General features: G+C 45.1%; 1 protein-coding gene across 5 annotated transcripts; it reads left to right on the top strand.

Annotated features, from left to right (window-relative positions):
* Positions 1–33,302: 33,302 nt before the first annotated feature.
* LCLAT1 (lysocardiolipin acyltransferase 1) lies at positions 33,303–136,078 on the top strand. Of its 5 annotated transcripts, none has more exons than XM_040430614.1 (6): positions 33,303–33,323; positions 47,600–47,768; positions 48,980–49,178; positions 56,939–57,085; positions 90,629–90,745; positions 130,507–136,078. In XM_040430614.1, the coding sequence occupies exons 2-6, from the start codon at positions 47,604–47,606 to the stop codon at positions 131,004–131,006; spliced, it is 1,128 nt and encodes a 375-aa protein (XP_040286548.1). In that variant the 5' UTR covers positions 33,303–33,323; positions 47,600–47,603; the 3' UTR covers positions 131,007–136,078. The 5 variants fall into 5 exon arrangements, with proteins under 5 accessions (XP_040286548.1, XP_040286545.1, XP_040286546.1 ...); XM_040430611.1 differs by lacking the exon at positions 33,303–33,323 and adding an exon at positions 35,774–35,960 and having other exon boundaries at positions 47,597–47,768; XM_040430612.1 differs by lacking the exon at positions 33,303–33,323 and adding an exon at positions 35,774–36,025.
* The last annotated feature ends 8,101 nt before the right edge of the window (positions 136,079–144,179 follow it).

Genomic DNA, 144,179 nt, shown 5'->3' with positions numbered 1-144,179 from the left:
TCGGGGGATGCTGATGAGAGCTGTAGTTTTATAACAACTAGGCTGAAGATCACTGGTTTAGATGCTGCAAGGACATTCAGTTGACTGGACCATATACATGCATCTTTCTTTGTATCCCGTTCCCTTTATGAGTCCCTGAAAGAACAATCTGAGAATATGTCTATTTTTAGGGCCTCATCCTTCCAGAAATATATGTGACCTCTAAGTGCCCCACATGCCATTTAAAAGGAGAATGGAATGGGCTGATTTCCTTGTATAGTAATTCATTTTCTGGGACCGATGAGATTCTCGGGAACCGCAGCATCCTTCTTAGGTTACATTTTATGACCTTATCTATGTTAGAGACTTCTGATAAATATAGAGCTTGTGAATTTATGATCCGCTGACATTTACTGTTGACTTAAAGGGGTTCTTCATCTGTGGACCTTTTTTTTTATAATTATCGATTTTATAATTTATCGATTACTATGGCCAATACAGTATAAGGAAATGCCTTGTTGAGTATTTCAGACATCCATACATCTCTTTATGACAACTCATCCTAGAGCTGATACTAGGACCAGATACCTCAAAACAGGATTGGCACTGTTTGGCAGCGGTCGTGTCATGCTGTTCACCCGTGTCACTCCGCATTATTAAAGAGATTTTACCAACAAAAAGAATATATGGTATAAAAGCTTGTTGCAGATTCATAAGCTTAGTGAGTGGCATGTTGGTATGTCTGAAGCTTTGGTGTCTGGTTCTCCATGGCTCCTTGCACTGTGCTGTGCAGGACTGAGATGTGGTCATGCCCCCCATGGACCCTTGCTTGGTTATCGTCCCTGATGGACAGTGTCCTGCTGTAGATTTCCTGTGATCCAGCTGATCTAACCTTGCTTTGATCTGACCATCTATTGCAGACTATCCTGGGGAGCACGACCTAGGTATTGTACTGGTAAAGTCCACACCCGCATTTGTCTGGATTAAGGGAGAAGTACGGGAGGATACCTTAGATATTGCACCTCTGAGTATCCAACTCTAACTCAAGAATGGTCTCCAGGAATGAACTCTTAACTCGTTGTCCAAGCTTTTCCAGCACTGGAGCACACCTCTAGCTCTGTCGAGGTCCTACCAATTATTCGCATGTCCAACTTGGCATGCCTTCTTTGTTGTGCATCTTTGTGTCACCCTCCAGAGCTGTCACCCAAATACCGACCATCAATTAGTCAAGGACAAGCATCCAGTTATGTTCTTGGACAGAGGTCTAACAGATGGTCTTGAAGGGAACCCATCATCATCCTTCTGCTGCGCTCACTAAGTGAATGGAACAGTTAACTCTTTACTTGTACAACCAACTCCACCACATTCATGAATTGGGTAAGATTTCAGTTTCACAAATCGGAGTGGCACAGTACTTTTAACTCTTAGTGGCACAGGCCTCATATAATCAGTGTTCAGTCAGGCCCACTCAACCGATGGTCCGCACTCGGTCTTGCACTACTCAGCCCCTCACAGTAGCTCATGGAGGACCTGACTCACTGCGGCAGCTCTTCTTCTCTGCCCAGCACCACTTTGCTGCAGACCCTCTCACTCTTGAATCGCTGAAGGGCAGGACAGCAGCTCCCTGCTGCCTTGATGCATAGCTCCAGTACCCAGTATACATCAGCCCCCAGCCCATGAGGGTGACACTTTTCCTCGGCCCATCAGCACCCTCAATCTGGACACTGGGTCTAACAAGTAAAGACCTTACATCAGTTCTGGCAGCTCGGACGTCATATTGATCAGGAGGGTTCCCCACCCCAACACTACTGTCTCAACTCCACCAAAGGGGCTATATGACCGGAGCTGCAGGTTATTGCCAGCTCCTAACTAACGAACCTTACTGTGACACCATTACCCAACCGTTACAATAGCATGTCATCCAACGTAGAGAAACACAACCAACTGATAACTTCTCCTAGTAAGTCTGGAATAATGTCTGCCCACCGTGCACATGTGGAGACATCCTCATACACACACACCGCTCTGCACTCCAGGTTTTAGGCTCTATACACACACACTGCAGATCGGTGAGTATGAGGCATGTAGTGCAGAGCTGCGGGTATAACGCAGAGTTGTGTGTGTGTTGCATGCAGCGCAGAACTGCGTAGAGCAGCACAGATGTGTTTGCCCAAGGCTAATAACGCACACATCTCTATCACCTGGTCAAGACATATGCTTGCTATAGAAAAACATGAGTCTCCTCAGACAGCACAACCCTGCTCCCACACACAGGACTGATCACATTGCCATTAATATCATCAAAGGTGCTTTAGTCCAACATCTACCTGAGACCACCAAAGCACATGTTGCACGGGGTGGTCTGAGACCGTGACAGCCATTTTGTGGACATGCACAGAAAGCTCCAGAATGGACAAACTGTGGAAGCAGCTTGGAGACACCAGGCTTGTGTACTGTACATTGGCCAGGTATACAGGTGAAACTCGAAGAATTAGAATATCGTGCAAAAGTTCATTTATTTCAGTAATGCAACTTAAAATTAGAATATTGTAAAAAGGTTCAATATTCTAGGCTCAAAGTGTCACACTCTAGTCAGCTAATTAATCCATACCCCCTGAGCAAAGGGGACCTGAGATTGTGACTTTGGGGTTTCATAAGCTGTAAGCCATAATCATCCAAATTATACCAAATAAAGGCTTGAAATATCTCGCTTTGCCTGTAATAAGTCTATCTCATATGTTAGTTTTATCTTTTAAGTTGCATTACTGAAATAAATGAACTTTGCACAATATTCTAATTTTTCGAGTTTCACCTGTAAGCACATTTTTACTTACGACTGGAAGGATGCATTAATCATCAGCTGGGGTGGTGGGGAGAGTGAGATCTCATGAATAACTGTGACTCTTCTCAGGCTGTCCATGACTCTTCTCTGGCATGGTCTACGGAGACTATATCGTAGGTTCTTAGCAACCCCTGCAAAGAAGTGGCTCAATTCCAAGTGGTGGCCACAAATTTCTATAGTCTGTTATAAAGATGCAGCTCTCAGAGAGTCTTATCAGCCAGTCATGAGTTCCAAAAGTGTCGACCATTTAACGTGTATGTGGTGTCCCTACTTACCTCTAACGTCCAAGGTCAGGGGAAATCGGGCTGCTGGATTTAACATGCTGAACCTTTTGTTCTTAGGGGAGATAAGATGATGTTCTCCCTTCTCCACAACTTACAATACATCCACGCTGAGCAGGGGCGGATTGGCCATAGGACCTACAGGGAAATTTCCCGGTGGGCCAATGCCTAGAGGGCCACTCAAGACCTCTTGATGGTCGCAGGCCAGGTACATAATGCCCTGATGCTTAATGGCCACAGGTGCCCTTCTGAACTCAACTGTATTATGGTTAGGGGGGGGCAGGATTTTTTGCTGCACTGTGGCATTTGGTTCTGCTGGGGCAGTATTCTGTGCTGCACTACGGTTTTACAGGCCCCGTCCACTTCTGTTGTCCCTGCCGACTTGTTTTGGCCCGTCTTCTGTCAATTTGGACCTGCCTATAAAATAAGGGCCACTTTTAAGTTTTTTTCCAGGGCCACTTTAAGTTCCCAATCCGCCCCTGACGCTGAGCATGCCTGTGTATAGAGAAATCTGGATGGATAGCTACCAGCGGCCATCTAAAGTGTATGCCAGCTTTAGGCTGCACACACAGATTAGGTTAAAGGGGGTTCTCCAGGATTTACATATTGATGGCCTATCCTCAGGAGAGACCACTGAGGATCCGACTCCCAGGATCGACCCCGATCAGCTGCGAGTACAGCGGCCTCCTCGCAGCTCACCAAGCACAGCGCCGTACATTGTATAGTGGCTGTGCTTGATACTGCTGCTCAGCCCCATTCACCTGTATGGGGCTGAGCTGTGCTAGGTCATGTGACCGATGAACATGACATCACATGGCCTAGGAAGAGGCCTAAGCGCTCAAACTTTGAGGGTCTAGGCCTGGGCATGCTTGGTAACTAGTTCCCATTACAAACTATGCCAGACCACATATATGAGCACATTACTGCTTTCATTATATTACTTGAAGGCTATGTACACATTCGGGGGCAATTTTTTTTTTATGATTGTATTTTACACATTTTGGGGTGAAAATTATTTTTTTAATTGGTGTTTATTAAAAATATTTACTTGTTCTGTCACAAAGCATTAACTGTTTCTCCACCTCCAGCTGTGTGATGTGTACTTTCACTTTGTGCGGGTCATCGAATAAAGCTAAGGCTAGTTTCACACTGGCGTTTTGGTTTCCATTTGTGAGATCCGTTCAGGGCTTTCTCACAAACGGTCCAAAACGGATCAGTTAGGATGCATCAGTTTGGCTCCCTTCCGCCTCCATTCCGCTTTGGAGGCGGACACCAAAACGCTGCTTGTAGCATTTTGGTGTCCGTCTGATGAAACTGAGCCAAACGGATCCGTCCTGACACACAATGTACAAACCGGATTCCAAAAAAGTTGGGACACTATACAAATCGTGAATAAAAACTGAATGCAATGATGTGGAGGTGCCAACTTCTAATATTTTATTCAGAATAGAACATAAATCACGGAACAAAAGTTTAAACTGAGAAAATGTACCATTTTAAGGGAAAAATATGTTGAATCAGAATTTCATGTCAACAAATCCCCAAAAAGTTGGGACAAGGCCATTTTCACCACTGTGTGGCATCTCCCCTTCTTCTTACAACACTCAACAGACGTCTGGGGACCGAGGAGACCAGTTTCTCAAGTTTAGAAATAGGAATGCTCTCCCATTCTTGTCTAATACAGGCCTCTAACTGTTCAATCGTCTTGGGCCTTCTTTGTTGCACCTTCCTCTTTATGATGCGCCAAATGTTCTCTATAGGTGAAAGATCTGGACTGCAGACTGGCCATTTCAGTACCCGGATCCTTCTCCTACGCAGCCATGATGTTGTGATTGATGCAGAATGTGGTCTGGCATTATCTTGTTGAAAAATGCAGGGTCTTTCCTGAAAGAGATGACGTCTGGATGGGAGCAGATGTTGTTCTAGAACCTGAATATATTTTTCTGCATTGATGGTGCCTTTCCAGACATGCAAGCTGCCCATGCCACACGCACTCATGCAACCCCATACCATCAGAGATGCAGGCTTCTGAACTGAGCGTTGATAACAACTTGGGTTGTCCTTGTCCTCTTTGGTCCGGATGGCATGGCGTCCCAGATTTCCAAAAAGAACTTCCAATCGTGACTCGTCTGACCACAGAACAGTCTTCCATTTTGCCACACTCCATTTTAAATGATCCCTGGCCCAGTGAAAACGCCTGAGCTTGTGGGTAACACCTTTCTGATATTGCTCCACTATCTTTCTGCGCAACATTGTGGAAATTGGTGATCCTCTACCCATCTTGGCTTCTGAGAGACACTGCCACTCTGAGAAGCTCTTTTTATACCCAATCATGTTGCCAATTGACCTAATTAGTGTTAATTGGTCTTCCAGCTCTTCGTTATGCTCAAATTTACTTTTTCCAGCCTCTTATTGCTACTTGTCCCAACTTTTTTGGGATTTGTTGACACCGTGAAAATTGGAATCGACGTATTTTTCCTTTAAAATGATACATTTACTCAGATTAAACGTTTGATCTGTCATCTACGTTCTATTACAAATAAAATATTGACATTTGCCATCTCCACATCATTGCATTCAGTTTTTATTCACAATTTGTTTAGTGTCCCAACTTTTTTGGAATCCGGTTTGTAAAACAATGGGAACAGATCAGTTTTCACTGACACAATATGGCACAATAGAAAACAGATTCGTCCCCCAATGACTTTCAATGGTGTTCAAGACGGATCAGTTTTGGCTGTGTTAAAGATAATACAAACGTACTGAACGGATGCATGCAGTTGTATTATCTGAACGGATGCGTTCGTGCAGATTCATGACTGATCCGCACCAAACGCGAGTGTGAAAGTAGCCTTATCTCTAACGGTGGCCATACACATGAAATTAAAGTCAGCCGGAATGGCAGATTTCGGCCATTTCGGCCCACTGTTGTTTGAAAATCTAGTGCAATCGCCAATGGCAGACTATTGTCTGCCGAAAATGTAATCCGCCGTGCTGGTAAACTTCATGTTGATGGCACGATCGGCTGAATTCAACCAATCACTTACCATTGTGCTCAAGCACCAGGGAGTCTGTTTTTATAAAAAACTGACTCCCTGGTTGGGCAGTTTAATTGGTGGGATTGTTCGTGAGAGCGATCCCATGGACGACTGATCGGGCGATATGCGGCCGATCATTATCTCAAATATATGGCCACCTAAATTACTACAAGGTCGAAGCACTTATTTAAGCCACATTCTTATCAGTAAGATAAGAACTGAGCTATAATAAGTGTTTATAATGTCATAGATCAGAGATAAGGAGCTGTCAGCTGAGCTGCCTGATGGGAAACAGTAAAAATACAGAGCCTGCTACTAGAGAATCTCAAGGCTGTATAGAGAAAGGGGCTCAACATTTTTAATAAAGACCAAACAGCAAAAAAAAAATTATCTCAAAATAATAACAATGCAATAATAATAAAACAATTGACCCCCAAAGGTGTCCATAGCCTTTAAAGACGTGATTAGATCAAGATCTCATATATGATGTGTTGCAAAAATAACCACTGCATTGGAAAATAAACCCGCTTGGAGGCCTTTTAAAAAGATCGAACATAGCATTAGAGATAGAGCTTGCTAAGAGCTCATTTGCATCCCTTTCTTCCCAGAATTTCAGAGGAGCGTTGTGTGGCCCATAAGACTCCTCACGCCATTTAGACTCCTTAACGCTTTTTAGAGTTTTCTAAGCATTGGTGAATTCTCTATTCGCAATTAGCATTTTACACCACCCTCTCCAAGTCTACAAAAAGAGGGCGTGGTGAGGGTGGAGTGATGGTGTTGCGACGGCCCCCGGCTAATTAATCCTTATTTACTCCAGAAACCGGCCTAAATAACGACAGCTCCGAGCTGGAGTAGATTTTATTCCGCTGCACAGAGAGCAGGAGGAGGCAGGTAATTTATGATGAGGCATGCGCCTCTTAAATGACATGCCTCCTCCACCACTGCAGGCCCTATGAAGACTGACATAGCACACACCGGCCTTGATAAACCAGGGCCTATGTTTATTTGTGGAACCTTTTATATACTTTACAAGCAGAGCTTCTTCCGCTAAAGGGTCTTCTAGGCTTAGCATGAAAAGAGCAAAACAGAAATGGACTGAGAGCAGGGTCAACAGGGGCCACAGGCAATTACATTTGTTCTTGCTTCGCATTTGGCCTGAGGGCCCTCTTGTAAGCTGCTCCTTGAAGGAATCATCTGTGGCCTCATTATCTCTTTTAATTTACAGGTACAAAGAGTTCTCTTCCATTTAACCAGTGAAAATAGTTTTCTAGTGATTTTTGCAAAGGAAGAAGAAAGATAACCGTGTATTGACCTTTGCAATTTTTCTCTACAAACCAGCAACATGAATGCATTGGTGCATTTTCTTAATATACTCAATAAGATTGTGGAGCTCAGTTTCTTCAGTACCTGTACATACACACAGACTTAGGCAACTTCTTGTCGCACCAATGTCGCGCAGCATTTTTTGTAATGATAGTCAATGATATCGCACTGCGTCATGCGTCATGCTGCGACTGCAACACAACAGTGGCAAAAAATCCACCTAAGTTGGATTTCTGTGCATGTCGCATATCGCAGTATGACACTATTGACTATCATTACAAAAAATGTTGCGCCCTTTTTGAGTTATTGTTGTGTGATCGCCGTGTAGCCCTAGACTTAGGGTGCCTACACACGATACGGATTACATGAAGAAAAACCGTAGTGTAATCCAGCACCAGCAGAGTGTATCAGATTAGACAAATCTCATGTACACTTTGCTTTTTTCTTAGGTGTGGAAATTGACCTGCGTGGATTTTGAAATCTGCAGAATGTCAATTGTTGTAACATTTTTTTGTGTGTGGATTTGGCCCTTTTCAATGGAAGGAAGAGATCTGCAGAAAATCTGCATCAAAAACTGCTTAAAAACGCACCACAAACGTGATAAATAGTGCAGATTTATGTGCATTTTTATGTGCGTTTTGGTGCAGATTTCTTGCGGGGGAACCGAACCTAGCATCGCGGGTGACTTCTGCCATTGGCTGCTCGCACGTGGAGAAGCGGCAGTGCGGGGACCAGGAGCGGCGCGGGGAGCGGGGTAAGTATATTCAGTGTGGAGGGCCCGGCATATTGGGGGGCTTTTTATACTCTCAGATAACCCCTTTAATTAAAAATATGCCAGCACTTTCTTCCTTTATCTGCTCCTTGCCTTTTACCTACAGTCTGCTGTGTTCTGGAAAACCCCTTTAAAAGTGAGAGAGCTGTCATGTCCACCTTCCTCCTCCTCGTTCTCTGGTCTGGTTGTAAGACAACTGAAAGCAGGAGAAGCCTCCCCTCTTCTGATCTGGCTAGGTCTGGGCTGCAGTAGGGCAAAAGATCATTAAAAGGGTTTTATGAGATTTTAATACTGATGACCTATCTTCTGGATAGGTCATCACTATCTGATCGGTGGGGGGTCTGACACCCGAGACCCCTATCAATCAGTTGTTCAAGAAGGCACCGGCACTCGTAGTAGCCGCTGCCTTCTCTCAGCTTTTCTTAGGCCACGTGATGTCACATTCATCTATCACATGACCAAGACACAGCTCAGCACATTAAAGTGAATGAGACTGAGCGCGATACCAAGCACAGCCACTATACAATGTACGGCGCTGTGCTTGGTGAGCAGGGAGAAGACCGCAGTGCTCACAGAAGAGCTGGTGCCTTCTCAAACAGCTGATCGGCGGGGGTCCCTGGTGTCGGACCCCCACCGATCAGATACTGATGACCTATCCAGAGGACAGGTCATCAATATTAAAATCTCGGAAAACCCTTTTAAGCCCAACCCCTTGGCTAAGCTCCATGTCCTCAGTCAGGCTCCAGCTTTGTGTTTTCTGCAGAATTCCTATATTTTCCAGGGGCATGCAGAAAATTCTGAAGACAAACAGTTCTACTGTTTACTTCATTCCTAGGGTTAGTTCTCCTTTAATTTGTACATATAAAGTTGCAAAAATTCTGTAAAATTTTCTAGGGAAAGTTTTTTAGTTGTAAGGACTGTTGGCAATGTACAGAGCAAGCGCTGCAGTATTTGGCTCTGCCCTAGCCCAAACCCCATACCAATAATGAAACCTTAAAGGGGGTGTGCAGGCATTGTATATTCTTAACCTATCTTAAGGGCACCCAACACCTGGGGACCACGCCGATGCGCTCTATGTGAACGCTGCTTCCTCTTCATTATACTGCCAGTCATCTCCCTCAAGTGAATGGAGCGAGTACTGTGTGGTCTGTGTGCTAGACGACCTGCAAGGGTACCTCACCACACCACCAGGCACAGGTGTTATCATCTTACATGGGCCAGGGAGCATCTACGCTGGATGAGGGACCAGTGGGCCTCAGTGCTGTTCACTGATAACAGTCGATTTACCTTGAGCAGAAATGATGGGCGATGTCGGAGATGTCAAAAAGAGAACTATGCATCAGCCACTGTTGTCACCAGATGAGCCATTGGTGGTCATGGTGTTACAGTTTGGGCAGGTGTGTCTAGTCAATACTCTGTGAATGGTCCAGTGACAAGCCCATACTATTTGAAGAACATCATTAATCCAGTCATTGTGCCTCTGCATGAACACAGGCCTAATTTCATCTTTATGGAGGACAATGCGCCAGCTCATCCAGGTAACATCATTAGAGAACGGCTGCTGAAGACTGGAGAACCTCAAATGGAGTGGCCTGCACTTTCTCCAGACCTGAATCCCATTAAAAACCTATGGGATCAGCTGAGTCACTGCGTAAAGGCTCGTAACTCTGTACCCCAGAACCTCAATGACCTGAGGGCCGCCCTTCAAGAGGAGTGGGACGCCATGCCTCAGCAGACAATAAGTTGACTTGTGAACAGCAGGAGACGTCGTTGTCAAGCTGTAATTGATGCTCAAGGCCACATGATAAGTTCCTGAGAGACTGACATTTTGTGTGGGTATACCCAGCACTGGTGTCGGCTTTTGTTTCAATAAATTGTTTGAGATGAGGAAATCACCATTGCTTCTTCTACTTAAATGTCAGACTTTCATGATATAATATCACTGGAGACGGAACTTTTAAGGTTTTCCATAAATTTCACCCGAAAGCCAAATATCCCTAACTTTTTGTGAGTAGTGTATAACCACGACCAGTGCACTCACTCTTTGGTCCACACAGCCGGAGCCAGGTACTCACTTACTTCTCCAGACTGTGAGGGTCACGTCATAAGATTGATGGGTTCACAGCAATGAGGGATCTGGATGGTGGAAGAAGAGAGTCATTGTAAGGTTGATCATATGGAAACATGTATTATTTTATTGTTTGAGCTGGCTTTACACACTTTCCTGGAACATCACTATAATGCAGCGGTGCAGCAGTCAGTGCTATGTAGGTAATGTGGCTTACTGGCACACTCATTAGGTACTGTGGTTTCCACCATTATGGAGACAATGAGGCATGTTTATCAAAACTTTTCCACTTTTTCAGAGACTTTTTTTACTCTTAGGTTATCAGCATCTGATCGGTGGGGGTCTGACAACCGGGGCGCTCGCCGATCAGCTGTTTGAGAATGCACCTGTCACGGATGGTGTTGCAGAAAACTGGAAGTTATAAATAAACATCCGACTGACTTGATCCCAAACTAAGGAACATATGGGTGAGCCCTATAAAACCCCTAGAGCTCTACCTGACTGCTTTGCCCATGCAAAGATCTTTATGATAGTTAATGGCATGCCCTCGTACCTAGACTGAGTGACACCTGAAAACCCTATAATAGTGAGGGGACACGACCACAGGCTCCCTGCACTTAATGAGGAGCGAGTCAGGGTCACCTAGAATCAAGCCAGCACGGAAACACAAATAAAGGAAAAGACTTATCTGAGGAACCAGCAGTTGCAGCCTCTTGCAGTGAACACAATCCAGGAAGTAGTATAAACTGCAAAGTGAGGCAGTATGGGAGGGAATATAAAGGGAGACAATCAGTGTAAATAGATGACAGCTGGGAGAAGGAAAAGAGATGACAAAGTGAAACCAAAACAAAGAACATCATGCAAGAGGTACAGAAGAAAGTCTGCCACAGCTTCTTAGAGAGCTGGCGGTGACAGTACCCCTCCCTCTACGAGTGGACTCCGGACACTCAGAGCCCACCTTCTCAGGATGAGACCTATGGAAAGCCCTGATAAGACGAGTGGCCTTAATGTCCGCCACTGGGACCCACATCCTCTCCTCAGGACCATAACCCTCCCAATGAACGAGGTACTGGAGAGAACCGTGGATAATGCGAAAATCCACAATCCTAGAGACCTGAAATTCAAGATTACCATCAACAACAATTGGAGGAGGAGGCAAAGAGGAGGGTACAGTGGGTTGGACATACAGTTTTAATAGGGACCTGTGAAAAACATTATGGATCTTCTAAGTCTGAGGAAGATCAAGACGGAAGGCAACGGGATTGATGACGGAGAAGATCTTGTAAGGCCCAATAAACTTAGGACCCAACTTCCAGGAGGGAACCTTCAGTTTGATATTCTTTGTAGACAACCACACCAGATCACCCACATTCAGGCCCGGACCAGGCACACGTCTCTTATCCGCCACACGCTTATATCTCTCACTCATCCTCTTCAGATTACCCTGAATCTTTTGCCAAATAAATGACAAAGACGAGGAAAATCTCTCCTCATCAGGTAAACCCCTCTCCAGAGAATGTCCCAAACTGCGGATGAAACCCATATGCACCAAAAAATGGTGACTTATCCGAGGACTCCTGGCGACGGTTATATAAAGCAAACTCAGCAAGGGACAAAAATGAACACCAATCCTCCTGATTCTCTGCCACAAAACAGCGCAGATATGTCTCCAGATTCTGATTGACGCATTCGGTCTGGCCATTCGACTGCGGGTGAAAAGCAGAAGAGAACGACAACCAAACCCCCAAGCGAGAACAGAAGGCCTTCCAGAATCTGGAAACAAACTGCGTGCCCCTATCAGAAACTATGTCTGAAGGAATGCCATGCAATTTGACAATGTGATCAACAAATGCTTGCGCCAGCGTTTTAGCATTGGGTAACCCAGGAAAGGGAATGAAATGCGCCATTTTGCTAAAACGGTCCACTACTACCAGAATCACAGTCTTCCCCGAGGAACGAGGCAGGTCCGTAATGAAGTCCATGGACAGATGCGTCCAAGGATGGGAAGGAATGGGTAACGGGAGGAGAGAACCCGATGGCCATGAATGAGGGACCTTGGCACGAGCGCAGGTCTCGCAGGCTGCCACAAAACCCTCAACCGTCTTACGAAGAGCCGGCCACGAGAATCTCCGAGCAATGAGATCCACTGTGGCTCTACTCCCCGGGTGCCCAGCAAGGACAGTATCATGGTGCTCCTTAAAAACCTTGTGTCGTAAAGCGAGAGGCACAAACAACCTCCCAGGGGGACAAAGATCAGGAGCCTCTGCCTGGGCTGCCTGAACCTCTGCCTCCAAATCAGGATAAAGAGCAGAGACGTCCACCCCTTCCGCTAAAATGGGACCCGGGTCTTTAAAGTTCCCCCCTCCCGGAAAACAACGTGACAGGGCATCAGCCTTCACATTTATAACCCCAGGGCGGAACGTGACAACAAAATTAAACCTAGAAAAGAATAAAGACCATCTGGCCTGTCTCGGGTTCAGACGCTTGGCTGATTCCAAGTAGGCCAGATTCTTATGGTCAGTAAACACGGTAATAGGGTGTCTGGCTCCCTCTAGCCAATGGTGCCATTCCTCAAAAGCTAATTTGATGGCCAACAACTCCCTATCTCCCACATCGTAATTTCTCTCTGCGGAGGAGAGTTTCCTTGAGAAAAAAAGCAGACGGTCACCATTTGGCAGGAGAGGGACCCTGAGACAAGACCACACCCACACCTCAGAAGCGTCCACCTCAAGAATTAAAGGCAGAGAGACATCAGTTTGTACCAAGATGGGAGCGGAAGCGAAACTCTCTTTGATACTAGAAAAGCGCGGACCTGGGTCTGTGGAACACGGATGACACACGAAGGGCAAAAAACTAAAACATGGAACAAACGAGGATATCTTTTCACGAACGTTAAAAAGGCACGGAAATGTGAAAGAGGCCTTATATGCATCATGTAGTTGTATAGCCAAAATAATGATAGGCAGTGGGCACTCAATGTCTGGAATCACTGGCAATATGTAACATTTGTTCATTAAAAACTTTATCCATAAATATTAATAAAAATAAAATAAAAACTCAGGATGATTAAAAAGGGTTAAAAATAGACAATAAGCTTTGATAATGGAAGGTCCTCACTTGGGATATCGCCACACTTGTGGATTGTGTCAGTTGTCACATACCACATAAACTCAATGGGCCAGATTTATCATTAGCTCAGGTCAGAATAATGGAGTGAAAAAGTCCCAAAAAAAGTCCCAAAAGCTAAAACTGCGCACAAATTTGCGACTTTTTTCTGCTCTGCACTATGCTCGCCAGTTTTCTGAAAGTGGGCGTGTTTTCTTATGTAAATGAATCTCTAGACAGATTTACTATTGGGACTATTTAAAGAGTCGCAAAAAAGTCGCAATTTCACTCCAGTGAGGACCATGCTTATCTTATGAGACTTTTTAATAGAACACGCGACTTTTTCATAAAAACGTGCGACTTTTTCGTAAAGATGTGCGACTTTTGTAAAGCTGCTTACTGACGGATAAACTGCTACCGTCAAACCAGATTTATTACAGTCTTAAAGGGCCGATCATAAATCTGACTTGGCTAAAACTGACTTTAGCCATATGTTAAAGTGGAGTGAGCTGTCAGAGTAATGATAAATCTGGCCCATTGTGTCAAAAACCCACCGGAGAAACTGCCACCACAGGTAATATGTCGTCATTCAATTACAACCAAATATTATGTTCCACATTGTACATATTGTTAAACAAGTCAGCAGATATAATATAAGGTCCCAATGCAGTCGAATTGAGACAATATAAACATGGAGTTGCTAGATACTTGTGTTTCAATCTTAGTGAAGTAATATGTTGTACCACGATCGGGCCCAGTCTATCACAATATGGCAAATAAGTTGTTACTCACAGTTCCTTCATTTTACACTGTTTCTTTTCACGTTAATTGGCCAGGCCGAGTATTGTTCAGTTATCTTTCTATGTATCGATACTTGTTTAAAACTGATCAATCCTCTCTGCTGATGGATCACACAGTTGCGCAGTATAGTTGCTGGTTACTCACCATTAATGTGGGGGAGTGGAGTCAAGTGCCGGCCGTGGCGTCCCACGTGGTGATCTGTCTTAACTCCGTGTCCTCCCTCTGATGGTGAGTGCTGTATTCTCGCGCTAACTTCTGTGTGGTTCAGAGAGTCAGTCGGCGTCCCACGTGTTCAGTGAGTTGAATCTCAACCGGCCAGCTAGCTGTATTCTGACAGATTTTTTTTCTTCCTCAGATATAATTCCTATAGCACTCCATATGGAATAAATTTAAAAGTCCTTGTCCATAGGAATGTTACCAACCATACGCGTTTCGGAGCTTTGGGCTTGCTCCTTCTTTAGTGGCTAAATCCGCTATGTAACTCGTACCCTTAAATAGCATTTGCCCGTATACCTTAAAGCTAACACGAAAAGATAGAGTGGATCTTCTTTTCCACCTTTCCACAGACATCCTTTATTGTACCTATACATACAGTGAGGAACAGAAGTATTTGAACACCCTGCAATTTTGCAAGTTCTCCCACTTAGAGATCATGGAGGGGTCTGAAATTCACATTGTAGGTGCATTCCCACTCTGAGAGACAGAATAAAATAAGAAAAATCAGGAAATCACATTGTATGACTTTTAAAGAATTTATTTGTCTTGCTCTGCTGAACATAAGTATTTGAACACCTGAGAAAAAGGAAGAATTCTGGCTCTCAAAGACCTGTTACTGTGCCTTTAAAAAGTCCACCTCTACTCCACTCATTAATCTAACTTAGTAGCACCTGTCTGAGCTCTTTAAAGACCCCTGTCCACATCACAGTCAGTCAGACGCCAACTACTACTATGGGCAAGACCAAAGAACTGTCAAAAGACACCAGAGACAAAATTGTGAACCTCCACAAGGCTAGAAAGGGCTACGGGGCAATTGCCAAGCAGTTTGGTGAAAATAGATCAACTGTTGGAGCAATTGTTAGAAAATGTAAGAGGCTAAAGACGACTGTTAGTCTCCCTTGGACTGGGGCTCCATGCAAGATCTCACCTCGTGGGGTATCACTGATGATAAGATAGGTGAGGAATTAGCCCAGAACTACAAGGGAGGAGCTGGTCAATGACATGAAGAGAGCTGGGACCACAGTTTCAAAGGTCACTGTCGGTAGAACACTACGCCGTCATGGTTTCAAATCATGCATTGCACGGAAGGTTCCCCTGCTCAAGTCATCACGTGTCCAGGCCCATCTGAAGTTTGCCAATGACCATCTGAATGATCCAGAGGAGGCATGGGAGAAAGTCATGTGGTCAGAGGAAAGTCATCGTGTTTGGAGGAAAAAGATGAGTTGCGTCCCAAGAACACCGTCCCTACTGTGAAGCATGGGGGTGGTAACATCATGCTTTATGGGTGCTTTTCTGCAAATGGGACAGGGCGACTGCACTGTATTAAGGAGAGGATGAATGGGGCCATTTATTGTGAGATTTTGAGCAACAACCTCCTTCCCTCAGTCAGAGCTTTGAAGATGGGTCGTGGCTGGGTCTTCCAACATGACAACGACCCAAAGCACACAGCCAGGATAACCAAGGAGCGGCTCCGTAAGAAGCATATCAAGGTTCTGGAGTGGCCTAGCCAGTCTCCAGACCTAAATCCAATAGAACATCTTTGGAGGGAGCTGAAACTCCATGTTGCTCAGTGACAGCCCCGAAACCTGACAGATCTAGAGGAGATCTGTGTGGAGGAGTGGGCCAAAAACCCTGCTGCAGTGTGCGCAAACCTGGTCAAGAACTACAGGAAACGTTTGACCTCTGTAATTGCAAACAAAGGCTTCTGTACCAAATATTAACACTGATTTTCTCAGGTGTTCAAATACTTATGTTCAGCAGTGCAAGACAAATACATTCTTTAAAAATCATACAATGTGATTTCCTATTTTTTTTTTTTAAAGTCTCTCAAAGTAGGAATGCACCTACAGTGTGAATTTCAGACCCCTCTATGAAGTGGGAGAACTTGCAAAATCGCAGGGCGTTCAAATACTTCTGTTCCTCACTGTATCACTCTCCACCTTATTTTCTTCAATATGGTCCATGTCCAGAATAGGTGTTCTATATCTCCATTATTGTGATAAATTTGCGCAAACACTGTTATAAAAAAACATATTAGCACATCTATTTGTCTGTGTTTTAAATGCGTTTTAAAAAAACAACAACATATGACCAGTATACAGTATGTTACATCTGATACCTGTATCGTCATATATAATGCTGCATTAGTTATTGTGATGCCTCACTGATAGAGGGGGCAAAATATATTATTTTTATATGACTGTTTAACCCTTCCCATTTCATAACAAAAAATATCTATATTTTCCCTGTAATGTATATTCGATTTTTCTCAAATTTCCATTTTTAATAGAAATTTCCCATTGTTCACCAATATAATGAATTACTGGTTGTCCTTTTATATTTTACTAATGGATACATCTATAAGTAATATATCGCTAAAAATAATATGAAACTGAAAATAAAGATGAAAAGCATGTAGACATTGCCTCTCAAACAAAACCTCATGTCCAGCCGGACACTATGCTATTTATAATTTTATTGCGATGTGTATGCGGCTATGATTGTGTTTTTTATTGGAAAATTATCATTATCTGTCCAAAAATATCTGACTAATTTTTATATTTACATTTTTTCATTTTTTTCAATGAAAGAATGGATAGAAATAATGGCATCTTTTTAGAATGGACACGACTACATTTTGTATTATTTAATCTTGTTTGCTGTTTCTTCCTTTTCACAGGTACATATCAGTGATTGGCCATCAATGGTAGTGGGTGGGGGCCTCCCGCTAAGGAGCAATCGGTATACCAACTGGATAACTCGATCACTCGTTGGCAGAGGGCACCCACCCTGAATCTACAGAAATCCGAATACCTCAAGTTCGGCATTAAGACCTGCAGGTAAGAGTGTATTGAACTCGAAGATCCTTCTCAATTCTAGTCTAGACATTCTACTTATATGATCTCCGCCCCTCCAATGTCTCTCTACTTTTTCGAGTGCTGCAAACTTCAACCCCGTCGGATCTTGATTATGAATTATTTTAAAGTGGCTTGATAAAGAGTGGTTATCATACCCATTTTTAATATTAGTTATATGTTCCAAGACCCTCTTCTAGAGAGTCCTTTTGGTCCCTCCACTTTTAAAGAATGTATGTCTATCCATGTCTCGGACTTTCATTAGAGAAGTTTCTATCATGGTTGGTTAGTACTGTTTTTTCAAAAATTGTTCCTTCATTTTTTTGGCTTCCTCCTCAAATATGTCCTTCCTGGTACAGTTACGTTTGATTCGACAAAATTGTCCTAGTGGTATGTTTAGAAGCCACCTACGTAGGTGGCAACTCGTATATAGAATATAGCTATTCTTGGTGACAGGTTTATAGTAAGTGTTGCAAATTAAGTTTTCTTTCTCTATTGAGCTCTGAAGATCGAAAAATTATATCGATGATTTGCCTAGATTGGATTAAAACTCCAGTTCTCCCTCATCTTTTTGCCAGACAAAAATGATGTCATCGATATATCTCTGCCAGAGCACCAGGTCTGTCCCCAGCTTAGGGACAATGAATTGGTGCTCCCATTGTGCCATGAATAAATTAACATAGCTGGGGGCAAACCTGGTGCCCATGGTTGTCCCTTATGTCTGTAGATAGAGTTCTTACTCAAAGAAAAAAAAATTATGGGTAAGTATAAATTGTACCCCCCTCTGTCAAATATTCTATCTATTGGCCATCCATTTGTAGTTGTATTTTCATAGCCTCCACCCCTTGTTGATGATTGATTATAGTCAAATATAAAGGCAAACTGCAGCTCTCACCTGCTCCTCTGTTGGAGGAGCCCGGATACCGCACCTGGAAGCAGTAATACTGTGGCAAAAGAGGAAATATAATCCAGCTCCAAAACACAGCAGGAAAAAATATTTATTCACGGTAAAATCTTCAAGTACAGGACAATTTGTCAACGCGTTTCAGACCATATATCAATTGCGGTCCTTCCTCATGACATATACAACCTTCAAATGACTGCAACTTATAGGTTCCCCACTCAGCTGGCCGCGCAATCAGTCGCACGCACCGCCCGGAACAACACATAATGTGCAATCAATAGCAGCTGTCACCATCTGAAAAGTTGCAAATCGTGCAAAACTAACCATCATAAAACAATGAAAAAACTCTCATAAGAAAAAGCATACAAATAATCTCAATAAAAATGCACATACAAATAGCAAAAACATAAATACCCTTAATATTGTAATATAAGATCGTGCCTTTTATTTAAGCCAATGGGTTGACGGGAATCTAACTGGAATATCCAAAAAGCTTCTCTGTTTAATAGTTTTCTTTGGTGGTCCCTCCCTCTGACAGGTATCCTAACTCTCTCAATGCCCTGTACCACTAAACTGGACGTATCTCCTCCATAAACAATCGCAAAAGTGTAGACTGGCAGCAGATACATTGCAGCTTTTGTAATGAGGAACGTCAGAAATGTGCTTGCGGATCAGGGTGGATAAAAATCAATGATTTAAAAAAAAAAAAAAAAATTGGATTTTTTTAATTTAAATCGGATTTTTTTTAAATATAAAATGCTTTTTGAGGAAAATATATTACAATCAAAGGTTATTCCATCATGAAATAAAGATTAATTTTTTAATTATGTAGAATAAGGCTGTATATGTTTCATTTTTTGGGTAAATAAATTCCATTAATCCATTCACAAGGTCATGCTCTTCCAGAGGTTTTTGTAAGATTATTGTGCAGTTTCTCTGCCTACAAGATATTATCACAGATGCTTGGTTTACTTTTGCAGTTCTCAAAACTGAATTTGACTCAGCAGAGATCACAGGCCTCTTCTTCACAGCAAATGTTATAACATGAACAGAGTTGAGAAAAATACCTTAATCCTAACTTCTACAAACCTATGAATGCAGAATCAACCTAATCAAACTAATATGAAAAGTTGTCATTCTAAAAATCTTCATCTACTTGCATATTATAAGTTATACCAGCAAGAATTAGTCTTTATGTAGAAAACTATGATTTAAATCAAGCCTTACTGACTAGTGATTTAAATCGTGATCAGTTAAATCAGTTTAAATCCACCCTGTTGCGGATTAATCTGGACTTGATCTAATTAGTGGTACACCCCACATATTGCAGATTACAAGCCTCACAAGTTATCAGATACACCGCAAATTTAGCATTACAGTTTAAATAAGACTGAATACCGTATTCATTATTATTAGCGGTGGATTTGAAACGTTTGCTGACCTCAGTGTGTTCACAGCAAATACATTTACTGTGTCCACATTTATAGCTGCCCTTATTAGCAAGTCAGGTTTGTTTGAGACTATTGGAATTTTTATTTTTATCCTGAAACAAGCTAGGGATTACTATACTTCCTATAGTGGGAGCTCTCCGTGCTGCACATGTTATTCCACTGGAAACTATGTCTATTAACTGTTTGTCACAGGCAGGTAAGGGTAAGTATTTTTTAATGATTCTACAAATGTCTGAAAACTCCTCAGTTACAAAGGGGATCACCGCTTGTCTGCGATGAGAGTTATTGTTGTGGTTACCTGAAAATTTTACTGGGGGGAAGACTGAAGATTCCCTATCCATAGCTGACACCAAGTTTTTTGAACTGGATACCTCCTTGTGTGAATAGGATCTACACAGGAGTCTATTATTTATACTGGAAGCTTCATGATTAAATAGCGCTATGTCTGAACAATTGCGGCGGGCCCTTATTATCTCTCCCTTTGGAATATTGTGTATTGTATGAGGCGGATGGCAAGCGGATGCATGTAAGATAGTATTGCCCGCTAGCTCCTTTCTGTAAGTAGCTAATATGACCCGAGAAGTGACAACATCCCCCCTCAGGCACAAATCAAGAAAAAAAAAGTGTCATGAGCATCATACTGTAAACTGGATGAAATAGAATCCAGACATGAATTAATATAACTGGAGAACAGTGGTATGGTCGCCACATCACCAGACCATAAAAAACAGCAGGTCATCGATGTAGCGACCATACCACTGTAATTGATCACAAAAAGGGTTGGTGTCGATGAGGAGAAAGTGTCCCTCCCACCATGCCATATTGATTATAGTGTACAAAGAGTGCACATCTAACGTCCCAATAATCCAATGTGGTTGGAAATAAAAATTTTCCACTATCTGTAAAATTTGTGTACTTTTTACCGTCGGTTGTAGTATTTTGTCAATGTATTGGGACAAGTTTGAAGTGAGGGAGCCTATTCCTGAAAAATTCGGGCGACCAGGAGGATCTTGTTGATTTTTGTGTATGCAGTAAAATCCGGGTAACCTTTGTTGTGTATTAAGTATAAAATTATATTTCTGTTTAGAGAGGATTCCTTTTTGCAAACCTTTGTTACAATACTCAACCAATTTTGTGTAATACTCCTTAGTGGGGTCATTTTTAATTTCATATACGTCGGTCCATCTGCTAACTGTCTTCTACACTCCCTGCTATAGTGTTCTGCTTCCAGGATGACGATAGCCCCTCCTTTATCGGCGGGACGTATTACTATTTGCTTCTGTGTTTGAAGTTGTTTGATCACTTCAATTTCTTGCCTACTAAGATTACTATTATTAATAGATTTGTCCTTAATTCTCCCAATATCATATTCCACGCACTGACTGAAAGTGACAATTTCCTGACTAATCTCCTGTCTCTGATATTTTCTCGATTTGTTCTTCAATCCTGTATGTTGATATTTTTCTTTTTCTGCAGTACATTCTGTCATTGTTATTGGGTTTTTAATATAATATTTTTTAAGACAAAGTTCCCTAATACATTTTTCAACACCTATGTAAGTGTCCAATTTATTTAATTTATTAGTTGGTGCAAATTTTAGACCCTTATTCAACAATTTGATTTGTGCTTCAGTGAGTGTGATAGAACTTAACTCCTTAAGGACTAGGCTGATTTTCACCTTAAGGACCAGGCCATTTTTTGCAAATCTGACCAGTGTCACTTTATGTGGTGATAACTTTAAAACGCTTTGACTTATCCAGGCCATTCTGAGATTGTTTTTTCGTCATGACACTGGTAAAATGGAGTAAAAAAGATTATTTTTTATTTATAAAAAAATACAAAATTTGCCAAAAATGTGGAAAAAATTGGCAAATTTCCGAGATTCAATTTCTCTACTTCTATAATACATAGTAATACCTACAAAAATTGTTATTACTTTACATCCTCCATATGTCTACTTTATGTTTGGTTCATTTTGGGAATGACATTTTATTTTTTGGGGATGTTACAAGGCTTAGAAGTTTAGAAGCAAATCAAAGTTTAGAAGCAAATCAAAAACCCACTTTTCAAGGACCAGTTCAGGTCTGAAGTCACTTTGTGAGGCTTACATAATAGAAATCACCCAAAAATGACCCTATTCTAGAAACTACACCCTCAAGGTATTCAAAACTGATTTTACAAACTTTGTTAACCCTTTAGGTGTTCCACAAAAATTTATGGAAAATAGAAATACAATTTCAAAATTTCACTTATTTGGCAGATTTTCCATTTTAATAATTTTTTTTAGAGTTACAAAGCAATGGTTAACAGCCAAACAAAACTCAATATTTATGTCTCTGATTCTGTAGTTTCCAGAAACACCCGATATGTGGTCGTAAACCGCTGTACGGGCACACGGCAGGGCACAGAAGGAAAGGAATGCCATACGGTTTTTGGAAGGCAGATTTTGCTGGACTGTTTTTTTGACACCATGTCCCATTTGAAGTCCCCCTGATGCATCCCTAGAGTAGAAACGCCAAAAAAGTGACCCTATTCTAGAAACTACACCCCTCAAGGTATTCAAAACTGATTTTACAAACTTTGTTAACCCTTTAGGTGTTACACAAGAATTAATGGAAAATAGACATACAATTTCTAAATTTCACTTTTTTGGCAGATTTTCCATTTTAATATTTTTTTTTCCAGTTACAAAGCAAGGGTTAACAGCCAAAGAAAACTCAATATTTATGGCTCTGATTCTGTAGTTTACAGAAACACCCCATATGTGGTCGTAAACCACTGTACGGGCACACGGCAGGGCGCAGAATGAAAAGAATGCCACACGGTTTTTGAAAGGCAGATTTTGCTGGACTGGTTTTTTGACACCATTTCCCATTTGAAGCCCCCCTGATGCACCCCTAGAGTAAAAACTCCAAAAAAGTGACCACATTTTAGAAAGTATGGGATAGGGTGGCAGTTTTGTTGGTACTATTTTAGGGTACATATGATTTTTGGTTGTTCTATATTACACTTTTTGTGAGGCAAGGTAACAAGAAATAGCTGTTTTGGCACCGTTTTTATTTTTTGCTATTTACAAAATTCATCTGACAGGTTAGATCATGTGGTATTTTTATAGACCAGGTTGTCACGGACGCGGCGATACCTAATATGTATACTTTTTATTTATTTATGTAAGTTTTACACAATGATTTCATTTTTGAAACAAAATAATCATGTTTTAGTGTTTCCATAGTCTGAGAGCCATAGTTTTTTCAGTTTTTAGGCGATTATCTTGGGTAGGGTATGATTTTTGCGGGATGAGATGACGGTTTGATTGCCACTATTTTGGGGTGCGTATGACTTTTTGATTGCTTGCTATTACACTTTTTGTGATGTAAGGTGACAAAAAATGCCTTTTTTTTACACCGTTTTTATTTAAATTTTTTTACGGTATTCACCTGAGGGGTTCGGTCATGTGATATTTTTATATAGCAAGTTATTACGGACACGGCGATACCTAATATGTATACTTTTTTTTATTTATGTAAGTTTTACACAATGATTTATTTTTTTAAACAAAAAAATCATGTTTTAGTGTCTCCATATTCTGAGAGTCATAGTTTTTTCAGTTTTTAGGTGATTATCTTAGGTAGGGTCTAATTTTTTGCGGGATGACGGTTTGATTGGCACTATTTTGGGGTGCACATGACTTTTTGATCGCTTGCTATTACACTTTTTGTGATGTAAGGTGACAAAAAATTGTTTATTTAGCACAGTTTTTTTTTTGTTTTTTTTACGGTGTTCATCTGAGGGGTAGGTCATGTGATATTTTTATAGAGCCGGTCGATACGGACACGGCGATACCTAATATGTATACTTTTTTTTATTTATGTAAGTTTTACACAATAACAGCTTTTTTAAAACAAATAAAATGTTGTTTTAGTGTCTCCATATTCTGAGCCATAGTTTTTTTTCTTTTTGGGCGATTGTCTCAGCTAGGAGCTTATTTTTTGCAGGATGAGGTGACGGTTAGACTGGTACTATTTTGGTGGGCATACGCCTTTTTGATCGCTTGCTGTTGTACTTTTTGTGATGTAAGGTGACAAAAAAATGGTTTATTTAGCACAGTTTTTATTTTTTATTGTGTTCATCTGAGGGGTTAGGTTATGTGATATGTTTATAGAGCTGGTCGATACGGACGCGGCGATACCTAATATGTCTACTTTTTTTTTTCCCCTATTTTTTACCAATTTTTTTTTACTTTATTTGGGGAAAATTACGTTTTTGTTAATTTTTACTTGAATAAATTTTTTGGGGGGAAAACTTTATTTTTTCTACTTTTTTTTCACTTAATTTTTTGTCCAACTTTAGGACTTCAACTTTTTGGGGTCTAATCCTTTACAATGCATTCCAATACTTCTGTATTGGAATGCATTGGCTGTATGAGTAATACAGTGTGTATAACTCATACAGCTTCCGGCCTGTGAGATCCAGGGGGCTGGATTTCACAGGCTCGTCACCGGAAGGCAGCGCCAATGCCTCAGGAAGGCATCGCACTGCCTTCCATGCCATCGGGTCCCCCCTACAGCCCCACGGGGACCCGATGGCACATCCGCCGCAACATTGAAAAGCCGCAAACCGCAGGTCTGAATTGCCGGGACCCCCCTGCGCATTGACCCAAGGTGCCTGCTCAATGATTTGAGCAGGCACCTTGTTCCGATCACCGCCCGTCGGGCGGCGGTGATCGGAAATACACATGACGTACCGGTACGTCATGTGTCCTTAAGTACCGGGACAACATGCCGTAGCGGTACGTCATGTGTCCGGAAGAGGTTAATTTAACTATTGAATCATTTTCATACTCTTCCACTATCTGTTGTGGCCTATTCTTTTTTTCTCCCTCCTGTCCGTAATTTCTTCTTCCCCTTTCGTGTGTCCGTGTTGTGTGTTGGTGTCTTTCTGTGGGGTTGGTCGCTATTCGGTAAGGTGCTCTCCGTGATTGTGGTGTTCTGACTTGATAGTGTGTTCTGGAGTCCTTTTTTTGACTGTTGTGTCTGTATCTCAAGTTGTATTGGTGCATTGCTGGTGAAACTGGCCGAACCGACCATGCTGGGGATTGTGGTGATCTCTGATAAATTTGTGGTTTGTTGATCTCTGACAAATTTGTGGTTTGTGGTGTGGTGGACTTTTGTCTAAAAAATGTTGATCTGCCAATACTTCTAATCTGTTGTTGATTGGTACTGAAAATTCATTTTGTACATTCCTGTTTGTCTCATAGATTTTTTCATTTTCTCTCTTTTTATGTTGATTTACTTGTTCCCCTTCTTTTTGTCCATTTCTCAGATTGTTTTAAAAAATTTTTTTTTTTTAATAATGATTTCCTGCGGCCGGTACTTGACTCCGCTCCCCCACATTAACCACCTCCGGACCGCCTAACGCAGGATCGCGTTCCGGAGGTGGCAGCCCTGCGCAGAGTCACGCATATATGCGTCATCTCGCGATGGGCGAGATTTCCTGTGAACGCGCGCACACAGGCGCGCGCGCTCACAGGAACGGAAGGTAAGAGAGTTGATCTCCAGCCTGCCAGCGGCGATCGTTCGCTGGCAGGCTGGAGATGTGTTTTTTTTAACCCCTAACAGGTATATTAGACGCTGTTTTGATAACAGCGTCTAATATACCTGCTACCTGGTCCTCTGGTGGTCCCATTTGTTTGGATCGACCACCAGAGGACACAGGTAGCTCAGTAAAGTCCCACCAAGCACCACTACACTACACTACACCCCCCCCCGTCACTTATTAACCCCTTATTAGCCCCTGATCACCCCTGATCACCCCATATAGACTCCCTGATCACCCCCCTGTCATTGATCACCCCCCTGTCATTGATTACCCCCCTGTAAAGCTCCATTCAGATGTCCGCATGATTTTTACGGATCCACTGATAGATGGATCGGATCCGCAAAACGCATCCGGACGTCTGAATGAAGCCTTACAGGGGCGTGATCAATGACTGTGGTTATCACCCCATATAGACTCCCTGATCACCCCCCCTGTCATTGATTACACCCCTGTCATTGATCAACCCCCTGTAAAGCTCCATTCAGACGTCCGCATGATTTTTACGGATCCACTGATGGATAGATCGGATCCGCAAAACGCATCCGGACGTCTGAATGAAGCCTTACAGGGGCGTGATCAATGACTGTGGTGATCACCCCATATAGACTCCCTGATCACCCCCCTGTAAAGCTCCATTCAGATGTCCGCATGATTTTTACGGATGCACTGATAGATGGATCCGATCCGCAAAACGCATCCGGACGTCTGAATGAAGCCTTACAGGGGCATGATCAATGACTGTGGTGATCACCCCATATAGACTCCCTGATCACCCCCCTGTCATTGATTACCCCCCTGTAAAGCTCCATTCAGATGTCCGCATGATTTTTACGGATGCACTGATAGATGGATCCGATCCGCAAAACGCATCCGGACGTCTGAATGAAGCCTTACAGGGGCGTGATCAATGACTGTGGTGATCACCCCATATAGACTCCCTGATCAACCCCCCTGTCATTGATCACCCCCCTGTCATTGATCACCCCCCTGTCATTGATCACCCCCCCTGTCATTGATCACCCCTCTGTAAGGCTCCATTCAGATATTTTTTTGGCCCAAGTTAGCAGAATTTTTTTTTTTTTTTCTTACAAAGTCTCATATTCCACTAACTTGTGTCAAAAAATAAAATCTCACATGAACTCACCATACCCCTCACGGAATCCAAATGCGTAAAATTTTTTAGACATTTATATTCCAGACTTCTTCTCACGCTTTAGGGCCCCTAGAATGCCAGGGCAGTATAAATACCCCACATGTGACCCCATTTCGGAAAGAAGACACCCCCAGGTATTCCGTGAGGGGCATATTGAGTCCATGAAAGATTAAAATTTTTGTCCCAAGTTAGCGGAACGGGAGACTTTGTGAGAAAAAAATTAAAAATATCAATTTCCGCTAACTTGTGCCAAAAAAAAAAAAATTTCTATGAACTCGCCATGCCCCTCATTGAATACCTTGGGGTGTCTTCTTTCCAAAATGGGGTCACATGTGGGGTATTTATACTGCTCTGGCATTCTAGGGGCCCCAAAGCGTGAGAAGAAGTCTGGTATCCAAATGTCTAAAAATGCCCTCCTAAAAGGAATTTGGGCACCTTTGCGCATCTAGGCTGCAAAAAAGTGTCACACATCTGGTATCCCCGTACTCAGGAGAAGTTGGGGAATGTGTTTTGGGGTGTCATTTTACATATACCCATGCTGGGTGAGAGAAATATCTTGGTCAAATGCCAACTTTGTATAAAAAAAATGGGAAAAGTTGTCTTTTGCCAAGATATTTCTCTCACCCAGCATGGGTATATGTAAAATGACACCCCAAAACACATTCCCTAACTTCTCCTGAATACGGCGATACCACATGTGTGACACTTTTTTGCAGCCTAGGTGGGCAAAGGGGCCCATATTCCAAAGAGCACCTTTAGGATTTCACAGGTCATTTACCTACTTACCACACATTAGGGCCCCTGGAAAATGCCAGGGCAGTATAACTACCCCACAAGTGACCCCATTTTGGAAAGAAGACACCCCAAGGTATTCCGTGAGGGGCATGGCGAGTTCCTAGAATTTTTTATTTTTTGTCACAAGTTAGTGGAAAATGCTTATTTTTTTTTTTTTTTTTTTTTCATACAAAGTCTCATATTCCACTAACTTGTGACAAAAAATAAAAAGTTCCATGAACTCACTATGCCCATCAGCGAATACCTTGGGGTCTCTTCTTTCCAAAATGGGGTCACTTGTGGGGTAGTTATACTGCCCTGGCATTCTAGGGGCCCAAATGTGTGGTAAGGAGTTTGAAATCAAATTCTGTAAAAAATGACCTGTGAAATCCGAAAGGTGCTCTTTTGAATATGGGCCCCTTTGCCCACCTAGGCTGCAAAAAAGTGTCACACATCTGGTATCTCCGTAATCGGGAGAAGTTGGGGAATGTGTTTTGGGGTGTCATTTTACATATACCCATGCTGGGTGAGAGAAATATCTTGGCAAAAGACAACTTTTCCCATTTTTTTATACAAAGTTGGCATTTGACCAAGATATTTATCTCACCCAGCATGGGTATATGTAAAAAGACACCCCAAAACACATTCCTCAACTTCTCCTGAATACAGAGATACCAGATGTGTGACACTTTTTTGCAGCCTAGGTGGGCAAAGGGGCCCACATTCCAAAGAGCACCTTTCGGATTTCACAGGTCATTTACCTACTTACCACACATTTGGGCCCCTAGAATGCCAGGGCAGTATAACTACCCCACAAGTGACCCCATTTTGGAAAGAAGAGACCCCAAGGTATTCGCTGATGGGCATAGTGAGTTCATGGAAGTTTTTATTTTTTGTCACAAGTTTGTGGAATATGAGACTTTGTATGAAAAAAAAAATCAAAAAAAAAATCATCATTTTCCACTAACTTGTGACAAAAAATAAAAAATTCTAGGAACTCGCCATGCCCCTCACGGAATACCTTGGGGTGTCTTCTTTCCAAAATGGGGTCACTTGTGGGGTAGTTATACTGCCCTGGTATTCTAGGGGCCCAAATGTGTGGTAAGGAGTTTGAAATCAAATTCAGGAAAAAATGAGGAGTGAAATCCGAAAGGTGCTCTTTGGAATATGGGCCCCTTTGCCCACCTAGGCTGCAAAAAAGTGTCACACATCTGGTATCCCCGTACTCAGGAGAAGTTGAGGAATGTGTTTTGGGGTGTCTTTTTACATATACCCATGCTGGGTGAGATAAATATCTTGGTCAAATGACAACTTTGTATAAAAAAATGGGAAAAGTTGTCTTTTGCCAAGATATTTCTCTCACCCAGCATGGGTATATATAAAATGACACCCCAAAACACATTCCCCACCTTCTCCTGAGTACGGAGATACCAGATGTGTGACACTTTTTTGCAGCCTAGGTGGGCAAAGGGGCCCATATTCCAAAGAGCACCTTTCGGATTTCACAGGTCATTTTTTACAGAATTTGATTTCAAACTCCTTACCACACATTTGGGCCCCTAGAATGCCAGGGCAGTATAACTACCCCACAAGTGACCCCATTTTGGAAAGAAGAGACCCCAAGGTATTCGCTGATGGGCATAGTGAGTTCATAGAACTTTTTATTTTTTGACACAAGTTAGTGGAATATGAGACTTTGTAAGAAAAAAAAAAAAAAAAAAAAATCATAATTTTCCGCTAACTTGTGACAAAAAATAAAAAGTTCTATGAACTCACTATGCCCATCAGCGAATACCTTAGGGTGTGTACTTTCAGAAATGGGGTCATTTGTGGGGTATTTGTACTGTCTGGGCATTGTAGAACCTCAGGAAACATGACAGGTGCTCAGAAAGTCAGAGCTGCTTCAAAAAGCGGAAATTCACATTTTTGTACCATAGTTTGTAAACGCTATAACTTTTACCCAAACCATTTTTTTTTTACCCAAACATTTTTTTTTTATCAAAGACATGTAGAACTATAAATTTAGAGCAAAATTTCTATATGGATGTCGTTTTTTTTGCAAAATTTTACAACTGAAAGTGAAAAATGTCATTTTTTTGCAAAAAAATCGTTAAATTTCGATTAATAACAAAAAAAGTAAAAATGTCAGCAGCAATGAAATACCACCAAATGAAAGCTCTATTAGTGAGAAGAAAAGGAGGTAAAATTCATTTGGGTGGTAAGTTGCATGACCGAGCAATAAACGGTGAAAGTAGTGTAGGTCAGAAGTGTAAAAAGTGGCCTGGTCTTTCAGGGTGTTTAAGCACTGGGGGCTGAAGTGGTTAATGGTGAGTAACCAGCAACTATAATTATTATTATTATTTATTATTAAAGGGTTTTTGTCACCAGATTTAACCCTATTAAGCTAGCTGACGTGCTAATGTCAGCTAAACCTAACTAGCCTATTCCTACTTTTATCTATGCCCCTTTACGCCAGAAATCTAACTTTTATAATATGCTAATTAGCCTCTAGGAGCAGAGGGGGGCGTTGTTCCTGCTCCTAGTGGCTCTGTTCTCCCACCTTTGTCGCCTCCCTTCAAGTCTTGACAGATTGACAGGGCCAGGCAGCGCTTGCATCTGTCTGCCAGCCCTGTGCTCTGGTGAAATATCACGCCGTTCAGGATTCGGCGCAGGCGCAGTGAGGGTAAGACGCTCGGAGGCTGCCAGCTTCCTCACCGCGCCTGCGCTGAATACTGAACGGCGTGAGATTTCACCAGAGCACAGGGCTGGCAGACAGATGCAAGCGCTGCCTGGCCCTGTCAATCAGGACTTGGAGGGAGGCGACAAAGGTATGGGAACGAAGCCTCTAGGAGCAGGAACAACGTCCCCCCTGCTCCTGGAGGCTAATTAGCATATTATAAAAGTTAGATTTCTGGCGCACATCGCTTATGTCAGCTAGCTTATAGGGTTAAATCTGGTGACAGAATAGAAGAGCCTAATGTTTAGATTATTATTAGATTAATATTGTCACGTGGGTTTTTAAGTATATCGCTATTTAGAATAAGTGACTTTTAAAAATACCTTTAATAGTGATACAGTGGGTATAGGTATGTATATACCAACAGTGAGTGCTACAATTTCAAAAGGTTTAAATATAAATTTCTTTTGACAGGGGAGTAGTAACCCCTAACAGAGGACATGTGCTAGTGATACAAGGACTATCAATAGACTTACGGTGGTCCGAGGATCAAAATCGAAAAAATTATTATATAAATACGATAGGGTCTGAGGGAAAAAGGGCAGGGCAGACTGGATGCTTACCCTAAATGCCCTAAATACTGCTCAGCCCAGGGTAACCCCCTGATGGTGGAGGTTCCCTGTCCCCTATACCTATACCTGTCGACTCCCTAGTTTGACCCTAGCCAGGGAATAATGATAGGTATACAACGATATCGTAATAATAATTTTTTCGATTTTGATCCTCGGACCACCGTAAGTCTATTGATAGTCCTTGTATCACTAGCACATGTCCTCTGTTAGGGGTTACTACTCCCCTGTCAAAAGAAATTTATATTTAAACCTTTTGAAATTGTAGCACTCACTGTTGGTATATACATACCTATACCCACTGTATCACTATTAAACGTATTTTTAAAAGTCACTTATTCTAAATAGCGATATTCTGGTGACAGAATCCCTTTAAAGCGCCATTCATTCCGTAGCGCTGTACATATGATAAGCGGTGCACATACATAATACAGACAATTGCACTAAGCATAAACAAGACGAGTTACAAACTGGTACAGAAGGAGAGAGGACCCTGCCCGCGAGGGCTTACAATCTACATGGTATGGTATGGGAGAAGGACACAGTAGGGGAGGGTGAAGTTGGTCATGGCGGTATAGAGGCAGCAGGGTCACTGGTTGTAGGCTTGTCTGAAGAGGTGGGTTTTCAGGTTTCTTTTGAAGGATTCCACTGTAGGTGAGAGTCTGATATGTTGGGGTAGCGAGTTCCAAAGTGTGGGGGATGCACGGGAGAAATCTTGGAAGCGAATGTGGGAAGAGGTGATGAGAGGAGAGAAGGAGGTCTTGTGAGGATAGGAGATTACGTGTGGGGATGTATCGGGAAAGTAGCTCAGAGATGTAGGGAGGGGACAGGTTGTGGATGGCCTTGTATGTATTTGTTAGTATTTTGAACTGAATTCGCTGGGCAATGGGGAGCCAGTGAAGGGATTGGCAGAGGGGAGAGGCTGAGGAGTAACAGGGTGAGAGGTGGATTAGTCGGGCAGCAGTGTTTAGGATAGATTGGAGGGGTGCGAGAGTGCTAGATGGAAGGCCACAGAGGAGAATGTTGCAGTAGTCTAGGCGGGAGATGATGAGGGCATGTGCAAACATTTTCGCAGATTCAAAGTTAAGGAAAGCGCGGATGCGGGAGATGTTTTTGAGTTGGAGGCGGCAGGTGGTGGAAAGGGCTTGGATGTGCTGTCGGAAGGAGAGGGCAGAATCCAAAGGCAGCGGACTTGGTTGACCGGGGAGAGTGTGCAGCCATTGATCGTGATAGATAGGTCTGTTGGGGGGTTGAGCACGATGGGGGAAAGATGATGAATTCTGTTTTATCCATGTTAAGTTTTAGAAAGCAAGAGGAGAAGAAGGATGATATGGAAGATAGGCATTGTGGGATTCTGAATAGTAAGGAGGTGATGTCTGGACCAGAGAGGTAGGTTTGTGTGTCGTCAGCATAAAAGTGATACTGAAAGCCAAGGGACTCTATGAGATGTCCCAGGCCAAAAGTGTAGATAGAGAAGAGCCGAGGTCCTAGGACAGAGCCTTGCGGGACACCAACAGAAAGGGAATGAGACGAGGAGGTGGTGTGAGAGTGGTAGACGCTAAACGTCCGCTCTGTGAGGTATGATGTGATCCAGGAAAGGGCCAGGTCAGTGATGCTAAGAGATGAGAGAGTTTGCAACAGAAGGGAGTGGTCGATGGTGTCAAAGGCAGAGGACAGGTCAAGGAGAAGGAGGACAGAGTAATGTTTTTTGGTTTTGGCTGTTAGTAGGTCATTGGTGACTTTGGTGAGGGCAGTCTCAGTCGGGTGGTGGGGTCGGAAGCCAGATTGTAGGCGGTCAAAGAGGGAGCAGGAGGAGCGGTGAGAGGACAGTTCAGAATGGACATGTTGTTCAAGTAGCTTTGAGGCATATGGAAGAAGTGATATAGGGCGATAACTGGACAAAGAAGATGGGTCAAGTTAAAGGGAACCTGTCATCAGGATTTTGTGTATAGAGCTGAGGACATGGGCTGCTAGATGGCCACTAGCACATCCGCAATACCCAGTCCCCATAGCTCTGTGTGCTTTTATCGTGTATAAAAACCGATTTGATACATATGCAAATTAACCTGAGATGAGTCAGAGCTTGAAAATATGACTCTTCTCTGGTCACACAAGTAAGATATGACTCTTTTATGTTAATTTGCATATGTATCAAATCAGTTTTTTTTACACAATAAAAGCACACAGAGCTATGGGGACTGGGTATTGCGGATGTGCTAGTGGCCATCTAGCAACCCATGTCCTCAGCTCTATACCCAAAATCCCGGTGACAGGTTCCCTTTAAGGCTTTTTAAGGATGGGTGTAATGGTAGCATGTTTAAAACCAGAGGGAAAGACACCATAGGTTAGTGATAGGTTGAAGAGATGAGTTAGGGCTGGGATAAAAAATGTGGTGAGGTTAGGGATGAGGTGGGATGGGATTGGGTCAAGTGCACAGGTGAGGTGAGATGTGATCTGGAGAGTAGAGTGGAGAGTTTTTCTTCTGTAATGGTGGCGAAGCGGGTTTTGGGAGAAGAGGACCGAGCAGTTGTGTAGAGGGTCTGTGGGGACTGTGCACTGAAGCTTTCTCTAATGTAGACGATCTTTTGTTTGAAGTATGTTGCAAAGTCCGCAGATGAGATGATAGGAGAGGGTGGGGGCGCTGGGGGACAGAGAAGGGAGTTAAAAGTGTTAAAAAATTGTTTAGGGCTGTGGGCCAGGGAAGATATGAGAGATGAGAAGTAGCCTGTTTTGCATCAGCGAGTGAGGATTTGAATATGAGGAGGGATTGCTTGTATGCGGTGAAGTGATCTTTAGAATGGGATTTTTTCCATTGCCGCTCAGCAGCCCTGGAAACTTGTCTGAGGTTTTTGGTCAGGTTGGTGTGCTAGGGTTGTCTGTTGATTTTTCGGGTTTTGTTGTGTGTGAGGGGGGCAACAGTGTCCAGAGCTGTATTTATTGTGGTGTTATACAGGGTGGTGGCAGCATCTGGGTCTTGAAGGGAACAAATAGTAGAGAGTGGGAGAAGAGAGTCAGAAAGCAAACGAAAGTCGAGATGTTTAAGGTTCCTGCAGGGGTGTGCTAGTGTGTGGACCGGGGGAGCAGCAGAAGAGACCACTGAAGAGAAGGTGAGTAGGTTGTGGTCAGATAGGGGGAGAGGTGAATTAGAAAGGTTAGATAGGGAGCAGAGGCGGGTAAAGATAAGATCCAAAGTGTGACCATCTCTGTCGGTGGGAGCGGAAGACCACTGTGAGAGGCTGAAGGAGGAAGAGAGTGATAGGAGTTTAGAGGCGGCTGAGTGGCAGGTGTCAATAGGGATGTTGAAGTCACCCATGATGATAGTGGGGATGTCAGCAGAAAGTGTAGGAGCCAGGTGTTAAAGTGGTCAAGAAAGATGGTGGCTGGGCCTGGGGGGGGGGGGGGGGGGGGGGGGGGGCGGTAAATAACAGCTACTTGGAGGTTGGAGGGAAAGTAGATGCGAACAGAGTGTACTTCAAATGAAGTGAGCTTAATGGAGGGTGGCAGTGGAGTTGATCTGTAGGAACAGGTGCCTGATAGGAGAAGACCAACTCCTCCACCATGTTTGCAGCCAGGGCGAGAGGTGTGAGTGAAATGAAATCCACTATATGAGAGTGCAGCAGGGGAGGAGGTGTCAGAGGGTGTCAGCCATGTTCCTGTAAGACCCAGAAAGGAAAGTTTTTGAGAGATGAAAACATTATGAATGTAGGAGAGTTTGTTACTGACAGAGCGTGCATTCCATAATGCTCCTGCAAGAGGAACCAAAGGAGCAGGGGTCAGAGGAATGGTTATTAGGTTTAAGGGGTTGCAGAAATTTGTAGAACTATACTGTGCAACTGTGTGATCCATCAGCAGAGAGGATTAATCAGTTTTAAACAAGTATCGATACGTAGAAAGATATCTGAACAATACTCAGCCTGGCCAATTAACGTGAAAAGAAACAGTGTGTAAAATAAAGGAACTGTGAGTAACAACTTATTTGCCATATTGTGATAGACTGGGCCCGTGCGGCACCGGATAGAGGTCCACTCATCACTCCTAGACCTCCTGCACACAAACGTATCTGTTTTTGCAGTCTGCAAATTGCGGATTCGCAAAATACGGATTACGGACGAGTGCTGACGCCATTTTTTCGGAGCAGTGGAAGAGATATGCGCTGTTCTGTCCGTATCTTTTCAAGCCCAATCGAAGTGAATGGGTCCACATCCGATCCGCAAAAAAACGCAGATTGGATGCGGACCAAAACTACGACTTGTGTGCATGACCCCTTAGGCCCAATTCAGACGACCATCATTTCCGCCCGTGTGCTACCAAGACCGGACACGCACGGCACACAGCCTGGCAGCGGGCGGTTTTCTGTCCAGGACTCAAAGAGGGAGGAAAAAAATGGATGTCATACGGACACAATATGTCTACGTTTTGCAGTTGGAAATTCAAAATGGCGCCTGAATCCACCATGAAATGCAGAAAAACCGCTGTGTGTGGACGACAGCTGATTTGCTTATATGCTTCCTATATATTAGAGGTGATTTGTAAAACAAAATGAAAAAAGTTTTCTCAGTGGTTTTTCATCTTTTATTTACTGACTGATAGTACGTTCACACTGGCGTTATTCTTTTCCGGTATTGAGTTCCGTCCTAGGGGCTCTATACCCGGAAAAAAAATCTGTTTTATCCCCATGCATTCTGAATGGAGAGCAATCCGTTCAGTATGCATCAGTTCACTCACTCTTACGGTATTTTCTCCGTCCAAAATTCCAGAACACTTGCATTATTTTCCATTGAAATGCATTAATGCCGGATCTGGCACCAAGTGTTCCGTCAAAACTGATCCGGTTTTCCGGTCTGCGCATGCTCAAACCTTTAAAAATGCAGAAAATAAATACCGGATCCGTTTTTCCGGTGTTTCAATGCATTTGTTAGACGGCTGCGCATCCGGATACAAATGCTATCCATTTGCACACGGATTTCCGTATCCGGCAGGCAGTTCCGGCGACTGGATCTTCACAACGCAAGCCTAAGATGGTACAATTGTATATATATATTTTTTAACTTTATTGTAAAACATGACTGGAATGAGAGGGTCTGATACAGAAGGCAATTATCGGCCCTCAGACGTCACCCGCGGGAGCGCCCACTACTCTGAGGCGTCATTATACTGATGCTGAGGGCGCACGAAAGGAGACGCAGCAGAATCTGACAGAGGCCCCGCCCCTTCCGAGAAGACCATCGCCTCACATTTTCCCGCCTCCGGACGCCCCGCCTCCTCTTGTAACGTCCCCGACATTTTTACCCCCTCAGCCTCCTACGTAATATGTCCTGCGACGTGATGACGTCATTTAGCCCAGAGGGGTGGAAGGAGACGAGGAGCGCTGCTCGTTAACCCTCTCCTCTCCGGAGCGTGCCCCCTGGATGGGGTCATCAGCGTGCTGCGAGAGGAGGCAGGGCGGGGGCACACCCGAGTGACACAGAGCCGGGCACACCGGCGGCAGCAGCAGGTGACCCGCTTCTTCTTTATCCGCCTGTATCGTGAGATTTATTGTATCCAGATCAGTAATTGTAGGCGTGTTATATCTGTAATGTCACCTATATCTATTCAGTGTCGTCCTATACTGCCCCTCATATACAGGTATATATACTGCCCCTCATATACAGGTATATATACTGCCCCTCATATACAGGTATATATACTGCCCCTCATATACAGGTATATATACTGCCCCTCATATACAGGTATACACACACTGCCCCCCCCATATACAGGTATACACACACTGCCCCCCCCATATACAGGTATACACACACTGCCCCTCATATACAGGTATACACACACTGCCCCCCCCATATACAGGTATACACACACTGCCCCCCCCCATATACAGGTATACACACACTGCCCCTCATATACAGGTATACACACACTGCCCCTCATATACAGGTATACACACACTGCCCCTCATATACAGGTATATATACTGCCCCTCATATACAGGTATACACACACTGCCCCTCATATACAGGTATATATACTGCCCCTCATATACAGGTATATATACTGCCCCTCATATACAGGTATACACACACTGCCCCTCATATACAGGTATATATACTGCCCCTCATATACAGGTATATATACTGCCCCTCATATACAGGTATACACACACTGCCCCTCATATACAGGTATACACACACTGCCCCTCATATACAGGTATACACACACTGCCCCTCATATACAGGTATACACACACTGCCCCTCATATACAGGTATACACACACTGCCCCTCATATACAGGTATACACACACTGCCCCCCCCATATACAGGTATACACACACTGCCCCCCCCATATACAGGTATACACACACTGCCCCCCCATATACAGGTATACACACACTGCCCCCCCATATACAGGTATACACACACTGCCCCTCATACACAGGTATACACACACTGCCCCTCATACACAGGTATACACACACTGCCCCTCATATACAGGTATACACACACTGCCCCCCTCATATACAGGTATACACACACTGCCCCCCTCATATACAGGTATACACACACTGCCCCCCTCATATACAGGTATACACACACTGCCCCCCTCATATACAGGTATACACACACTGCCCCCCTCATATACAGGTATACACACACTGCCCCTCATATACAGGTATACACACACTGCCCCCCCCCCATATACAGGTATACACACACTGCCCCCCTCATACACAGGTATACACACACTGCCCCTCATATACAGGTATACACACACTGCCCCCCCCATATACAGGTATACACACACTGCCCCCCCCATATACAGGTATACACACACTGCCCCTCATATACAGGTATACACACACTGCCCCTCATATACAGGTATATACTATACACACACTGCTGTCATACACTGCCCCTTATATACTGTACACTATATTCTGGTATATAGAGGAAGCAAATAAGAATGATATTAGTTTTCATCAGATTTCAGATGAGGCGGTAAAATAAATAAATGAACTTACCTCTTCTGCTCTGGACGGCGCCGACACTCTTCACATGTTTCCGCTCTTTCTGCACTCGCCGCTCCCTGGTCCTCTCCGGTGCCACCACTGCCCTGTGCCCGATGTGGCACAGGGTCAGTGAATGGTGCGTGCCTACCTGTGCCATGTCCTGATGCTGTATGCAGCCTGGAGAAGACCAGGGAGCGGTGAGTACAGCCAGCACAAAGAGCGCTATATTCACCTCTCCCGGTTCTACTGAACGCTGCTATAATGTTATCGTATTCATTCCATAAGACGCACTGACATTTTCCCTCCACTTTTTGGAGGAAAACGTGCGTCTAATGGAGCGGAAAATATGGTAATCTAGGTATTTTGTATGGAGGGGTGGTCAGCAGTCTTTTGGGCTCCGGTTTGTGGTTTTCACTGTGAGGTCCATTGTTACCTGTATTTTGCTTGTAGGGCCGATGACGGCGGTCCCAAATTTATTTTTAGTTTGAATATTTTGTTGGTCTCCGTATTTTGAAACCCAGAAATTTTCTCTCTATCCGATGACGGAGCAGCGCCGCCTGTAGTTTTCATTGGTAGCAGTTTGGGATACATACAACTTTTTATTTTTCCCAGCATTTACTGGGATGAGGTGAGAGTGTCCCAGCCATTGCTGCAGAGTATGAGCTGTAATATACAGCGGACATCCACTGCGGCCCCTCTGTGCCGCCTCCGCGTCTTAATGTACAGCAGTTTGTGAGAGGTGCTTTTCGCCAGCGCCGTACAGAGGAGATCGGGCGCCTTTTGTAAATAGCAGATTTTGGGAAAGGGGTTTAAAGCCTGTAATGAATGAAGTGCTCATGATACAAACGAGAATGTTTTGTTTCTGTTCATTGACAGCAAGCAGAGATCACACAAATGGTGAGCAGTTAATAAACGTGGAATGAGCCCAATGACTCTGGGACTTTGCTCGGCCGGTCCGGCCTCGTTAATAGGTTTCAGCGTGCGTGTTAATGATTAATGCTGAGACTCCAGGTAGGAGGACTTCAGCCGGGCTGGTGGCAGGTCACATATGCAGTGAGTACTCAGTCTGTTAAAGGGGCATGTCGGGGTCAGGCCCCAATGGAAGGGACGAGGCACCCCAAGTCCTCGGCCTGTACGCAGCCACTAAGTTTCCCGCAGTCGCATTACCGTAAAAAAAAATTTTTGGGAGGGTAGCGGCGCACGTGCGCCAAGTCAGGGTTGACCTGGGGCGAACCATTCTCAGCAAGGGCTTGTTCACATGGCCGTTGTGGTTCCGTGGCTGTATTGCGGTCCGCAGTACACTGGCACCAGCCTGTGTGCACTCCGCATCACGGATGCGGACCCATTCACTTGAATGAGTCCGCAATCGCTGAGATGCGGAAAGGAAGCACAGATCGGAAGCGCTACGGAGTGCCTCCGCACCGGAAAAAAAATTGAACTTGCTCTATTTTTTTGCGGTGCGGACGGATCGCGTAACCCATTCAAGTTGACGCAAATTGCGGTCCCCAATGCACGGAACGGAACCGCAACGGCCGTGTGAACAAGCCCTAACAGCGAGGGGTTACGGAGATCACCCCGCTTATCATGGGACAACCCCTTTAACTGATGGTGGGGTCCTCTGCTCATGGCTGACATCTATTATCCTATAAGGAGCGGGTGCGGGGGACCTGCTCACCCCCATGCTGCGCCGACGCCCATTGATCTCAGCGTGTGTTGTATGGGGATTGTCAGAGATCCCGGGACTGGGGCCTGTGGGCGACGTGTGGTATATACGTGGCCTTTTATGTTTGGCGCGTATGCTGGGAGATTTCCCTGTGTGAAGAGCAAACGCACACGGTCATATGCATGCACACGGTCATATGCATGTTGCGGCCCCCCAAAAATACGGATGACGTCTGTGTTGCATCAGTTTTTTTTTTTGTTTTTTGAGGACCCATTGAAACTAGGCCTATTCTTCTCTGCACAACAAACGGACAAGGATAGGACATTATCTTTTTCGGCAGGGCTGTGGAACGGACATGCGAATGCTGTCTGCCTTTTATGCGGCTCCGTGGAAATGAATGGGTCCGGATGCGGAGCAAAAATAGAGTGAATGGAGCCTTATTACTTGCGTTTTTAATTTTTTTTATTTCTTCGGCTTGTGTTTTCCCATGGGCTTCGCTATAAAAAAGATAAAATTATGGAAAAAGCACCAATCCTAAAACTTTGTTGAGAAATTTGTTTTCCAGTAAAAAAAAAAAAAAAATTGTTGCACTTCATCTTTGTGCAACAGTTTGCCACTTTTTGCGCCCTTACATCGCCATTTTCACTTTAAAAAAAGTGAATGGAAGAGAGAGCGGGTTCACCAGGTTAATTAGGTGAGCGCTGGATTTAACGGTGTCTTACAAAAAAAAAAAGAAGTTGCTAAAAAAAAAACAATGGCGCCGTCTCACTTCAGTTGGGGTTGAGTTAAAAACTGAAGTAACAAAAGTAGATGAAAGTACTACTCGTGAAGATGAGCCGCATGACATTTTAAATGGCCTCAAATTTATCAATGCAGGCCCAAGGAAAACGGATTTCAGCGATTCCCCTCATGATAAATAACCCCCCTCCCCGTCTCATAGTAATGCTGGTTTGTACAGTGCCCCCCACAGTGCCAAACAGGACACTTCCTGTTTCTCTGGAGTCACATGGTGTATGACATGATCCCCCTCCAACCAGTCAGCAGGCCTGTAATGCATCATGTGATGCTGCTGGGACTGTGGAGTGGGTCACATGATCTGGCTGAGGGGGATCATGTGACCTGTGAGGGTAACTGTACACCCCAGTATAACCCTATTAGCACATCTCCCCAATACTGTAATATAGGGAGGGGGCCGATATTTGACAGGCTTACGTATGAACACAAGGGGGGAGATTTAGTGTTTTATGCGTCCGTTAGAAAAAAAAAGGATACAAAAGCTCCGCACACCACGTTCTTGTGTCATGCAGAGTCCGGTAAAAAAAAAAAAAAAGTATACTTTTTATTTATATATTTTTTTTACAATGGAACTCTATAGCATCTGTCTGAGACATCCATTTCACGTATCCGTTTTTTTTTTTTTGTATACTTTAAGCGGATGGGAAAAACGTGGTGTGAACCCTGCCTAAGGACTCGTGCTGTGGACCTCAAACTGCGTTCCGCAATGCATGGGCACCGTCCGTGGGGCAGCTGCATGGGGATCATGGACCCATTCATTTGAATGGGTCCGCGATCCCTCCGTTCCGCAAAAAGATAGAGCATGTTCTATCTGTTTGCGGTGCGCAGGCACGGAACGTAAACCCCAGAAAGCACTCCGTAGTGTTCCGTTCCGTGCTTCCATTCCGCATCTCCGGATTTGCGGACCCATTGAAGTGAATGGGTCCGCATCCGTGATGCGGAATGCACGCGGAACGGTGCCCGTGTATTGCGGATCCGCAAATGTGGTCCGCAATACTGCACGACTGTATGTCTTTTTCAGTGTTTTGCGGGCTGTTTTTCCTGGATCATTTTTTTTATATATTTTTTTTTTATTTCAGTAGTGGTTCCGTTCCTTTTTTCCGTATGGCGTATACAGTAATTACATAGAAAAAATTGGGCATAACATTTTTAATAGATGGTTCCGCAAGAACGCAACTGATACGGAAGACATACGGAGTACATTCCATTTTTTTTTTTTTTGCGGAACCATTGAAATGAATGGTTCCGTATACGGAACGCAAAAACGTTTGTGTGAACGAGCCCTCAGACTGTTATTTTCGACACCATTCTTGATCTCCTGTGCGCCTCTTAATAAAGGAGTGCACCAGCTAGGGGCTGCGGTAAACTTCAGCTATAACCTACGCCACCTACTGGTGTAAATGATAGGAAATGCGGCAGCCAACAGAAGCGCCGCCCCTCCTCCTCCTAAGACCCTCTCCCCATAAATTGTGACTTTTTAATGTCACTTTTGTGTTGTAAAAGGCCTAAAGATGTTATCCAATAAGGCATAAGGTGCAGTGTTTTATAGCATGAAAGCTTCTCCGCTTTGTGCTGCTGGGCTCTGGATGGAATCAGTCTTCTTCCCCCTCTGGCAGCTGACAGTATGGTCTCATCCTACTTCGCTGCAGTCTTCTGGCATACTACTGCAGAGTCTCTGCTCCTCTCCTGACAAGCTGTTTCTATTGGCTGAACAGAGGATGGCTGCAGAGATCAGGGTGTGGGAGAGGGACTGAGCATGTGCGACCACCAGCTCAGAAAGTCAACGTTCACATTGCTGTGCACTTTGAACACCAGGTGGAGCTGCGCTTTGTATTTAAAGGGGTTGTCCAAGTATTTAGTTCTGGATAGGTCTATGGGGTCCAACTCCTGGCTCTCCATCTGTTGAAAGAGACAGCGGCGCTCCGATGATTGCCGTGGCCTCGAGGCAGCTTCCTAAGCACAGCACCGTACAGACAGCCGGTCAGGGAGGGTGCTGGGAGTCAGACAATAGGTCATCAGTATTAAACACCCCCTTAGGCTCCATTCAGACGTCCGTAGAATGTGTCCTCACCCGTTCCGAAATTAACCGGTGCTGACCCATTCATTCTCTATGGGGCAGGAATGGATGAAACCGCATTTACGGAACGCGCCCCCGGACTTCTGGCCCGCGGCGCCGGAAAAAAATTGAACATGTCCTATTCTTGTCCGGACTATGGGGGTGCCGGCCGGGTGTATTGCGGATCCGCAATACAGTTAAAGGGGATTTAATAGTGATGGCCCCCACCTATCAGCTGTCTCAGAGTAGTTCCAGCGCCGGTACTACACAGCGCCATCCATTGGGGTGGGGGTGTCGGACCCCCCCACTGATCAGATGTTGATGGCCTATTCTGAGGGCAGACCATTGGTAATAGTAGAACCTAGTATAGCTGTCAATCACTCTATGGCCCCGCCCACATTTAGCTGCTCACCTTATAATATTTAGGCACAGCAGTGAGAAGTCATTATTATTATTATTATTTTTATTTATTATTTCATAGGCCTGCTTTACACACCCCTAGGCCAATGGTTTCCAATCTGCAGCTATATGGCTGCGGTGAAACTACAACTCCCACCGTGCAGCCTTTGTCAGGTTATAAGAGGTTAAACCTCACTGTGTTTGGCAATATCCCTTGCGCCTCTTGACCAACCCCACAGATTGGCACACGCCCTTCCTAATTAATACTGACAGCTGATGGCACGCCCAGATTGCTGGTTTGCAAGATGTTTTGGCAGGAAACGCGCCGGAGGAGATGACGGAGCCCCCTGAGCATCGCTCCTGAGGCCTCGCCCATCGTCAGGTGTATACGACGAGCTGTGCACCTGGGGCGGCGGTTTTCATCATGTCGATGGGAGTAATGACATGTTCTCCCTGCTTTATTGCATGTGGCAGGGATTATAGTAATTGTACTTTGTGTTTCTTACTATTATACAGTCACCGTGTAATTACTTAATAGTCGGAAACCCGCGACATTATGGAAATCGGTCGAGCGGCGCAGGAGCCGGGTGATTCATCCTCTGTTTATTTGCCTTTTGTATTTCCTTACGTAACGTATTATCTTCTTATTTATAAAGTGACGGCGTGGCCGCCGTGGAAGGTCGAGTGTAAAGCGGAAGTGAGGAGGTCGTTCTGTAAACTTCTAGAACATTCCACAGGCATGCACACCACTGTATGCATGGCGTCCGTGTAACATCCGTTTTTTTTTTGCAGACCCATAGACTTCAATAGGACTGCGGTCTGCATTTGCGGCCAAGAATAGGACATGTTCTATCCTTTGTGGAATAGAAATGAATGCGTGCCTGTGCGATCCGCAAAAATTGTGGATCAGACACGGATCAAAAATGCATTCATGTGCATGGGGCCCTAAGGCTATAAAAGAATGTGGCCTGCAACCTATGGCTCTGTACTGGTTGCAAAGCTACAACTCTCAGCATGTCCTGCAGCTGGGAGTTGTAGTTTTGCAGCCACTGGAGACCCACATGTTACAGATATGGAATCGGTACGATTCTCTAAGCCATGACAGGTTTGGTGCGGGCTAGCCTGGGGTGCAGTAATCTGAGGGACCTTCACCCTTAGGGCTCATGCACATGAACATGTGCTGTCCGTTGCCGTATTGCGGATGGCATTTGCGGATCCGCAATACAAGGTGCACCCGTTCCGTGTGCATTCCGCACCACGGATGCGGACCCATTCACTTCAACGGGTCCGGAGATGCGGAACGGAATCACGGAACGGAACACTACGGAGTGCTTCCGTTAGGTTCTGTTCCGTATTTCCGTTCCGCAAAAAGATAGAACTTGCTCTATCATTTTGTGGAACGGACGAATGCAGACCCTTTCAGGTTGAATGGGTCTGGATTCATCCCGGCGGCCGTACGGTCCCCAATGCACGGAACGGCCCACATATGGCCGTGTGAATGAGCCCTTAAAGCGATTTGGCCATTTATTATTTTATTTTATGGTGTGTGTTTTATTTTAAAAAAAAATATATAAAAATTAGCACCAGAGTCTATCTGTGACATCCATACTCGTCTGCTCTCTGCTGCACTGTGCCAACTCCCTGGCTACGGACTATGCTCCCTGGACGTCTGTCTGCTTCCGCATGGACAGGGTCACAGGCGGCTCGGCAGACATTGACTGGCCTCAGCGGTGATGTGTCCCCAAGTGGTACATCTACAGTTACATGCCACTTGGGGACGTGTCGCTGCTGAGGCCAGTCATTGACGGCAGTGGCACATGTGACCTCGTCCTTGTAGACATTGACTGACAAGGACCAGAAGTCCAATGCAGAGAGCTTGGGAGCCATGGAGCCGAAATGGAGAGGCGGGGAGCAGGCAAGTGCAAATTAGAAAAAAAAAAAAAAAAGTCTGGATCTGCAGGGGTCTGACACCCTGAACCCCACCCTTCAGCTGTTACCTAGCTGCTCCAGCATCTGAACTACACGTCCAATAGATGGAGGTGAGCTGTTCCAGCAACAACTTTCGTTGCCAGAGTTAAGACAACAGCTGATCGGCAGGGTGCTCCGTGTTAGACCATCAATATCAAATTCCTTGACAACCCTGTTAAATATTGCAAGGAGAAATTGCCACGTGGCAGCTAACTTTTTTTTTTTTATGTGCTGTTGCACGGCCATTTTTGGAGCCATTGCACTCTATAGGGCCATTCACACTCGATGAATCAACAGCCGATAAAAACTGGTACACTGTGAAAAAAGGGCCTTTCCAGGATTAAAGTAAAAAAAAATACCTCAGCTACTTGCATGAAAGGGAACACTCGCTCCTCATTGGAAGCAGCAGGACCTGACGCTGGGAGCTTCAGGTCCTGCTGCTTCCCGTGCAGAACAAGTCTTCCCTCATGTGCAAGGGGCGAGATTATTTTTTTACTTTTTTTTTTTTTTAAAGAATCTATGAGCCTTACCGGGGTCGGGCATTATATATACTGGGGCGCTGCATGGGGGCCATTCTATATATACTGGGGCGCTGCATGGGGGCCATTCTATATATACTGGGGCGCTGCATGGGGGCTATTCTATATATACTGGGGCGCTGCATGGGGGCTATTCTATATATACTGGGGCGCTGTGTGGGGGCCATTCTATATATACTGGGGCGCTGTGTGGGGGCCATTCTATATATACTGGGGCGCTGCGTGGGGGCCATTCTATATATACTGGGGCGCTGCATGGGGGCCATTCTATATATACTGGGGCGCTGCATGGGGGCCATTCTATATATACTGGGGAGCTGCATGGGGGCTATTCTATATATACTGGGGCGCTGTGTGGGGGCCATTCTATATATACTGGGGCGCTGTGTGGGGGCCATTCTATATATACTGGGGCGCTGCGTGGGGGCCATTCTATATATACTGGGGCGCTGCATGGGGGCCATTCTATATATACTGGGGCGCTGCTTGGGGGCCATTCTATATATGCTGGGGCGCTGCGTGGGGGCCATTCTATATACTGTTAAGATCAGGAACAAGAATCCAGGAAACCAAAGCAACCTCAGTCAGCAGACAAGACATTGAAGGACGTTTCCATTGGAATGGTGGCTCTGACGTCATCGGCCGTTTGCCCGACGGCTGTGGAGAGGAAGAGATCCACCAAAGATGTTAGAAGCAGAGAAGAAGGCGTCTGGTTGACTAAAAACTGAACACGTCGGCTGTAGTCGTTGCTGTTTGTCGGGACTCGTCGACATGCTCTGGATTTGGTTCCACACAAGCGTGACAACCTGGACAGATATGTGAAGAGGACATCGTTGTCATCAGAATCTCTCACTAGTGCAGCCTCGGGTTTTGAGCCTTCAGGAATAAGATGTTAAACATTCATTCATAGTTTGTAAAAACTCCCCAAGGTCCTGTGGACTCTGTCCCGGGGGGTTGTGCAGTTGTTTTGTCGCCGTAACTATAGTTGGGGATATTTTTATCCTATAATTAAGTCTACGAGCTGATTTTATAATAGTAATTACTGGTGATTTTTGCCTAATTACGGTTTATAACTGCTCAGGTAGACACAAAGTATAGGGCGATGATGAAATGCCTTCTCCGCCCCCTATCGAGCAGGAGCAGGGCTCTTCAGACCACCACGTGCAGTCCAGGACTGTAGGCACACACGCTACGGCTCAGCGTTCATGCTGTTTGATGGAAGAAAAAACAACAGATGCTAATTTGAGACAAGTGCATCTATAGACGTGTAATTTTGGGTGGAGTACAAGGGGTTGGAAGGCTTCCACATGTGTCTGCTCGGGATGCAGCTGCCTTGAGGTTTAGATGAGCCGCTGATTAATGCTTGTTCCTGGCACCACTTAAAGGGAAATTCTGCTTTTGTTGCCGTACATCCAAGATCCATAAACTGAGGGCATGTTGTGGGATTGTGTGGGAGGTATGTATGATGAGAAGTGGGCCCTGCTGTGACTAGTATAGGGAGGCCGTGCCTACTGGGGAGGCATGGTCTCAGCTACTGGAAGGAAAGAAGAATGGCACTTTGTGGTTACATGGGGTTGGCAAAAAGGTGCTGTCTTTAACTTTAGACAAAAGGGGGGGGGGGTTGCCGTTGTGACTACTGGGGGAAATGCACCATGCTGAGGTTTGGATGGTCCACTGATTTGGTATTCTTCCGCTGAAAGAAAATTTCATTTTTTACCGTGGCATCCATGAAATTGGATTATGCTAGTGTGCAGAGCTTAGTATCTGTAGAAAGGGGCTCTGGTTTGACTACTAGGGGTGTTGTGGCTGTCACTGCTGGAGTGAAACAGGTATGACTTATATTGGAGGAGGTATAAAGACACTGCCAAAGCTACGGGGGGAGGGGAAAATATTCTATTGTGTGTAAGTAAAAAGCTTGGACTGGGACTACTGGGGGGCTGCTCTGTTGTGACTGCTAGAGGAGAAGCATCGATGTCTACTACAAGGAGAACAGAGACAAATTTGTGGATGTTATAGACTTGATACTACTTAGACTAGAGCGAGGGGGGGCTGGCTGCTGAAGAGAGGAATAAAGGTGCTGCTTGGACTACGAGGGGTGAGAAAAGCAGGCTGTTTTGACTTTAAATGAAAAGAAGTGGTCTGCTGCGGGAATGAAATGCTCTTTGGAGTACCTGTAGTTGAACTCGTACGGAGATACTGTTGTCTATGATGAAAGTTCATCATGGTAGAGTGCTTTGACTACTGGGGGTATTGCTGTCTCTACTGGAGTAAGTGGAGGCATATTTGACTACTGAAGGAGGTATCAAGGCACTGTTACTGGGGGTTGGGGAAATATCCCATTGTGGCTACTTGTGGACAGACCGTGCTGTGTCTACTGGGGGAGAAAGAGGACTGTCGTAAGTTATCGGGAAAATTGGAAAAAGCTGGGACTGCTTTAGGTGAATAAGAGCAACAATATAGAAGTTGACACCCAAGGTCGGGATCCCAGTTGTTGAAATTTCCTGAATTTCGGAGAACCCTGATGACTCCGAGCTTCATTCTCTTAGGGGCAAGTTTGGTTTAGCAGGGTTCTTCCACGACATGATTAGTTTCTTGGACTATATCTGTCGCCTTCTCCCCGTAAATTGTTGTTTCCCCACAAAAGGCCTGTTCTTTGCTGCCGCGACGTAGTGACTTGTGTGCTAACCTCCCCGTTCCCTTTTCTTTAGAGCCATGGTGTCATGGAGAGGAGTTTACTTTGTCTGCACCTTGTTCCTGGGAAGTTTTTTTGGGAGCGTTTTCATGCTTGGACCATTTTTGCCTTTAATGTTTGTGTCTCCGAGCTGGTACCGGTGGATGACTGATCGGATCGTGGCAACGTGGCTGACCCTCCCTGTGGTAAGAGTCCTGTGTGATTCAGTCTTGTATCCACCAAAGAGTAGTGTGCAGATCCTTACTTAGATCCAGGACCATATTTGATAAAATGTAATGTATACAATGACTCCACCATCAGAATACAGAGTGCAGCTCTGGAGTATAATACAGGATGTAACTCAGGATCAGTGCAGTATATGTAATGTATGTACACAGTGACTGCACCAGCAGAATAGTGAGTACAGCTCTGGAGTATAATACAGGATGTAACTCCGGATCAGTGCAGTATATGTAATGTAATGTATGTACACAGTGACTGCACCAGCAGAATAGTGAGTACAGCTCTGGAGTATAATACAGGATGTAACTCAGGATCAGTGCAGGATAAGTAATGTATGTACACAGTGACTGCACCAGCAGAATAGTGAGTACAGCTCTGGAGTATAATACAGAATGTAACTCAGGATCAGTACAGGATAAGTAATGTATGTACACAGTGACTGCACCAGCAGAATAGTGAGTGCAGCTCTGGGGTATAATACAGGATGTAATGCAGGATCAGTACAGGATAAGTAATGTATGTACACAGTGACTGCACTAGCAGAATAGTGAGTGCAGCTCTGGAGTATAATACAGGATGTAACTCAGGATCAGTGCAGTATATGTAATGTATGTACACAGTGACTGCACCAGCAGAATAGTGAGTACAGCTCTGGAGTATAATACAAGATGTAACTCAGGATCAGTGCAGGATAAGTAATGTATGTACACAGTGACTGCACCAGCAGAATAGTGAGTGCAGCTCTGGGGTATAATACAGGATGTAATGCAGGATCAGTACAGGATAAGTAATGTATGTACACAGTGACTGCACTAGCAGAATAGTGAGTGCAGCTCTGGAGTATAATACAGGATGTAACTCAGGATCAGTGCAGTATATGTAATGTATGTACACAGTGACTCCACCAGCAGAATAGTGAGTGCAGCTCTGGGGTATAATACAGGATGTAACTCAGGATCAGTGCAGTATATGTAATGTATGTACACAGTGACTCCACCAGCAGAATAGTGAGTGCAGCTGTGGAGTATAATACAGGATGTAACTCAGGATCAGTGCAGGATAAGTAATGTAATGTATGTATCCAGGGACTCCACCAGCAGAATAGTGAGTGGAGCTCTGGAGTATAATACAGGATGTTATGTAAATAATCACTTTTCTCTCCCCGCTTTTTCAGGCTGTGCTGGAGCTCGTATTTGGTGCCAAAGTTGTTATAACGGGAGATGGATTTATTCCGGGAGAAAGGAGTGTTATAATAATGAACCATCGGACCAGACTGGACTGGATGTTCTTATGGAATTGCTTGTTAAGATACAGTTATCTCAGGCTGGAAAAAATCTGCCTCAAATCCAGTCTTAAAGCCGTCCCGGGATTTGGTACGTGGCTGAGTTTATAAATCGCTCGTTTTGGTCTATGAGGGGTCTGTCCTACATTGTCAAAATAGACCCCATTAACGTCACTGCTTGCCTTTATGGATATCTATACAGATGTAGCAGAGCGGAGTTTGTCATTTGACGATATGTTTCTTTTTCCTGATTTGATTTAATTGATAGTTCTGCTCCATGGACACGGCCCACAAACTGCTGGTGATGGACGTGTTACTGTTCTGCTTCTCTACTGTTGTGATTGGGTCGTGGGTCTGATTGGTTCATTAGTACATGAATATGTGGTGCTGGTATTGTTTTCTTTTTTGTGCTGTTTGGTTATTAATGGGTAAATGAGTGGAGCTACAGATAACCTGCTTGTTGATGGTTTCCATGTGTAGCGATCCTGTGAGGCCCCACCAGTCTGGAGAACATGGCTGCTCCATTCCCTGGTGTCGGTGGAGGTCTGGCATACACCATCTTTATACTGGGCAGTGGTCCTTGCTGCAGACCCCACCAAGCTGACTCTCCTGATTTCCGCTGTTATGAAAATCGGGTCTCAAACCTGGATGGATATATTGGCCGCAAATAGACGGGCCGTGTTCATTTGAAATACCACACTGTACAAAATGATTGTTAATAGAATACAGGTCCACATACCTCTTACATCCAGTGACATCTCCTCTGATGTAGGTGCTCTCTTTCCTCATCTCCATTTAGGCCAGACTGCCATGACAACTTCTCCGGGAATTAAGAAAATGAAAATACTTAAATATTACTTTATGATAAATATATTCCCAAATACCTTTCATTAGTTATAATGGCTCGTTTTGTCTGAGGAGCAATAATTAGGAGAAATAAAATGGCCGCTGTCCTATTAGTACACACAAAACCTGTCCTAATCATACAGGAAGAGAAGTTACTTCACAACACTGAAATAAAGAGCTGCTTCATCCTCCCCTCTGCTCTACCTGTCAGGGGTTATGATCCTGAATACAGCTGATAAGATCTTTAGCCGAATCTCTGGGGAATTTAGTACAGAGACAATGCACAGGGCAGACTGTGGCTGTGCTAATGGAGACTGCATAAAAATACTGCTGCTCATTAGCCACACACCACAATCCTCTCATGTTATCAGTGGCTGATGAGCAGCAGTACTTCATGTCTCCTCATGAACTCCATTCCTACAGAGATTCAGCTGAAGATCTTATCAGCTGTATTCAGGAGCATAATCCCCGACAAGCAGAGCAGAGAGGAGGATGAGGCAGCTCTTTAGCTCAGTGTTGTAAAGTAACTTGTTTTGCTGCTGTGATTAGGACAGGTTTATTAGGACATTTTTTTTCCCTGGATGATTGCTCCCCAGACAAAACGAGCCATTATAACTAATGAAAGGTATTTGTGAATTGATTTATAACAAATTCATATTTAAGTATTTTCATTTTTAATTAAATTTTAATTCAAGGAGAACCCCTTTAGGCCCCTTGCAGACGAGCGTGTCCGGATGCGTTGCGTCTGCGATCAGGGAAAATCGTGCGAGTAGGTACGCAATTGCAGTCAGTTTTGACTGCAATTGCGTTCCGATGTTCAGTTTTTATCGCACGGGTGCAATGCGGTTTGCACGCGAGTGATAAATAACTGACTGTGGTACCCAGACCCGAACTTCTTCACAGAAGTTCAGGTTTGGGTTAGGTGTTCTGTATATTTTATTATTTTCTGTTATAAGGGAAAATAATAGCATTCTTAATACAGAATGATTACTAAAATGTGGCTTTAGGGGTTAAAAAATAAAAAGAATTAACAACTCATCCTGTTGTTCGCGCAGCCGGCATCGTCTTCTTTCTTCTTTTTTTCAGGACCTGCAAAAGGACCTTTCATGACGTAATCGCGGTGACGTCAGCGCAGGTCCTGCTGAATGAAGATGGAAAGCTTCTATCTTCATTCAGCAGGACCTGTGCTGACGTCACCACGTGGTGACCGCGATTACGTCATGAAAGGTCCTTTTGCAGGTCCTGAAAGAAGAAGAAAGACGACTATGCCGGCTGCGCGAACATCAGGATGAGGTGTTAAAAAATAAAAATAAATGAACCCCTAGAGCCACATTTTAGTAAGCATTCTGTATTCAGAATGCTATTTCACGCAGACCCATTAATTTCTATGGGGCCTGCGTTAGTGAAAAACGCAGAATATAGAGCATGCTGTGATTTTTACCCAACGCATAAGTGATGCTTGAAAATCATCGCTCATGTGCACAGCCCCATTGAAGTGAATGGGTCCGGATTCAGTGCGGGTGCAATGCGTTCACCTCACGCATTGCACCCGCACGGAATTCTCACCCGTGTGAAAGGGGCCTGAAGGCATATTGCTAGGGTAAGCCATCAATATCAGATAGGTGCACGTCCCACCCATGGGACCCGCTCCTATCTCCAGAACGGGGTCCCCTGATGTAAACAGAGAGCAACCATGTATGCGCAGCTATGCCTCGTTCACCGCTACGGGAGTTCTGACTATAGCTCAACGCTGGTTTGGCTATTTCTGGGAGTACCAAGACGGTGAATAGCGCAGTGGCCGGGCGCGCGCGGCGCGCTCTCCATTCAGCGCTATGGGACTTCCGAAAACAGCCAAGTGCACTCGCTCAGCTCAACTTCTATAGCAATAAACGGAGAGCGCGCCGGGCATGCGCACTGTACCCTCCTTCGCATCCTGGGCCCCGTTCTTGAGATCCGTCCCTATCTGACATTGATGGTGCATCCTAACAATACCGGCATCGGTGTCTGGGGTGGGAATACCCCTTTAATGAAATGATTGGTGAGAAAACATTGTAACTAAATGTAATTCAAAAAGCAAATTTAGAAAATATCTTCGAAGCCGTCTGCAGTTCTCAGGGTTTTCATGTCCATCTTATTTAGATTTGAGATTGAACACATCCCCGGAGAGCAGCACTTTCTCATCTGCTCGTCTCCAAGCTCCGGAGTCCAGCGACGTTTGTAATCCATTTTGTCTTAAGTGGAACTCAGGTGACAGATGTGGAAAACACAGGATGTGAAACGCGCGGGGATCTGTTTCCGATCTTGTGATACGGGGGACACAGGCCAAGCGCGGAGATGCCTGGAGAAAATTACCACCAGTTTGGCATGCTCCCTTTATGCAGTGAACTATCGCCGCCCTTATCGAATCTCTGTATCACTGCTTACTGTCAGTGAATGGGAGGATTCTGGTTCCAGATACTGTATCTACCACACTAACACAGGAGAAGGACAAGCTACACACCAGGATATGACCGGGATGGGACTTTCAACCTCTTGACGTAAACACGAATGTTTTCATTCACTGACAACAAACGGAGATCTTGAAACTGCTTTGCAGCACAAAAACGCTATATAATTATAGGTGGGCTATCACTTTTGAACACATCTATTAATATGCAAAAGTAGGGCCTCAGGAACATGGGACTCCATACAGAGACAGCGCCACCCCTGTCCACAGGCTGTGTCTAGTATTGCATCTCGGCTCTATTGGAGCGGATAGGATTGAGCTGCAATACCTCACACAACCCGGAGATGGTTGTGGCGCTGTTTTTGAAATTCTGGTGCTTGATGCAGCTGCCAAAAATCTATTTCTGGGTTAATAGAAGGGGTTCTTTGTTCATCCTCGTCTCTTCGCCAGACTGGAGAGCGATCGCAAAGAATGTCTCCCTCTCTGGAGGACCTGTCCTGTCCCGTCCTGCATTACACAAACCACCCATTGATGTGAATGGACACGGATGCAATACTCCATTCCCCCTGTAGTGGCGCTGTAGAGAAATGCCAGGTTTCCCCACAGGACACAAACAGTAGCGAAGTGGAGGACCCCTTTAGGCCTCTTTCACACGACCGTATGGCTTTTTCCGTGTTTTGCGGTCCGTTTTTCACAGATCCGTGTTTCCGTTTTTCCGTTCCGTTTTTCCGTATGGCACATACAGTAATTACATAGAAAAAATTGGTCTGGGCATAAAATATTCAATAGATGGTTTCACAAAAACGGAACGGATATGGAAGATATACGGATGCATTTCTGTATGTGTTCCGTTTTTTTTTGCGGACCCATTGACTTGAATGGAGCCACGGAACGTGATTTGCGGGCAATAATAGGACATGTTCTATCTTTCAACGGAACGGAAATACAGAAACGGAATGCATATGGAGTAGGGCTGCAACGATCGATTAATCAACATTATCAATAATATTCAATGTCAACGAATCCCGTTATTGAATAATCGGCCGATTCGTTGCTATGCGGGCGGTCAGGCACCATGCCTGCGGGTCCTTGAACTTTAAATCACTGCATCTTTATTACCTTACAATGAAGCTCCAGTAACAGGCAGAGCGGGCGGCGGCGTAACGTCATTTACTCACGTGACGCGCCTGCTTCATTCATAAAGTGGGCAGAGCAGGCGCGTCACGTGAGTGAGTGACGTTACGCCGCCGCCCGCTCTGCCGGTTACTGGAGCTTCATTGTAAGGTAATAAAGATGCGGTGATTTAAAGTAAAAGTTACTGCCGGTTAAGGAATACTGCTGTGAGCGACGGGGCTGGGGCTGTTATGGGGAGGGGGATCTGTGGATGGCACTGTTATGGGGGATCTGTGGATGAGACATATAGCATAAGATGCTATATAGTGTCATCCATAGATTCCCCCCCCCCCCCCCCCCCCCCCCTCCCCATAGCATGGTCATCCACAGGTCCCCCTCCCCATAACAGTGCCATCCACAGATCCCCCCCCCCATAACAGTGCCATCCACAGATCCCCCCCCCATAACAGTGCCATCCACAGATCCCCCCCCCATAACAGTGCCATCCACAGATCCCCCCCATAACAGTGCCATCCACAGATCCCCCTCCCCATAACAGTGCCATCCACAGATCCCCCCCCCATAACAGTGCCATCCACAGATCCCCCTCCTCATAACAGTGCCATCCACAGATCCCCCCCCCCTAACAGTGCCATCCACAGATCCCCCCCCATAACAGTGCCATCCAAAGATCCCCCCCATAACAGTGCCATCCACAGATCCCCCTCCCATAACAGTGCCATCCGCAGATCCCCCCCCCCCATAACAGTGCCATCCACATTGTTTTAATATGGCCTTTGAACATAATTTTTCAAGTAAAATCATATAAACCCCTTTTTTTTTGTCATTTTGGTGTTTTTTCCCGATTAATTGATTAGTTGTTGATAATTTCATTGATTAATCGATTATTCAAATAATCGTTAGCTGCAGCCCTAATATGGAGTACATTCCGTTTTTTGTTTTTTTGCGGAACCATTGAAATGAATGGTTCCGTATACGGAATGCAAAAAACGGCCCGTAAACGGGGGGAAAAAAACCTGTCGTGTGAAAGAGGCCTAAGGAGAAGGTCCACATCCACATGACCGTAATTTCTGGCAGTGTCCGATCCGTATTTTTTTGCGGCTTGCACGCGATCAAAAATTGCGGAAAGCACACAGAAGTCATCCAAGTGCTGTCTGCATCCGTGCCCAATATTACAGTACGTGTCCTATTCTAGTCCATTCTACAGACACGAATAGGCATTGATGCAGTGGGCCCCCCAGTGCGTATTTTGCGGACCACGAAACGGATACAGCCGAGTGAATGGAGCCTTAGAAGGAGTGTCAGTACTGTCTGTAAATTAGTAGGAACCATCTGCACAGGAGCCGCACATACATGGAGGATGTTGAGGGTTGTGTCCCTTTAAGATGCATTCCTATCTTCCGCTCTCTTGTTTTCCTCGCTCCTTGTTGTGTTTATTTTCCTTGCGCCAAGATTCCAGCAGATTTTCCCCTTTCCTCCCCAATCTTCGCTCGCGCAGTCATCGGCTGGTTCTGCTAGATTACAGCTGGAACGTATTTTACCTTTAATGGTCAAATGAAGAGAAAATCCATGAAATCCCAGAAAGTGACTATATAAGGTAGAGGCTGCACCACGTCTTCTGGTCAGTGCATTCCTCCTCCACGTACATACCTACTGCTGTCAGGAGGAAAACCCCAGGACCCCCTCACCTGGAGCTCGTGCTGCATTCTGGGCCTCGGTTACAGGAGTTTTAGCTTTTACACTGCTCCTAAAAAGTTAGGTATATTTGGCTTTCAGGTGAAATTTGTGGAAAAGGTAGAAAGTTCCGGCTCCAGTGATATTATATCATGAAAGTCGGGCATTTAAGTAGAAGCAGCAATGGTGATGTCCTCATCTCAAACAATTTATTGACACACAAGCCGACCCCAGTGCTGGGTATACCGCCACAAAATGTCAGTGTCTCAGGAACTTGTCCTGTGGCCTTGAGCATCAATTACAGCTTGACAACGACGTCTCCTGCTTTTCACAAGTTGACTTCTTGTCTGCTGAGGCATGGCATCCTACTCTTCCTGAAGGGAGGGCCTCAGGTCATTGAGGTTCTGGGGTACAGAGCTATGAGCCTCTACACGGCGACTCAGCTGATCCCATAGGTTTTCAGAGGTATTCAGGTCTGGAGAAAGTGCAGGCCACTCCATTTGAGGTCCCCGAGTCTCCAGCAGCCGTTCCCCAATGATGTGACCTGGATGAGCTGGCACGTTGTCCTCCATGAAGATGAAATTAGGCCGGTGTTGTTCATGCAGAGGCACAATGACTGGATTAATGATGTTCTTCAAGTAGTATGGGCTTGTCACGGGACCATTCATAGAGTGTAGGGCAGTTCTGTATTGACTAGACTAAAGTTGTCACGATACCAAAATTTTGATTCAATTTCGGTGCCATAAAAAAGTATTGCAATACTCGATACCACGCGAAAAAATAAAAACACATTCTGCATTTTATGGTACGTCCGGCCTATAAACGAACAGTCCGATCCTATTTTTTTTGGGGGGGGGGGGGGGGGGGGGGGAACAAGGTTACAAAAAAAAAGAAAATGGCCAATCGTGTGTTTTTTTTTTTTTTTCTGTTATGGCGTTCACCGCATAGGAGATATTTTTTATATTTTAATAGTTGGACTTTTTCGGACTCGGCGATTTATGTAATATTATTTTTTTTTTTATATATTTTAATTTCATTATTTTTTTTTTTTTTTTTTTTACTTTTTGTTTTGTTTTTTTGTTTACTTTAGCCACCTTAGGGGCTAGAACCCTAGTCCTATTCACCCTTTATAGAGATCTATTAGGGTGCATAGGACTTTACACTGTGCTTTGTGCACACAGCAGCAGGGAGCTTACCATGGAAGGCTTCAGTAGCGTCCTGCCTGCCATGGTAACCGACCGGAGTCCCGCAATTTCACTGCCACCAGTGAATATAATACTGAAGAGGGGAGGCGCACGGCGCCACCAATGCATATAATTTATCCCTAAATACAAATATAGGCGGCTGTCATACGGCACCCGGCCTATATGACGCGATCTGCAGCACCGCGTCTATTAAACCCTTAGGTGCGGCACCTGAGGGATTAATTTTCTGGTGCACAAAAGTGTCGTTTCGCACCAAAAAATGGCAACTTTTCCCATAAAAAAATAATGGGTGGGAATTAGATGGAGGGGTGTGTCCTTCCCACGGCTCAATGCACTTACAGTACTTTACACCAGTAACTGGCGTTACTGCGCAAATCTGTAGGCATAGATTAGATTTTTCTGGCGCATAGATTGCAGGAATACTGGAGATATCTCCCGGTAAGCAGGAGCTGACGACAGAGAATAATCGATTGGACATGTTGTGTAGAGGGACTGCCGGTCCAGACTAGTCCCGGCTGATTTTGTCTTGTTTTTGTCCCCTCCTAGGTTGGGCCATGCAGGTCGCCGCCTTCATTTTTATTCGCAGGAAGTGGGAAGAAGACAAGAGCCATTTTGAAGCCATGCTGGATTACTTCTGCGACATCAAGGAACCGCTGCAGCTTCTCATCTTTCCAGAGGGAACTGATCTGACAGGTTAGTAGACGTGCGGATGGAGAGCCCAGGGGGTCATTATCCTGGGCAAGAAAATCTCACTTAATCCCCCGGTGATCCCTCCGCATTGCAGGCAGCCGTAATGGCTCGACAATGTGAGGACCCTGCAAACAGATCCTCCTATCTCAGTTACCTGATTTTAACCCCTTAACGAGCAATATATAGTGTCGCTTGCAGGGGGCGTATACTGCCGTGCCGTGCAAACTTGTTGCTGCAGAATAGTGGCTCCTGGTAGGATCGTGCACCCAGAGGAGAAGGCAGAAGCGTTTCCTCCTCTTATTTGTGTACACAGCTTTCTATGCGCACCACGTGTACAGGAGAAGCGGCCACTGCTCCATTCACTTCTGTGGGGCTGACGGAAATAGCCATAGGAATAAAAGGAGGGCATTCCCATAGGAATAAAAGGAGGGCGACGATGCATGCGCGGTGCACCCTTCGACACTTTTCGGGGTCGGTTCTAAGTATAGGTTTGATATGCCCCCAGTGTCCGAGATGTTAATACCCCTTTAATTATGCCCCGCCAAGGCATTCTGAAGTCATAATCCCAGCACAGGTTCATGTTATGTGTCTCCAGTTGAGACCCCCTCCGTTCCAACGCTATTACGTCGATCCTCTCTGCCTCTGTTGATATGATGCCCCATAGGCCCCTCGCGACTGCTGGCCTCAAGAGACTCCCCCCCCCAAATCCCTGTTGGTTGACAGGTCCTGACATCTTGCTTAGCCCTGTCAGTTTTGGGCTTGCGCCATTGTTCCAAGTGTTGGTGCAAGAGCAGAGACTCTGCTGCTGCTTCCAGGGCAGCGCCGATGCAAACTGTGCGTGCGCCACTATACGAGGTGCATTCAGACGCGAGCAGCGCATGCACAGTCGACATCTGTGCTGCTTTGGCAGCAGCAGCAGAGCCTCTGCGCTGCTACATTAACGCCTACTCGAGACTGTCCCCGCCCTGTCAATCAAAAGGGAGGGGGTAGTCTCCCTCACTGCTCAAGGAGCCTGATTTTTGAGCGAATTAGATTCTTATGATTCGATTCCCTCCACTGGTTTATAAGTTCTGCGACTTTCAATTTTACTTTGTGCCCGAGTTCCTTCCCCTTTTTAAGATGTCTCCTTGCTGTCAGTGAATTGGGCCATTCTTACATCGAGAACCTGCACAGAAATAATACTTCTTGGAGCAGAGAGTTTGCATCTCCTCTGAGCTAGACGCATTACCAGCGCAGATCTCCCTCCTGTCCTGAAAGTTTGTTACAATGTGTCAGTCTGGAGTCCAGGATTTCCTAAACTGCATACAATTGTGACAAACCCTCATTAGAAAAGTTTGCTCTCTAATAATTCATTTCTGTTGGGATTTTCTGGCATTATGTGATTACAGTAAGGCCGGGGCTACACGGCGGCTTTGGCCACGACATGCCACGCACAGCAAAAATCTCATTGTAGGGCTGCCTGCGTCACCGCTAAAGAAAATTGCATCGTGACCACTAAGTTGTATGACAGTCGCAAGGAATGCAGCAGAGGTTGGATATCTTGCGGCCTTCGGGTTGTGGCAACTTGCGTGTTGTAACGCAGCCCATTTTCTTTCATTCGACGGCTCTACACTGCGATCTTTGGTCTCGCAACGTGTGTGTGTCGCGTGTGAACTGCACATTTTCAAGATTTTCATGCAGACCTGTAAAGTTTGACGTGCCAAGTTCTGCCGCAAGGTCGGGTATTAAAGCTAGGGATAATGGTTGACGGGCGCCAAGTGCTTCCACAAGATCACGTATGAGTCAAGGGTGTATATGGAGCCGTTATTGTGCCGTATAACGTACACGTCGGAGCAGCCGTCTCTCCGCCAATTGCACGGTCGCATGAGATTTATTCATTTCTCGTGCTCGGTTTAGTTGTACTTTCCAAAAGCCAGCGGCTCGGAGCGCGTTACTGAATGGTGAGCACCGCGGGGAGTAAGCTGACAAAAGAACGTGCCAGGATTCTCCGCTCACACAGCCAAGTCCATTTACGTAAGTGAGAACTAATCTATAACGCTGCTCATTGAGAGGGACGAAGATGGACTGGACGGGGGAGGATCAGCGCACAGGCTTTACGTAGCGTCACAGGATTAAGCCTCTACCTGTCTCCCAGAATGAGGAGGCGGCAGACGCCAACGCAAACAGAGGAATATTAATAGAAGCTTTATCGCTCCGTGGGTCGTTAGTACATATTTACCGTACCCATGACGTGCCGTGTTGTGCTGCCTCATCAAATCTGCCCTTTACCTAATAGGATTTTAACCCCCATCTGCTGTGCATTCATAGATGGGTTATACAGAAATGTGCTGTGTCTACTGATATTTTACGGCTGTGGTGTATGCTGGTGTATAGATATTACATACTGCATATCTGGACATGGCAATTGGGGCGTCAGCCCTGGCTGGCAGGTTTTGCTCCTTGCTCTTCATATGTTCCAACCGGTGCCAATTGCAGTCGCTGGATGGCGTCGGTGAAATCGTGGAGCGACGTCCCTCCTGGCAGAGGAGGTGCACAACGGCTGTCCTCCTGCATCCTCCTCTGTAGGAAGGACTTGCACTATTGATACGCTGACAGTTGCACCTTTCGGGGATGGGATATATCAGGCAGCAAGTGAACAGTCAGTTCTTGAAGTTGAGGAGTTGGAAGCGGGACAAATGAGCAAGCGTTAGGATCTGGGCGACTGTGACAAAGGTCAAAGTGTGACCTGTAGAAACTGGCTCTTGTGAAGTGTTCCAGGTGTGTCGTGGTTAGTACCTACCAAAAGTGGTCCAAGAAAGAAGAACTAGTGATGGGGACATGGCTTCCCGAGGCTCATTGATGTGTTGGGGGGTGAAGGCTAGCTTGCCTGGTCCGATCACAGAAGAGCTACCATAAAGTAGATTGCTGACTACCTTCCTGCTGGAGATGATAGGTGTTCTTGTGTATGGGGTTGTGTAGCCGCAGACTAGTCACAGCACCCATGCTGACCCGTTCACAACTGAAAATGAGCATCAGAACTGGACTGTGGAGAAAGAGAAGTAGGTGAATCATGTTACATCATGTGGGCGGCCGGGTATGTGTGCTTCTCTTGCCTGAGGAACAGATGCACTATGGGAAGAAGGCAGCCTGGTCTGAGAAATCGCATTACATCATGCGAGTGTCTGGGTGTGTATGCATGTATTTTCTGAGGAAGACATGACACCAGGTGGATGATGGGAAGAAAGTGGTCTGGTCTGATGAATCACATTACATCATGTGGACAGCTGGGTGCGTGTGCGTCACCTGGGGAAGAGATGGCACCAGGTGCACCTCTGAAGAAAGCAGCCTGGTCTGATGAATCGCGTTACATCATGCAGGTGGCAGGGGGTTTATGCATGTCTTTTCTGAGGAAGAGATGGATCCAGGTGGACAATGGAAAGAAGGCGGCCTGGTCTGAGGAATCGTGTTATATCATGTGGACAGCTGGGTGCGTGTGCATCTGTTACCTGCGGAAAAACTGGCACCAGATGAATTGTGGGAAGAAGATGGCCTGGTCTGATGAATCATGTTAAATCATGTGGACAGCCAGATGTGTGTGTGCGTCACTTACCTGAGGAAGAGATGGCACCAGGTGCAGTATGTGAAGAAAGCGGCCTGGTCTGATGAATCATGTTACATCAGATGTGATGCTCTGGGCAATTTTCTGCTGGAAACACTAGGTCCTGGCATCCTGAGGATGTAACACATACCACCACCTAACCACTGTACAGACAAGGACCCCCCGTCGTTGCAGTGCTGCCTCCTAATGGCAGTGCCTTCTTTCAGCAGGATAATTCCCGGCCACGCTGCAAAAACTGTCCAGGAATGAGGAACATGAGATGAAGGTGATGACTTCTCTCCTGTCTCCCAGATCTCAATCCTATGTGCTGGAAAAACAAGTCCATGGAGGTGGCACCGAGCAACTTAGAGGACGTAGAGGTTGTGCTGTCAGATATCAGAGGACACCTCAAAGGTTTTTTGGACTTGATGGGCCACAGCAGGGCACGAGGGGACCTCCACAATATTAGGCAGGTTTGCTATAATGTTACGGGTGGTTGGAATATAATTTTTGACAATGGAAGGGGAGAAGAACCCTTGGCCATAGAAGGAAACTTGTGAGTCAACCCACAATGCAGATAAAGGTGAGGAACTTGACATGAGTGTACTCCGGCCCATGCCCAGTGTGGAGAAGCTTTGAGGGTTGGCTTAACCATAACCAAACAAAGCACCTTCTGTTGTCTTGACCGGGACTGTGAGGAGCAGTAAGAAAGCTCATGTGGAGTGAGCTGTAAAGTGTGAATTTTACCCAAAATATTGTTTCAAAAAATTTCTGATATGTTTTATATTGGAGAGCACAGATGCTTCTATTCACATCTTATGGAGATGTTCCAAGGGAAACATCTCGGCATACAGTCTAGGAAGCATCTTGGGTTACAACTTGTGTCTTTATCATTCACTTCAAAGGAGGGAAGTTTTTATAAAGCTCTTCCAACCGAATTTGTATCTTCTTCCATCTCTCATGTCGTTCCAACACAAACTTGGAAAAGATGAAATGTGTGTTTATTTAAGACTACTGCCGAGACGTCCCCGTTCCAACAAGATTTCCAGATTTCGTACACAGACAGTGAATTCGGAGGACGACAACGAGACCTCTCACCGGTCACGCGGTTACTCGCCAACTGGCGCCTGCTTACAGAACAGCAAACCATACATCTTGTCTTGAAGTTAAAAGACGGGGCCCTGAGGAGAGAAGGAGGAAGAGGCAGAGATTGTCCGAAGACTGAGACAAAAAATAGAAATAATAAACCTTGTGTAGATTAATTGTGACTGAGACAGAAAGAATGAGATTGGAACGAAGAGAAGAAACATCCGAAAGCTGTCATCTTGTAAATGCCTGCACTTAAGTAACAATGACAAGTTATTAATAATGAGAGCGAGTCAGACCCGGGAACCAACAGGAGAGTGAATGACTTCAAATAGCTAATCCTGACTTCAAATAGCTAATCCTGCTGAAGATTCTGCGGGAGAGAAGACAGTCTACAGTATTATAGTGTTTATATTCCTGTATATAAGAGCAGTATTATAGTAGTTATATTCTTGTACATAGGAGGCAGTATTATAGTAGTTATATTCCTGTATATAAGAGCAGTATTATAGTAGTTATATTCTTGTACATAGGAGCAGTATTATAGTAGTTATATTCTTGTACATAGGAGCAGTATTATAGTAGTTATATTCTTGTACACAGGAGCAGTATTATAGTAGTTATATTCTTGTACATAGGAGGCAGTATTATAGTAGTTATATTCTTGTACATAGGAGGCAGTATTATAGCAGTTATATTCTTGTACATATGAGCAGTATTATAGTAGTTATATTCTTGTACGTAGGAGCAGTATTATAGTAGTTATATTCTTGTACATAGGACGCAGTATTATAGTAGTTATATTCTTGTACATAGGAGCAGTATTATAGTAGTTATATTCTTGTACATAGGAGGCAGTATTATAGTAGTTATATTCTTGTACATAGGAGCAGTATTATAGTAGTTATATTCTTGTACATAGGAGCAGTATTATAGTAGTTATATTCTTGTACATAGGAGCAGTATTATAGTAGTTATATTCTTGTACATAGGAGGCAGTATTATAGTAATTATATTCTTGTACATAGGGGGCAGTATTATAGTAGTTATTTTCTTGTACATAGGAGGCAGTATTATAGTAGTTATATTCTTGTACATAGGAGGCAGTATTATAGTAGTTATATTCTTGTACATAGGAGGCAGTATTATAGTAGTTATATTCTTGTACATAGGAGGCAGTATTATAGTAGTTATATTCTTGTACATAGGAGCAGTATTATAGTAGTTATATTCTTGTACATAGGAGCAGTATTATAGTAGTTATATTCTTGTACATAGGAGGCAGTATTATAGTAGTTATATTCTTGTACATAGGAGGCAGTATTATAGTAGTTATATACTTGTACATAGGAGCAGTATTATAGTAGTTATATTCTTGTACATAGGAGCAGTATTATAGTAGTTATATTCTTGTACATAGGAGGCAGTATTATAGTAGTTATATTCTTGTACATAGGAGGCAGTATTATAGTAGTTATATTCTTGTACATAGGAGGCAGTATTATAGTAGTTATATTCTTGTACATAGGAGGCAGTATTATAGTAGTTATATTCTTGTACATAGGAGCAGTATTATAGTAGTTATATTCTTGTACATAGGAGCAGTATTATAGTAGTTATATTCTTGTACATAGGAGGCAGTATTATAGTAGTTATATTCTTGTACATAGGAGCAGTATTATAGTAGTTATATTCTTGTACATAGGAGGCAGTATTATATTCTTGTGGCTGATTTGATTGAAAAGGCCAGGCAGTGGCGAGGAAAGTGCTGACCACAAGAAGAATTCGATCTTGGGTCTAACAAGAGCAATGGTGATGCCTTGATTGCACCAAAGGCCTAGTTTATTAAGAAAAGATATCCTAACTCGGGAACGGATAGGGAGGTTGCTGGTGACAGATTCCCATTAAAGCTCTGTTCACATGTTTTGCAGAGGCTCTGTCGCAGATTTGATACATATTTTTCTGATTAAAAACACGGACCCCATTTTAAGTCAGTGTTTTTGCAGATACCGTTTTTATCTGTCATGACGAATCCAGTAGAACATAGTGGCATTCGTTTATTATTGATTCCACAACGCTGATGTGAAGGGAGCGTAACTTTATTCCGACATAACATAGTAAAAATTCCAGCGATTCATATCTGGTCCCTTTTTTTTTTATCAAATCATTTTTATTGATCAAGTATATCAACTTTTTCTGACAGTACATTGTCTCTTCTATAATTATATAGAATGTAAAAAGATACATTATTAGGTCCCTTTACTTTATTTTGTGCAGCTCCATCCTGTAGAATGCAAACACAGTGCGTCTGTTTCAGATATGGCTTTATCGGCTTCAGGGATCAGTACTGCGGGACGCTCCCCCACCAGCTGGGTCACTGTGTACTGACTCCTCATTCTGGTTAATGCAGGGCTTTGTGCTGCACGTGACGACTGTTTGGTTTGTGCAGTTTCTGTGTTTTTCATATTTTTGCTATTACTTTCTCTCTATTATTTACACATGTGCAGGGCCCTACATAGGTCCATCCACTGTATTACTGTTCCATAATCTTCCTGGAGGAGAATCGCTCTGTAGGCTAGCATAGCACATCTTACACTCGGGACTACACACCAGGAACATGTATAAAATACTGTATTATAATCGGTGCTATGTAATACTACACTGCAGACCACTGCCTCCTATCCTCTCATGTGGAGAACTTGTCTCACCAAGCAGAGGCTCCACCAAAGTGACCTGCTGTGTCATGACAACTACTGAATATTACCCTAGACCAGGGCTGGCCAACCTGCGGCTCTCCAGCTGCTTCAAAACTACAACTCCCAGCATGCCCAGACAGCAGGCATGGTGGGAATTGTAGTTTTACAACAGCTGGAGAGCCACAGGTTGGCCAGCCCTGCCCTAGACCACCAGTGAATAGTGGAGTATCCCATCTACTATAGAACTTCAGTTTATTCCAGACCACCAGGGAAAGACACACTAACCTTTCTTCTACCATAAAACATCAATGGTTGGGGGTATGCTCCTAGACCACCAGGGAATAACAGTCTAATTCCTTGTCTTCCATATACCCAGTGTTGGGGGCATTAGCCAAGACCATCAGGTGAATTACTTAACCTCAGTGCTTTCCTAGACTACCAGTGAGTAACTTGCCGACCCCTCTTTTACCCTAGACCACCAGTGGAGGAGGGCCGGTTATCTTAGACCTTCAAGGAATAGCACACTAACCTCTTTCCTACCCTAGACCCCTCTTCTACACTAGATCTGGTGGAAGGGCATTAGCCAAGACAATCAAGGAAGAACATACGAGCCTTATTCTATTCGGGACCACGAAGAAACACCACAATAACCCCTCTTGAGGCATCAACCTGAACCCCAGTGAATAAAACAGTTACCCATCTTGTAACTGTTTAGGATTTGGGTGTCCTTGTAGATGGTAGATTACATAATGGCATACAATGTCAATCAGCTGCTTCTAAGACCACCAGGTCATGCATTAAAGGAGGCATGGACTCGCGGGGCAGGGATGTAATATTACCACTTTACAAAGCGTTGATGCTGCCTCATCTGGAATACGCAGTCCAGTTCTGGGCACCAGTCCATAGAAAGGACGCACTGCAGCTGGAAAAAGTACAGAGGAGAGCGACTAAACTGATAAGGGGCATGGAGGGTCTTAGTTATGAAGAAAGATTAAAATAATTGAATTTATTTAGTCTTGAGAAGAGACGTCTAAGGGGGGACATGATTAACCTATACAGATACACTGCCTGTCCAAAAAAAAAAGTCGCCACCTGGATTTAGCTAAGCAAATCGTTCTGAGCCTCCTATTGGATAATTACTGCAGGGACGATTATCTTTCAGCAGGCAACAAGTTATTTAACCCCGACTGGTGCAATGAGTTGCTTCTCATTTCTTAAACAACCATGTCGAAAGACACATCTCGTAGTCGTGGAAAAGATGTTAGTCTGTTTGAGAAGGGTCAAATCATTGGCATGCATCAAGCAGAGAAACATCTAAAGAGATTAAAGAAACTACTAAAATCGGGTTAAGAACTGTCCAACGCATTATTAAAAACTGGAAGGACAGTGGGGACCCATCGTATTCGAGGAAGAAATGTGGTGGGAAAAAAATCCTGAATGATTGTGATCGGCGAGCACTTAAACGTTTGGTGAAATCAAATCGAAGAAAAACAACAGTAGAACTCAGGGCTATGTTTAATAGTGAAAGTAAGAGCATTTCCACACGCACAATGCGAAGGGAACTCAAGGGATTGGGACTGAACAGCTGTGTAGCCTTAAGAAAACCACTAATCAGTGAGGCAAACCAGAAAAAAAGGCTTCAATTTGCTAGGGAGCATAAAGATTGGACTCTGGAGCAATGGAAGAAGGTGATGTGGTCTGATGAGTCCAGATTTACCCTGTTCCAGAGTGATGGGCGCATCAGGGTAAGAAGAGAGGCAGATGAAGTGATGCCCCCATCATGCCTAGTGCCTCATGTACCAGCCTGTGGGGGCAGTGCTATGATCTGGGGTTGCTGCACTTGGTCAGGTCTAGGTTCAGCAACAGTATGTGCTCCAAGAATGAGGTCAGCGACTACCTGAACATACTGAATGACCAGGTTATTCCATCAATGCATGTGTTCTTCCCTGATGGCACGGGCATATTCCAAGATGACAATGCCAGGATTCATCGGGCTCAAGTGGTTCAGGGAACATGAGACATCATTGTCACACATGGATTGGTCACCACAGAGTCCAGACCTTAACCCCATTGAGAATCTTTGGGATGTGCTGGAGAAGGCTTTGCGCAGCGGTCAGACTCTACCATCATCAATGCAAGATCTTGGTGAAAAATTAATGCAACACTGGATGGAAATAAATCTTGTGACATTGCAGAATCTTATCGAAACAATGCCACAGCGAATGCATGCCGTAATCAAAGCTAAAGGCGGTTCAACGAAATATTAGAGTGTGTGACCTTTTTTTTTTTTTTGTGGCGACTTTCTTTTTTTTGGGACAGACAGTGTATATAAATGGGCCATACAAAAAATACAGTGAAAAACTGTTCCATGTAAAATGCCCTCAATAGACAAGGGGGCACTGCCTCCGACTGGAGAAGAAAATGTTCAGTCTCCAGAAGCATCAAAGCGTCTTTACTGTAAGAACTGTGAATCTGTGGAATAGACTTCCTCAGGACGTGGTCACAGCAGGAACAGTGGACGGGTTTATAAAAGGGTTTAGATGAATTCTTAAAAGTAAACATTAATGCTTATGAAAACGTGCAGAAATCTGAGTCTCACTTCCTTTTGGGATTCGCGTCCCCTCCTATCACTCGGTTGAACTTGATGGAGTTATGTCTTTTTTCAACTGTATCAACTATATAACCTACAGTGGATATAAAAAGTCTACACACCCTTGTTAAAATGTCAGGTTTCTGTGCTGTAAAAAAATTAGACAAAGATGAATTATTTCATAACTTTTTCCACCTTTTAATGTGACCTATAAACTGTACAACTCAATTGAAAAACAAACTGAAATCTTTTAGGTGGAGGGAAGAAAACAAAAAAATATATAATAATGTGGTTGCATAAGTGTGCACACCTCTTATAACTGGGCATGTAGCTGTGTTCAGAAATAAGCAATCACATTCAGAATCCTGTTAAATAGCAGTCAGCATACACGTGCCTGATTAACCCCAAATAAAGTTCAGCTGCTCTAGTTGGTCTTTCCTGAAATTTTCTTAGTCGCATCCTACAGCAAAAGCCGTGGTCCACAGAGAGCTTCCAAAGCATCAGAGGGATCTCGTTGTTAGAAGGTATCAGTCAGGAGAAGGATACAAAAGAATTTCCAAGGCATTCGATATACCGTGGAACACAGTGAAGACCGTCATCATCAAGTGGAGAATATATGGCACAACAGTGACATTACCAAGAACTGGACGTCCCTCCAAAATTGATGAAAAGACGAGAAGAAAACTGGTCTGGGAGGCGACCAAGAGGCCTACAGCAACATTAAAGGAGCTGCAGGAATATCTGGCAAGTCCTGGCTGTGTGGTACATGTGACAACAGTCTCTCGTATTCTTCATATGTCTGGGCTATGGGGTAGAGCGGCAAGACGAAAGCCTTTTCTTACCAAGAAAAACATCCAAGCCAGGCTACGTTTTGCAAAAACACATCTGAAGTCTCCCAAAAGCATGTGGGAAAAGGTGTTATGGTCTGATGAAGCCAAGGTTGAACTTTTTGGCCATAATTCCAAAAACACTACACATCACCAAAAGAACACCATCCCCACAGTGAAGCATGGTGGTGGCAGCATCATGCCAAGGGGCTGTTTTTCTTCAGCTGGAACTGGGGCCTTAGTTAAGCTAGAGGGAATTATGAACAGTTCCAAATACCAGTCAATATTGGCACAAAACCTTCAGGCTTCTGCTAGAAAGCTGAACATAAAGAGGAACTTCATCTTTCAGCATGACAACGACCCAAAGCATACATCCAAATCAACAAAGGAATGGCTTCACCAGAAGAAGATTAAAGTTTTGGAATGGCCCAGACCTGAATCCGATTGAAATCTGTGGGGTGATCTGAGGAGGGCTGTGCCCAGGAGATGCACTCGCAATCTGACAGATTTGGAGTTTTTTTGCAAAGAAGAGTGGGCAAATCTTGCCAAGTCAAAATGTGCCATGCTGATAGACTCATACCCAAAAAGACTGAGTGCTGTAATAAAATCAAAAGGTGCTTCAACAAAGTATTAGTTTAAGGGTGTGCACACTTATGCAACCATATTTTATTTTTATATTTATTCTTCCTTCTACCTAAAATATTTCAGTTTTTTTATTGAGTTGTACAGTTTATAGGTCACATTAAAGGTGGAAAACGTTCTGAAATGATTTATCTTTGTCTCATTTTTTTACATCACAGAAACCTGACATTTTAACAGGGGTGTGTAGACTTTTTATATCCACTGTATGTAACTATGTACCCTATTATCCGAGACCACACTCCTCTTTAACCCTTGACCACCAGAGTATAACACAGCCCTCTACTACCTTAGACCACCAGAAAATAGTATACCAACTCTTCTTCTGATTACCTATTCTCAGGATAGGTCATCAATATGAGATTGTCAGGGGTCCGACTCCTGTCATCCGTACGGGTCAGCTGATTGATGAAGCCGTGGAGCTCCGATGAACACCACAGCCTCCTCACTGCTTACCTAGAACAGCGCGGTCTGTTTAATAGTGGCTGTGCTTGGTATCGCAACTCAGCCCCTTTCATTGCGCCCAATAAAATGACGTCACATAGTAACATAGTACATAAGGCCGAAAAAAAGACATTTGTCCATCCAGTTCGGCCTGTCATCATCCTGCAAGTTGATGCAGAGGAAGGCAAAAAAAAACAAATCTGTGAGATAGAAGCCAATTTTCCCCACCTTAGAGGAATAGAAAATTCCTTCCCGACTCCAATCAGGCGATCAGAATAACTCCCTGGATCAATGACCCCTCTCTAGTAGCCTGTAATATTATTACGCTCCAGAAATACATCCAGGCCCCTCCTGAATTCCTTTATTGTACTCACCATCACCACCTCCTCAGGCAGAGAGTTCCATAGTCTCACTGCTCTTACAGTAAAGAATCCTCTTCTATGTCTGTACAAACCTTCTTTCCTCCAGACGCAGAGGATGTCCCCTCGTCACAGTCACAGTCCTGATGATGATGGGAGAGATCTCTGTACTGACCCATGATATATTTATACATAGTAATTAGATCTCCCCTCAGTCGTCTTTTTTCTAAAGTGAATAACCCTAATTTTGATAATCTTTCAGGGTACTGTAGGTGCCCCATTCCAGTTATTACTTTAGTTGCCCTCCTCTGGACCTTCTCCAGCTCTGCTATGTCTGACTTGTTCACAGGAGCCCAGAACTGTACACAGTACTCCATGTGTGGTCTGACTAGCGATTTGTAAAGTGGTAGGAATATGTTCTTATCACTATGTTCTTATCTATGTTTTACCATTTAGTATGTACGGGTGACTTGCATTATTCCTTCCCATGTGCAAAACTTTACATTTGTCAGTGTTAAACCTCATCTGCCACTTATCTGCCCAAACCTCCAATCTAACCAGATCCCTCTGTAGCTGTATACTGTCCTCTGCAGTGTATATATACAGTATACCGTCCTCTGTAGTGTGTGTATGTATGTATGTATGTGTGTGTGTGTGTGTATGTATATATATATATATATATATATATATATATATATATATATATATATAATTATACTGTCCTCTGTAGTATATATACAGTATACCGTCCTCTGTAGTGTATATATACAGTATACTGTCCTCTGTAGTATATATACAGTATAGCGTCCTCTGTAGTATATATACAGTATACTGCCCTCTTCAGTGTCAATTACTTTACACAGTTTAGTGTCATCTGCGAAAATGTATACTTTACTATGCAAGCCTTCTACAAGATCATTAATAAATACATTGAAGAGAATAGGGCCCAATACTGACCCCTGAGGTACCCCACTAGTGACAGTGACCCAATCTGAGTGTGTACTGTTAATAACCACCCTCTGTTTTCTATCATTGAGCCAGTTACTTACCCACATACAGACGTTTTCTCCCAGTCCGAGCATTCTAATTTTATATACTAACCTTTTATGTGGTACAGTGTCAAATGCTTTGGAGAAGTCCAGATATACGACATCCATTGATTCGCCGCTGTCAAGTCTAGAACTTACCTCCTCATAGAAACTGATTAAATTAGTTTGGCATGACCGATCCCTCATGAAGCCATGCTGATATGGTGTTATTTACTTATTTCCGTTGAGATGCTCTAACATAGCATCTCTCAGAAAACCTTCAAACAGTTTACCCACAACAGATGTTAAACTTACCGGCCTATAGTTTCCAGGCTCTGTTTTTGGACCCTTTTTGAATATTGGCACCACATTTGCTATGCGCCAATCCTGTGGGACATTCCCTGTCAGTATAGAGTCTGTAAATATCAGAAATAAGGGTCTGGCTATGACATTACTTAATTCCCTTAGGATACGGGGGTGTATGCCATCTGGTCCTGGCGATTTGTCTATTTTAATCTTTTTAACCACCTCAGCCCCCAGTGCTTAAACACCCTGAAAGACCAGGCCACTTTTTACACTTCTGACCTACACTACTTTCACCGTTTATTGCTCGGTCATGCAACTTACCACCCAAATGAATTTTACCTCCTTTTCTTCTCACTAATAGAGCTTTCATTTGGTGGTATTTCATTGCTGCTGACATTTTTACTTTTTTTGTTATTAATCGAAATTTAACGATTTTTTTGCAAAAAAATGACATTTTTCACTTTCAGTTGTAAAATTTTGCAAAAAAAACGACATCCATATAGAAATTTTGCTCTAAATTTATAGTTCTACATGTCTTTGATAAAAAAAAAATGTTTGGGTAAAAAAAAAATGGTTTGGGTAAAAGTTATAGCGTTTACAAACTATGGTACAAAAATGTGAATTTCCGCTTTTTGAAGCAGCTCTGACTTTCTGAGCACCTGTCATGTTTCCTGAGGTTCTACAATGCCCAGACAGTACAAACACCCCACAAATGACCCCATTTCTGAAAGTACACACCCTAAGGTATTCGCTGATGGGCATAGTGAGTTCATAGAACTTTTTTTTTTTTGTCACAAGTTAGCGGAAAATGATGATTTTTTTTTTTTTTTTTTTTTTTCCTTACAAAGTCTCATATTCCACTAACTTGTGACAAAAAATAAAAACTTCTATGAACTCACTATGCCCATCAGCGAATACCTTGGGGTCTCTTCTTTCCAAAATGGGGTCACTTGTGGGGTAGTTATACTGCCCTGGCATTCTAGGGGCCCAAATGTGTGGTAAGGAGTTTGAAATCAAATTCTGTAAAAAATGACCTGTGAAATCCGAAAGGTGCTCTTTGGAATATGGGCCCCTTTGCCCACCTAGGCTGCAAAAAAGTGTCACACATCTGGTATCTCCGTACTCAGGAGAAGGTGGGGAATGTGTTTTGGGGTGTCATTTTATATATACCCATGCTGGGTGAGAGAAATATCTTGGCAAAAGACAACTTTTCCCATTTTTTTATACAAAGTTGTCATTTGACCAAGATATTTATCTCACCCAGCATGGGTATATGTAAAAAGACACCCCAAAACACATTCCTCAACTTCTCCTGAGTACGGGGATACCAGATGTGTGACACTTTTTTGCAGCCTAGGTGGGCAAAGGGGCCCATATTCCAAAGAGCACCTTTCGGATTTCACTCCTCATTTTTTCCTGAATTTGATTTCAAACTCCTTACCACACATTTGGGCCCCTAGAATACCAGGGCAGTATAACTACCCCACAAGTGACCCCATTTTGGAAAGAAGACACCCCAAGGTATTCCGTGAGGGGCATGGCGAGTTCCTAGAATTTTTTATTTTTTGTCACAAGTTAGTGGAAAATGATGATTTTTTTTTTTTTTTTTTTTTTTCATACAAAGTCTCATATTCCACAAACTTGTGACAAAAAATAAAAACTTCCATGAACTCACTATGCCCATCAGCGAATACCTTGGGGTCTCTTCTTTCCAAAATGGGGTCACTTGTGGGGTAGTTATACTGCCCTGGCATTCTAGGGGCCCAAATGTGTGGTAAGTAGGTAAATGACCTGTGAAATCCGAAAGGTGCTCTTTGGAATGTGGGCCCCTTTGCCCACCTAGGCTGCAAAAAAGTGTCACACATCTGGTATCTCTGTATTCAGGAGAAGTTGAGGAATGTGTTTTGGGGTGTCTTTTTACATATACCCATGCTGGGTGAGATAAATATCTTGGTCAAATGCCAACTTTGTATAAAAAAATGGGAAAAGTTGTCTTTTGCCAAGATATTTCTCTCACCCAGCATGGGTATATGTAAAATGACACCCCAAAACACATTCCCCAACTTCTCCCGATTACGGAGATACCAGATGTGTGACACTTTTTTGCAGCCTAGGTGGGCAAAGGGGCCCATATTCAAAAGAGCACCTTTCGGATTTCACAGGTCATTTTTTACAGAATTTGATTTCAAACTCCTTACCACACATTTGGGCCCCTAGAATGCCAGGGCAGTATAACTACCCCACAAGTGACCCCATTTTGGAAAGAAGAGACCCCAAGGTATTCGCTGATGGGCATAGTGAGTTCATAGAACTTTTTATTTTTTGTCACAAGTTTGTGGAATATGAGACTTTGTATGAAAAAAAAAAAAAAAAAAAAAAATCATCATTTTCCACTAACTTGTGACAAAAAATAAAAAATTCTAGGAACTCGCCATGCCCCTCACGGAATACCTTGGGGTGTCTTCTTTCCAAAATGGGGTCACTTGTGGGGTAGTTATACTGCCCTGGCATTTTCCAGGGGCCCTAATGTGTGGTAAGTAGGTAAATGACCTGTGAAATCCTAAAGGTGCTCTTTGGAATATGGGCCCCTTTGCCCACCTAGGCTGCAAAAAAGTGTCACACATGTGGTATCGCCGTATTCAGGAGAAGTTGGGGAATGTGTTTTGGGGTGTCTTTTTACATATACCCATGCTGGGTGAGAGAAATATCTTGGCAAAAGACAACTTTTCCCATTTTTTTATACAAAGTTGGCATTTGACCAAGATATTTCTCTCACCCAGCATGGGTATATGTAAAATGACACCCCAAAACACATTCCCCAACTTCTCCTGAGTACGGCGATACCAGATGTGTGACACTTTTTTGCAGCCTAGATGCGCAAAGGTGCCCAAATTCCTTTTAGGAGGGCATTTTTAGACATTTGGATACCAGACTTCTTCTCACGCTTTGGGGCCCCTAGAATGCCAGGGCAGTATAAATACCCCACATGTGACCCCATTTTGGAAAGAAGACACCCCAAGGTATTCAATGAGGGGCATGGCGAGTTCATAGAAAATTTTTTTTTTTGGCACAAGTTAGCGGAAATTGATATTTTTAATTTTTTTCTCACAAAGTCTCCCGTTCCGCTAACTTGGGACAAAAATTTCAATCTTTTATGGACTCAATATGCCCCTCACGGAATACCTGGGGGTGTCTTCTTTCCGAAATGGGGTCACATGTGGGGTATTTATACTGCCCTGGCATTCTAGGGGCCCTAAAGCGTGAGAAGAAGTCTGGAATATAAATGTCTAAAAAATTTTACGCATTTGGATTCCGTGAGGGGTATGGTGAGTTCATGTGAGATTTTATTTTTTGACACAAGTTAGTGGAATATGAGACTTTGTAAGAAAAAAAAAAAAAAATTCTGCTAACTTGGGCCAAAAAAATATCTGAATGGAGCCTTACAGAGGGGTGCTAAATGACAGGGGGGTGATAAATGACAGGGGGGTGATCAATGACAGGGGGGTGATCAATGACAGGGGGGTGATCAATGACAGGGGGGTGATCAGGGAGTCTATATGGGGTGATAACCACAGTCATTGATCACGCCCGTGTAAGGCTTCATTCAGACGTCCGGATGCGTTTTGCGGATCCGTTCCATCTATCAGTGCATCCGTAAAAATCATGCGGACATCTGAATGGAGCTTTACAGGGGGGTAATCAATGACAGGGGGGTGATCAATGACAGGGGGGTGATCAGGGAGTCTATATGGGGTGATCACCACAGTCATTGATCATGCCCCTGTAAGGCTTCATTCAGACGTCCGGATGCGTTTTGCGGATCGGATCCATCTATCAGTGCATCCGTAAAAATCATGCGGACATCTGAATGGAGCTTTACAGGGGGGTAATCAATGACAGGGGGGTGATCACCACAGTCATTGATCATGCCCCTGTAAGGCTTCATTCAGACGACCGGATGCGTTTTGCGGATCCGATCCATGTATCAGTGCATCCGTAAAAATCATGCGGACATCTGAATGGAGCTTTACAGGGGGGTGATCAGGGAGTCTATATGGGGTGATCACCACAGTCATTGATCATGCCCCTGTAAGGCTTCATTCAGACGTCCGGATGCGTTTTGCGGATCCGATCCATCTATCAGTGCATCCGTAAAAATCATGCGGACATCTGAATGGAGCTTTACAGGGGGGTAATCAATGACAGGGGGGTAATCAATGACAGGGGGGTGATCAGGGAGTCTATATGGGGTGATCACCACAGTCATTGATCATGCCCCTGTAAGGCTTCATTCAGACGTCCGGATGCGTTTTGCGGATCCGATCCATCTATCAGTGCATCCGTAAAAATCATGCGGACATCTGAATGGAGCTTTACAGGGGGGTAATCAATGACAGGGGGGTGATCACCACAGTCATTGATCATGCCCCTGTAAGGCTTCATTCAGACGACCGGATGCGTTTTGCGGATCCGATCCATGTATCAGTGCATCCGTAAAAATCATGCGGACATCTGAATGGAGCTTTACAGGGGGGTAATCAATGACAGGGGGGTAATCAATGACAGGGGGGTAATCAATGACAGGGGGGTGATCAGGGAGTCTATATGGGGTGATCACCACAGTCATTGATCATGCCCCTGTAAGGCTTCATTCAGACGTCCGGATGCGTTTTGCGGATCCGATCCATCTATCAGTGGATCCGTAAAAATCATGCGGACGTCTGAATGGAGCTTTACAGGGGGTTGATCAATGACAGGGGGGTAATCAATGACAGGGGGGTGATCAGGGAGTCTATATGGGGTGATCAGGGGTGATTAGGGGTGATCAGGGGCTAATAAGGGGTTAATAAGTGATGGGGGGGGGGTGTAGTGTAGTGTAGTGGTGCTTGGTGCTACTTTACTGAGCTACCTGTGTCCTCTGGTGGTCGATCCAAACAAAGGGGACCACCAGAGGACCAGGTAGCAGGTATATTAGACGCTGTTATCAAAACAGCGTCTAATATACCTGTTAGGGGTTAAAAAAAACACATCTCCAGCCTGCCAGCGAACGATCGCCGCTGGTAGGCTGGAGATCAACTCTCTTACCTTCCGTTCCTGTGAGCGCGCGCGCCTGTGTGCGCGCGTTCACAGGAAATCTCGCGTCTCGCGAGATGACGCGTATATGCGTGACTGTGCGCAGCGCTGCCACCTCCGGAACGCGATCCTGCGTTAGGCGGTCCGGAGGTGGTTAAGTCGCTGATGTACTTCTTCCTGGGTCAGACAGGGCACTTTTAATGGGGAATTTATTTTTACATTCAGCATTTCATCTGACAGTTTATTTTCCTCAGTGAATACATTGGAGAAAAAAATATTTAACAGCTTTGCTTTCTCCTCGTCGCTCTCTGTGACTCCCCCCTCATTACTCTTTAAAGGACCGACACCTTCAGATTTATACTTTTTAACATTTATATAATTGAGGAACATTTTAGGGTTAGTTTTACTCTCTTTGGCAATTAATCCCTCGGTCTCTAGTTTGGCCGCTTTTATTTGTTTTTTACATGTTCTAGGAAGGAACTAGGAAGAGGTCTAATCTCCCACAGAGCTCCACGGCCTGTTAATACTACTAATCATTGGGTGTCCTGGGAATCGGACCCCTGCCAATCTGATATTGATGACCTATACTGAGGATAGGCCATCAATATGTAAATCCTGGAAAAAAAACCTTTTAAAGCACCATTGAAGGGGACTTTGCCCCCAGACCACTAGGGGTTCAGATATTAACTCCTCTTTTACCTAGACCACCAAAGACAAGACCACTTAGAATCAATGTTCAGATGTTCCACCCTACACCACCAATGAAAGGGACAGTACCCTTTACCAGGGATGGTCAACCTGCGGCTCTCCATCTCTTGTAAAACTACAGCTCCCACAATGCTCTTCTGTAGGCTGATAGCTGTAGGCAGTCAGGGCAAGCTGGGAGGTGTAGTTTTGCAACAGCTGGAGAACCTCAGGTTGGCCATCCCTGCCCTATACCACCAAAGATTCCCATGTTAACCCCCCACTACATCCAACACAACCAAGGAAAGGGCATTAGCCTAGACCACAAGGGAATCTAATATTAACCACCCTAGACCACTGCAGCTATTGGTATTGACCCCCCTTTACTTCTGACCACTAGGGAAGTCTTAATTATTCAGAAGTCATCTCTCCTGTGAACCTAGGTGCACCGTTTAGTCTGAAGAAACCCAGAATAGGGATGTCGGGAGATGAGGTCAGCGATAAATCACGTTCAGCGTTTCTCACCTCACTGCTCAGTTATTCAGTGGTATAAAAATCTCATGGCAGACCGTTACGTGAAGCGTGCTCTGTCAGCTCGGCTATAATTGATGCTCTTAATACTCCTTCAGTACAGAATGTTTTGTTTTTTTTTGTTTCTTGTTTTAGGCTGATTTATGGACAAAATTTTTTTTTGTTAGTTTTTTTTATAGCCCTTTTCATTTCGTAAAACCATCTGCAGCATCCATTGTGACAGTTTCGGCAAAATTAGACGACTTCTTGGAATACTTGAGCGGCTGATCCATTAAAATGCAACTAAATCTTGAAATGCGCGAGCACTTATCTATTTACAGGCAGGTTATTGCGAGCAGAGTGGATTTTCGATGTCAGGACAGGACACTGTGTACCACGCCAGGCTGTGCTTTTAAAACGACCTAAATAACTGCGCTTTAAAGCCGGGTGAATAGTAATTACTCCCGACATGTTAAACATCGGCTAAGAAATGCGTGAGTCTGCGGAGCTGAAACCTACAAGACAATTAGGGCGGAGGTCTGCAACGGGAAATGTACTGAAAATACCCTGTCTGTCATAATACGCTTCAGACGTACACAATGTCCTCTGATCTCAGTCATGTATCATACACACTAAGCGTATACTAACCAGTAAATAATGTATGTACACTGTGACTGCACCAGCAGAATAGTGAGTGCAGCTCTGGAGTATAATACAGGATGTAACTCAGGATCAGTACAGGATAAGTAATGTATGTACACAGTGACTCCATCAAACAATCCATGCAACTATAACAATATTAAATAGTCAACTAACATAACATAAAAATCCTCCGAATAGTTAAAAGGGATGGGAGAAGACACCAGGGCGGGCAATACTCGCCTCCGTGTCTTTAATAAAACCATGACTTTACGTCATAGACTAGGAAAATCATGTAGTTTTACATCAAGACACGGAGGCTCCTATTGCAAGTTTAAAGCTGGGCAATTATCGAAGAAAACAGATGAGGAGGACGAAAATAATACTCCCTGAACGTCGTGACCCTAGACCAGTCAGCTAAACGTAAGATGTCCTCCAAACGCGCACCTGAAATCGCTAAAGATGTGGCAGCGGCACCTCTCGCCGAATGCGCCGTGAAGATGGAAGTATCCACTCCAGCAAGAGACATAACCGACTTCATCCACCGAGCCAAAGTCTGGCTGGAGACCGGTCCAAAGGGATGGCGAATGGAAAGAAAAAGTTGCGGGATCAAAGGAGAGCGATGGGCCCTCGTCCGGGATTCATATTCCCGCAAACAGGACACTGGACAAAGAGCCGGTGAAGACGAGAAACTGGGATATGATACCTCCCTGATGTTAGTCTTGGTGTGTCTGGAAATATTGAAGGAGATGCCTTCCGGAGTAAAGGATCTGGCGTCGTGATCGAGGGCCCGAACGTCAGACACCCTTTTACAAGAAAAGAGACAAAAAAGCACCAACAACTTGGCTGATAACTGTCTCAACGAGAGATCCGGATTGCTGGGCCAGGAAGCTAAAAAAGAAGCTAAAAAAGACAGGAAGCTAAAAAAGACAGCACCAAGGAAACATCCCAAGTGGTAGAAAAACGAGGCCGCAGAGGGTGAGCCAGACGAGAACCCCGCAGCAAGCGACACACCGAAATGGGATCCAGGTCCTGTTCCAAGCACCAGCTAGCCCAAGATCTCCAGGCTGCCCGATAAGATTTTCTGGTGCCGGGAGCCCATGCATTGTCCAGGAGGCGTCTAGTTGCATCCGAAACGCCCGCGACCTCTCCGGGAATCCTGAGATTCGGCATGCTAGCAGCTGTAGGGATCCCTCGAGCAGGAGCGGATGCCGAAACCCCCGGGGGTCGCGAAGAAGATCCGCTTGATTCGGAAGAAGGAGCACATCTATGATGAGCTCTAGCAGAGCCGGGAACCAACTCTGAGTCCCCTAAAATGGGACCACCACCACCAAGTCGGCACTCTGGCGACGAGTCTGCAGCAGCATCCTCAGGGTCATCGTAAACGGTGGGAAAGCGTACAGAAGAGACACGGACCAATACTGAAGAAAGGCATCCACCGCCTCCGGATCCAGGCGCCAGCTGAAGAAGCGAGGAAGCTGTGCGTTGAGTCTCGAAGCGAACAGGTCTATGGTGAAAGGACCCCAGACATCTGATATTGCCGAGAACATCTCCGGAGCCAGCCTCCAATCGCTGATGTCCGTAAAGCAGCGAGAGCTCTAATCCGCTCGAGTGTTGTGGAGACCAGGGAGATATTCCGCCTGAACCATGATATCCTTGGAAAGGCAATAGGACCAAAAATCCTTTGTGAGACGTGCTAGAGTCGCCGAAGCGGTCCCTCCCAAACGGTTGACGTACCGTACGGCTGAAACATTGTCCATATGTAACCTGATGCACGCATGGGCCATCCCATTGGTGAAGCTCCGAATAGCAAAGGAACCAGCCAGAAATTCCAAAGCATTGATGTGGAGGGGCGTTTCGTCTTCCGTCCAACGGCCGCCCATGGACATACCGTTGCAGTGGGCCCCCCAGCCCTGCATCTGATTCCACCGTGAATTCTGTCTGAAGACCGAAAATCGCCTTGCCATTCCACGCCTTCAGGTTGTTGATCCACCAGTGGAGTTCTTCCCGAGCCTCCGAACCCAGGGTCACTGTATCCGCAAACGCCACACCTGAACGAAGGTGCGCGATTTTCAGACGCTGAAGGGCACGGTAATGTAGCGGAGCCGGGAACACAGCTTGGATTGAAGAGGCTAGCAGGCCAATGATGCGGGTTAGATGACGCAATGTCAACTGGGGAACAGACAGGGCGTGCCATAGCTCCTTTCGAATAGAGCGCAACTTCGCCATCGGGAGGCTGAGAGATTCCGCGAAACGAGTCCACGGTGAATCCCAGGAACTCCATCCTCTGCAGCGGGACAAGGCAAGACTTCTCCAGGTTGAGGAGAAACCCGAGGCGTGAGAGGAGATCCGAAGTCCAGCCCAGATGTACTAGCAAGGTTGACCTGGATTAATGTATGATAAGGATGTCGTCCAGGTAGACAATCAGACGTACCCCTCGACTGCGAAGCCATGACATGGCCGGACGCATCAGCTTGGTGAAACACCAAGGCGCCGACGACAGGCCGAAGGGGAGGCAAGTGAAGCGTCAAACCTCCACTCTCCATAGGAAACTGAGCAGGTCCCTGGACTGTGTGGAAATCGGAACAGTCATGTAAGCATCCTTGAGGTCCAATTTCACCATCCAGTCCCCCGGAAGAAGCAAATCTCTGAGGAGGTGAATCCCCTCCATCTTGAAGTGGCGATAGCGAACCATGGTATTCAGAGCCCGCAGGTTTATAACCAGGCGCATCTGACCGTCTTTCTTCTGAACAAGAAAGATATTGCTGAGGACTCCCCTGGGGGAGGGAGAAGCCCTCTCGATCGGCCGTTTGTGGAAAAGGGACAAAAGCTCCAGATTTACCAGAGTGTAATCGGGCCTTGACAGTACAAATGGAGGGGGGGGAGGCGGCTTGGGGAGTCTACGAGCTCGATATGGAAACCCGTGGCCAAGACTTAAGGGTCTGACGTGATGGCTAACCAGGCATGGAAAAAATGACGGAGTCTGCCCCCGATGCAATGGTCCGAAAAATCCCCCATTGGGGGAGGACTTACCGAAAGGTCTCCTGGAATTGGAGTTTCCACGGAAGGATCTGGAACACCACTGGCCACCTCTGGCTGGGAAGAAAGGCGACGAATTCCTCTGTTCTTGAAACACTCTACGCATAGAGGATTGGGCTTTATCTAAGGCCGTAAACGCCCCTACAAAGCGACTCAGATCCTTAATAAAAGATTCGCCGAACAGAAGGCCCTGCGCGTCTTTACCTGCCTCAGTAAGGGCAAGGTTGGCCAACTTGGGGTTGATCTTAAAGAGAATGGCCTTACGCCGTTCTATGGCCAGGGATGTATTGGCATTTCATATATCGCTCTCTGGGCCCAGCCACGCAGCTCCTCAGGGTCTATCGGAGAGCCATCTGCTCTGGCTACCTCCGGCCATTTCCAACAACTTAGTTAAAGGGACGAACACATAAAGGGGCTTGTCTTGACAGCTCCGCAAGGCAGAATCCAACCCTTTGCAGGGGTTCCAGCCAGTCTTAGACAAGAATTGTGTCATTTTCGGGTCAACAACAGTAGTGTCGCAGACTTTGTTGGGGACCAGGGGCCTGGGGCACTCAGCTCTAAGCTTGTTGCGTGCCTCTTTACTGAGAGGGTGACAAACCCAGCATTCAAGGTATTTGCCCACATGATCAGTAGGAAGCCACTCCGCCGACCTAGGGTGGTGGAGGGCATCTGGGTCGAACATGAGTTCGCCCGAAGGATCCACCAGGGCAGTGGCCAAATTGGTTGCGGATGACGAGGAGTCCTTGACTAAAGAAGTCGAAGGTGTGGGGCCAATGGGGTCTGGCACCAGATTAGGGGTATCCTCCCCCTCAGAGTGGCAACTATTTTCCGTGAACGCCTCTTCGTCTGAACCCCTATCGGAGTCAGTCACTGCCCGATTGTGCTCTAGCACATTTCCACATATGCGCCCATTCTGCCTGGCGCGGCAAGGCTCTCTTGCGTGATCCCAGCACGCTCTCCTGGGTGGCAGTACGCACACCAGTCCTATTTTCACAGGAGAGTCTAAGGCGTTAGACTGCGGATATATTAAAGGGGCCGTCTGCAGGACCTCTCTAGGAGGGTGGGCAGTCAGGGCCTGTGATATGCTTTGTGAGAGGATAGAGGACATAGAGCCCATTGCTGCCATAATGGCATTGGAGACTGAACGCTAATGCCATTATATATGAAGCGTATGAGGATCCTCACCCTCAACCCTAACCTCATCGGGGGGGCTGGCATGTGTGGGAGGCTGGTCTGGATTAGACATGGCGGTAGGTAAAAGATCTCCCCTCTTCTAACTGGCTATAGGGCACCTAAGAGAAAGTGCCAAGAGCTAAGCAGGTACTTACAAAGAAAAAACAAGGTGGGGTAAGGCAGGCAAGGGGTTAATCGCCCCATAGACGAAGGGAGCAGGAGCAGGGAAGCAGGCAACCGATCCGGTGCGTAGCGCTGGGGGGAATGAAGATGGCCGCCGAAATCCAGCGAGAAGCGGCGAGGATCGGAAACCAAAATGGCCGCCGGAATCTCGCGAGATCTCGCGACAGCCGCCGAAGCCAGGAATGAAGCGCGGGCGGCACCGAGCGCAATTTAAAAAGGGGCGGAAGGCCCAAGCAGGTAACAGAAAGAGAGATAACTAGAGGGAACAAGAGAACAACAGTGGGGTAAGCGGCGGCCGCGGCAGAGAGTGTGGGTGGGAAAGAGAAAGGTAGTGGATGCCATGAGAGGGGGGGGGGAATGCCCCCCCTAACCAGGTGAAAAAGGGGGAAAACCTAGAAGGAAAAAACCCCTGCTTAGAACCAATAGTGGGATACAATCAATATTTATATATAAACCGACAACCTAGGTGCAGCTATGCAATAAATATAAAAATTAGTGTTGATCTTATCTATACATCAGAACAGTATAGTGCAGCACTTATCTGGTGTCAGGTTTACAAAGAAAGAGGAAGATCCAGAGGAGGAGCGGCCTGTTATAGGGGCTGTCGGGGGTGGGACGATGGTTGCCATGGTTACATTGTTCTTTATGTAAATTTCTTTGCTGCTATTGGTGGACAGTAAAGGAAGAGATGGCAATAGGAGCCTCCGTGTCTTGATGTAAAACTCAGGATCAGTACAGGATAAGTAATGTAATGTATGCACACAGTGACTGCACCAGCAGAATAGTGAGTGCAGCTCTGGAGTATAATACAGGATGTAACTCAGGATCAGTACAGGATAAGTAATGTAATGTATGCACACAGTGACTCCACCAGCAGAATAGTGAGTGCAGCTCTGGAGTATAATACAGGATGTAACTCGGGATCAGTACAGGATAAGTAATGTAATATATGTACACAGTGACTCCACCAGCAGAATGGTGAGTGCAGCTCTGAAGGATAATACAGGATGTAGCTCACGATCCGTACAGGATAAGTAATGTATGTAATCACTGTGTTAAATTGCTGGACAGATAATAGCAGTGCTAGGTGGATGAGACATTACATAGCACACATTGAAATCAGTCATGGGCTCCTAATTGTGGCTCTTCCACCTGGCAAATAGAGAGGAATCGCCCCCCCCCCCCCCCCCCTCCATTTGTATTATTCTAATACACCCTAATATTACAGCCCCTTTAACCTACTAATACTCCAGTGCGGCGAACGTCCTCTTACCCTTAGGTATGAGATGATGAGAGTAGTTGCAATAGTATTGGATTCTTCATCATTTATTCCTATATCACAGTTTTGCTTTTCCGTGTTCATTCTGCTTCTGAAGATTACATGAATCCCTCGTCTAGACACCACTTCCCCTCCGCTGTTTATGTACATATATAATGGCTCTATACTGCTTGATTTCACTGCTATTTTTAGAGTTGTGGATTTAAAATTTAAAGGGCTATTCCAGTTTCTGCAAATCAATGTTATTCTATGTATAATAATAAGCGATTCAATTCCCCAATATTCTTTCTGTACAAACTTAAAGGGGTTCAGACCCCAGACCCCTGAAGTCTCAGTACCCAGATCAGATTCCTAAACCTGTCAAGACCCAAGGTCAGACGCCCACATGCATTCAGACCCCTAATCTCATTCACATCCAGGTGAGACCAAAAAAATTAATCGGACCCCAGACAAGCTCCTAAAATTAACCCTTTACCGGTTTGGGCTTTCTGAGCCAGGCACAGTTCTGCCATTTTAGCACATTTTAGCTCAATGGCTATAACTATACAGTGAGGAACAGAAGTATTTGAACACCCTGCGATTTTGCAAGTTCTCCCACTCAGAAATCATGGAGGGGTCTGAAATTCACATTGTAGGTGCATTCCGACCCTGAGAGACGGAATAAAAAACCAAAAATCCAGGAAATCACGTATGATTTTTAAAGATTTTTTTTTTGGTCTTGCACTGCTGAACATAAGTATTTGAACACCTGAGAAAATCCGTGTTAATATTTGGTACAGAAGCCTTTGTTTGCAATTACAGAGGTCAAACGTTTCCTGTAGTTCTTGACCAGGTTTGCAGACACTGCAGCAGGGATTTTGGCCCACTCCTCCACACAGATCTCCTCTAGATCTGTCAGGTTTCAGGGCTGTCGCTGAGCAACGCGGAGTTTCAGCTCCCTCCAAAGATGTTCTATTGGATTTAGGTCTGGAGACTGGCTAGGCCCCTCCAGAACCTGGATATGCTTCTTACGGAGCCACTCCTTGGGTATCCTGGCTGTGTGCTTCGGGTCATTGTCATGTTGGAAGACCCAGCCACGACCCATCTTCAATGCTCTGACCGAGGGAAGGAGGTTGTTGCAAATAGTCTTTCTTTTTCCTCCAAACGCGACGATTGAAGTTTAGACTAAAAAGTTCTACTTTGGTCTCATCTGACCACATGACCTTCTCCCTTGCCTCCTCTGGATCCTCCAGATGGTCATTGGCAAACTTCAGACGGGCCTGGACATGTGATGACTTGAGCAGGGGAACCTTCCGTGCAATGCGTGATTTGAAACCATGACGGCGTAGTGTTCTACCGACAGTGACCTCTGAAACTGTGGTCCCAGCTCTCTTCATGTCATTGACCAGCTCCTCCCATGTAGTTCTGGGTTGATTCCTCACCTTTCTTATCATCAGTGATACCCCACGAGGTGAGATCTTGCATGGAGCCCCAGTCCGAGGGAGACTAACAGTCGTCTTTAGCCTCTTCCATTTTCTAACAGTTGATCTATTTTCACCAAGCTGCTTGGCAATTGCCCCGTAGCCCTTTCTAGCCTTGTGGAGGTTCACAATTTTGTCTCTGGTGTCTTTTTTGACAGTTCTTTGGTCTTGCCCATGGTAGTAGTTGGCGTCTGACTGACTGTGGGGTGGACAGGTGTCTGTAAAGAGCTCAGACAGGTGCTACTAAGTTAGATTAATGAGTGGAGTAGAGGTGGACTTTTTAAAGGCACAGTAACAGGTCTTTATGATCCAGAATTCTTGCTGTTTCTCAGGTGTTCAAACACTTATGTTCAGCAGTGCAAGACAAATACATTCTTTTAAAAATGTGATTTCCTGATTTTTTTATTTTTATTTTTTATTTTTTTTTATTCCGTCTCTCAGAGTGGGAATGCACCTACAATGTGAATTTCAGACCCCTTCATGATTTCTAAGTGGGAAAACTTGCAAAATCGCAGGGTGTTCAAATACTTCTGTTCCTCACTGTATGTACAGATTTTTGTTTTTAGAATTTTTGTTTGTTTGACCTATACATGTTTTTTTATAGTTTCTATACGCTTTTTGTAGTTTTCTAGTTTGAAAAAGTAGAAAATCAGCTTTTTTATTTTTTTTTATATATATATATATATATTTTAGCTATATTTTTTCTGATTATACTATTTTCCTTAAAGGGCTATTCCCATCTGGGACAGTGATGGAATATCTCCAGGATATGACAATAGTGGCAGGTCCCGCCTCTCCTAAATGGAACCACTTCAGCAGAGGGCAGTCACAGATGTGCGGCCGCCCTCCTTTCACCGCTTTGGAAGTTTCGTCTATTTTTGGCAGTCCCATAGTGATAAGTGGAGACCAATCACATGACCACCGGGACCAGTAGAGGCAGTGATGGGGGATCGGCTCTTTTAATCATTTTTTACCCATTCTGAGCTCGAAAACCATCAATTTATTTCCGTTAAAGAAAATTATACTGTGGACTTACCGCTCCCGTATCCTCTTCCAAGCGCAGCCGCTGCATTGAATGCTAGACCCTGTGTGCCAGGCCCCGGCATTAGTTGCTTCCTCCTCCTCCTTTGTGTCTCTGGTCAGTTCTGCGGGGCCCAGACATCTGGACCCCGGTGCACCAGTTGTGAGGAGCGGCGATATTCGTGCTTCTCAGTGATGCGATTGGTGGGGTTTGTCGGGGGCGAACCTGTAGTGCCAGACGGCCATGTGTCACATCAAATGCCTCCTATCGATTTTTATGGTGATTTTTATTTTATTTTTAATCTTTTAACTGGTGGTCAGTGCCAACCCGTTGGTAGTCCCAGGAGCTGGATCCTCACAGTGAAGTTTATATTCCGCACCCTTTTAATCTTCGCAATTTCGTACGGTTAAGAAATTCTTCTTATTTCTGTGACATTTCCCTCACACCTGTGGTACTGCCGTTATGCAAGTAATGACGCATGAAAATCACGGAAAATTCCAGTAGTGTTAACAGCGGGGATATCCAGGAGTAATAAGTCAACGAAGGACTGGGCGACCCACAACACACCTGCCTGCAGTGAGCTAGCAGGTCCGAGTATCCCCCTCCCCACAGGAATAAACGTCATGTATAACCCCCTGAGCTGTTTCCTGGTCTGCCAGTCCTCTGACCAGACTATCATCACCCAGCTTTCCCTGGACCCTAAGAGAAATGCACTTCTACTCTGTTCTGTAGAATTGTATATCTCGTACTGCTGTGTCTGTGGAAGCGTCAGTCTTCACTGTTCTACTGGCATTCTGATCTTGAACTAGGAGGCTATGGATGACACACTTATTGGTCCTGCAGTGCAGAATTGTAAAATGTCAGACAAATATGTTTTCGGAGGAAAAAAGTGCGTGTTATTCACAAGGCAGTATCTTCTGTGTAATCTGGACCGCACAGACCCATTACAGTAAAGGTTGTCGGTTTTTGTCTGACATTTACTCAAATGAAGGGGGGTACCGAAAAGAATGGATGCACGTGGGGGTCCAGATATGGAATTCAAAATGGCAGTCTGAAGATATGACAAACCCTCATCAAAAAGACGCTCTGTGGAAACTGAGGTGTGTATTATGAGGTTCTGCAGCAGCTGAGGTGTGTATTATGAGGTTCTGCAGCATCTGAGGTATGCATTATGATCTGCAGCAGCTGAGGTGTGTATTATAAGGTTCTCCAGCAGCTGAGGTGTGTATTATGAGGTTCTGCAGCAGCTGAGGTGTGTATTATGAGGTTCTGCAGCAGCTGAGGTGTGTATTATGAGGTTCTGCAGCAGCTGAGGTGTGTATTGTGAGGTTCTGCAGCAGCTGAGGTGTATATTATGAGGTTCTCCAGCAGCTGAGGTGTGTATTATGAGGTTCTGCAGCAGCTGTGGTGTGTATTATAAGGTTCTCCAGCAGCTGAGGTGTGTATTGTGAGGTTCTGCAGCAGCTGAGGTGTATATTATAAGGTTCTCCAGCAGCTGAGGTGTGTATTGTGAGGTTCTGCAGCAGCTGAGGTGTATATTATGAGGTTCTGCAGCAGCTGAGGTGTGTATTATGAGGTTCTGCAACAGCTGAGGTGTGTATTATGAGGTTCTGCAACAGCTGAGGTGTGTATTATGAGGTTCTGCAGCAGCTGAGGTGTGTATTATGAGGTTCTGCAGCAGCTGAGGTGTGTATTATGAGGTTCTGCAGCAGCTGAGGTGTGTATTATGAGGTTCTGCAACAGCTGAGGTGTGTATTGTGAGGTTCTGCAGCAGCTGAGGTGTGTATTGTGAGGTTCTGCAGCAGCTGAGGTGTGTATTGTAAGGTTCTGCAGCAGCTGAGGTGTGTATTATGAGGTTCTGCAGCAGCTGAGGTGTGTATTATGAGGTTCTGCAGCAGCTGAGGTGTGTATTGTAAGGTTCTGCAGCAGCTGAGGTGTGTATTATGAGGTTCTGCAACAGCTGAGGTGTGTATTGTGAGGTTCTGCAGCAGCTGAGGTGTGTATTGTGAGGTTCTGCAACAGCTGAGGTGTGTATTGTGAGGTTCTGCAGCAGCTGAGGTGTGTATTGTGAGGTTCTGCAGCAGCTGAGGTGTGTATTATAAGGTTCTCCAGCAGCTGAGGTGTGTATTGTGAGGTTCTGCAGCAGCTGAGGTGTGTATTATAAAGTTCTCCAGCAGCTGAGGTGTGTATTGTGAGGTTCTGCAGCAGCTGAGGTGTGTATTGAGTTCTGTCAGACGATCAGATACTACATCTCTCTTGGAGAAGAAAGATTTTCCATTGATTCACGACTCTTGGCACATTCTGCCATTAATCACTATACTACAGTTATTGATATTGTGCCAGGAGAGAGCGGCGCCCGTCAGAAGATGCAGCCCACTCCTCCTCGTCAGTTAGTGGCCATAACCGACCTTTGTGTTGCGGAGCCTCTGCTGCCAAAGAATGAAGGTGCACAGGAATCCGGAACAAATCCTATTTGTACAGACGGACTGTTCTGTTATAACTGGCACCGGGACCGGCACTGGGAATTGTGGGGGTCATGATCAGTGGGAGGCCCAGTGTTTGGATTCCTACCAGTCAAACACCTCTTGCCTATCCAAAGGGACAAGCCTGCTGATTGCACAAAATCCTAAGTTATATCCTGTACTATGTACTACAGAGCTGCACTCATAGTTCTCACTGGTAACTCCTCCAGTAGAATATTGAGTGCAGCTCTGGAGTATAATACAGGATGTAACTCAGGATCAGTACAGGATAAGTAATGTATGTACACAGTGACTCCACCAGCAGAATAGTGAGTGCAGCTCTGGAGTATAATACAGGATGTAACTCAGGATCAGTACAGGATAAGTAATGTATGTACACAGTGACTCCACCAGCAGAATAGTGAGTGCAGCTCTGGAGTATAATATAGGATGTAACTCAGGATCAGTACAGGATAAGTAATGTATGTACACAGTGACTCCACCAGCAGAATAGTGAGTGCAGCTCTGGAGTATAATACAGGATGTAACTCAGGATCAGTACAGGATAAGTAATGTATGTACACAGTGACTGCACCAGCAGAATAGTGAGTGCAGCTCTGGAGTACAATACAGGATGTAACTCAGGATCAGTACAGGATAAGTAATGTATGTACACAGTGACTGCTCCAGCAGAATAGTGAGTGCAGCTCTGGAGTATAATACAGGATGTAACTCAGGACCAGTACAGGATAAATAATGTAATGTATGTATACAGTGACTCCACCAGCAGAATAGTGAGTGCAGCTCTGCGGTATAATACAGGATGTAACTCAGGATCAGTACAGGATAAGTAATGTATGTACACAGTGACTGCACCAGCAGAATAGTGAGTGCAGCTCTGGAGTATAATACAGGATGTAACTCAGGACCAGTACAGGATAAATAATGTAATGTATGTATACAGTGACTGCACCAGCAGAATAGTGAGTGCAGCTCTGGAGTATAATACAGGATGTAACTCAGGATCAGTACAGGATAAGTAATGTAATGTATGTACACAGTGACTGCACCAGCAGAATAGTGAGTGCAGCTCTGGAGTATAATATAGGATGTAACTCAGGATCAGTACAGGATAAGTAATGTATGTACACAGTGACTCCACCAGCAGAATAGTGAGTGCAGCTCTGGAGTATAATACAGGATGTAACTCAGGATCAGTACAGGATAAGTAATGTATGTACACAGTGACTGCACCAGCAGAATAGTGAGTGCAGCTCTGGAGTACAATACAGGATGTAACTCAGGATCAGTACAGGATAAGTAATGTATGTACACAGTGACTGCTCCAGCAGAATAGTGAGTGCAGCTCTGGAGTATAATACAGGATGTAACTCAGGATCAGTACAGGATAAGTAATGTAATGTATGTACACAGTGACTGCACCAGCAGAATAGTGAATGCAGCTCTGGAGTATAATACAGGATGTAACTCAGGATCAGTACAGGATAAGTAATGTAATGTATGTACACAGTGACTCCACCAGCAGAATAGTGAGTGCAGCTCTGGAGTATAATACAGGATATAACTCAGGATCAGTACAGGATATGTAATGTATGTACACAGTGACTGCACCAGCAGAATAGTGAGTGCAGCTCTGGAGTATAATACAGGATGTAACTCAGGATCAGTACAGGATAAGTAATGTAATGTATGTACAGAGTGACTCCACCAGCAGAATAGTGAGTGCAGCTCTGGAGTATAATACAGGATGTAACTCAGGATCAGTACAGGATAAGTAATGTATGTACACAGTGACTGCACCAGCAGAATAGTGAGTGCAGCTCTGGAGTATAATACAGGATGTAACTCAGGACCAGTACAGGATAAATAATGTAATGTATGTATACAGTGACTGCACCAGCAGAATAGTGAGTGCAGCTCTGGAGTATAATACAGGATGTAACTCAGGATCAGTACAGGATAAGTAATGTAATGTATGTACACAGTGACTGCACCAGCAGAATAGTGAGTGCGGCTCTGGAGTATAATACAGGATGTAACTCAGGATCAGTACAGGATAAGTAATGTAATGTATGTACAGAGTGACTCCACCAGCAGAATAGTGAGTGCAGCTCTGGAGTATAATACAGGATGTAACTCAGGATCAGTACAGGATAAGTAATGTATGTACACAGTGACTGCACCAGCAGAATAGTGAGTGCAGCTCTGGAGTATAATACAGGATGTAACTCAGGACCAGTACAGGATAAATAATGTAATGTATGTATACAGTGACTGCACCAGCAGAATAGTGAGTGCAGCTCTGGAGTATAATACAGGATGTAACTCAGGATCAGTACAGGATAAGTAATGTAATGTATGTACACAGTGACTGCACCAGCAGAATAGTGAGTGCAGCTCTGCGGTATAATACAGGATGTAACTCAGGATCATGTTTTCTTTTTCTTCAGAAAATACCAAAGCCCGCAGCCATGAGTTTGCAGAAAAGAATGCCCTTGAGAAGTATGAATACGTCCTCCACCCGCGTACTACGGGGTTCACCTTCATCGTGCATCGCCTGAGAGAAGGTAATTTTTTATTTTACATTTTTTGCGATGAGAGTGGAATATGATTACGTGTTGGGGTCGCCTCTCAACTACATCACTGAATGTGTCTGCTGTGAAGTGGGCTGGGATCAGGCTGTAGGAGTGATGTCAGCAGCACAGAGTGTTTCAGGAGAAGAGTGCGCTGATCCTTGTTGTTAGCTCTTTAATATTGTTTTTCAGAAAGACTTTCCAGTATTCTTCGCGATTAAGCTTCTCATAGTTCCAAGATCTCTGCCTGCTGTCAGTGAATAGACGCTAAAAACCTGCCTAGAGCTAAAGCTGTGTTCAGACATGGTGCTTTTGGTGCAGACTCCACAACGAAAGCTTGGCGCAAATGACACTGTAACATGAGGACTGCACTGATACATTGTGTCAGTCTGGAGCCCACAGAGGATTGGCTAGACTAGATACAAGTGTAACAAACCCTCAGCTGTCAGAGCACAACTTCTTTCTCATATACAGTTAGGAAGGTCATATCTGATGACTTCTCTGAGCAGAGGTTTTGTTATAATTGCGTCAAGTATAGACGGTCCTCTGATAAATCTTGCCTGCACTGATACATGGTAGCAAATGTGCTGCCCATTTGTGTCGAATTAGGCATTAAGTCTCTGGTTGCTTCCACTTCCTTACAGCAAGCAGAGATGTTGCAAATGTTGTAGAAGCACAAAGAATATTTTAACAGGCTCTTGTTTTGCTTGCGGACTGCATTGAGGACGTGTCAAGATTAATGGAGGAAGGAAAGGGGGGGGGGGTTAAATGCAAGATCCGTAAATTTCCGCCTTGGAAAGGGACACTCGGTCACGTCTTGAGGTTAGATGCTGCAGACGTCTCCGGCCCTTTCCTCGCAGTCAGCCCGCAGATCGTTTTTACATGGTTCAGCAGAAAATCTTTGTTTCAGTGACAGCTTTTATCCCTCGGTTGCTCTCGTGTGAATTCATTCCGGCTCTTGGCAGCCTCCGATCCTCGGGGGAGAAGGAAAACCGAGCGACGAACATTATTCTACTCTAAAAATAGGGCGGCAAATATAGTCACAGGGATGAAAATCTGCGAAAATGAGAGCGGCCGGATGGAGCGGAGACAGGGCTCCTGGAAACGGATCAGAAGGTAAATCTCCCGGGATCCTGCGTGGAGGACCCATAGACGGTGCGCTCGTTGGTTTGTGTAGCCTGCATCGGGAGAATCGGGGTGTGATGGACCCCCGGGGGCATTATCCAGGCCTGGGCCAAAGGCAGCTGCAGCAGCAGGGTTTGCTGGTGAATTGGCTGCAGTGCTGCATGTGACCAGTAGAGGGAGACTCCTCCCTGCCTGAGACCATCAGCAAATGGTCCCCCAAGGCCAAACTGGCGTAGAAAATGCCACGCCCTCTTTTTTCCGCCACCTTGGAAAAGTTGCAGATTCGGACGTAAATCACCCCTGCGACAAAATCTGCGGCAAAGGTATGCCAATAATAATTGACCCCCTATATTTATGTTGTACATCTTTTTCCAGCTTCTGCTTGCTGACCTGCAGTGTAAAGAATGGAGGTTTTCCATTCTGATTGTCAAGGCAGCCTCCAGAGCCATGTGCAGATCTGTACCGGTATTGTGTTTTTTCCTATTTTTCTGCTGCTTATGTAACGTACAGTATTTGCCATAGCATCCAGGATGGAGGCCTCCATTCTTTACACTGCAGTCAAATTTGAATCTTCTTTAAGTGAAGCTGCTGCAGGGGTCAGATGTTATCCTTGGGGTGAGCGTTATACAGCTGCACGTTTTCCCAGCTGAATCTGCAAACCAGAGTGCCGATTTAGTTTTGTTGCCTAGCAACATCCCCTTCCAGCAGCGGTGACTACCCTGGATCCCCGGCTCTTCTAGATATCATGGTGGTCACCTTCTATAATACAAGAGTATTGGCTGCTGGTGACAAGCACGATGATAGCGCCGGTCTCTAAAGTGCCATGTCCCACATTTATGGCGCGTGCGGCAGATTACAGCCGGGGGCGTGGCTAAGCAGATTGCGCCAGGTTCACAATGGAGTAGCGCCTTTCATCTGGCGCAGTCTAAGCGTGCACTGGTACGGCAGACATTGATTGCGTTCAGCGTGCCACGAGCCACCACAGATGTGTTAAGCACTGTTGGGCTAAAGTTGTGCCAAAATCTGCGTCTTGCTCACCTTCACAGGTAGGGTCTTGATGCCAGCCCTCGCCCCTTGTAGGGTGGCGTTAACGCCAGTGTCGCAGCTGATTACAGCTCTGAAGCTCTGTGGCCCCCTCCACCCAGACGTCAGCCCTAGTGCTGTCCCAGGTCAGGGGGGAGGGGGCGCTCTCTTATCATCGGGTCCAATGAGTTTCCTCTGGGGCAGTGATCCCCAACCCGTGGAACCCCTGCTGTTGAAAAACTACAACCCCCATTATTCGCTGAGAGCCACAGGAATGTTCTAGTGGGTCAGGATCTGTATAAACTGGAAAGTTTCCAGACAGAAAAACGACTTAAAGACACCAATTAAAATATCAGGTCTTTTTTTTTATTATTATTTTTTATCATCCCATCTTATGCCTCTATGTATCCCAAAAACACCGGCAGCCCGCACCCCTTTTATTCCCTGAGATCAGACTAATGGGAGAATATAATTAGCTGGTCGGTGTAATTGTTTTATTCCACAGTGCCCTCCAGTGCTCACAAGTGGTACTGACAGGAGGCACGGCCACTCCAAACATGTCTCAAAGCCGCATAGGACACTTAGACATATAGCAACTCGTACATACTGTATACTCCTACTTCTTGTATAAAGTGATATGGACCATGCTGGTATAACCTGGGTATCTCCTGTATATAATTATATATGTACAGCTGGTATAACCTGGGCATCTCCTGTATATAATTATATATGTACAGCTGGTATAAGTTATACATCTTCTTGTATATAGTGATATGGAGCTTGCTGGTATAACCTGGGTATCTCCTGTATATAATTATATATGTACAGCTGGTATAAGTTATACATCTTCCTGTATATAGTGATATGGAGCATGCTGGTATAACCTGGGCATCTCCTGTATATAATTATATATGTACAGCTGGTATAACCTGGGCATCTCCTGTATATAATTATATATGTACAGCTGGTATAAGTTATACATCTTCTTGTATATAGTGATATGGACCATGCTGGTATAACCTGGGTATCTCCTGTATATAATTATATATGTACAGCTGGTATAACCTGGGCATCTCCTGTATATAATTATATATGTACAGCTGGTATAAGTTATACATCTTCTTGTATATAGTGATATGGACCATGCTGGTATAACCTGGGCATCTCCTGTATATAATTATATATGTACAGCTGGTATAAGTTATACTTCTTCTTGTATATAGTGATATGGAGCATGCTGGTATAACCCGGGCATCTCCTGTATATAAATATATATGTACAGCTGGTATAAGTTATACATCTTCTTGTATATAGTGATATGGAGCATGCTGGTATAACCTGGGCATCTCCTGTATATAATTATATATGTACAGCTGGTATAAGTTATACATCTTCTTGTATATAGTGATATGGAGCATGCTGGTATAACCTGGGCATCTCCTGTATATAATTATATATGTACAGCTGGTATAACCTGGGTATCTCCTATATATAATTATATATGTACAGCTGGTATAACCTGGGCATCTCATGTATATATTTATATATGTACAGCTGGTATAAGTTATACATCTTCTTGTATATAGTGATATGGAGCATGCTGGTATAACCTGGGCATCTCATGTATATAATTATATATGTACAGCTGGTATAAGTTATACATCTTCTTGTATATAGTGATATGGAGCATGCTGGTATAACCTGGGTATCTCCTGTATATAATTATATATGTACAGCTGGTATAAGTTATACATCTTCTTGTATATAGTGATATGGACCATGCTGGTATAACCTGGGTATCTCCTGTATATAATTATATATGTACAGCTGGTATAACCTGGGCATCTCCTGTATATAATTATATATGTACAGCTGGTATAACCTGGGCATCTCCTGTATATAATTATATATGTACAGCTGGTATAAGTTATACATCTTCTTGTATATAGTGATATGGAGCATGCTGGTATAACCTGGGCATCTCATGTATATAATTATATATGTACAGCTGGTATAAGTTATACATCTTCTTGTATATAGTGATATGGAGCATGCTGGTATAACCTGGGTATCTCCTGTATATAATTATATATGTACAGCTGGTATAAGTTATACATCTTCTTGTATATAGTGATATGGACCATGCTGGTATAACCTGGGTATCTCCTGTATATAATTATATATGTACAGCTGGTATAACCTGGGCATCTCCTGTATATAATTATATATGTACAGCTGGTATAACCTGGGCATCTCCTGTATATAATCATATATGTACAGCTGGTATAAGTTATACATCTTCTTGTATATAGTGATATGGACCATGCTGGTATAACCTGGGCATCTCCTGTATATAATTATATATGTACAGCTGGTATAAGTTATACATCTTCTTGTATATAGTGATATGGAGCATGCTGGTATAACCTGGGTATCTCCTGTATATAATTATATATGTACAGCTGGTATAAGTTATACATCTTCTTGTATATAGTGATATGGACCATGCTGGTATAACCTGGGTATCTCCTGTATATAATTATATATGTACAGCTGGTATAACCTGGGCATCTCATGTATATAATTATATATGTACAGCTGGTATAACCTGGGCATCTCCTGTATATAATTATATATGTACAGCTGGTATAACCTGGGCATCTCCTGTATATAATCATATATGTACAGCTGGTATAAGTTATACATCTTCTTGTATATAGTGATATGGAGCATGCTGGTATAACCTGGGCATCTCATGTATATAATTATATATGTACAGCTGGTATAAGTTATACATCTTCTTGTATACAGTGATATGGAGCATGCTGGTATAACCTGGGCATTGCCTGTATATAATTATATATGTACAGCTGGTATAACCTGGGCATCTCCTGTATATAATTATATATGTACAGCTGGTATAAGTTATACATCTTCCTGTATATAGTGATATGGACCATGCTGGTATAACCTGGGTATCTCCTGTATATAATTATATATGTACAGCTGGTATAAGTTATACATCTTCCTGTATATAGTGATATGGACCATGCTGGTATAACCTGGGGATCTCCTGTATATAATTATATATGTACAGCTGGTATAACCTGGGTATCTCCTGTATATAATTATATATGTACAGCTGGTATAACCTGGGCATCACCTGTATATAATTATATATGTACAGCTGGTATAACCTGGGTATCTCCTGTATATAATTATATATGTACAGCTGGTATAAGTTATACATCTTCTTGTATATAGTTATATGGAGCATGCTGGTATAACCTGGGTATCTCCTGTATATAATTATATATGTACAGCTGGTATAAGTTATACATCTTCTTGTATATAGTGATATGGAGCATGCTGGTCTAACCTGGGCTTCTCCTGTATATAATTTTATATGTACAGCTGGTATAAGTTATACATCTTCTTGTATATAGTGATATGGACCATGCTGGTATAACCTGGGTATCTCCTGTATATAATTATATATGTACAGCTGGTATAACCTGGGCATCTCCTGTATATAATTATATATGTACAGCTGGTATAACCTGGGCATCTCCTGTATATAATCATATATGTACAGCTGGTATAAGTTATACATCTTCTTGTATATAGTGATATGGACCATGCTGGTATAACCTGGGCATATCCTATATATAATTATATATGTACAGCTGGTATAAGTTATACATCTTCTGTATATAGTGATATGGACCATGCTGGTATAACCTGGGTATCTCCTGTATATAATTATATATGTACAGCTGGTATAAGTTATACATCTTCCTGTATATAGTGATATGGAGCATGCTGGTATAACCTGGGCATCTCCTGTATATAATTATATATGTACAGCTGGTATAACCTGGGCATCTCCTGTATATAATTATATATGTACAGCTGGTATAAGTTATACATCTTCTTGTATATAGTGATATGGACCATGCTGGTATAACCTGGGTATCTCCTGTATATAATTATATATGTACAGCTGGTATAACCTGGGCATCTCCTGTATATAATTATATATGTACAGCTGGTATAAGTTATACATCTTCTTGTATATAGTGATATGGACCATGCTGGTATAACCTGGGCATCTCCTGTATATAATTATATATGTACAGCTGGTATAAGTTATACTTCTTCTTGTATATAGTGATATGGAGCATGCTGGTATAACCCGGGCATCTCCTGTATATAAATATATATGTACAGCTGGTATAAGTTATACATCTTCTTGTATATAGTGATATGGAGCATGCTGGTATAACCTGGGCATCTCCTGTATATAATTATATATGTACAGCTGGTATAAGTTATACATCTTCTTGTATATAGTGATATGGAGCATGCTGGTATAACCTGGGCATCTCCTGTATATAATTATATATGTACAGCTGGTATAACCTGGGTATCTCCTATATATAATTATATATGTACAGCTGGTATAACCTGGGCATCTCATGTATATATTTATATATGTACAGCTGGTATAAGTTATACATCTTCTTGTATATAGTGATATGGAGCATGCTGGTATAACCTGGGCATCTCATGTATATAATTATATATGTACAGCTGGTATAAGTTATACATCTTCTTGTATATAGTGATATGGAGCATGCTGGTATAACCTGGGTATCTCCTGTATATAATTATATATGTACAGCTGGTATAAGTTATACATCTTCTTGTATATAGTGATATGGACCATGCTGGTATAACCTGGGTATCTCCTGTATATAATTATATATGTACAGCTGGTATAACCTGGGCATCTCCTGTATATAATTATATATGTACAGCTGGTATAACCTGGGCATCTCCTGTATATAATTATATATGTACAGCTGGTATAAGTTATACATCTTCTTGTATATAGTGATATGGAGCATGCTGGTATAACCTGGGCATCTCATGTATATAATTATATATGTACAGCTGGTATAAGTTATACATCTTCTTGTATATAGTGATATGGAGCATGCTGGTATAACCTGGGTATCTCCTGTATATAATTATATATGTACAGCTGGTATAAGTTATACATCTTCTTGTATATAGTGATATGGACCATGCTGGTATAACCTGGGTATCTCCTGTATATAATTATATATGTACAGCTGGTATAACCTGGGCATCTCCTGTATATAATTATATATGTACAGCTGGTATAACCTGGGCATCTCCTGTATATAATCATATATGTACAGCTGGTATAAGTTATACATCTTCTTGTATATAGTGATATGGACCATGCTGGTATAACCTGGGCATCTCCTGTATATAATTATATATGTACAGCTGGTATAAGTTATACATCTTCTTGTATATAGTGATATGGAGCATGCTGGTATAACCTGGGTATCTCCTGTATATAATTATATATGTACAGCTGGTATAAGTTATACATCTTCTTGTATATAGTGATATGGACCATGCTGGTATAACCTGGGTATCTCCTGTATATAATTATATATGTACAGCTGGTATAACCTGGGCATCTCATGTATATAATTATATATGTACAGCTGGTATAACCTGGGCATCTCCTGTATATAATTATATATGTACAGCTGGTATAACCTGGGCATCTCCTGTATATAATCATATATGTACAGCTGGTATAAGTTATACATCTTCTTGTATATAGTGATATGGAGCATGCTGGTATAACCTGGGCATCTCATGTATATAATTATATATGTACAGCTGGTATAAGTTATACATCTTCTTGTATACAGTGATATGGAGCATGCTGGTATAACCTGGGCATTGCCTGTATATAATTATATATGTACAGCTGGTATAACCTGGGCATCTCCTGTATATAATTATATATGTACAGCTGGTATAAGTTATACATCTTCCTGTATATAGTGATATGGACCATGCTGGTATAACCTGGGTATCTCCTGTATATAATTATATATGTACAGCTGGTATAAGTTATACATCTTCCTGTATATAGTGATATGGACCATGCTGGTATAACCTGGGGATCTCCTGTATATAATTATATATGTACAGCTGGTATAACCTGGGTATCTCCTGTATATAATTATATATGTACAGCTGGTATAACCTGGGCATCACCTGTATATAATTATATATGTACAGCTGGTATAACCTGGGTATCTCCTGTATATAATTATATATGTACAGCTGGTATAAGTTATACATCTTCTTGTATATAGTTATATGGAGCATGCTGGTATAACCTGGGTATCTCCTGTATATAATTATATATGTACAGCTGGTATAAGTTATACATCTTCTTGTATATAGTGATATGGAGCATGCTGGTCTAACCTGGGCTTCTCCTGTATATAATTTTATATGTACAGCTGGTATAAGTTATACATCTTCTTGTATATAGTGATATGGACCATGCTGGTATAACCTGGGTATCTCCTGTATATAATTATATATGTACAGCTGGTATAACCTGGGCATCTCCTGTATATAATTATATATGTACAGCTGGTATAACCTGGGCATCTCCTGTATATAATCATATATGTACAGCTGGTATAAGTTATACATCTTCTTGTATATAGTGATATGGACCATGCTGGTATAACCTGGGCATATCCTATATATAATTATATATGTACAGCTGGTATAAGTTATACATCTTCTGTATATAGTGATATGGACCATGCTGGTATAACCTGGGTATCTCCTGTATATAATTATATATGTACAGCTGGTATAACCTGGGCATCTCCTGTATATAATTATATATGTACAGCTGGTATAACCTGGGCATCTCCTGTATATAATTATACATGTACAGCTGGTATACGTTATACATCTTCCTGTATATAGTGATATGGACCATGCTGGTATAACCTGGGTATTTCCTCTTGGAGTCACATATGGACACTGGCAGGCTGATGCCTCTGATCCTGTATGGTCGGAGCAGTCTTATCTTCTCCTGTACCCAGCTGTGAAGCATGCCTGGTTCTGCCAGCGGCAGCTGGGCCCGCTGACTGCCATCACTTATCATGTTGGCAATGGAAAGCTGTCTGCGGGCTCCAGGAACCAGACTGCCAATTACAGAGAACAATTGTGCAGCTCTCCTTGTAGGATTCGCTCATCCAAGTGACTTTCTGCCTCCTTTATTTCTCATTTTCCGCTACGATTGTTCAGGACAAGGGCAGAACAATGTGTCACCTTACTGAGCGCTAAAACCAGAGAAAACTCTATTTTTTTTTTCATTTTTTTTTTTTTTTTTGTCTCATACAAATTTCATTAAAACAATGAGGAGATTTATCATAGACTGGCGTTTTACATTCTTGCAGTGCCGGAGGATGCCGAGGCGCAGGCCATAAATTAGGCGCATCCTCCGGCAGTCCGGGTTCCTAGGCCTCATGCACACTACCGTATTTTTGGTCTACGCCTTTGTAGAATGGATGCGGATCCATTCATTTCAGCGGGGCTCTCAAAAAAGGCGGTAACCTGCACCGTTTGCTGTCCACATCCGTTTGTCCGTTCCGCGGTCCCACAAAAAAAGATAGAACGTGTCCGGATAGGACATTTCTTACAGGACGTGGGAAATAAAATTGCAGCATGGAACTGGCCGACATCTGTGTTTTGCGGAACCGCGGTCTGCAGACCACAAAACACATACAGACGTGTGAATGGGGCCTAAACAGAAATCTATGGTAGCTCGGAACTGCTGTAGATTTCTGTCGTCATTTACACCAGCACTGTGGCGTCAATAACGATGAAGGTGCTGGCCCAGCCATGACGTGGAAAGGGCGGCATAGAGACACCACTTGCAGCAAAACTTTTAAGTAGCTGAGCACTATGGGGTAGATTTATCAAAACTGTTGTAAAGGAAAACTGGCTTAGTTGCCCATAGCAACCAATCAGATTCCACCTTTCATTTTCCGAAGCAGCTCTGAAAAATGAAAGGTGGAATCTGATTGGTTGCTATGGGCAACTAATCCAGTTTTCCTTTACAACGGTTTTGATAAATCTCCACCTATATGTGGGGTTCTGCCTCTCCTCTTTGAAGGCTATGGTACACTTTTGGGGTGCCGATTCTTTTTTTTATGATTACATTGTACTCATTTTGGGCTAAAAATATTGAGCCGTTCTGTCACAAAGGGTTAACTGTGTTAATCATGCTTTTTTACTTTCAGTTTGTGCCAGTCATCTAATAAACCCTTTAAATTTAAATTTCTTAGAGGTCATAAACACTTATTTATGCCACATTCTTATCGGTAAAATAAGGGCCGAGCTATAATGCGTGTTTATAATGTCAGAGAGCAGAGATAAGGAGCCGTCAGCTGAGCTGCCTGACGGAAAAGAGAGAAAATACACATCCTGTTACTGGAGCATCTCAGCTCTGTACAGAGAAAAGGACTCCATATTTTTAATAATGACCAATTGAAAAAAAAGATTTTTAGCTCATAATGAGTACAATGGAACAATAAAAAAATATTGCCCCCAAAGGTGTACATCGCCTTTTAAGCCTCATTTGCTCTGCTCAGTCTATAGGTAATTGAGCTCGGATTGACTTGCATTGTGTGCCAGGACAGATCCGTTTGGCTCCGCTTCGTCAGGCGGACAGCGAAATGCTGTTTAAGGGGTTTTCTGGGACTTTCATGTTGGTGACTTATCCTCAGGATAGGGGTGCAACTACCGCCACCTCTCCCCAATCAATCTGCTTCATAGGTTACTCAACACAGCGCCATACGTTGTGTAGTGGCTGTGCTTGGTATTGCAGTTCAGTCCCATTCACTTGAATATGACTGAGGCCGAGTTCATATCGCCGTTTAGCTTTCCGTTCTTCTGATCCATCAGAAGACGAGGAAAAAGAGAAAAACTGGATCCTGTAAAAAAAAAAAAAAAAAAAAAAAAGATCCTTCTGCATCAGTTATGCATTGGATTGCCTAGGATCCGTTTTTTTACATTTCTGTATAAGATCCGTTTTTTTGGGGCAAAAAAAAAAAGTACTGAATGCAGGACTTTTTTTCCCGTCTAAAAAAAAAAACGGATCTCAGAAGGAAATGGCTCTAATGGATGACAACTGATGCAACAGGATCCGTTTATTTTTTATTTATTTTTTCTCCTTGCGTTTCTTTTGACGGATCAGAAGAACGGAAGGCTAAACAGTACTGTGAACCCGGCCATGTGACCAATGGACAGGAATACATCCGGTGATCGGCGAGGGTGTCTGGAGTCGCGCCCCACCTATCAGATATCGCAGACATTTCCCGAGGATGGGTCGTTAGTAGTTTAGTCCCTGAAAACCCCCTTTTAAGTGCATCTCTATAGGGGTTGTAATAGTGAACATATTGATCGTCGCCCCCTTTTCCCTGAAGAATGTAACTAAAATCCTAGTAAACTGCACAGTCACCGCCCTGACAGAAGAGCTGAGAGTCGTCTCTATGAATACTGCGTGCTCCTGCCGCGATCTCGCGCCCATAGGTAATGAAGCCTATGAACGAGCAGTGCTTATGTAGCATCAAGTGGAAACTTGTCATTAAATCGGCTCGTCTTACATTTCACCCTGTGAAACGCAGTAAGGGTTCGGGGAACTAATTAGCCAACAATGCCACGCGACATGGAAACAGATTAAAAATATATTGTGCAGCGGGTATGAATTGTTAATGCGAGCAAAGGACAGGGCCATTGTGCGGCAGCGGGCAGCGGGAGTCTTGGAGGGGGCCATTGTGTTACTGGAAGGGGGCACATAATGCCTGTCAGTCTGTGTGCTGTGTAAGGTTTCTCCACATAGAACTACAGCGATGAAATACGAAGGTCACGCCGTCCGGGCCCCTATTGTGAGACGCCGAGCTTGAGCCGGGTCAGCGACACAACACGCCCTCCCACCGCTTGTGTCTCACTCAGTAAGGCTACTTTCACATTAGCGTTTTTTTGCGGATCAGTCATGGGATATGCAAAAAACGTTTCCGTTACAATAATACAAGCGCATGCATCCTTCATGATGCATGCTTCATGATGTCCGCTTGATAAAGGTCTGCGCATGCTCAGATCGGAAATCCGGATCCGTTTTTCCGGAACACTTGGTACCGGATCCGGCATTAATACATTTCAATGGAAAATAATGCAAGGGAGCTGGCGTAGGATTAGAAGCGGTGGTGGCGCCTCTACATAACTTCTGCGTATCCATCGCCAGCGCAGGGGTTATTAAGACTGGCGTCTAAGACGCTGGTCTTAATAAATGACCCCCCAGTGTCTTAGGAGGTCTTCCGGGGTCAGGTGCATTCTTTACTGTGCAACGAATTTCCAGCGTCTTTGCATATCATTAATTCAGGAGTAATTAAGAATGGATTATAATTGGGCAGCACAGATCAGGTCAGGACCGGGGCGGAGAATCGGAGTCGGTGGAGCTGTGCCCAGGAAACATCCGCCATGTATTCTCTGCTCATGTGTCTGTCAGGGCTGCTCTGTCCTGAAAAAGTTCTGGAAACGTAGGAAAACTTCCGCCTGAAAGGTTTTTTTTTTTTTTTTTTTTTTTAATTTTTTTTATTGAAAGTGTCAAAAAATGGTGGTCAGAAATCGATGACATGAGTCATGCTAAACAAAAACCGTAGCACAGAAGGCATGAATCTCTTTTAAAACGTAACTTTTAATAAATTCCAATAAAAGTCCACAATGTGAAAAGTATCTTAAACCCAAATTAGATTAATTCAATGGGTGGGGTAGTGGAGAGAATGCGTAGTCAGGACACGAGAGTCTTTCCCCATAGGGTCCCTGACTACCCCTAGTGGTGGATGCACTCTGTCCACGAACCTACCCTTGGTCCGCCCTAGTACACCCTACTAGTGTTGATCGCGAATATTGGCACTTCGAGAATTCGCGAATATCTAGAATATAGTGCTATATCTTCGCAATCGCGAATATTCTAGATTTTTTTTCATCAGTACCCATGATCCCTCACTGCTTCTTGCTTGTGGGCCAATGAGACGGCTGCAATGTCTTTGACTTTAGGAGTAGTGTTGATCGCGAATTCTCGTATTGCAAATTTTTTTAATCGCAAATTTTCCGATTGCTGTTTTTTGCAATCAAGAAAATTATGACGAGATCACGAATTTGCGAATATATGACGAATATTCGCAAAATATCGCAAATTCAAATATTGCCCCTGCCGCTCATCACTGCACCCTGCACTATTCCAATGTGTTTCATCCCACTGGGTTCTTCAGGGGATGAAAAAAAATTTAGTAGGCAATATGCTGCCATGCTTCATCACCATACAGCCGTGGAGCCGTTTTTTTTGCTGAGGGAATTTGTTAAAACATCGTTTTTACTGGACAATCCCTTTTAAGCCATTCTGTCTGTATTGCTGCAAGTCCAAATGAAGAGGAAATTACATGGAGTGACTTCAGAAACTATTTCCAGGAAACCATCCCCCTGTTTGTAAAAAGAAAAAGTAAAAAAAATATAAAATATCCACACGTAGGCTGTTGATGGTAATGTCTCTTTATATGAGGTTATCATAAGAAAGAGAGGAGGCACAGCTTGGGGGCATAGTTTTATATGGCCTTTAACTGCTTACAGCACTCGTAGACAAAGCTTGTGAGTCCTGCTTCCTCCTCCCTCTCGTAGAGAGAGCCTGAGAGTCCTGCTTCCTCCTCCCTCTCGTAGAGAGAGCCTGAGAGTCCTGCTTCCCCCGCCCACTCATAGAGAGCCTGAGAGTCCTGCTTCCCCCAGCCCACTTGTAGAGAGAGCCTGAGAGTCCTGCTTCCCCCACCCACTCATAGAGAGAGCATGAGTCTTGCTTCCCCCGCCCACTCATAGAGAGAGCCTGAGAGTCCTGCTTCCCCCGCCCACTCAGAGAGAGCCTGAGAGTCCTGCTTCCCCCGCCCACTCATAGAGAGCCTGAGAGTCCTGCTCCCCCGCCCACTCATAGAGAGAGCCTGAGAGTCCTGCTCCCCCCGCCCACTCATAGAGAGAGCATGAGAGTCCTGCTTCCCTCGCCCACTCATAGAGAGAGCATGAGAGTCCTGCTTCCCTCGCCCACTCATAGAGCGAGCCTGAGAGTCCTGCTTCCCTCGCCCACTCATAGAGAGAGCCTGAGAGTCCTGCTTCCCTCGCCCACTCATAGAGAGAGCCTGAGAGTCCTGCTTCCCCCGCCCACTCATAGAGAGAGCCTGAGAGTCCTGCTCCCCCCGCCCACTCGTAGAGAGCCTGAGAGTCCTGCTCCCCCCGCCCACTCATAGAGAGAGCCTGAGAGTCCTGCTCCCCCCGCCCACTCGTAGAGAGCCTGAGAGTCCTGCTCCCCCCGCCCACTCGTAGAGAGAGCCTGAAAGTCCTGCTTCCCTCGCCCACTCATAGAGAGAGCCTGAGAGTCCTGCTTCCCCCGCCCACTCATAGAGAGAGCCTGAGAGTCCTGCTTCCCCCGCCCACTCATAGAGCCTACTTCTCTATGAACCCATCACCCCAAGATGTTCATACATCAACATTTTTGGTGCATTTTCTTCATGGTGGTATAGCGCCATCTCACTGAAATATAAAAATTGCATGAGTGCACCGTTGAACTGCACTTACAGTGAAGTCAGTCTTATGAAGGATAACCCTAAGCAGTGGCGCAGTATCTGATGATCTGGTACACAATCTGTACGTCCCATCATCTTTTTCGCGGCAGGCTCACATCAGCAGCGGCCGACTGGACCACAAAGCACTGCATTCCGTTGTTGGGGGGAGGGGGTTACATGGAACATTCGGTAACATTTTCTTCTTGGTAATATTTAATAATAGCTTAGCAGAGCTGTAAGCGGCTTAGTAACCACTCATTAAATCCACACGCGTTTCAAGGCCGCCAGGAATAGCTCAGCTTCACGTGATTCTCCAGGCTGCTTATTGCGCTGCTATTTTTTTATTTTTTATTCTCCGTTTATATATATATATTTTTTGCTTATGTTGCAAAAATATCGCAAATGTTGAGGTTGAGCGTTGGAGAGGGATGAATAGTCGCTGACAATTCCCGGGAGGATTTCCATCCTGACCAGGTCAGGTCAGCCAGCAGTTACACGGCAGCGAGCGGCAGAGTCTACGAGGGCCTCGGGGCCTCGGATTCATCATCTGCAATTTTGCTGATCCTTTATTTGTTTATTATCCTCAACCTAACATGTTGCACTCCTCGAAACCTGCCTGATGAGAGTTATCATACCTCCTCTAGTCCTAGATATACAGTTTGTATAGAAACGCGTCCATAGTGAAACCACACAGCCTGAAGATGGCGGGTAGAAGTCAACATGGGGCAGATTTAACCATTTAATAACTGGGAAATTTTCCAATTTTTTTTAGTTTTTTAACTCCCAGCCTTCCAAAAGCTGTAGCTTTTTTTATTTTTTTCCATTAACATAGCCATATGAGGGCTTGTTTTTTGCGCGGTAAGTTGTACTTTCTAATGGCACCATTTACAGTGTACAATGTAGTGGAAAGCGGGAAAAAATCTGAATGGGGTGGAATTCCATGGTTTCATGGGTTTTGTTTTTACAGCGTTTCCTATGCAGTCGATTGCAACGATACCACATATGTACACATTTTATTTGTGTTTTTTAATGCTGTAAAAAAAAATTTGGAAAAACAATTTTTTTTCTTTGCATAATCATAGTCTTACCCCTATAATTTTTTTTTCTTTTTATATGTACGGACCTGTGCGAGGGCTGATTTTTTTTGTGGGGTGATCTGTACTTTTCATTGATACCAATGGGTTTTGTATGAGTTTTTGATCACTTTTTATATTCGATTTGCATGATGTTTATTTTTTTATTTACTTTTAATTTATGCTTCTCTCATCGACACCAACCCATTAGCATTGTAGTCTATGAGAATATTACTGTGTTCCTATGGAGCCCTGCATACTTGCAGCAGCCTCCTGTCACTCAGGAGGGCAGGAGGCTGCTGCCCACACACTACGACTCCCCCGATCCTCGCATGGCCGGGAGCACGCCACTTTTTATCATCACAGATGCCGTGGTCACATTTGACCACGGCATCTGAAGAGTTAAATGTCCGCGATCGGCTTTACCAATGAGGCATATCTTCCTGCACTCCTATGTAAGACTACAGAGAACACATTGTGTCACCTCTCTGATTAAAGAGAATGAAGTCGATTTACCTACAGTCCTATGTAACACCTCAAAAAACAAACAGTGATAACTTTTGGGGAAGGTAGTGAAGTCAATTGTATTCCTATGTAAAACCACAGAGAACACAATGAGATACCGCTCATAGGACCAGCAGTCCTATGTAAAACCTTGGTAAATAGATGCAGTAGAGATTATCCGCAGTCCTGTGTAAAACCATAGAGAACACAATGATATACCTTTCTGAGTACAGATAATGTAGTACATGTCACCTGCAGTCCTATGTAACACAACAGATAACACAGTGATAACTCTCCGAGTACAGATAATGTAGTAGATGTTACCTGCAGTCCTATGTAACACCTCAGGCAACCCAGTGATAACTGAGTACAGGTAAGTAGATGTACCTGCAGCCCTATGTAAGTCCTCAGAAAACATTGTGATATTTTACCAATTACAGGTAATGTATTCTGTTGACCTGCAGTCCTATGTAACACCCCAGTTAACACATTGTAACTCTTCTCTGAGGACAATGCAGTAGATTTATCTGCAGTCCTATGTAACCGTACATCAGTGCACAGTACCAGCAGATGATAATCATTTTCTGACCCCTGTCCTCATTTCCGGCTCTGTATCGGGTCGGCGGCTGTTCGGGCCCCTTTGCAGTGTAATTTCTCGGCTTCTTCTTTGCTTTCACAGTACCGGAAGATATAATTCGTCCATTACCAGCGGCGCGGTGTGAAGTGCCTCTCAGCCATGTTTTATTATATCCGCTAGATAGCGGCGTCTCTCATTTTCCGGGCCGATATTCGGGGTCCATCTCCTGTTTATTCTTACTGAATGCAAGTAATTACCCCCCCCCCCCAGTATAACCGCTATTATATCCGCCACCGCAACGCATGTGACACATAATCAGAATGACCGAGGTAGAAGTCATGAATTTTCATGATGGTCGAGTGCGGCAGGTAATGAGAGTGGAGAGAACGCGGGGACTGAACAGCGGGTGTGAGGTTCGAGGGCCCCTTATCTAATACAGTGACTGGTGGCCCTACAGGACCCCCCGTTACAGGAAGTGTCCAAATTATTATACCGCCCTTTAAGGCGAATCCTCATCAGTGCATTTGTGTCATTGTTTTGCTTTTATGATCTTGAATCACCTTACATTATGTCTTGTGCTCTAGTCTCATCCAAAGCTGCATTCCAAGTTCTGCTGACTTCCTGTTAGCTCTCGGGCTCCACGCCTGCAGTCAGTCTCTCTGGAGAAGAGTTTACATCAGCTACTGAAGACTACACCTTGAAGTGAACGCAGCTCTGGAGGTAACTGGAGAAACGTTATGTCACTCATGATCCGTTCAAGGATTCATCAAGCGGCCTTCTCTTGTGTATGTCTAATTGCAAAACTAGACATGATGTTTTGTCTACTCCAGTCACATCCAGAGCTGCATTCTGAATTCTGATTGTTTCCTGTTTGATCTCCAACTGGTTTCCCCTCTGCCCATTCCTCAGAATAGCTCATCTACATCAGATCAATGGGGCAGGGGGTCCGACTGCCAGCAACCTCGCTGATCGGGTGGTCCAAGCACCCAAGCACAGCGCTGTACATTGTATAGTGGCTGTGCTTGGTATTGCAGCTCAGCCCCATTCACTTGATTAGGACGGAGCTGCACAAAGCACGCGTGACTAATGGATGTCATTGGCCTTCCATCAGCTGATTGGCAGGGGCTCTGGGATTCAGACACCCACCCATCAGATTGCACCCCCTGGTGCCCCGATACCAATGTGATGTGATGGTGCGCTGACAAGTGACATCACCAAAGCAACAGGGAGAGTGCAAGGAGGTGTGACAGGTAAGAAGTGCTCTCAGAAGTGTCTGCCGCCGCTTGAGTCTTAGGCTACTTTCACATTTGCGTTTTCAATTCCGCTATTGAGATCCGTCATAGGAAGCAGCGTATTTTTTTTCCGCGATGTGGTGCGGAACAAAACGGCTCAGTGATGAACACCATTGTAAGTCAGTGGGGACGGATCTGTTTTCTGTGACACAATAGAAAACGGATCTGTCCCCCATTGACTTTCAATGGTGTTCATGACTGATCCGTCATGGCTATAGAAGACATAATACAACCGGATCCGTTCATGACGGATGCATGCGGTTGTATTATGGTAACCGAAGCGTTTTTGCAGTTCCATGATGGATCAGCAAAAAACGCTAATGTGAAAGTAGCCTTAGCAGGCTCCGACCGGTCTCCAGGTATGAAGACTGGCAGCAGCGTTCCCCTAGGAGAGCGCCTAATGAGGCGCATAACGAGCAGCTAATCAACCCCAGCACTCTCAGCGGGCTTTCCGTCATGTGCCTGGCACCCGGTACAATGGAGAACTGTAAGCCAAGCCAACCCTCTCACCTGGAAAATCCCAAGGATGATACCGGAGAGGAAGCTTTACACGTCCTGAAGAGCTGGAGTCAAAGGTGGATTCCTCAGCCAAGCATTGTTCCCGTGTGCCCGCATGGAAGGAAAGCGCCTACCGGCAGCCAAGGACCCTTCTGTACTTAGAGGAAATGAAATAACCCCTCAAGACGTCTGGAAGATTTACACTCTTAACCCCTGAAAAGTCCAAACCCAAGTGTTCCTTACCTGCTCCACTCCTGATGAAGGATACGGAGGCCCGGGCTATGTGGAGACTGTAGGACAGTGGCAGCTGCAGTACACAGTAGCGGAGTGAGCCACATGCAATCTTGTGGACTGCAGCTGTCAGTCAGTGGCGTGACAGATGTCTCCCATGTTGGCCAGGCTTTAGGGCAGCATATTACTGTGACACTCACAAGGGCTGGAACTCCTAGGTCAGAGTAGGGTTGGACGATATCAAAAATATTCAGACGATAACGATATTAAAAAATTTATCGCGATAACGATATATATCGCGATAAATACCCGTTTAAAAGAAAAAAAAACACAAGGAGACGTTATACTGTATGGGGGGCCACAAGGAGACGTTATACTGTATGGGGGGCCACAAGGAGACATTATACTGTATGGGGGGGCCACAAGGAGACGTTATACTGTATGGGGGGCCACAAGGAGACATTATACTGTATGGGGGGGCCACAAGGAGACATTATACTGTATGGGGGCAGCCACAAGGAGACGTTACACTGTATGGGGGGCCACAAGGAGACGTTATACTGTATGGGGGCAGCCACAAGGAGACGTTATACTGTATGGGGGGCCACAAGGAGACGTTATACTGTATGGGGGGCCACAAGTAGACGTTATACTGTATGGGGGCCACAAGGAGACATTATACTGTATGGGGGCCACAAGGAGACGTTATACTGTATGGGGGCAGCCACAAGGAGACGTTATACTGTATGGGGGCAGCCACAAGGAGACGTTATACTGTATGGGGGCAGCCACAAGGAGACGTTATACTGTATGGGGGCAGCCACAAGGAGACATTATACTGTATGGGGGCGGGGGCCACAAGGAGACGTTATACTGTATGGGGGCGGGGGCCACAAGGAGACGTTATACTGTATGGGGGGCCACAAGGAGACGTTATACTGTATGGGGGCAGCGACAAGGAGACGTTATACTGTATGAGGGCAGCCACAAGGAGAGGTTATACTGTATGGGGGGCAGCCACAAGGAGAGGTTATACTGTATGGGGGGCAGCCACAAGGAGACGTTATACTGTATGGGGGCAGCCACAAGGAGACGTTATACTGTATGGGGGCAGCCACAAGGAGACGTTATACTGTATGGGGGCAGCCACAAGGAGACGTTATACTGTATGGGGGCAGCCACAAGGAGTAGTTATACTGTATGGGGGGCAGCCACAAGGAGACATTATACTGTATGGGGGCAGCCAGAAGGAGACGTTATACTGTATGGGGGCAGCCACAAGGAGACGTTATACTGTATGGGGGCAGCCACAAGGAGACGTTATACTGTATGGGGCAGCCACAAGGAGACATTATACTGTATGGGGGCAGCCACAAGGAGACGTTATACTGTATGGGGCGGCCACAAGGAGACGTTATACTGTATGGGGCGGCCACAAGGAGACGTTATACTGTATGGGGGCAGCCACAAGGAGTAGTTATACTGTATGGGGGCAGCCACAAGGAGACGTTATACTGCATGGGGGGCCACAAGTAGACGTTATACTGCATGGGGGGCCACAAGGAGGCGTTATACTGCATGGGGGGCCACAAGGAGGCGTTACACTGTATGGGGGGGGCCACAAGGAGGCGTTACACTGTATGGGGGGGGCCACAAGGAGGCGTTACACTGTATGGGGGGGGCCACAAGGAGGCGTTACACTGTATGGGGGGCCACAAGGAGGCGTTACACTGTATGGGGGGCCACAAGGAGGCGTTACACTGTATGGGGGGCCACAAGGAGGCGTTATAATAAGGTCTTGCTGCCACAGGCCACCATACATGCAGTAATACTTTGCGATATACCTTTCCCGCGGCTGCCTCGCTTGTGTGCTCTGATTCTGACATCAGATGCCGGTGGGCAGAGATTTGAATATGGGAGCAAGGAGGAGGGAGAGCCGGGGCGGCCGCTGCGGGAAGTAGTAAGTTTATAATTTCGTCACCAGAGCACACACTAGTGAGGCAGCCGCAGGAAAAGTCTCTCCAGAGACACCAGTACTCACACAGGGGATCGATTCGCCACATATACAATAGAGCCGGCACTGGTGGGTGACGACGGTGATGATGTCAGATGGTGGGTGGAGACTTGACTAAGGGAGGCGGAGCAAGAAGGAGCCAGGCCAGGAGCGAGAGGAAGTAATGTTACTCAGCGGCAGCGCTATGCAAGGTGCAGGGGCGGGCGGGCGCACGTTTAGAAGCGGTCAGCGCACAATGTGAGCTGACCGCTTTGATGACGTCACCAAATACCGCGGTATTTTGGAAACAGCGATATCGCCATATCGCCGTTTTTTTAATACCGCGGTATATCGTGATACCGGTATATCGCCCAACCCTAGGTCAGAGCTACTATGGCACAATCGTCCATTGCAGCACCCGGTAAGGCTGGCATTGAGCTTCCACTACAAGATGGCAGTGTTTACACTGAGCTGCCATTGCAACAGGGCACATTTGGCTGTGACCTATCGTGAGAGGACGGCATTGGGCTTCCATCATGGCTTGGCACTAGGCTACGGCAAAGGCAGTAGCCTTTATGATGACAGGGGCAGCATTGGCACTGACAGGTGAATATGACCAGAGACCTGTCGGGCGATACATTGTGTCAGGACACTGTCGTCAGATTTGGGGTGCAAACGGTGTTTCTATTCGCTGACAGACAGCAGAGTTCTTGAATTACAGATTGTTACAGTATTGCAGAACGATACGATGTTGCATGCTAGATTAACTGCCTAAAGTAGTGTAAAACTACAACTCCCAGCCTGTCCTGACAGCCTGTGGCATGCTGGGGGTTGTGGATTTGCAGCACTGCCTTGAATGATCTACGATCCAGAATTGGGTCGGCCCTCTGTCCAGCTACGGTATCGGAGTGACCCTGCCCGCACATCATGAGAAGGGAATTAAAGGCATGAAATGAACATTTTAATGAAGCCGGCAGCGGCTGACGTCAGACCTGCTCATTGATTGCTGCTTCCAGGTGGCCTAATGAAATGAAAATGAAGTTTATACCCTCAGCGACTCTAAGCCCGGCTTGTTTTCTGCCCGTGATTGAATCTTAATTAGAAGACACTGCTGTGTGCAAACATGCCCGGGCCGGTAGCGGGATTGTTAAATCAAGACAGAAGACATGTAACGTGTGATATAGAGGCCGGTGTACATCCATCTTCTGGATGGTAATGGGAAGCGATGGCCTGGAAGGTGTCTGGGAGCTATCTATAGAAGGCCATTATAAGCAGAGATGGCGACTGATGTGCGGGATGCACGAGGCTCCATATGTACACGGCTATAAATACCAGTGTAATACCAGGCAACCTATGGAGACAAGAAAAGGGACTGGTACACCAGGTGCGCAGTGTGGCATTTTTGATAACAGTGCTAATCTCAGGTCCAGTACCTGGTCCCCAATAGTCCCTGGATCCAATAACAGTATGCCACCACCATATATCACCCGCTGGTCCCAGGTCTCCTATAACAAGATATCATTTCATAAAAATATTCACAGTAATTGCTTTACATTGGAGCTGTCGTCACTGCCTGCATAATCAATGAGCTCAGGGGGAAGCTCCTCCTATAACAGTATATCATCCGCTGGTCTCCTATAACAGTATATCATCCGCTGGTCCCCTATAACAGTATATCACACGCTGGTCTCCTATAACAGTATCTCACACGCTGGTTTCCTATAACAGTATATCACCTGCTGGTCTCCTATAACAGTATATCACCTGCTGGTCTCCTATAACAGTATATCATCCGCTGGTCCCCTAGAACAGTATATCACCTGCTGGTCCCCTATAACAGTATATCACACGCTGGTCTCCTATAACAGTATATCACCTGCTGGTCCCCTATAACAGTATATCATCCGCTGGTCTCCTATAACAGTATATCATCCGCTGGTCCCCTAGAACAGTATATCACCTGCTGGTCCCCTATAACAGTATATCACACGCTGGTCTCCTATAACAGTATATCACACGCTGGTCTCCTATAACAGTATATCACCCGCTGGTCTCCTATAACCGTATATCACACGCTGGTCTCCTATAACAGTATATCATCCGCTGGTCCCCTAGAACAGTATATCACCTGCTGGTCCCCTATAACAGTATATCACCCGCTGGTCTCCTATAACAGTATATCATCCGCTGGTCTCCTATAACAGTATATCACCCGCTGGTCTCCTATAACAGTATATCACCCGCTGGTCTCCTATAACAGTATATCACCCGCTGGTCTCCTATAACAGTATATCACCCGCTGGTCTCCTATAACAGTATATCACCCGCTGGTCTCCTATAACAGTATATCACCCGCTGGTCTCCTATAACAGTATATCATCCGCTGGTCTCCTATAACAGTATATCATCCGCTGGTCCCCTAGAACAGTATATCACCTGCTGGTCCCCTATAACAGTATATCACACGCTGGTCTCCTATAACAGTATATCATCCGCTGGTCCCCTATAACGGTATATCACACGCTGGTCTCCTATAACGGTATATCACCCGCTGGTCTCCTATAACGGTATATCACCCGCTGGTCTCCTATAACGGTATATCACACGCTGGTCCCCTATAACGGTATATCACACGCTGGTCCCCTATAACGGTATATCACACGCTGGTCCCCTATAACGGTATATCATCCGCTGGTCTCCTATAACGGTATATCATCCGCTGGTCTCCTATAACGGTATATCATCCGCTTGTCTCCTATAACAGTATATCACCCGCTGGTCTCCTATAACAGTATATCACCAGCTGGTCCCCTATAACAGTATATCATCCGCAGGTCTCCTATAACAAGATATCATTTCATAAAAATATTCACAGTAATTGCTTTACATTGGAGCCGTCACTGCCTGCATAACGCAGCAGGGGGCATCAATGAGCTCAGGGGGAAGCTCCTCCTATAACAGTATATCATCCGCTGGTCTCCTATAACAGTATATCACCTGCTGGTCCCCTATAACAGTATATTACACGCTGGTCTCCTATAACAGTATATCACACGCTGGTCTCCTATAACGGTATATCACACGCTGGTCTCCTATAACAGTATATCACCTGCTGGTCCCCTATAACGGTATATCACACGCTGGTCCCCTATAACGGTATATCATCCGCTGGTCTCCTATAACGGTATATCATCCGCTGGTCCCCTATAACAGTATATCACCCGCTGGTCCCCTATAACAGTATCTCACACGCTGGTTTCCTATAACAGTATATCACCTGCTGGTCTCCTATAACAGTATATCACCTGCTGGTTTCCTATAACAGTATATCACCTGCTGGTCTCCTATAACAGTATATCACCCGCTGGTCTCCTATAACAGTATATCACCCGCTGGTCTCCTATAACAGTATATCACACGCTGGTCTCCTATAACGGTATATCATCCGCTGGTCCCTTATAACGGTATATCACCAGCTGGTCTCCTATAACAGTATATCACCAGCTGGTCCCCTATAACAGTATATCATCCGCTGGTCTCCTATAACAAGATATCATTTCATAAAAATATTCACAGTAATTGCTTTACATTGGAGCCGTCGTCACAGCCTGCATAACGCAGCAGGGGGCATCAATGAGCTCAGGGGGAAGCTCCTCCTAGAATAAGAGGAATGTATTTTAGGGATGTCTCTACCATCTCTCCGCTGAATCATTCCTACCCCATGGAGGTAATATAGCCCCTGAATGAACTTGCCCTTTAAATCGTAGTCATGCGGCCTGTGAGTAGACTCTTATTCCTGTGAGTAGACTCTTATTCCTGTGAGTAGACGCCTATTCCTGTGAGTAGACGCTTATTCCTGTGAGTAGACGCTTATTCCTGTGAGTAGACGCTTATTCCTGTGAGTAGACGCTTATTCCTGTGAGTAGACGCCTATTCCTGTGAGTAGACGCCTATTCCTGTGAGTAGACGCCTATTCCTGTGAGTAGACGCCTATTCCTGTGAGTAGACGCCTATTCCTGTGAGTAGACGCCTATTCCTGTGAGTAGACGCCTATTCCTGTGAGTAGACGCCTATTCCTGTGAGTAGACGCCTATTCCTGTGAGTAGACGCCTATTCCTGTGAGTAGACGCCTATTCCTGTGAGTAGACGCCTATTCCTGTGAGTAGACGCCTATTCCTGTGAGTAGACGCCTATTCCTGTGAGTAGACGCCTATTCCTGTGAGTAGACGCCTATTCCTGTGAGTAGACGCCTATTCCTGTGAGTAGACGCCTATTCCTGTGAGTAGACGCCTATTCCTGTGAGTAGACGCCTATTCCTGTGAGTAGACGCCTATTCCTGTGAGTAGACGCCTATTCCTGTGAGTAGACGCCTATTCCTGTGAGTAGACGCCTATTCCGGTGAGTAGACGCCTATTCCGGTGAGTAGACGCCTATTCCTGTGAGTAGACGCCTATTCCTGTGAGTAGACGCCTATTCCTGTGAGTAGACGCCTATTCCTGTGAGTAGACGCGCTCCTCTCTGCCCTTCTTCAGGTTTTCTCAGGACATTCATCTTCATTATAACATGAATCTCCTATTCAGCGAATGTTTTGTTTTCGCTGCAAATGAAATCAGTTTTTTGTCACATTTCTGGCGATTTTTTTTGCAGCGCGGCGTTAGGTTTAATATTGGCTTTTTGGAGAGAATGTTTAACGTGTGATCTGCCCGGGAAGGAAGCTGCGGAAGATAATTAACATTTTATTTGTTAATTAATGGAATTAATTTGCAGAAGTGCTTCATTGACGTTCTCCCGCCTCGTATGGCGCTCACTGCCGATAGGACGTGTCATACTCCGCCATCGCCGACCTCAAATATTGTAACGAGGGAGAAGGTGCATTATGTGCTGACAATGGCACGGGTGGAAATTATTAACTGTTCTGAGTGGAGCTGAACTGCAGTACCAGACACAGCCTATGGGCAGGGGTGGCGCTGTTTTTGGAGGAAAGAATCCAAAAAAAGTGCAGTTGTTACCGCCTGTTACACTGGTTCCCCTTCCTCACACACATCTTATAGGCTTATACGTGCACTATATGGAGAAAAGCATCGGCCTGGGTAGATCTGCTCTTGTCGCCAGCTTCTAATGCTGTTTTGCACTTCTCGATACGTGCTCCAAATTCGGAGAAATATGTGCTTTTATGTTATTCAAATGAGCCTCTTGGTGCAATGAGGGCGTATCAGTTGCACTTAGAGGCTCCACTTATTATTTTCTCTGCCGGCCATCCCCCCAACGCTTTGAATGCCAGGGTCTAAACATTCTCACGCCTGGCCCTAAAGTCTTCCGGCTTCGCGTTCGGCGCTTGCGCAGTACATGGCTGGAGATCTCCGGGCAGATGGAATCTGTCAGAGCATCCGGCGGCCTGGCGATCTCCAGCCATGTACAGCGCATGCGCCAAACACAATGCCGCAAGACTTCAGGGCCAGGCGGGAGAATGTAAAGACTGCCTGGCCCTGTCAAAACAGAGGGGGGGGAGAGAGAAATTGTGTAGAGCTTCTGGGTGCAATGGCAACTCCCTCATTGCACCAAGGGGCTAATTTACAGAACATAGAAACACCACTTTGAGAAGCAAAAAACAGCATTAGAATCTGGCGACGAGCACGGATCTTCCGAGGCCGATGGCTTTAATTACAGGTGTGTAATGACAGATTCCCTTTAATTGGAACTCCCATAGCGATGAATGGAGGACACGCCGCTCATGCTCTGCGCCCGCATTCGTTATGGCATTAATGTCTGAGGTGGGAGTACCCCTTTAAATGAAGATGTCTTTTGTTCATCTTTTCTATGCCTTCCATTTGTCTTGTGACCCTTCTTCCACAATCTGTCTCTGACACCCTATCAGCAGATATAGGCTCCCGTGCCTCCTATAAGCGCACATTTTTGGCGTCGCTGATCAATCATCGTCCCGACGTTATCTTTTTTTTTTTTTTTTATTAGGAATTAGTTGCGTTTTCTCGGAGCTGCTCCATATTCATGAGGCGGTGCGGGGCCCTGGAGGGCTCATCGACGGATCGCCCCTTTTATGAAGGCTTACATCTCCAGGTTGTACGCCTGATGTGGATCCGCTGCCTCAGCACATCGCCCCAGCCTCACGTTCGCACTGCCACAAGGCGGCCATTAATCAAGGTGAACGTCTCAAACTGACGTCAGTCATCCAGTGTCTACGTGACAGTAGACGAGCGGAGGGTCTCGTTCTCCCCCGAAGACTGGGGGAGGGGGATCGTATAATGGGTTTTTAGAGGATAGGGCTGAGTGTTCAGCCGCACTCGCTGCCGCCCCGCAGACCTCCTGGCCTCACCACGTTCTAGAAAATTGCAGGCAAATCTTCAAAGCCACAGCTCGGCAGATCCCCGGGGAAAATTTAGTCTTTTTTTGTTAAATTGTTCAACCATTGAAGTAAATGGAATCTATAAGTGGCGAGTGCGGCGGGCGTGTCCTCTATAAATAGCCGGAGAGACAATGGAAGAGCGGCGGAGCGCCATTATATCCAGCACGTGGCCTGAGCGGTATTATTATCCCTACTGTGCGATAACAGCCACACTATGAAATAATCTGTATCTAAGCCCGTCATGTGTGATACTGTCTGCTGTGCCAGTGTATCCCATCCTGTCATGTGTGATACTGTCTAATCAGCTGTGTATCCAATCCTATCATTTCCTATACTGTGTGCCGAGACAAGGTGTCTAAGCCGGTCGTGTGATACTGTCTTCTGAGCTGTGTATCTAAGTCTGTTGTGTGATACTGCCTGCAGTACCAGTGCATCTAATGCGCTCATTTGCAATGCTGTCTGCCTAGACACTGTGTGATACGGTCTGCTGAGCTATGTATCCGAGCCATCTTCTGAGATAATGTCGGCTGACTCGAGTGCCTAATACTATCATATGTGATACTGTCTGCTGAACCACTGTATCTAAGCCTGTCTTATGTGATACTGTCTGCTGAGCCTGTATCTAAGCATATCTTATGTGATAGTGTCTGCTGAGCTGTGTATCTAAGCCTATCATGTGTGATACTGTCTCCTGAGCTGTGTATCTAAGCCTATCATGTGTGATACTGTCTCCTGAGCTGTGTATCTAAGCCTATCATGTGTGATACTATCTGCTGAGCCTGTATCTAAGCCTATCTTATGTGGTACTGTCTGCTCAGCCTGTATCTAAGCCTGTCATATGTGATACTTTCTACTGAGCCTGTATCTAAGGCCTCATGCACACGGCCGTTGTTTTGGTCCGCATCCGAGCCAGCTTGGATGCGGACCCATTCACTTCAGTGGGGCCGCAAAAGACGCTGACAGCACTCCGTGTGCTGTCCGCATCCGTGGCTCCGTTCCGTGGTCCGCAAAAAAAATATAACATGTCCTATTCTTGTCCGCGCTTTGCGAACAAGAATAGGCAGTTATAATAAAAGCTGTCCGTGCCGTTCCGCAAATTGCGGAACGCGCACGGACGTTATCCGTGATTTGCGGACAGAAAAACACACCACGGTCATGTGCATGTAGCCTAAGCCCATCATGTGTGGTACTGTCTGCTTAACTACTGTCTCCTGAGCTGTGTATCCAAGCCTATCGTGTGTGTGTGATACTGTCTGCTGAGCTGTGTATCTAAGCCTGTCTTGTGTGGTACTCTCTGCTGAGCTGTGTATCTAAGCCTGTCTTGTGTGGTACTCTCTGCTGAGCTGTGTATCTAAGCCCATCATGTGTGGTACTGTCTGCTTAACCAGTGTATCTAAGCCCATCATGTGTGATACTGTCTGCTGAGCTGTGTATCTAAGCCTGTCTTGTGTGCTACAGCCTCTGCATACACACGCAGCCCCTGGTGTGACAACGGCAGCATGCTGTCAGTGTATTACATATGATAGATGGCAGCGCCCGTCCTGGCAGCAGACAGCGATCAGCGCTGCCACACAGAGCCGCCGGGTAAATTGTGCGTCGTCCATCATCATCCGGCTCATCCTGCAGGTGCTGGGCCCCTTCCTATCTGCTCCTCCATGCAATGAGCACGTCTATTCAAGCGGAACGCCTGCTAGGAGTAATAGTCCTGCCAGGACACCGGGCACAGCTGGCACATGCCACACAGAAATAATGGCTACATTACATAAAATCTGTTCTCGTCTCACAGGGATGGAGCGGGCAGCTCGTTACCAGTCCGGGCACGGCAGCTGAGCTCTTAAAGGGCACCGCCACCAGATCTATAAGTACAGCCTCCAGAAAACATCAGCCCTCGCTGTGAACCCTCTTAAAGACGACCTGTCGCCTCTCTAACTACTTACAGTTCCTGTGTGATGATAATCCTAGAGCCTCTACCCTTAGGACTCTGTGTTTGCCGTTCCTCTATTATTCCTATGAGAAGTTTATGAATGAATTTCCAGCAGTCTGTAATAAAGGTCCAGCTGGTTGTTACCATTGAGGGGAGGAAGGGGCTGTCCCTGCATAGTTTTGACACTGGCAGCACTGATTGGATAATGTCAGACTGTGCAGGGACACACCTCCAACTGGTAACACTCATCTGGACCTTTGTTGCAGACTGCCAGCAATTCTTTCATAAACTTCTAGCAGGAATAACAGAGGGATAGCACCACAGAGTTGTATGAAAAGGTGCTCCAGAAGTTTTATGACATGGCGAATTGCAAGAAGTTACTAAAACGGACATGTCAGGAGAGGTTCTCTTTGAGAGGTTTCACAATGAAGGCTGAGTTACCCTCAAGAATACCCCCCGGATTAACGACCCTTCTCCAGAAATCTAGTAACTATAACCTGTAATATTATAACACTCCAGACCCCTCCGCAACGTGTGCAATGAACCTGCCATCGCCACCACCTCCGGCAGAGAGCGCCGCAGTCTCGCTGCTCTTACAGTGAAGAATCCCGTCTATGATGGGATTTCCTGGTTACAGATCTGAGTATGAAGAGACTGTTAGATCTCTGTACTTCTACGTTGTAATTAGGTCGCCCCTCAGCCGTCTCTTCTCCAAACCGAATAACGCTAAGGGCTCATGCACACCATCCGATCTGCATTTTTTTGCATTCACTTCAGTGGGGCCGCCAAAGATGCGGACAGCACACGTATGTCCGTTCTGCTGCACCCGCCAAAAAAATAGAACGTGTACTATTCTTGTCCGTATTGGCGGTTCTGTACAGGGCAGGACGTTCCGTTCCTGCAAAATGCGGAACGCATATGGCCGGTATCCTTGTTTTGTGGATCTGCAATTTGCAGACTGCGAAAACGTCTACGGCCGTGTGCATGAGCCCTAAGTCTGATGACGCGTCTTGTCCTGCAGGCCACCCATTCCCTTACTTACCTTGGGCGCCTCCTCTGCAGCCCAGTACCGTACCCACCATGTGTGGTCTGACTGCTGTGGAGAGGAAAAACTATGGGGCACATTTATTTAGACCGACGTCTTAATAAACCCCTGCGCTGGCGGAGGTTCCACTGCGGCCTCTACATAACGTCGGCAGATCCAGCGCCGATTCTAAATGTAAGGCAGCTTCCTAGCACCCACTTTTTTTTAGAGCCGGCATGAGTGGGGAAAAAGTCGCAAATTGCGGCGGAAAGGACAATCTGCCTCAGAAATAGGCCTATATTAATAAATGTATTCTTCTCATGAGAGTTCGGCCTCCCATGATGCATCCCATTATTTTATCGGCCTTAGCAGCAGCTGCCTGGCATTGGTCTGTAAAGTTAAAGGGGTTGTGCAGCGAGTACACATTGATGATCTGTCATCCATATATGATCGGTGGGGATCCAACTCCCTGCACCCCTCCCTCGCCAATCGGCTGTTTGAAGAGGAGGCGGCGCTCGTACGAGTGCTACTTCCCCCTCAAGATAACACTGCGCGTCGTCAGTGTAATTACAAGTACTTTCTCAATTCACTTGAATGGGACGAGTACTTGTAATCTCACTGCGCCCCCGCTGCAAGCGAAACGGCGCGCAGTGTAATCTTGCTCCGTCTCCTCTACAAACAGCTGATCCGCGATTGGTGCCAGGAGTCAGATCCCCGCCGATCAGATATTGATGACCTATCCATCCAGAGGACGGGTCATCAATATGTACTCGCTGCACAACCCCTTTAAGTTACTGTCCACCACTATCCCTTAGTCTTTTTCCCAGTGTTTTACCATTTATTACTTAATTGTATATGTTGTTTCTTCGACCCAAGTGCAAATCATTAAATTTGTCCACGTGCAACTTCTTCTTCTCCCATAGTCCTCCAGGGCGAGTGCTCCTTGATGCAGAGTCCTGAATGGGCGACTCTCCTCAGGGAATTCTCAACTAAAGCCATTTAAAAATGTATGTATCTGTGGGTCATCAGTTCATTCATTCAAGGAAAAATCTCCATGGGTTCCTCGTCCTCGAATGTCGTAGGTACGTGTCCATAAGCTGAATGCCAGATCATAGACTCCTTGGCCCTCTGTAGTGTTCTCAAACCGCGAGGAGTTTTCATCAGCCGAAATGGCTAACCAAATCGCGGGCATTTATAACTAGCCCAGGGGCGGGGGGAATGTAGAAGAACTAGGCCCTTAAGGGATCAAGAGGATCTATCTCATGGAGCATTCCACCAGTGTCCTCTTCTGATATGTTTCTGTGACATGTTAGACAATGAAAGTGGATCCCCCCTTTAATATACTGGGGTCAGTGACTGAGCATGTGTAGAGTCTTCCATATCCTTACAGATTTTTTGTTTTTGTGACACTTGGTTACTTTGAAGCTGTTTTTATTGGCCTGCTGATGTAGTAGTCGTATGCTCGAAGATGCAATATATTCGTCCAGGAGGAACGCACATGTCCTGGTGGATCCAGAGGAAGCTTGAAAAGAAAAACTTAAAGAGGACCTCTCACCTCTCCTGATATGCCTGTTTTAATAGCTCTATGTTGTCCCATTCCTTTATTATTTCTACTAGAATTTATGAATGAATTGCTAGCAGTCTGCAGTAAGGGTACAGAAGGGTGGTAACAAGTTGGGGGCGTGTCCCTGCACAGTCTGAAAATGGCAGCACTGATTGGCTAGAGTGAGTCTGTGCAGGTACACGCCCCCAACTGGTTACCTCCCCTCTGTACCCTTACTGCAGGCTGCTAGAAGTTCATTCGTAACTTCTAGTAGAAATAATAAAGGAATAGCACAACATAGAGCCATAAGAATAGAGGCTCCAGAATTCTTATTACATGGGAAATGCGTATAGCTATTAAAACAGGCGTGTCAGGAGAGGTGAAGTAGCCAGGTCCAGGTTAGCCTAAAAGAAGAAAAAACTCCTGATCAGGCTCCCACTACCAGGGCTGTGGAGTCTGAGTCGGAGGCAATTTTGGGTACCTGGAGTCGGAGTCGGCAAAAAATGAACCGGCTCCGACTCCTACTAGATTTAAATTGGAATAAAAAAAAAAAAATCAAGTTTAAATGTACCAAGTCACAAAAAGTTATAATTGATTACCGTATTTTTCGCCCTAGAAGACGCACCTGCCCATAAGACGCACCTAGGTTTTTGAGGAGGAAAATAAATATTTTGAACCAAAAGGTGTGCTTTTGGTGGGTTTTGAACTAATGGTGGTCTGTGGATGACATTATTATGGGGAATCTGTGGATGGCACTGTTATGGGGGGGATCTGTGGATGGCACTGTTATGGGGGGGATCTGTGGATGGCACTGTTATAGGGGGATCTGTGGATGGCACTGTTATGGGGGGGGATCTGTGGATGGCACTGTTATGGGGGCATCTGTGGATGGCACTGTTATGGGGGCATCTGTGGATGGCACTGTTATGGGGGCATCTGTGGATGGCACTGTTATGGGGGGGGGATCTGTGGATGGCACTGTTATGGGGGGGGATCTGTGGATGGCACTGTTATGGGGAGGATCTGTGGATGACATTATTATGGGGGATCTGTGGATGGCACTGTTATGGGGGCATCTGTGGATGGCACTGTTATGGGGGCATCTGTGGATGGCACTGTTATGGAGGCATCTGTGGATGGCACTGTTATGGGGGCATCTGTGGATGGCACATATATAGCATCTATCTTATGTGTCATCCACAGATCCCCCCCATAACAGTGTCCCTGTGTAGTGAATAGGGCCGGCATCTGTTTCTGTAATGGCAGCGGGGCCCGTTACAGAAACAGGGCGGAGCAGGCGTGTGACATAGTGAGCTACGCTACGAGCCCCCACCCGGCCTCCTGACTGCCAAGAAGTTAGTAATAAGTAGTACACCGCTAGATTTAAATTGGAATACTTTAACAATACCCACAAGTTAGATATGATTACCGTATACTACAGTGAGCGGGGCCCGGTGTAGTAGAATACAGTGACTGCACCGGGCCCCGCTGCCATTGCAGAAACAGATGCTGGCCCCCAGCCCCTCCTCCCTCTCAGCCTATTCACCGGACGGTCGCAGCATTCGCCCCCCATAAGACGCACTGCTATTGTTCCCCTACTTTTGCGAAAAATACGGTACTTCTCTACTGTAAGAATAAAGACCAATGCATGCAGTGCCTCACGTTACCGCAAAACGAACACGTTAAGTGACCATGAAGAAGCTTTTCATATGCTTCACTATACGGCACGCAACGCACAGTTACGGAGCGGCAATACTTATACTTTCCATTGTGTTGTGTTCCGCTGTTACAGGGAACGCAGCGCCCATGGTTAACCTCGCCTCTAACTAATAACGCACTAGAGACACTTGTATAAGTGACAGGAATGGATGGTCAATAGATCAAGACTGAAGCTGTAAACCATTGGAAAAACTGCTGTCATTCAGCTAAGGCTATAAAACCTTGTAAACTCAGATTGTAGCTTAAACTTTAAACATGACTATGGTATTCTACTAGGGAAATCATGTTTTACAATAAATGCCCCGTCCAGGATCCCCCCACTGCCCTATGTTCAGCAGAAGATCAGCACACAGAGGAGAAGGCAGCGGCTTCCTGGCCAGTAGTTCTGTGCTAATGACATGTATGTTGTCTTTCTTTCCTTCAAGGAATGTATAAAATACATTTGCATATTAAATACAGAGGAGTCGGAGTCGGAAGTACCAAAAACTGAGGAGTCGGAGCATTTATCTACCGACTCCACAGCCCTGCCCACTACACCCAGGGGCAGGCCCTAGCTAGCCCCTCAGTGCTCCTCCGCTTTCCTGATTTAGCCTTGCCCCCTTCGCTTGACTTACAAGGTCCAGCATTATCATTATTCCCTCTTGCCTGTTGCATGAGCAGTACGTCTCCTGCAGGTTTCTAGGGATGCTTACTGCGCATGCGCTAATTATAGAAGTGCAGCACATGTGTGGGGGTCATCGCTAGGTCGGTAAAGAGGAGAAGCTGAGGTGCGCCAGGAACAGGGCTGCCCTCTGGGCACTGAAGCCCTGCTTGGCATATTGATTAAAAAATCATGTAACTCTGGAAAAAATATTGGTAATAAAGGTATCATTTTAAGCAGCAGGATCAACCCCATCAGGCAGTATGCCTGGTTTAATAGGCTTAATCCTGCTGGGTTAAATTATCCATCATTTTCTTGCCTTTTTTGCCATTATGGCATGAATTGGTCTGTACGGTCACATTGCTTGGCAGTTCACCAGTAAACTGGGGCCGACACTGGGACTGTATGAATGGGGGCTGTAGATTCCAGCACGTCACCGGAGATGTATGCGCCCGTCATCCTCAGTTATACGTATTCCTAACGATATTCTTCGTGCGGCCGAGTGACGGGAATTATGGAGATTTCACTTCCCTTCAAGCTGTTTATGTAAATGACATTAAACTGATGAGATGGCGGATTTCATTAGATCTAGCTTTATTTATCAGCTCTGAAATAACGGCGCGCACCGTGAGACACATTAAAGGGCTTATCCCACTGATAAATATTATATTTATGGTACAGATTATGGAAAATTCATAATTTTTCCCTTTTTACATGCACCAAAAAAAGATCCACTGAAGGGATTTGACATTTACTTACCTAGTATGGTGCCACCTGGTGTTCAAAGTGTATAGCAATGTGCACGTCGACCTAATGAGTGGCATGCTGGTGGACACGCGCTCAGTCACTCTTCCCTCTGCACCTGTTTTCGGCGGGCTCCACTGAACCGCAACCTTTAGAAATTGCTTTTACGCTAATTGTCAGGGACAGACGGGCGTCTGTGCAGTAACATGGCAAGAAGACCTGAGGATTGACTTGTGAGCAAGCGAGGACTATTTCCTTCACTGCTCCAGACTCCCTAGTACAATTATTTTCTGTCTGCAGGGGAACATACTGGCTGCTATATTTACAGCTGCTAGAGGGGAAGCAGCCTGACTGCAGAGCTTACAGGTCGGGTATATTTATGGCTGATAGTGGGGAAGGAGCCTGACTGCAGAGCTTACAGGGGAGTATATTTATGGCTGCCAGCGGGGAAGGAGCCTGACTGCAGAGCTTACAGGGGAGTATATTTATGGCTGTTAGCGGGGAAGGAGCCTGACTGCAGAGCTTACAGGGGAGTATATTTATGGCTGATAGTGGGGAAGGAGCCTGACTGCAGAGCTTACAGGGGAGTATATTTATGGCTGCCAGAGGGGAAGCAGCCTGACTGCAGAGCTTACAGGTCGGGTATATTTATGGCTGATAGTGGGGAAGGAGCCTGACTGCAGAGCTTACAGGGGAGTATATTTATGGCTGCCAGCGGGGAAGGAGCCTGACTGCAGAGCTTACAGGGGAGTATATTTATGGCTGTTAGCGGGGAAGGAGCCTGACTGCAGAGCTTTCAGGGGAGTATATTTATGGCTGATAGTGGGGAAGGAGCCTGACTGCAGAGCTTACAGGGGAGTATATTTATGGCTGCCAGCGGGGAAGGAGCCTGACTGCAGAGCTTACAGGGGAGTATATTTATGGCTGATAGTGGGGAAGGAGCCTGACTGCAGAGCTTACAGGGGAGTATATTTATGGCTGCCAGCGGGGAAGGAGCCTGACTGCAGAGCTTACAGGGGAGTATATTTATGGCTGTTAGCGGGGAAGGAGCCTGACTGCAGAGCTTACAGGGGAGTATATTTATGGCTGTTAGCGGGGAAGCAGCCTGACTGCAGAGCTTACAGGGGAGTATATTTATGGCTGCTAGCGGGGAAGGAGCCTGACTGCAGAGCTTACAGGGGAGTATATTTATGGCTGTTAGCGGGGAAGCAGCCTGACTGCACAGCTTACAGGGGAGTATATTTATGGCTGCTAGCGGGGAAGGAGCCTGACTGCAGAGCTTACAGGGGAGTATATGTATGGCTGCCAGCGGGGAAGGAGCCTGACTGCAGAGCTTACAGGGTAGTATATTTATGGCTGCCAGCGGGGAAGGAGCCTGACTGCAGAGCTTACAGGGGAGTATATTTATGCCTGCCAGCGGGGAAGGAGACTGACTGGTGGTGATGTGGAGCAGGGGGTGAACGGCATATAGAGTTTGACATTGCCTAGCAATCTTGGGAGTTAAAAAAAATAATAATATATATATATATTGCTTTATTTTTGTGGGTAACAAGTAGTTTAATTAGTGGTCAATAGCCTTTTTAGTTTCATGGAATAACCCCTTTAAACAAAGGCTTCAAGAAGGTAGGTACAGACTGTGGTGTCCGACTGAACGGGCAGAGGCCGGTTAGTCACAGCCCATCAGAGAGCTTAAAAATAACAGGTGAAATATGTCCCTCTGCCCCATTGTGGCAAAGTATCAGGACAGTAGAGAGCTATGTGCTGCTGACGAATTGCCTACACTGAATACAATTGTGACAAACCCTCAGCTGTGAGACTTATTAGGTCTGTATAGGTTTTGCCCTTCTTCGATTCGTCCTGTTCCTCCCTGTAGCGTCCCCTGGAAACGTCCCTATGTGCTCCCCCCTATTGTACAGTGCAGAGTGTAACCCGCCGAGACACGTCGTAGACACCGTGAAATTGTCGTCCAAATTGAATTGATCTCCCCCCGCCGCTCAGCCCGTCACATACGGCGATTGTACTCCCCTTTCACTTCCATCTCGTCGGATCTCACGGATTCTGTCAGGTGAAATCAAGGGACAATCTTATCCGGAGAAAATAGCGCAGGGATAGTGGCTTATGATAATAAAGCGTCTGATCGTCTCCCCGGCGCCGAGCTCCTCCACATCTCATCTGTCCCCGGCTCTTCTATGTCCTGGCCGTAGCGCAGGCAGCCATAGTCATCGATGTGCATCCCATTGATTCCTTCTGCTTCTTCCCTCTCCATAACCTAGAGACAGTAGAAGAGGCATGGACTGCAGACTACACAGGGTTTGACATAGGTCTGCATGGGAGCTGCGTACAGAAAATGGTAGCTTTTTAAAGGGCATCTGTCAGCAGATTTGCACCTATGACACTGGCTGAACTAGCAATTGATCCCATGTTCTTATGTTTTCCGCTGAGAAAAAAAAATGTTTTAATTTATGCAAATGAGTCTCTATGAGAAACGGGGGCGTAGCCGTTACACCTAGAGGCTATGCTCTCTCTGCAACTGCCGCTCCCTCTGCACTTTGACACGGCCAGATGCGATCACATTTACACTGCCTGGCCCTGTCAATCAAAGTGCAGAGGACGCAGCAGTTGCAGAGAGAGCAGAGCCTCTAGGTGTAACGGCTACGCCCCCGTTGCTCCTAGAGGCTCATTTGCATATATAAAAACCTTATTTTTCTCAGCAATGCGGGCACATATGAACATAGGACCAACACAGATACCTTCAGCTGCCAAGTGCACATGTAAGAGGTCAGCCAGTGTCATAGGTACAAAACTGATGACAGATGCCCTTTAATCTAGACGGTATGTAGAGTCTGCACCTTTTTAATCTCTGGGGCTGTGGTCCGGTCTCCCTGTCTTCTTCTCAAGCCTGAATGGGCTCATCCCTCCTCTACATTATGTTTATGTCCGTCAATGCAGGGCCCTAGCGTTGTTACGTCCCTTCTGCTTCCAGTTGGCTGCGCGGAGTCATCTGTGGGGACGTGCAGAGTACAGACTGCAGTGTGGTTATTTGGTGATGTCATTGAGGAGGAAGGTCCTGCCAGGACAGTGGTGATATGTACAGCCGGGTACAATGGCTGCACGGAGTCATCAGTCATCACTGTCTAGAATAAAAGCCTCCTTTAGGCCTCTTTCACATGTGTTTGGCGGATTGGCTCCGGGTGCGTTCAGGGAAACGTGCACCATTTTGCAAGCAACTTCAGTCAGTTTTGTCTGCGATTGCGTTCAGTTTTTTCCACACGGGCGCAATGCGTTTTGATGGGTTTTTCACGCACGTGATAAAAAAATCTGAAGGTTTACAAACAACATCTAGCAACCATCAGTGAAAAATGCATTGCACTCGGACTGCATCCGGGTTACACGGATGCAATGCGTTTTTTAAATATAGAATATAGAACATGCTGCGATTTTCACGCAACGCAGAACTGATGCGTGAGAAAAACCGCTCATGTACCCATAGAAATGAACGCGTCGGGACTCGGTGCGGGTGCTAGGCGTTCACGTCAAAACTCGCTCGTGTGAAAGGGGCCTTAGTGGGCGACGCAGTATCTGCTAAGTGTCTCCGCCTTGTGGTCGACATAACAAACTACACGGCGGGGAAATGTGCTACGTGTGCTTGTTGGTAGATTATACAAGCGTGATGTTTAAGAATAATTCATATCTAGCACAATCCACTTCTGTGAAATATTAAAATGGATCCCCTTAGGCCATGTTCAGACATGTCGTATTTGTTGCTGATATTCAGTCCAGTTTCCACACTACAACATATGATTGTGATTTTAATTAACCCCATGTGAAATCCGCAGCAGTATCCGCATTATCTGAATTAATTAATGTGTGGAAACTGCTTGACAACCCCCACCCCAGATTCTACCCAGCAGTCAATTAGAACAAGCAAAGCTGTAGTGTAAAGCATAGGGAAGACTGGAGAAGCAAGCTATGCCTCAGATGAGGCAGGAGGTGCACAGCTATCAACTGTGACCCCAGCTCTGCTGTGTTTATTGCAGCCGGTGGTAGTCTGAAATTCACCTCCTGTGTCATCAGAGGCTAAGGCTGCTCTGCTTTTCCACCATGATTTTCGCTGCAGCTCTGCTTGTTCAGATTGGCTTCTGGGTATTAGCGCAAGCTCAGCAAGAAGCCAGTGCATGGAGAGATTCTATCTATCCCACTGGTGAGAAAAAGAGGATGGTCAGGAAGTTGCTGCAGATGAACCGAGGGGGAGGAGTCTCAATAAAGGGGGAGGTGCTTGTAAATCTGCTTTAGATGGTTGTCCGGGACCAGAAAAACATGGCTTCTTTCAGACACCGTGGGTTTTGTCTGGTTTTACACCTCTGCTCCATGAAAGTGAATTAGGTTGAGCTGCAATATCGCACACAGCCTGTGGACAGGTGTGGTCCTGTTTGTGGAAGCCATGTGTTTCTAATGTTAGACAAATCCTTTAAGTGAGTTTCAAATAAGCAGTAGAGATTCACCATATCCAGCATAGCTGATAGGGCCGTCCACCGTCAGACCCCTTTGATTTTAATGGCATCCGGCTGGATTCCAGCATGAATGGCGGTTTTCAGACGTACAAAAAACAATGCATGCATCGGTTTCTGTCCAGCTGAAACCCGGCACTTATGCTAAAAACATGCCGGATCCCTTTATAGTCAAAGGGATGTGGACGGCCCTATCTGGCTATGGTGAACTTCGGTAAGCTGTTCCTCTGCTGGATACCTTTATCGTATATGTGAAAGCAGGCTAAGCTTATCTGACCATCTACATATTCTTGGTCTCCACCTGTTGTACAGGGGTTTCGCTTCTTGTCGATCTCACTGATTTCTGTACCAGTTTGCCTATCACCACCATGGCTTTGCCCATGGTGGACGTCACAATCCTCACATTTCTTCTTATTGATCTATACTTTTTTTCTCTCCCTCAGGCAACAACCTTGATGCCATCCATGACATAACCGTGGCCTACCCTCACAACATTCCTCAAACTGAGAAACACATCCTCAATGGCAACTTCCCCAAGGAGATTCACTTCCACGTCTGTAGGTATCCTGTAAGTAGCCTGCCCGCCTCTAAGGAGGACCTCCAGCTCTGGTGCCAGGAACGCTGGAAGGAGAAGGAGGAGCGGTTGCGAACCTTCTACGAAGGGGAAAAGTACTTTGACGTCACAAGACGCAGCCGCATCCCTCCTTGCAAATCGGAACTCAGGGTGCACTTGATAAAGTTTGCTTCGTTGCTGTACTGGACATCCTTCATTTTTGTGTCCTTTTACTTCATCTACCTGTACAGCATTGTCCGGTGGTACACCCTCATCATGGTCGTCATCTTTGTCCTTCAGGAAAAGTACTTTGGTGGACTTGAGCATATCGAGCTGGCACTCCACCAATATCACACCACACAACGAGTCGCAGCAGGCAAACAAAAATAATATGGGGCTGTCTCTTTATGATACTTTTGTACTATCTACCCTATTGTGCATGTCAACCAAGTAACCAGAGACTCTTCAGATGGTCAAGACTTATAGTTCACCAGCTCCTGGACTGGCTATGGTTGCCTACACTTCATGAAATCCTTTGGAATCTCTTGTGGAGCTGTGGAGCCTGTTAGTTGGAACCCTTGCCGAGTGGCCACCCCTCTAGGTAGAGTCTTCAGAACTGGTCAAAGATTTGCAAAACTTTGACTTGTTTCTTCATTGATTTCAGTGGAGTCATGTCTGGAAGATCTTAAGAAGAGTCTGGTTAAATGGTTGACCTTCACCAAGGGGATTTGGGCTCCCTTTTTCTTGGACAGTCGGTGGCTTGTATATTAAGACCGTCCGATGAAAGTTGGAATTTCCTTATACATATTTCCAGGTATCCTTACTGTTGTATTTTTAAGTAATATTTTACCCGTCTTCATAGGAAAAACATCATCTTGCATCGCGCCATGGGTGAACACAGCATACTGTATCACTGAATGTATTTAAAGGGTTAAACTGTTGTGCATTTTTACTGCATTCTCCCGTAAAATACCTGGGAAATCCCAAAATTGTGTGTTTTTACCTGGAAGTTTTTGTGTTATCTGGTCTGTAGACAATCAGGAGTTTTCTTTATAGTGTATCTGTTCGTGCACAATTGTTTACCTTTTAATATTAAATTATTTTTTTTAAGTGAAAGCCCCCCCATAAAGAATAACAGCCAATTTGCAGGAGAAATGCCCATCATAAATGTATACAGTTGTGTCTATTGACCTAAAACCACGTTTTGTGGGGTTTTCTTGGTGTTAAAAATCAAGCAGAGCTTCACTAGAGAGGTAAAATTTACATTCGAGAGGGAGATTATTTTTTTTCCCCCCTGCGACCCCTTTAAGGACTGGCGCACCAAGGTGTGAGCTGAACCATTTCAGTTTTCGAGCACTTCATCCTAAGAGCATCCTTTCCTGGACAATAGATGCCGTAAAGTGAGGAGTGCTCTAGAGAAATCAATTGAGTAAAAATATTATATGCGAAAACTGATGACAGTTGGTTGGGTTTCTCTCCGTGGACCCTCACAACTGACCTTGTGCTGGCAAACTAGAAAGCAGGTCCAAAACCGCCTAGAACTAGAAAAGAATGTCTTTCTGTGATACACCTAGGTAGATTGGCTGGTCTTTCCAACTAATGGAAAAAGTTGACCAGAGCTGAAAAAGTTTGTAGAACTTCGAGTTGACACCAAGGCAGTGGAATTGACCTTGAGAAATAAGCGTTTACCAACCATACTGGTTCCTTCCTGGAATAACCCACCAAAATATTGTAGACACACCATTCTAGGTAAGCTCTGCTTGGGTAATACTCAACTGTGAAATGTTTTATGATTCATACAATCTCATATTCTGTTGGGAATGTCCTACGGGTCATAGAATTTTTGGTTGTCTTTTGTCCTTGCAGATTGTTTGTCTGAGATCAACTGTTTGGACCACTGTGATCTTTTCTTATTTAGTCCATCCTAAAGATGATGTATGGGAACCTATAACTTGACAGGTCTTTCTTGAGCCTGATATTTTCAGTTGTCCTGGTCTTTCTAAATCTCCACCGTCCAAGCTGTGGCCCTGGAGTCACGTGTTGCACTTCAAAGGCTCATCAATGGCCCCATTTATGGATGATAATCATTTTTAGCTCTGCTTCCTCCACTAGGTCCATGCTACTGTTCTTGAAAATGCCTCAAAAATGATACCACTCAATCAGAGGCTTAACATCTACAAGGCCAATGCTAATAAACTAATATATTTTTATATGACCGGTGCTATTAAATTAGGTCACGTTCACACGTGTTTTGGCGATCCGGCAGCCTGATCCGATGCAAATGATGGCTGTCGGCAATGTTTTTTGTATGGCCGAAACCCGGCATTTATGCTGGAAACCAAATTGATGTGTGCCGGATCTTATTGCAGTCAATGGGAATCCAGTGGTGAAGTAGTGTGAGATCCAGAAGGCTGCTCTATGCTGGAACAGCCTGCTGGATCTCCAAATGGAAGTGTGAACGTAGCCTTACTTTAATCTGACATCCAGAAATTCTGTTGGGCCAGTATTCGTTTCGATTAGAGATCTTGATCAGAACCAGAAGACTGAGCAGACTGATTACGAGATCCTTACAAGTTATTAATATACTTTTTTAATCAGCAATTAAGTCCAGTAATTAATGGATCAAAAAAATTGTGTTCCAAGTCGTAAATCGTCAGTATAGTCTTCATTGCGTTTCGGGCTATATAAATGACCTTTTTAGAAGAGAGTACAAAACGGGGTGAAACTTTTTTTATCCATTACGTATTCCAAATATGAGGAACAATGTCTGTTTAGGACTGCACAGTGTATTTAAATTTATTGATGCCTATCTTTGAGACAAGACAGATTATGGATAGTTCCCAAATTAAAGATGGTTCTTCTGGACATGCCGCCTCGACAGGAAATTTTAACACATTTCTCATTCTTCTGCTCCATTGATTTTGATGGAGATTGAGGTTTCTCAATTTCCCATCAAACAAATCTTTGTCTAAAATAGTTTGAACTTGGGATGTCTGAACCCCAACAGTAACGTTTTCTGACATGTTGGAGGCATGGATTTAGCATGGCCTTCACTCTCTAGGAGTGATATCTTGTCCTATTTTGGAAGCAGCCTAGTCTCCCCTCTCTGGCGGCTTTCAGGAAACTTTCTCTGAGATAAATTGACTGTTTACAAAACCTTTAGTTTCCTACGGACTTCCTTTCATCCCTCTGGAAGTTCACTTTCCAAAGAGAAACCTTTTGGTGGGAAATTAACTGAGATTCGTGAGTGATATTCATGGTTCTTCTTCCTCATTATTACGGGTCATTACCCATGAGATCACAATGTTTTTGTAAATAATCATCTCAAGTTTATAGGTAGGAATAGGAGCTCTCTTATGGACCATGACCAGGAAAATTAGCCATCAGCTTCTTGGTGCTGACCATCCACCAGTACATTTTCAGAAGGTGATGGGCTTCATTATTTAAGCGGGAAAAATAGGGGTTGACTAGTGACTCATTCAGGGCAACGCAGCAATGACTCCATGAGCTACCGGTTGATTACAATAGGTACATTTTCATCGTTGATTTTTGACATAAAAGCAACACTTTTGAGCGTAAACAAAACCATTTTATGAATGATGGGAACTTGAACAGTAGGAAGATGTAACTAGCTTCATGGGTAATTTCTGAAGACAGGTCCCCTTTAAGCCTTGTCTCAGCAAATATTTCCAAGGAATAGTAATCCATGTATATCATGGTTGGCTCCAGACTACCAGAGCAGGAGCTGCTCTTCTATTTTTGGCTCGCAGAGGGTGTCCTGAGCCAGGGGCCCCTGCATATGGACAGTGGTTGTCTTCAACCACCTATAGCCACAAATTTTTTGAGAATCTAAGGTAATTATGTCAAGATCTACCTAAGAATAAGGGGCAGCTAGACCAATACAATGGCTCTTATTTTTCTCAAGATTAATTGTCTGGCAATGTCTGACAGGTGCTCTTGCTCCACCAGAAAATTCATACATGTTCATCCAGGCCATAGCATGCACCAGCCATCTTAGTTTGTGGCTAAAAGATCTTTTGGACAAAAATTACTGAATTGCCTTCATAATGATGGATCATGGGCCACTTTGGAAAGTATGAGTTCCATCTGGTTTGTTGGCTTTCCACCCAACCAAGATGACGCTGTTTAGGCAAGGCAGGTCATAGAAAGCTCTATTTACACAAAGCTACGGCAAAGTAACTATACTCTGATGGTCTGGAGATGGTTCATGTTATTATTACTTATGCTTGAACAATCAATGTTAAACCTTCAGATCTAAATCATCGTTCAGCAAGACCTTAATAAATTATATAGCCTCATGCAGGAACAATCCACCCATCCAACCAAAGTATGGTTCTCTGTACCCATGTAGGGTACATATTGCACATAGAATGTGTCTTGTACAGTCCAGCCATCTTGAGCATTGTACAGTTGAATTATCCATGGTATGATCTTGTGCGCTAGACTTGTGCAAAATCATTCATCCATCCAGACGATTATTCACCTGCCTTTTGAAGACCTTCATCCAACTAAATACTGAGCTGCATTCTTACACAGCTCAGTCCGTCTATCCAACTGCATTGCACGGCACTCCAACAATTCCTAATAGTCCATTTATCCAAGACTTTGTACTTAACACCTACCTAGAGCCTCTGCAACAGCCGTCCGTTTAGTCTTGGACAATATAGACACGTCTCATGGATCGCCTCACCGACAGAGCTCAGTGCACCATATTATAAATGAAGCCATCCAAAATAACGGTTCGTTGGTGTTATGCAACAAAAAATTGCATTAAAACTATGGCCAGGATGGGAGAACATTAACCCTGTCTTAGTCTTTTTGAAGAAGACGGATCATGACATTCTACTTGTCCTATGCCTTCCCGTGACAAATTGGACTAAAGAAGTACGCTCCTCCCATGTGTTTTTGTAGGGGTCTCTAGAAGTCCATAATTAACCTGAGAACCAATCATTCATCATGAAGTGTAACTGCTTAGCCACAAAGCGTCCTATCGTCCCCATGTATGACTGGCAGTAATCAGGTAACCTCGTGTAATTGCACTTTAAATTCCAAAGACAATCTAAGCAAACTGCTGATGTGGATTACAACTCCGTCCTTCTGTGGTTTTATATTAATGATGAGCGGCGCCCCTAGTGGAGGTGACGCGAGACACTATAGCGCTATATGTCATGTATATGAAGTAGGAGAACTCGGCCATCGAGGCTTTTTTACAGTGGTTTATTTATATCATTTGCTTTTAATGACTGTTTCTGTTTGATATTCCGATCCTCTTTTTCTCTCCCATAATCCTTGTTTCATCCTTTTATCAGCCGACACAGTCACTTCTCTGATGTCTTCACTCATTTCACTTTGTAATCATTTGTAAAGGGATCAAATGTGTTGTGGACCCTTTGAAAAGTGCATTGTTACTATATATGAATAAAAAAAAGATTAAAACTTTTCTCATCTCTGTGGTTAATATTCTGCATGGGAAATCAGGAAAATGACTCCCTTTAAGGACATCTACTGTCACCCAAAGCAGGAGGCAGGGATGTAGCTATAGAGGCGGTAGAGATACACCATTGCATCCAGAACGAGGTGCCTGAGTGGGCCCAAAAGGGTCATATATGACGACAACCATATCATAATTGGTAGATTGCTGGTGGAGTCAGTGTGTACATACATTACTTATCCTGTACTGATCCTGAGTTACATCCTGTATTATACTCCAGAGCTGCACTCACTACTCTGCTGGTGCAGTCATTGTGTACATACATTACTTATCCTGTACTGATCCTGAGTTTTACAGCAAGACACGGAGGCTCATATTGCTATCTCCTTCTTTACTTTCCACCAACAGCAGCAAAGAAGAAATTTACATAATCATAACAATAAAGGACCCTCCCCTGACAGATCCTATAATAAGCAGTGTCCTCTTCAGTATCTTCCTCTTTCTTTGCTGCTTCCACCAAGATAAGTAACATCTATTCAGTATATTTTTGTGGTATGATTGCTGTGATTTAAGGGTTAATCTCTGAGCTTCTGCTTGCTCAGGCTATTGCATGTCAGACTGTTTCTCTTAATTGAGTTTTTTCCCCATATATATATTTGTATATTTCTTTCTAGGCCTTCATATCTTATGGATTCATTCTAGGCCCCTTTTTTCCTTGCTTGGGGGTTCTCCCCCCCCCCTTTTTTTCTTATTGTTACCCGATTAGTTTTTTCCTGTTTTATTTCCATTTGCGATTTTGTGGCTTCCGATTCCCACCTTTATTCTTCCGTTACCTGCGGCCTGCTCCTGCGTCCGGAGGTGTTCCTCCACTCTTTTCTCTCTTCTCCTTGGTGCTCCGTTGACCATCTCACTTCGGCGCAGGCTCTGCTTATTTCCCGCGGGTCGCGAGGTCTCGGCGGCCATTTTGGGAGCTCCCGCGCGTGTTCTCGCGGGATTTCGGCATTGCCTCTTCAACCGGACAGTCTCGGCTCCTTCTCTGCGGCTCCTGGGGTGATTAACCCCTCGTTTTGGTTAGTTGGGGGGTTGTTAGGCTAGCACTTGCCATTATTAGTCCCCCCTTAGGTTACCTTCAGCTGTAGACCTACATTATTATTATTATTATTATTATTATTATTATTATCTAAAAAAAATATAAAAAACTAAGCATGTCATCCGACCGATCCCCATCTGGGCCTACCCCACCTCCATCTGGGGAGCCCAGAAGGTCTGAGATGACTGTACAGGCCCTGGATTTGCAGCGCTCAGTATCTAGCGCAATAGTTGAAGCCATGGGATCCATGTCATCCATGATATCCAAGACCATCTCCCAGGCTTTGTCTGCCCATGCCCCTGGCCCCTCTAATCAGACACCTGCTATACCTCATCTGCAGCCTGCCGTTTATGATACTCCTAATATACAGGAGAACCTGACTGCTGTGATCTCAGCCACCCTTGATAGCGTGCATAGATCACGCAAAAGAGCTTATCGCGCCAGGCAGAAAGGGCGCGCACGTGGAAATGTGCTAGAGCACAAAATAGCGATGTGGAATCAGAATTGGATTTTGATACGGAGGCTAATGCGGAGGCGAGCTGCCATTCTGAGGAGGAGATGGAATATGATATTCCGGGCACTGCTGGCCCTGTGCCTTCCACCTCTGGGTCTATGGGTCCTGCCTCCACCGCCCCTGGCACCCCCTTATTCAACCCTGATGCCCTCCACCACCCTAGGTCAGCGGAGTGGCCGTCGATAGCTCATGTGAGCAATTATTTGGAGCATTGGGTGCGCCGTCCTCTGAGCAAAGAGGCGCGCAGCAAGCTCAGATCTGAGTGCCCCAGACCATTGATCCCCAATAAGGTCTGTGAAATGCCAGCAGTTGATCCCAAGATGACACAGTTCTTGGCGAAATCTGGCTGAAACCCCCGTAAGGGGTTGGACTTGGCAATAAAGAGCTGCCAGGACAAGCTCCTTGACATTTTTGGCCCCCTTGCCAAAATATTTGAGATGGCCAAATCGGCCAGAGTGGACGGCTCTCCGATAGATCGGAGGAGCTTACTGGCTGGATACAGAGAGCCATTTGTATTGCGGGCAGCACCAACTCCTCCCTGGCCATTGAACGGCGTAAAGCCATACTGTTCAAAATTGATCCGAAATTGGTTAACCTGGCACTCACTGAGGCAGGAAGGATGCACAGGGTCTACTTTTCGTGGATTCCTTTATCAAGGACCTCAGTAGATTTGTGGGAGCATTTACTGCCCTGGACAAGGCCCAGTCCTCCATGCGTAGGGTTTTTCAGGGACGGTTTTCCACTTGGGCCGTCTGTCCGGCCGTTCAGTTTCAGGCCCGCAGCTCGGCAGAGGCTCCTTCGCCCAAAGACCCCACCCTTCCCGGACCAGAGGAATCCTCCTCCATTTTTCCCGGCCAGAGGCGGCCAATGGCGTTCGAGGTCCGTTAGAGGGAATCCGAATTTCCGAAAATCCTTCGGTAAGTCTTTCCCCAGTGGGGACTTCTTTGGACCCTTGTGTCGGGGGCAGACTCCGTCTTTGTTCCCACGTTTGGTCCAACATTACATCAGACCATGGGTGCTGACGACTGTGCAGGGATTCCACATAGAACTCACGGAATCGCCAAGTCTCATCCCTTCACCCCCTCCACTGCCTCTGGCGCGACCAGACAGGGAGCTTGTGGACTTAGAACTGTATTCCCTTTTTCAAAAAAGGGCGATTAGAAAGGGTTTCCCCCTACTCCCGGGGGTGTGCTCAGCAACATTTTTCTAGTTCAGAAAAAGGGTGGACAAATGCGTCCAGTGATAAATCTCCGTGCCTTGAACGCGGGTGGTGCGCTATCGCCACTTCAAATGGAGGGAATTCACCTCCTTCGGGACTTGCTGATTCCGGCGGACTGGATGGTGAAGCTGGACCTCAAAGATGCCTATCTGACGGTCCCAATTGCCTCTACGTCCAGGGATTCTCCTACGCTTCCTGTGGAGGGGCGAAGTGTGGCGCTTCACTTGCCTTCCGTTCGGCCTTTCTTCGGCGCCATAGTGCTTTACCAAGCTTCTGCGCCTGGTCATGGCCTGGCTACGGAGTCGGGGTGTGCGTCTAGTCATCTATCTAGACGACATCCTCATTATGCATCAATGTCAGTCGACGCTGCTACAACACCTCCAGTGGACTCGAACCTCCTTTCGGCTCTTGGTTTTCTGCTGAACCCGAGAAATCCTGCCTCACGCCGTCTCGACGGATGGAGTTCCTGGGCTTCACAGTGGACTCTGTTGCGGAATCTCTCAGTCTTCCGTCAGAGAAATTGCGGGCGATCCGCAAGGAATTGAGACATGCCCTCTCAGCGGCCTCCCTATCCCTACGCCACCTGGCTCGCATCATTGGCCTGCTGGCTTCTTCGATTCAGGCGGTGTTCCCGCTCCTCTCCATTACCGGGCCCTACAGCGTCTGAAGATTGCCCACCTTTGTGCCGGGGCCACGTTCGCGGACGCGGTGTTTCTGGATCAAGAAGCTCGGAGGAACTTCGTTGGTGGATATGCAATTTGGAAGCGTGGAACGGCAGAGCGATCTTCGGATTTCAACCAGAATTCACGGTGGAGTCGGACGCGAGTCTCCAAGGCTGGGAGTGCCCACTGCGAGGGTATTTCTACAGGGTGTCGATAGTCGGAGGCCGAGACCCAACTTCACATCAACGCGCTGGAACTCCTGGCGGGCTCGTTTGCCATCCGGAGTTTTACCAATGGCATCGCACATGCATGCATCAGATTACGCATGGACAATGTGTCGGCGGTCCACTATGTCAATCACCTGGGCGGCACCCAATCGGCTACCTTGGCTCGACTGGGGAAGGAGTTCTGGTCCTACTGTCTTTCCAGGGACATCATGATACAAGCGGAATACCTTCCGGGTCTACACAACTACCGAGCAGATCGGAGTTCCCGATGCTTCACGGACGGCAGCGACTGGAGGCTCGCACAGGAGATGTTCTCCACGATCTCGGACACCTGGGGTCCTTGCGCCATAGACCTCTTTGCGTCACAGCTCAATACTCACCTGCCCAGGTTCTTCAGCTGGCGCCCGGAGGCGGAGGCGGTGGATGCGTTTCTCCAGGACTGGTCGTCAGCTCTACAATACGCGTTTCCACCTTTTGCCATGATCCCGAGGATGCTGCTACAGACCCGTCGTCAGGATGCAGAACTGGTGGTGGCGATTCCCTTCTGGGGGACTCAAGCCTGGTACCCGATCCTCCTGGAACTCCTGGTGGATGTACCTCTCCTCCTTCCGGGTCGGACGGATCTCCTCCAGGGCCCTCTGATCGACGGCTCCCTTCAACTTCTGGCGTGCCGAATCTCAGGACTCCCGGAGAGGTCGGAGGCAACTAGACGCCTCCTGGACAACGCTTGGGCTCCCGGCACCCGAAAATTTTACCGGGTAGCTTGGGGATCTTGGGTTAGCTGGTGCGTGGAGCGGGACTTGGATCCCATTTCGGCGCCTGTGACCCATTTGTTACAATTCCTTACGTCTCTTTTTGAAGCAGGAAAAGCTTATCGGACCATTAATTTGTTCCGTTCGGTGATTTCTTCTACTCATCAGGGTTTGGATGGCGTTCCGGCGGGACAACACCCTTCGGTGTCGCGCCTGTTACGTGGCTCACGCTTGGCTCGGCCTCTCTGACCACGCTTCACCACTACGTGGGACGTTTCCTTGGTCCTTTCTTTCCTCTCTGCGTGGCCCGAAAACGCGGGTCTCTCCCTCCGTCAGCTGTCAGCCAAATTGTTGACCCTCTTTTGCCTCATTTCCTGTAAGAGGGTTTCTGATGTCAGGGCTCTGGATCATGATGCGAGGTCCTTTACTCCCGAGGGCGTCACATTTAACATTACGCGACGCACCAAGACCAATATTCGGTCTGTGTCTTATCCCTGTTTCCCATCTTCTCCGGCGCTCTGTCCTGTAGCCTGATTGCGGGAGTATGAGTTGCGCACTCGGACTCACCGCTCTGCGGACATCCCACAACTGTTCCTCTCTATTCGCCATCCTTTTGGCCCGGTGACTAGTCCCACCTTGGCGCGTTGGATGAAGTGGGTCATGTCCCTTTTGGTGATTGATACGGCGGTCTTTACCGCTTATTCGGCCAGGGGCGCGGCTGCCATTGCCCTGGGTGTTTCGGGGGCTCGTTTGGCTGACTGGTCTAGGGCCGCGACGTTTAGAGAATTTTATTTTCGTCCGCCCCATCATGTGTTTTCATCTATTATTGATCAGCTTTGAACTTGCAATATGAGCCTCCGTGTCTTGCTGTAAAACTAAATGATTTTCCTATTCCATGACGTAAAGTCATAGTTTTATTAAAGACACGGATGCGAGTATTGCCCGCCCGGGGTTTTTCCTTCCTGCCCTTTTATTGTGTGATATTGGACTGTTTACATTGTCTTTTATTGTTATTTATTACCTATATTTATATTGATGAGTATTTACGATTCTGTTTTATCAGCGACCTTACGGTGTACGACCGTTTCCAGGGTCGATCTTGTTCAGTTTCTGCCTGATTCTCACACTGGCTATATTATTTACTCTGTTTCAGGTTGAAGTTTCCACGGTGTATGGAATTCTACATTGTTCCAGGTTTCCTGAGGCGTTGGCCAAGTTGGCTTGATTCGACAGTTTGATGGACCAGAATGGTTGTCGTTCTCGGGTCCAGTTCCAGTTTTCGGTTCCGGTTCCAGTTACGGTTATGCGGTTGGTGTCACGGATACAAAGAAAGAGGAAGATACAGAAGAGGACACTGCTTATTATAGGATCTATCAGGGGAGGGTCCTTTATTGTTATGATTATGTAAATTTCTTCTTTGCTGCTATTGGTGGAAAGTAAAGAAGGAGATGGCAATACTCTCCTCCGTGTCTTTAATAAAACTATAACTTTACGTCATGGAATAGGAAAATCATTTAGTTACATCCTGTATTATACTCCAGAGCTGCACTCACTATTCTGCTGGTGGAGTCACTGTGTACATACATTACTTATCCTGTACTGATCCTGAGTTACATCCTGTATTATACTCCAGAGCTGCACTCACTATTCTGCTGGTGCAGTCACTGTGTACATAAATTACTTATCCTGTACTGATCCTGAGTTATATCCTGTATTATACTCCAAAGCTGCACTCACTATTCTGCTGGTGGAGTCACTGTGTACATACATTACATTACTTATCCTGTACTGATCCTGAGTTACATCCTGTATTATACTCCAGAGCTGTACTCACTTCTGCTGGTTCAGTCACTGTATACATTCATTACATTACTTATCCTGTACTGATCCTGAGTTACATCCTGTGTTATACTCCAGAGCTGCACTCACTATTCTGCTGGTGCAGTCACTGTGTACATAAATTACTTATCCTGTACTGATCCTGAGTTACATCCTGTATTATACTCCAGAGCTGCACTCACTATTCTGCTGGTGGAGTCACTGTGTACATACATTACATTACTTATCCTGTACTGATCCTGAGTTACATCCTGTATTATACTCCAGAGCTGTACTCACTATTCTGCTGGTGCAGTCATTGTGTACATACATTACTTATCCTGTACTCATCCTGAGTTACATCCTGTAATATACTCCAGAGCTGCTCTCACTATTCTGCTGGGCAGTCATTGTGTACATACATTACTTATCCTGTACTGATCCTGAGTTACATCCTGTATTATACTCCAGAGCTGCACTCACTATTCTGCTGGTGGAGTCACTGTTTTACAGCACGACACGGAGGCTCCTATTGCTATCTCTTCCTTTACTGTTCCACCAATAGCAGCAAAGAAAATTTACATAATGAACATGGTAACCATAGTAACACAATGTCCCTCCCAGACAGCCCCTATAATAGGCAGCTCCTCCTCTGGGTCTTCCTCTTTCTTTGCTGCTGCCACCAGATAAGTGCTGCAATTTTACCTCATGATTTCTATTGATTCATATCTTATTGTGTCTTTGATTTATAATATATATATATATTTTATCTGTTGGCGTTTTATCCTATGCTTGCTTTTCCCTCAGCATCTGCATCATACATATTGTATTTCATCTGTTTATTGGTTTCCCCCCTTATCATTCCCTGGGGTATTATTATTTCCACTGTTTGTACCCATTTCGGGGGGTTCCCCCCCCCCCGTCACATCTTGTGCCTTATCGCATGTTTATTTTCCTCTTATTGCTCGCCGCTGCATTTCCCCCCTTTCTACTTGCGTTTGGCGCTCCTTTTCCTTGCTTCTTACATCGGGACACCTTTCCCTGACGGCCGGATCTTCTTTCTCCGCTTTCCCGGGCTTGCGCATAGTATCGCGAGATCCCGGCGGCCATCTTGATTCTCACCTATCGCGGGATCTCGGCGTTCTTGTCAGTTCCGCCTTTCTGCGCTCAGGTACGGTCGCATTGCCCTGCTCTCCCGTTCCTGCTCCCGCTCCTACCGCATCGCGCCTGGGTGATTAACCCTTGCGACGTCGCTTTAGGTACAGTTAGTTATTTCCCTATTTCGGCCCTGTTATTTTCTCTTATCCTTGGCTGAATCGATATTCATACCGCTATGTCAGCAACCGATCTACCCTCCTCCCAGGCCTGCCCAAGGCCTGCGGATGAGAGGGAGGTAGAGAGGGATGACCCTCATACATTAACCCTTCAGCAGTCGGTCTCCAGTGCCATAATGACTGTCATGGACTCCATGTCCACTATGCTGGCTGCCACTATTTCTCAGGCCCTTGCTGCTCACCCTCCTAGAGAGGCCTTGCAGACTGCCCCTGGTATAAATACGCCATCTGATGCCATTGATGCTCCTGTTTCACAGGATAATAGAACTGGTGTGCGTACTGCCACCCATGAGAGCGTGCTACGTTCACGCAAGAGAGCCTTGCCGCGCCAGGCAGAAAAGGCGCGTACGTGGAAATGTGCCAGAGCACAACCAGGTACCGATTCAGATTCGGATGTGGGCTCAGATTTAGAGGCGTTTGAGGATCATGATTATCCCTCTGATGAGGAGACCCCTGATCCGACTCCCACTGCTAGGGGCCCCGTACCCTCTACTT

Source organism: Bufo bufo, chromosome 4, assembly GCF_905171765.1.
Source record: "Bufo bufo chromosome 4, aBufBuf1.1, whole genome shotgun sequence".
NCBI classification, from domain to species: domain Eukaryota; kingdom Metazoa; phylum Chordata; class Amphibia; order Anura; family Bufonidae; genus Bufo; species Bufo bufo.
The sequence above is the reverse complement of the archived record's forward strand: the minus strand, read 5'-3'. Positions and strand labels throughout refer to the sequence as shown.

Excerpts from the sequence above, each read along its gene's own strand:
- LCLAT1 (XM_040430609.1), top strand. Across the intron at positions 47,769-48,979 it reads CGTGGCTGACCCTCCCTGTG|GCTGTGCTGGAGCTCGTATT; the intron begins GTAAGAGTCCTG and ends CCGCTTTTTCAG. Across the intron at positions 57,086-90,628 it reads AGAGGGAACTGATCTGACAG|AAAATACCAAAGCCCGCAGC; the intron begins GTTAGTAGACGT and ends CTTTTTCTTCAG.